This window comes from Cyprinus carpio, chromosome B17 (genome assembly GCF_018340385.1).
Source record: "Cyprinus carpio isolate SPL01 chromosome B17, ASM1834038v1, whole genome shotgun sequence".
Lineage (NCBI taxonomy): Eukaryota > Metazoa > Chordata > Actinopteri > Cypriniformes > Cyprinidae > Cyprinus > Cyprinus carpio.
The window spans coordinates 7427232-7534244 of record NC_056613.1 but is presented as its reverse complement, the minus strand read 5'-3'; the positions used below and the strand labels follow the sequence as shown (position 1 = coordinate 7534244).

Here is a 107013-nt window from a genome sequence, read left to right as displayed (position 1 = left end):
TTGCATAATTTTAATCAGAAGAACAAATTTAGTTTCATCAATATTCAGTAAAAATAAATGTTTTTTAATTGTCCAATTTAAGGACCAGAAAAAAAAACGCCCTACTACTTTTTCCCTTGTTTTGCTTAGCATCATTTGCAAATCCATGCACTGATTTTGATTGACATAAGTGCAATTATTCTAAAAATGCAGTAACTACATTTTCACTTGTTTTTACACTGATAAGCATGTTATTTTTATATTGCTTTCTATTTGCTTTCTCTAAATTTGGAGGAAGCACCCTGACCTTCGCCAGCTGTCCATCATTATCGTGTTTAGTAAGCCAGTTAATAGACTGCCTCTCGGATCACAGGTCAGCCACTCACATGAATTTTATCTGAATAGTCTCATTACATTTTTTGCAAGTTTCTGAGATGAATTCCTTACGTAGACTTAGGAAGCAGAAAGAGTAATGCATGACTGATTCACTTGTTAAACTCAGCTGAAATACATGTAAACATAATTCTTTGCTTCCCAAAAAGTTTACACAATTTTTTTTTTTTTTTGTCATAAGGGTTGTATGATGTTCTTTTATTTATTTTTTATGTGATACCTTTTGGATCTTCACAGCAATGTTCAATACGAACCATCCTTGTACTGAAAATCTTTTCTTTTTCTCTGCATTTATGTTTTACTCAAAGAAATTACAGAATTAATAGACTTTAGAATAAAAGGAGTTAATATATTTCTTTTTTGGGTGAACTATTTCTTTGATGATATTTCCTGATATGTGGAATATCTATAAAATTCATTAAAGGAATAGTTCGCCCGAAAATGAAAATTTGCTTAAAATGGTACTAACCTGTGGCTCATCCAAAATGTCAATGAGTTTGTTTCTTAATCGGAACAGATTTGGAGATATTTGGCCATCATTTGCTCACCAGTGGATCCTCTGCAGTGAGTGGGTGCTGTCAGACTGAGAGTCCAAACAAATGATAAAATCATCACAAGTAATCCACATGTGAAGAGTTGCTTTTTTGTAATAAACTTATGCATCATTAAGAAGTTTTGAACTTTGAACTAAAATAGGGAGTCCTCTATCCATATTGCTGCTCTCTACAGTGATAAAAACTGAATCAGGAGAGAAATATGATGTAAGAAGACAACAAAGCTGTGGCCTAATGGTTAGAGAATTGGACTTGTAACCAGAAGGTCGCTGGTTTGAGTCTCGGTGCTGGCAGGAGTTGTGGGTGGGGAGTGAATGAACAGCACTCTCTTCCACCCTCAATACCCATTACTGAAGTGCCCTCGAGCAAGGCACTGAACCCCCAGTTGCTCCCACTGCTCTGGGTGTGTGTTCACGGTGTGTGTGTGCTCTTGGAATAGACTTTCACTTTTCAACAGGAGATGGACTTTTTTACTCAAGAAAGCATTATTATGTAATCATATTTTGGTCAGAATCAACCGTTTAAACAATTTAAAAACGTGTTAATGGATTTATTTTTTCTTACAAACTTTTAACTTTTTACTTCACAAGAAGTTAACTGATGGTCTGGAGTCATATTGATGACTTGTGGATTAATGTGATGTTTTTATCAGCTGTTTGAACTCTCATTCTGACGGCACCCATTCACTGCAGAGGATCCATTGGTGAGCAAGTGATGCTAAATTTCTCCAAATCTGTTCTAAGGAAAAAACTCATCTACATCTTAGATGCGTGGGTGAACTATTCCTTTAATGCCCTTGTTTAATTCACTTGTTAATGCACTTTTTCGTTAATTAATCAATAGTCATTATCACCACTCCTTTAGTCAAGCTCCTGGTTTCTTGCAGAAACTGATGCAGCTTCAGGTGATTATCTGAAACCCATTTGCTCCCCTCACGCATCAAAGAGTGCTCATTTGCTCGTTGGGCTTATTCACTTCGCAGCCCTCGTCTTTTAGCCTCTGCAGTGCAGCAATAGAACAGTAAAATGCATAAAAATGCTTTCAGGTCCGTCAGCTGCGGAGTTCAGTCGATGGGGAGTATTTATCATGGGGGTGCTTTCTATCTTTAGAAAGCCTATCAACACGTCAGAGCAGTCAGGACAAGTGTCCACAGAGCACTGTCATCCGAAGACGTCTGTGTCTCCCGGCCAGGACGGAAAGAGAACTGGTGCATCCGTTCGGTTCAGCGAGCTGATGATTGCCTCAGACCAATGCTCCATCACAAATGGAGGATTCAGTCAAGAGGAACAAGTTAAAACAAAGCTTTTTGTTCAGTTTCATCAATGCATTGCACATACACGCATAGCATGTTTCCACTGTAAAGTCAAAGAAGCACTTGTCTGTATTTTCTAGAATCTATAACATTTTTAATAATTTCAAACCTAGTTTGGCTCCTCTACCCAAAACGTTTCAGTATCCAGTAGTCAGGCTATTTTTCTCAAGCTGTTTATAGGCAGGATACATGCAGTGGTTCATTTCCCATTGTTATTTCTCATCTCATAATTTCTTTGTTTTCAATAGCCAATTATGCTTCCATTACTGCTTTTGTGGCACCACATGTCGCAAACAACATGACAAACAGCTCTTGAAGATAAAAGCCATAAACGATTAGCCACCTGAAATATGATTTGCAATAAAACAAAGATAGTCTTCAATATCTATTCAATATGTCTGCAGCACTCATTGAGAAGATAATGGTGATGAAGGATCAATGTGTATTCATCTCTCAGGGTCTCAAGCCAATATGTTCAGAGCCATTCAAATATGGAATGTCTTAAAGGCGTAGTTCGCCTAAAGATGAACATTCTATTATCATTTACAGAACCTTTATCATTGACCGACTTTTTTCCTCTGAACACGTAAAAAGATATTTTGAAGAGCACTGGGGTATAAACATCACTGAACCCTACTAAAAAAAACTTTTAAACAAATGAGACACTAGACTTCCTAATATCTTGTTTTGGGATTAACAGAAAAAATTATATATATATATATATATATATCAATATATATATATATATATATATATATATATATATATATATATAAAGAAAAGAAAATTATTTTAAACTATTTAGGACAAAATTCTGTACACGGACCCTTTTACAAATGAAATTGTCTATATTTGTTAAATAAATACAAAAATAGTTTTAACTGTCAAAAGACATGAAAAAAAGTTTTCATGATATTTCATAATATAATTCCATAGGAAAGAATATTGTACAAAGACTTTGGGTAGTGATACAAAAATATATTTTTTTAACCCTTTGACAAACAAATATGTCAATGACATTGTTGAGGTACATTTATGAGGAATGTGATATATTTTAAATATGTAATTAAAAAAAAAAACACTGGGTCAACTTGCCACCTATATGCATGTTAGGGTTAAGTAAATAGATACAGTCATTTTTTGCTTCCATGATCTCTTTGAAATCACTCTTTCTTCAAAAACTTGTCTGGATTAGTTCCTCTGGGAGGCATTATGGGAAGGCAGATAAATTATAACCACGCTGGCCCACGAGATGTATTTACGCATACAGGGTAATTATCAATAATGCCTGAGTCTAATGAAGCTTTCCCCTCATCTGAATTAAATCCCACAAGAACCACTGATCTCTTCTGTCTCTGATGCTTGCAGTGTTGTGTATATATATATATATATATATATATATATATATATATATATATATATTTAGATTTTTTTTTTAAGTAATTATGACAATTCTGAGAACCTTTTCCTTTTAAGATTCTGTATAAGTGGCAGAAGGAATTGATTAAAAAGTCATGTTCAAAAATGATTTTTTCTCTCTAAGGAGGGAATCCCCATCTAAGCCTGCTGTTATTTCCTCCATTATTCTTTACTGGCTTATCTTGTTAAGAACTTTACTTTAGGAGAATTGAAGCACTGAAAGTGGTCTACAAGTGCGAAAGTATTGAGTTGTACACTTTAGATGCACAGTCAAACACTTCCATCATCACCCAGAATATCTGTCAACACTGGAGAACTGGAAATGTGTGCTACATCACGATGGGTCCATTAACTTAATGGACAGAGGGGGGTTGTGAAAAGAAAAAAAAATAGATAGGGAGTGTGTTAGAGAGACAGGAGGGGGCTGGGACAGTAACCTTTGGGCTTTTTATTGGAATGAGATGACACACTCGAGCAGCTCTTAAATGAATGGCGTCTGTAGTGCGGTTTCTGCTGAGAGGGTTGCCCTTTTCTTTGCAACACGGTCCAACTGAAAATGAAACACTGCCTCTTTTCTCTGAACACCTCAGAGTCAACCTCCCAGCCTCACTGTGTCCCTGCCAGATGTGGCATCAATGTACCTTTTCAGCTACGTTATCGAACTGTGATGCTGGGTCTGATCTGTGGTTCAATGCTTCCTGTTCAAAAGGTTAGCTTCAGTTTCACAAAAATACTTTTATAAATAGCGGCATCGTCTGAATGACGCAATTTCATTACGACAAGCCGTGACTCAAATAGAAAGTTCTCTAAATGCAATTAACAAAATTCTTATCATTGTTATTGTCCCATTTGAGGATTCTAATGTTCATTGGTTCTTTTTGAAAAGTCTACTCTGAGCAGTTAATTATTTAATAATTTTTTATGTCCACGCACCATGCATACAGACTAGACAAGCTTCCATAATTCCTCGCTCCGTTGCACTTACAGAGATTGCTGTTTTAGAAATTACACCCAAATTGCTCTCAGCTTTCCGGCCAGATAACACCCAAGGACCTCACATGCAACGCGGAGGATTTCCTTGTATCACCTTAAATGAGAAAGACAGGCGTCTTAAAGTGGACTTATCAAGAACGTACAGGGAAAATTTCACAGTTGGCCTCCCAGCATAAACACACACACACACACAGCTCCTGGTCTTTCACAGTTAAAAAACAAGCTCTTCTGGGATTTTCATATTACACATTTCTTTGTAAATCTCTGTGGCTCAAAAGAATGTTTAAAGAGTGCTGATGTCATTCCTTCCATGCTTATTATGATTTATTATACTAAAAAAACGAATACACAGTTTATCTATATCCCGCACCTTTGTTCTTAAATACTTAGGGCTTAAATGACAGGTATTGTGAGATACCAAAGCTTCTGAGCATGGGCAACATTTAAGTAGAGTCGGGGGAAAAGGAAAAAATAGCGAAAAAAAAGAAAAAAGAAAATTTGTAGTATCAAAAGTATCAAAACAACTTCCTACCTCACTGCACAGCTTCAGAGCAGTTAATAGTAACAGCAGATTCAAGAATAACTTAAAGAGGTTGAACTTTCTATTGTCTTTTACTGGAAATTAATTTACTGTTAAATATGGCCCAATCTCAAAGTTTGAACTCGCTCTGAACGCATGCTGTCTGTGGAGGTTTGGCCAGTCCTCATTCCAGAATTAAATCACTGAGTGTGCCTTAATGTACATCTATTTTCACATATATTCTGCACTGAACAAAAACTCTGGCGTTTTCAGCAGTGAGTGAATTCTGACCAACTTAAACACCTCTGATTGGCCTTTGCATTCAGTAGAATTCCTGTGATTGGCTAGATTGCTCAACGCAGCAAAAATATGTTGAAATAGAAATTTTGATGTTTTCTAGAGCGCAAACACAAATGCACACTGGATTGCCAGACCTCCAACTGAGGGTGCTTTTGCTTTCACCCTCTATCACACCTCCACAGAACCAGACCTGGGCTTAGCTAACCGCTCCAAATAGGGGATTTCATGATAACACTAAATTAATCCAAAGTTCTGGCATGAAACTCTAGATGGCGGAGTCCGATAGTTTAAACTCAATCTGACATAGTGACGTCATCACATGGCACAGCTGTAGTTTTGTCAAAAGTAAAGACTTCGGTACCAGTCGGTACTGAAATGTTAAAAATTGTCCATTTCCTGCTAGCATTTAAGGATCTGCGGACAGACGCCTGCTTTCAAATGCTCATGTGTGCTTCTGTGTGAGTGCTTTGTGAAGAGCGTGAAGCCAATCACAGACGTATATGTTGAGCATGTGAACACAATGGCCAATCAGCTGTGTTTAAGAATCCGCTCAACGGCACACTAATGCTAGAGGGAAATTTATATTTTTTTAATTTAAGTACCCACTGGTACCGAAGTTGGTACTTTTGACAACAATATGCAGCTGATTGGTTCATTTTGCATCAGCAGCCAATGAGATTACTGCTTAGCATTCAAATACTTGGCTAGTGCCTGCTGTAGCAGTTGCAGCATGCTTCAGAAACCCTCCACCTGCCCCAGCTCCACCTGTATAGATCTGCTATAAGGTGATTCATATGCTAGTGGGGTTATTTCATATATGTTATATGTGCAGCAGAAGAATTTCTTACATGATCATAGCAGCATGTTGTGGCTGTACTGGCATTATCAAGTCTCTGTATTTGCTCTGCTGCAGCAGCAACAGCATAGCAGATCTATTCCCCCCAATTTCGCCCCTGCGAATCAACAGCACACTACTCTTACCAATTCTGCTATTAATATTATATATGTTCATGGGTGCTTGTGCATTGATATTGACCTTTTTTAAGCAAATCAACTGAGCTGTAAAAGCCATGTGATTAATCACTCTGGAGCTGCAGGAAAACATTTTGACATGGCATAAAAACATCAATGTAGCAGACAAAGAAAAAGCAGTCCATTTCATGCTTTAAAGAGCCCTGCTTTTGAATGAATGGATGAATGAATTAATAAATAATCAGTCACTGGTAAAACATCTACTATATTATGATGAAATGTGATATTTAGGAGAAAATACATCCAAACATAATATATGATCAAATATAAAATATATATATTACGATGGTTAATTCTGAATGCAGAAAATGTTTTTTTCCCTCAGAATGGTGGATTGGTGGACTATCTACCAGCTAGGGCTAACCGAATCATGTTAACCAACCAAACCAGCCAAAAAAAAAAAAAAAAAAGTGCAGAGCATGATAGTCTACACCACAGTGGAATATGAGATAATTTTCTTGATTCACTGCCTCACTGGACTGCCAAGAGTTTTACATAAATTGGATTAAAATGCTAAATAAACATTTCTGTTTCTGAGATAAGCACACTTGCTGAATAAAACATGCAATGTGATAAGGTCATCTAATAATTTGTAAAGAAAATTGTAGGCATAGTACAAAACTGCTCAGTATCCATTAAGTAGATACTATTCCATTCAGAATACAATACAGCCACAACACATACTCCAACTCATTCAACAATCCAGTCAAAAATAAGCATATGTAGCACCAATTATTTTCACAAACACCTCTATTAGGACACTTACATTACATTCACATGCTAGACATCTTTACTCAACATTGAAGTGAGCCCCTATCAGTAGCCTCCCATATTAGATGTTTCAAAAAAGATAAAATGCTTTTTTTTTTTTTTCACAAACATACTGGATCTACAAGAGTCAATGAATTCCTTCTGAAATTTCCTGATTGGATCGCAGTCTCAAACACCTGCAGAAAGAGAGATAAGCTACTTATCTTCGAAATGTTCCAAACCCCAGTGTTTCCGCATCCTTTCACAGTGGATTATGGGCAAACACACATAAAAAAAATTATAATTGCTCATTTACTGTTATAATTACAGCATCACAGAGCTTGGCAAAGAGTTTTCTTATAGTCACAGCATTATTAAATGCAAATCAAAATCGCCAAATGAACTAAAGCAATGATGATATTTATGATGATATATTTTAGTTTGTTTCACTGTGCACTAAACTGGAAAAAAAGAAAATAACTGACTTAGTTATAGCTATTTTCTTTAAATATAGCCTGGAGCCAGCAAAGACTCTCTGTCATTCCTCCTCAGGGTAATCATAAATGAGCTGCAACTCCTAATGACTATTTAATTAGCGGCTACAATGACTGAAATAATGAAAGGGATTTTTCATGGCTTGACCGTCAAATTAATGCGTTAATTTACACCATCCATAGTGTTTATAAGTTTACATACTGCTTGCAGAATCAGTAAGATCCATTGTAAAAAAATAAAATAAAACCGAAAATATTAAGAACTAAGGCTTTGTAAAAATCTGAACAAGACAAAATTTGTAAATATAAATAAGAAATTAAATATTAAAATTCTAAAGGATAAAATCAACTACAACTTTACCTGCAGAACATGCATAAAAGATTGAATGGTCTCAAAAACGTGGTCTAGCCAAACCTCAAGTTCTCCTCACATGTCTGGCAGCATCTGTTTTGGCTCCTACAGGCAGAACACTGAACATCATACAGGCAGAGTCACATTAATTTGGCAGAAACGCTCTCTGACTAAACAAGTGTGTGGTTTTGTTGCACAACGGTGATTCATTTTCAAGGAGATTTTGTTCGGCAATGAGTATGGCTGCCTTCCATGATGTATCATCTGTTGACAACAGTCTGTTCTGACGTTGTATGATTAATTAAATGTGTACCTTTCTGCCATCAGGCGATTTCATAAATGCTTAGTTTGACAACATCTGTACACAGTTTCATTATATGTAACAGATCATGTCATTTTGTGCAGATTAATCAATAAGTTACTTGTCAATGTGACAAATTCCCTTTTATTTAATAGTGTTTACTACAGCAAGCATTAATATTGTCACAAAACACAGCAGCATTTTGGCAATCACCTCAACATCTGGCCCCATTATTGCACAATAATCAGCAACCAATACAGATTCAATCTAACAAGTTTCATATTAAAAATAAAGGTTCTTTATCAGCATTTATTGTTCTGTGAAGAACTTTAACATCCATAGAACCTTTCCATTGCACAGAAGGTTCTTCATAGTGGAAAAACAGGCATTTTCAAAATGATATAATAAATGATCTGTGGGGTTTTTTTCAGCTGAAACTTCACAGACACATTCTGGTGACTCCTGAGACTTACATATTGTAAAAGGTGGCATAATAGGCCTCCTTTAAGAAGTGTTCACTGAAAGGCTCTTTTGGGAAACCAACATAGTTTTTATAGCATCACTGCAAAATCCCCTTTTACAAATGTTATTTTTTAAAAGTGTACTGTACTATTTTATGCAGATTTTTTTATATCATAAGACGTTTTGAAGGTCCTATACAATAGGGATTTATTAGTCAGCCTGAGAGTCAGTAGTCACCTTAAGGCCATGTAGAGTCCAACCCAGTCTGTTTATTGAGCAGTGATGAAATAATCAGCTGGTAATGTATTCTGATAAAAGTTTGCTGTGGTGAATCAGAGTAAGTAGCCATCTAATGCCTTCTGGTGGCAGTCTGTTTAGCGCAAAGCACAAGTCAACAAATGTTAGCCTTCCTTCTGGAGCCGGCTTTAGTGCACATGCTGTTGCCCCGATCTCAAGCTCTTACGGTCTCTCAGTTTCTAAGGCACTAAGCATGGTCATTAACCATCAACATGGTCACTTTCCTGTGTAAATGTACAGGGGTTGATCTGGTCAGGGTGTCCAGAAACCCATATGCATGGACTTTATATGACCATGGGGAAAAGGATTTAATGTTTGACCACAGTATAGTCCCACTATTTACTCTCATGTTGGAAAACATGTTTTTGACATCTTGTTAAATAGCGAGTAAGCTTGTGGCAAGCATAATAGATGTTATTTTTCTTAATTGAGGAACTATGTGACCATTAATACTTAAGCAATGTTTTTAATTTGTCGGCTTCTTAAAGATGCTGAAAATCCCCTTTGGCAATGGCACCCTACATAAATATCATGAGAGGAATTTTTCAATTAAGTTTCAACATGAAGCTCGTATTCTTTGATTGACAACCACTCCAAAACCATTTTACTCTTTTGCAGTTTGCCCTTGGCGATAGAAATTGATATGACGTTGTTATACTTTAGCTATGCTAAGTGACAAGGGCAAATTAGAGCTGTCTTGAACTTTCTAATAGTTCCATTGCATTTCTGCATCCCAAAAATAGCTGGTCTAGACACTCAAAGACAAACTTGTCTGATTCCACAAATAACATCATTTAAATATGAAAGGCATGGATAATGCACAGAAAATGTTGTGGGATTTGCATTTTCAAAACATTTCAGTCATTTGCTTTGTTTAAAATGCTTTTACACAAACATGCATTCAAGCTGCACATTTTGACAGTATTTTTTAAACTTATGACGTTGATGTTGCTGGCACCATTTTCTACCAGTTTCACACACAGAAACAACTGAACCACAGTAGAACACTTAAGTTCATTAATATGTTCTAGTATCATTTGGTAAACATTTTTGGGCAGAAAATGTACAGTTTTCAGAAAACCGATGCTGATTCATTTGCATCTATTATTTCTAAAGTATTTCTAATTCTATTGATTAATAAAACAAATCAACAAAGGAAAAAAAATCCTGCAAAGGAGTATAAATCTTGTTAACCAAATGTTTATTGTTTAGCGAGTATTCGTTAAGAAAATATGTCATTTAAATCCCACTTGCTTGAGATAATTTGAACAGTGTTCATGATTCTGAGCAGAAGTCATTTCAATTTATTATTGTGTGCACATACAGACTTGTTAGGTTCCAGTTTAACTTGGTTTGAAGCTCCAAAAAAACGTTTAGTGCATCTTTATCTCTTCTCAGAAGTAGAAAAATATAATGTTTACGTCATATAGGACCAATCCTATGGGATTCTGGCAGTGCAGTGCAGCTCTATTAATCAAACTGATACATCTCTGTTCTCGCTCATGTTTTTAATGATACTGGGGATTTCTAAGGCCTTTGATTGATTGCATTCATTGTTGTGATGCATTCTTATCAATGACTCTGAATTTGGTTGACTCAACTCGGAAATGTTCAATTTACAATCAAGCTGATGATGCCAGGAAGGAAATACAGCTGTAGAATGACCCTTGGGAGGGTTTCTGAAATTGCACATTTCCAGAGTTTAATCAACAAATTGAGAGATTGAGTCCTCAGACACAAGTTCGTAAAATCATCAACATTCAGGGAATGTTACGTTGTGCTCCTTTCATGAATATGTTACACTTTGGTGTCTCATTATCTTTATTTATTTTTTATTTTTTTGTCTTGAGACTATTAGATATTGGTGATAAACTACTATCTAGAAAATCAAAATTAACCTAGCATAGAAAGTAACCAGTCTTAAACACATTAGATGTCCCTCATAAAAACTGGTCATTTGGGCCTGTGCCTGTATCCAACAAATTAAATCTATTAAACTCATATTCAAATGCTTGTTTAATTATTTTAATGAGCAAAAACATAATATTTAACTCTTTCACATGTTGCATTCAATTGCATTACATTATTTCCACCCCCAAATTACAAAAAAATATTTTGTAATCATCATTTCTTATTCAACATGACAAAGACAAGTAAATATTTTAAAATTGTACACATTTTTCGGAATGTTGTGTTGACTTAAGCACAGTCATTCATCTTGGTTGCTAAAATTATTGCATAAAAATGAATGTATTAATTATTATTCTTTAATTCTAAGACATAAGTTTATCAATATCAGCAACTCTACTGTGATAAATTACAATAGACTTGCAACTCTATTACCCATTCTGTCAAATTAATTATCAAATCACTGAAGAAAAGAAATTGTTAAATTAGGATGGATATTAGCCTTCTTTTTGAAGACTTTCCTTTGTTATTTACTGCACTGCGTGGGATTCAGACTTCTGTAATATACACATTTTATCTTCCACGCATCATGCCCCGAGTCCATAGCACAATAATCAGCAACCAGCGCAGATGCAAACTAACAATTCTACCCATGGCAGAGTCACCCTAAAGCTGATCCCCAGAATATCTCACAAAATGCTTTCTGCTCTCTCAGCAGGAGTTTCTTCTCTGGCCCTATTTCCTCAGCATGGTGACATGCTGCAGCCAGATGAGCGAACACAACTCATCCTGTAACGCACTTATCAGATCTCCTCCTCCATGCCATCCAGCTGAGAGCTACAATGATACATCATTTGGGCCAGAAGCCCTTGTTAGCATCACGAGATGGTCATCTCAGCGAGAGGCTGTTTTTACCATCATCATAATCAGAGGTTTTCTATATACCCGCCCAAGGACAAACACATGACTGTTTAAACTCACTTTATAAGATCTGGCTTAAACAACTGTGGAGCCCACAGCTGGGAGGGCCAATTTTCTGGTCCCTTCACCTGTAGACAGAATGCTGGCCTGTTCTGATTTGGCTGTTTTGGACTTGCCAGACAAGACTGGGTTTCAATTCACAAGCGGCTCACCGCTAGAAAAGCAATCTCAACGCTTTCAAGTCCTTACATTGTATTTTGGATTTGGTTTCATCACCATGAAATAGTTTTATTTTAAAACTGCCATTCATTGTGAGACTATGCAAAGGAGCTTTCGCTATCCGTCAGACACATTTATCTATGGGCTATTTCATGTAAAAACACACACTCATCGTCAGACATGTTCTGACTCTGAGAGCTGTGAATTTCTCACCTCACTGGTGTGACTGTCAGTACTCAATAATTGAGATGTCTTAAAGATTGATTTTTCAGAGCTTGTTCAGGGAATGTTGTGTTTAGTACAGCCCCATCTAACAAAAATATGTCCTAGGAGTGTTTTGCTAATGTTTCCATTAAATTACGATAATGCTTTTTCTGAATATTCTCCGTTCAGAACGACTAGCTTTTAAAAATATGTTTCTTGGTTATGCAAATGTTAAGGGAACATTATGTGAATTTTGAATGCTCTCTGAACATTCAGAAACAAGTAACACCAAAAAAAATGTTACATGAATTTCCAACTAAGAAAAAAAAATGTTCAGTGAAGGTTGTAAAAATTAATTTGAGTGGAGACTTTTGTGAATATTATAAAATGACTTTAAATGAATGTTTCGTTAGCATTACTGGAACAATGTTTGTTTAAAACTTGGAGAGAACTTTGCCAGATTACCTTAGCCAAAGTTCCCTGCTAGATGGAGTAGTTTTCTAGATGCCTGTTTGACTACAAGCATTTATTCTGAAATTAGAATAAATCTAAAATTAACAGTAAATTATCATGATTGGGCAATAGAAAGAATAAAAAAACACTCTGATTTGATTTTTACAACTCTAAATTCTTTATATATTGTATTTCACTTTCTGTCAATCACTTCTGTCATAGTGTTAATTTTTAATTGTTCTATAAAAACAGTCTCTAAGAAACTGATAAATTATTGAGAAACTCATAAATTAAAGAAACTTCCCAAGGAAAACTCATAGCCCATGTGTCTCATGTGTCTCTATAGTGTTTCAAAATGTCCTAAACTGTGTTCAAATCTGCCAAGAATATGAATCAACAAGATTTAAATAAAATTTGTTCAAATAAAAGCAACTAGCTTTTATAAATCAACTAGCTACACAGAAAAATGCCTAATATATTTCACAAAGAAAATGCAAGTAACACATTGCATTAAAGGGATAGTTTACCCAAAAATGAAAATGCTGTCATTAATTGCTCGCCCTCATGTCGTTCCAAGCCCGTATAAGACCTTCGTTTATCTTTAAAACACAAATTAAGATATTTCTGATGAAATCCAAGAGCTTTCTGACCCTGAATAGACAGTGATGCAACTGACACGTTCAAGGCCCAGAAAGGTAGTAAGGATATCGTTAAAATAGTCCATGTGACATCAGTGGTTCATCTGCAATTTTATAAAGCGAGAATAATTTTTATGCGCAAAAAAAAACAAAAATAACGACTTTATTCAACAATTTCTTCTCCTCCATGTCAGTCTTCGATGTGTGTTCACTAGAGTAGCTACCACAAGGTATGCATGTGATGCTGCCGATGCAGGAGCCAGCATTCTGACACGGAAGAGAATAAATTGTTTTCTTTGCACATACAAGGTATTCTCATTGCTTCATAAAATAAAGTTGGAACCACTGATGTCACCTGGACTATTTTAACAATGTCCTTACTACCTTTTTGGGCCTTGAACGTGGTAGTTGCAACACTGTCTATGCAGGGTCAGAAAGCTCTCGGATTTCATTAAAAATATCTTAATTTCTGATCCAAAAATGAACAAAGGTCTTACAGGTTTGGAAAAACATGAGGGTAATTAATTAATGATAGAATTTTCCTTTCTGGGTGAATGTGAAATTTTGAAGTAAAAAGACACAAATAGTATTTTCTTGTTAACATATTCAAATAATCTTTGTTTTCTTTTCAACTTTTACAGTGTATAAAAGACCACTATGAGCAATAAAACATTTTCTTTTCTTTGGTTGTGTCTCTCAAGATGTTTGGTTAAATTTTCCTAATTCCCTTTGTTTGCCCTTTAATTCATAATTTAACGTTTTTATTGCTTGATCGATATTCATTTTAACTTTCAGACTGCAAACGAGATATTGAAAACAGGACAGATTGAAGTTTAATCCATTGCAATGCCAATGGTCACGCTTTTTGCACACAGCTCTCAAAGAATCATTATTGTCTTGGAGCATCACTTCATCAGAAGATGAATAGACAGAGGACACACTGGAATTAGTGTATGGGTATTCTGGGAAAATGTTAGCTTGTATTTTTAGTTTTCTAGTTTGTTCTTAGTGACTGCTATCTTTGACGTAGAAGATAAGTCTTGACGTCCACCCATCCCAATACGTAAGACAGTCTTCTCCTGTGTCCCCTCTCTCTCTCTCACTCTCTCATCCCACTCTCGCGCACACACACACACACACACATACACACACACTTGTAAAACAGGGGGTTAGGGGTTGGACCACAGGGAGGGGTGTGTCTCTATAAGAGGACTGAGCAACAGCATCCTCTTAGGAAACAAACAGAAGCAGGCGATAGGAGAATATAACCGCCTTCAGTTTCAGCAGATCTGCTCAGGACAGGTGCCTGAACCGCACACAGCTCAGGTAGGCTGACTGAAGGAAGAAACACTTTAGATTCACATCAATTTACTCAGGTCACTTTGCACGAATCTGTTAGCTGATTATTTGTAATTAACATTGTGCAATACAATGTATTTTTCCATTAAACTTAAATGGATAGTTTACTCATTTACTCATCCTCATGTCCTTCCAAACCTGTAAATAAAATACTTTCTTCTGTGTTATATCTTCTTTTGAAAGAAAGTGATTCAATTTTTGAACGACATGAGGGTGTAACTGAGAATATTTTCATTTTCTAGGTGAACTTTCTTATTAGATCAGGAGTTTATTTTATCAGTAACTATTCTGTCCACTTTTATTAGCAATTATTAGTTGACCGCATGCAAGAAGTTTTACTTTTTTTCCACAATAAACTGATATAAAGCATCAAATTATGTATAAAAATGATGGTTTATGGCTGTTATACATCTTCTCAAACCTATTTATGTGAATGACAGGGACATATTTTCACTTTGCTTTCATAATTGTGTCATCGATTGATACATAGTGAAATCAATGCATTTCTGTACAGGGCATAATCCAGGCTACTATAGACCCAATTTAATTTTAGGGAGAAATTTACTGTACTCTGGGGTGTTTAATTCAGCTGAGAGGAGTATTGGCAGTATTGTGAAATATTTTTGAAAAGGAGCTGACTTTTGGTGCATAAAATGCCTGGCACCTGCTCCATTCATGGACCATTACCATGCAATTTTTTACTAACTTTGGCCAGTGCCTACTAATGTCTTATCTGCTATAGTATCTGCTATAGTTTGGATTTAGTGCTCAGGTTTCAAAATTAAAGAGAGACACATAATTGTTCGTTGATTTCACATGAGGTCATAATGAATTAGCCTATAAATATCATGGAGCAATTCTTTCTTGGGTGATTCAGAATGTAACTTTCTGATGTTGCACCTTGCTAGATAATTGTATATTTGTTTTATATCACAGAATGTCACTAAAAGCTTGGTTGGAGCTGAGACTGCAAGAATTGTGGCTATGATCATAAATAAAAAAGTGGTAATACAATTTTTTCAAAGAAAGAAAAAAAAAAACACTGGCTGACTTTAAAAAAGTGTTTTAAAAAATGATTCCTTCTATGCAAATTCTTAATTTTGTATGTTATATAAGAACATTCCATTTAGGTGATTATGTAATAATGATGGCAATTGCCTCAGTTCCTCTTTTAAAAAACTTTTGTAAAGGCAAATCCACACACACATTTTCACAAGTATGATACAAAAATCATTAAGGAGAGGCGCAGCTAGGTTTTTTGAATCTAAGAATAGTCAGATCATTCCTTGAAAGGCCCTGAGTTAATGTATCGGCTCATCCAAAACTCATGGCACAAGTTTAGCCATTGTGAAATTGACTCCTGATTAGCTGTCCTTGCAGTGCATTAAATATCCTGATGCACAAAAAGCATAATCATAAGCATAAAAGCAAAATATATCAGCATAATCACAATTAATTACTGAAAGTTTAAAATATATATATATATATATATATATATATATATATATATATATATATATATATATATATATATATATATATATATATATATATATATATATATATATATTAAACATATATTTTAAAATATATTACGTTTAACTCCCTCTGGTAGTTAAACGTAATATATTTTTATATGTGAAATATATATATAAATATTTTAAAATAGCATAAATTACCAAAATTCCACATATAAATCATTTTTGGGGGGCTTTTTTGTTATATATCTATATCTATATATATATATATATATATATAGAGAGAGAGAGAAGAGAAAAAAAAAAATAAGAGAGAGAGAGAGAGAGAGAGAGAAAGATTGATAGATAGATAGATAGATAGATAGATAGATAGATAGATAGATAGATAGATAGATAGATAGATAGATAGATAGATAGATAGATAGATAGATAGATAGATAGATAGATAGATAGATAGATAGATATGAACAGTACAGTAGATATGAAGGACATGAATCCTGAATAAGCCTTGTTTGAAGATGGATGTGCAGTGCAGTGCAGCAGTGATGTGACTCAGATTTATGCTTTCTTTCATAAAAACAGGTGTTAAAAAAGTTTTTTATACATTCTAAGTAGTTTATCTACCATCTACCAGCTTCCATACTTTTTTTGAGCTATTTCAATGTATCCAGACTAACATGACTGTTCGATACTGGTCTATGAAAAGCAATGTTAAACTGCACTGGTGTGAAGGACTGCACTGCAGGAGGAGTTAAGTCCTTAATGATATTTCATCAAGAAGTTTCTCTGCCCTTAAAATCAGTTTAACAACTGCATTCAATACGGCAGATGAAACAATTACTTTCACATCATAAGAATGAAAACAACCTTAAGCTTTTTGATGAGATAATCTATTCTTATGTCATGCACGTCAATGCAAAGCCCGTCCTGACGGCTGTGTTTAAGTGTGGTGAATCCATCCACCCCAGCCATTGATTATTTAGCATCAAACAAACAGTTGTGGTCACTCGGTGAATTTTGCATTCAATTTGTGGATGCGTTTATATACTATTGAGTTTGCAGGTGTATGTGCACAAATTTGTCTTTGACCTTCATGGGCTGCAGCGGCCGTACTGAGACATACAGGTGAAGCTGTCAATCTGTGTGTTTGCCACTGACGTGAGGTTTTAATTGTTTCAGGAGAGATCTCAACAACGCTGCTCAGATTGGCCGGGAAACCAAATCGTTTAAATATTAGAGATCACAATATAAAATTAAACATTTCTCATCAGATTCTTCTAAAGCCAAATTATATCTGCACAGTTATCCACCTTCATTATGAAGCTCTAGACTCTCACTGTACACAAACAATTGTTTCATTTTTATTTCCCCTAAGGAATTCAAGGAGAAACATAAATGGTCCTTAAATGAAGCCTAACTGAGACTCGCCAATGCTATGTAAGAGCAACATATGAGCAATAAAATGTTCCTCAGGGGTGTTGTTCTCACTGGTCGTTTCATTGACAAGTTTATAGCCAATAATAATGACACTTTTACACATCAACTATTGGATACTAAAGGCTCTTAGCCTAGGTTAATAGTGGATTAGTAATAATGATCACTGATTTCTTCTTTTCAAACTTATCTAATGTGTCATGCTTGAAGGACATTGACATCAATAATCCAAACCAGGTATAGCAGTTAGCGTCATATAGTCCCCACCCTAATGGCCAGCCCATTATGATCATCATATTCCACTATTTCTTTAGTTTATGGTGGTAGTGTCATATTCCTCTATATGTCATCGGAATTACATATTTACAGCAGTTTCTCTAAGCTTTCCATCTGGAGCTGCACAATTCTGATCTAATTAAATACAGCAGTGGGCTGCCCGTCTCTGTCACTGAGAATCCCTCTGGTATTTAACTTTGATTATGATGCGTTTGATTGAGAAATGAGCTGTGCAAATCAGCTCCATTTACCTCTGGAGTTTAATTGAGCCATAGAGTGTTTTTAGCCAACCGTATTTGGCATACTTTGAAAATCTCAGGAGATAACACATCTGAAATGATGGACAATATCTACACAAAAGGAGCAACTGGTGATGGAGACAGGAAATGAAGCAGAACATGGCATTCTTTCCACTTGCTATGTTTACTAGACAATGTCTGTCATTTCTTATTATATTTATGAGCAATGACAGAAATACTTCATTGTACTCATTAGAAGACAGTTCACAGGGTCTTATCTTCTCTAATCTAATTGGAATATTGAAAAGAAGATGACAATAGAAGGTGGATTACAATATGAAATGTATGGGTGAATTTATCACTTAAATTGTGTTTACACAGCTGAGTTAAAGCTTCTCAGAGGAGACTGTGTGTCTGTGTCAGATTCTGCATAAAAGCCATACTAAAATATGCTGCTCTGATCCACCTAGTCCCTAGTATAGGATGCTGCTTTTCAACTGTAAATGTAGATAAAATGGAGCTGAGTATATATTTAATTTATAGTTACGTACTTTTAAACATTTTAATTTTTATTTATCATTTCATGTTTTTTTGTTTTTTGTTTTTTTGGAAACCCACTTCAGTACAAAACATACAACAGATTATTGTGAGACAAAATTTAAAATAAGGAATAAAGCAACATTGTGAGAGATGGTCATATTGCAAGATATAGTTTTAATTATGAATTCAACAGTGAGCTATAGAGTCACGCTATGCGTGTAACAAAAGGAGTCGTGACGACGAAGTGGGGATCCAATTGCAGGCTTTATTAAAAGAGCATAGTCAGGACAGGCAGGGTAAGACACCAGCAAACAATCACATCCAAGGCAAAAGGGTAATCCAACAAGACAGGCAATGGTCAGGGCAGGCAGCACTCAATCAAAACAAGGTAACAGTCCAAGGATCAAAACACAAAAGGCAAAACTAGGAACATGGAAACACGGAAGGGCTAAACATTCAATCACCAGTGAAGACAGAGAGTGTGTGTGCTATTCTTAGGCCCTGTCCACACGAACACGGTTATTTTCAAAATTTTCTATCCAGTTTGGCCATTCGTCCACATGCAAACGCAGCACTGAAACAGAACATTTTTGAAAACTGCTAGCAAGGGTGAAAATTTTTAAAAACTCCGGTTGCAGTGTTATCGTGTAGACAGTGAAACCGGAGATTTTGGTTTGTGACGTCTGAGCCTGCGCTGTTATCTCCGCCTACTGGAAAAGTTTTTTCAACGTTTTTTTATTTTTAATGAAAAAAGGAAAAACTCCATTTATAAAAATACCCATGTACGTCTGGACATGGTCTTATAGTCCTACTAATGTGAGACAGCTGTGAACTGATGATGAGATCTGATGAGTGACAAGTGATGCAGTTAATGAGTCTGGGCAAAGGATTTTGGGAAATGGAGTCCTGAGTGAATGGCAAGGTCCAGAATAGAGTGCCCTCTAGAGGAGCTCGTGGGCACTACAGCTGGAGATCATGACGGTGCGATACAAAAAAAGAATATGCAGTTACAAGAAATAGAGTTGCAATTGTAAGATATAAAAAAAAAATCACTGGGAGAGTAATAAATATTAAAAAATAAAGTTGCAATGGAACATGAATTCACAATTAAGAGAAATAGTTGCAATTGTGAAAGAACACATTGTGCAATATATTATACTGCACACTGTGCAATATAAAGTTGCAATTTTGTGATGTAAAATTATATTGTGAGATATAAAGTCTGAACTGTGAAATAAATCACGATTATGAGAAATTAAGTCACTATTATAAGAAAGTTGTAACTGTCAGATGGGACAGTTGCATTTGTCAGAGATAAATTCACCTTTCTATTTATTTATTTTTTTAACACTGAGACAGAAACAGGCTTCCATGTTTCAGTAATTTCATATTTTCAAGTTTATTTATACAATTGTAATTTCTGAGTAAATGCATTTATGTCAGTTTGTGTAAATAAATCTTAAACTGTCACAAATCACTAAACGCACTGCTACTGTAGGAAAGATATGAAGCAATGACATTCTGTAAATAGAGCACTTAGTCTTTCATTTCCAAAACAGAAAAGCTTTCTTATGACATAAAACGCACAGTTTCTCAAAGTGCACCAATTTCCTCCCACTTAGTCAATGAGAGATTGTTCTTTCCTTTGAGTATATGAGATAATTCCAAAGGTCACAAGTTAAATCACTATGTCTATCTTGGTTAAGTCTTTTTTATTACAAAATTGAGTTAGTTAATTAAATCTTGAAGGCCTGTCAAGCTCTGCATCCCACATATATGTATGGTTCTGTACAAACCACAGTGAGATTAAGAACTTCTGGGGCACCTGAGGTGCACAGAAAACGTGTACTGTAATCTAAATTTAAATGAGAAACTTCAACCAGAAAAATAGCTGATGAAAAGGAAAAACTATAGTTGTAAAACAATCCCCACTTGAAATATCACCTCTAAACAATGCACCCTGGCCTGAATCCATTTAGGTTTGTCATCTTGTAGTTCCTTAGAAAAAGTAGATAAATAAATAAATTAAAAGGGAGTGACAAAAATCAATATCCAGTTCTTTCCCCCTGCATAAAGTTGTGTGTAATTCACTCACACACTTATAATTGTGTCTTTCCTTATCTGTTACTCGTACAGTGACTGAATTCAATAAAACTCACTCGAGGGGTGCCTATCGATTCTCCGTGACTTACACCTTTGCTTTTGTTCCTGGTGACACCTTCAGTACAAGTGTAATGCAGGTGAAATGATTTATCTTGAAGTTGCTTTTGAAGCAACTAAACAACTGAAGGTTTGGTGGGCAGCATGTCACTGGCCACCCATCAATGCTGAAACAAACATTCATTGGTGCTTTATTTGATTGACAAGGCAGCTGCGGAATAAGGTTATTTTATTTAAAGCTTTGGCATAAAAAGGACTAAAGCGCTTTATAGTCTTTTCTATTGTTTGGACTAATGTGGTGACTAAGACTGCTTATAACCAGTGTGCATCACAGTTCCTCAAATCCTCCTCCTCTTCTCCATTCTGCTCCCATTACGCCACAAGCACTAATTCTCGCTTCAATTACTACAGATGATGAGTTTTGCTAATGAAGTACTGGCAAACGCCAAGTCTGTCTCAAATACATTCAAAAAGTACCTTTAAATATGGTTAGTTAGATGCATTTTTGACTAAATCTAGTTTAGACTATGTGAGGGATAATGTACATTCAGACAGTCATTATTGCAAAATAATTTCACCCTGAAGGAGTTTATTTTTCCAATAATGACCTTCTGACTGTACATTACACTGCTCATTAAATTGCTTCTTGCCAAATAAACAAATAAAAGAACATTAAATAATGAACTGTGTTGAAACTCTGTTATTAAATGAATTTATCTTAGATTAGCTTAAAGCTTCTGCAAAGAAAAACAGCCCATTACAGCAGAAAAAAAGTCACCCAGCATATTGATAATAATAAGAAATGTTTCCAAATCAACATATTAGACCAATTTCTGAAGGATAATGTGACACTGAAGACTGGAATAATGATGCTGAAACTTCAGCTTTGCCATCACAGGAATAAATTAAATTCTGAAATATATTAAAATAAAAAGTTATTTTATATATATTTTTAAATTGCAATAACATTTCACAATATTTCTGCTTTTACATGAATTTTGATCAAATAAATTAAGACTTGGTGAATATAAGCAACCCGATCTCACGGCAATTCGTACATATTTTACAAAGTGGCGAATTCGTATAAGCAAGATTGTACGAATTTGTACGTTTTGTGAAAAATCATATGTATTTTACAAGGTGGCAAATTCGGAGGAATTCGTACGAATGACCACCCCTAACCCCACCCCTGAACATACCCCTCACAGAAAACATACAAATTTGTATGACCTTACTCATACGATTTTTGTAATTACCCACCTCATAAAATTTTTGAATCATAGTGTGTATACATAACATTGAAGTAATCAAGGTCATTTACAGTTGGCAATTTTTAAATGGATTTGAGTCACAAAGACGGCTACTGATGTTGCAATTGATTAATCAGAAGAATGCAGAAACACTTTGTTATAACTAATATGTTGAACTAACGTATACACATGCTGTTGTAGTAAGATTTACTTCCAGAAATTGTAACCTATTTTCTCTCTCACACCATCATCTCTGTCTCTACCCTCTCTACAGACTGCACTTCAGCCGTTAACACACTGCGTGATGAAGACTCCACTGTGGACACTACTGTTGCTTGGACTGTGTAACCCAGCATGGTGTGACTGCCAGAAGGATTGCCTCTTCTGCAGTCAAAAACTGCATAATGAATATGCCTTCAACAACTTGGTAATTCCCTACAGTGTCGATCACTTGAAGTAGGAAAGAATATCACAAATGAGATCTCTTACTATCTCCTCTATACAGCAGTGAGTTTAAATGGAGGGCAACTGGAAACTTTTGCGTAGCCTCAAAAAAGAAAATTCCCCTGAAAAAAAAGACCCTAATAATCTCTCACGTCTTGTCTAGAGTTTCTGAAGAGATCCCAACAACATCACAGATTGTGCTCAGATTGTGCCAACAATCAGAGATTTAAAATGAGCTCAAATATTTGTATTAAATTCTCAAACAGAATATACACCATATGCCCACCATATTAATTTTACAGCTTTATGTTCTTATATACATCGATAACTATATCATTAGATTTTTTTCGTTCAAAGGAGAAACGTACAAAGTTGATAAAGTCACAGGCAAGCAGCACTTTCATTTTCCTCAGAAAATGTACAAGTCTAGTTTTATATGTTACTCTGCACAGATCTTCTACAGCTTCCTGAATTTTATTTCATTTTCTGTACTGTCCAAGACCTATGGCCTCAACTGTATCGAATTTCCCTGAGACACGCCATTAGTTGACATAATTATAATGATCATAACAGTGGAATGTGGCTGTGCTCTGCAGCTGATTATGGCTCCGAGGAGGAGGACATACTCTCTGATTCATGTCAATAACACGCATTTGAGGGGGAAGACGTGCTAATTTGGTTAAAGATGGCCCTTTGACTCAAAACAGCCGGGGTGATTCAGTTATCTTGTTGTGTAATTAAGTAGAAACACAATAACATCATTGGGCAAGCCTGCTTACGGAAACTGATGGGCCTGAGTAGCCCTCCATAGCGCAAACTCTCCCTGAGGTGTTCTTATCATTTTTCAGCAAGAATGAACAGATATATCCTCTTCCAATAACTAACCAACTCCCTCGAAACTAAACTTTTAATTTAAAAGGGTTAATTCATTCCACCGGATAACAACTCACGCTCCTTCCATTTTAATGCGCGATGGTCAAGAAGTTCAAGGAAGTAAGCCTATGGGCAAAACGTCTGGGTTGACTAGCCGCTATAGGGAAATAAAGTGAAGAATAACAACATGCATTAAACGGTTAAACTGTTGGCATTACAAACCAGTGTGTTCATAATTAAGATAATCCACTAAAATAATATGGTAAGGCACACCATTTGCAGTATCAAGCAGCAAAACGAGCAGTTCTGTAACTTACAGCTAAAACTAGCTGGAAGCAAATGAGACCGGAAGCAAGACCCATAAAATTTACAAATGGCCGCGCCCATTTTCACATGAAGAATAAGGTGGGTTTGTTCTCATTAAATTCACTTTTCAGAAACACGTAAAAAAAAAAAAAAAAAAAATCTCTGGTCCAGCATATTTACAGATAAAACAGTCTAATCAAGCAATATCCACAAGCAAGAGAGCAGCTGTTCCAAACAGCGATTGCAATTGTGATATTGCTTTCATACAGTTAAATAAACCATTAAAAAATAATGTAACATTGGGTAACTTATATTTTACATACATTATTTCCAGTTACAGTTATCTAGTTTTCTTCTTCCAAAGAAAATATTTCCACACGAAGCCAAACACCTGTGTCTACTTATTGATCGAATCAGTGTTATGAACGAATCGAGTCGATGATTCAATGATTCACTTGTAACGTGCAAAACGAGTCCTTCAAAAAGTCTGGTAATAGCCAATTAAATTCAACAAACTGCCGTATTATTAAAATGAATGTTACTGCTGTATAATTACTTACTAAATACCATTTTACCTCAGTAATGTACCATATTTCTTATTGAGATAAAAAGGGGTGACAATTTAATCAATCAGTAGAGCCATAATGTCATTAAAAATTATGTTTCAAAAACAAAACAAAATAAGTAGTTTCAGGGAGATGTTGAAAATGATTTTATTGACAAAAAAATAAAGTTTTTAAAAGATTTGTAGACAAGAATTTGTAGTAAACATGGACAATTCTGATGTCATATAGTTCACTTTGCTATACACTGCTAAAACCAGCCTAAGCCGGTCTGGTGACTGGTTTTACAGGGATTTGGGGGGAACTTTTCAACAAGTTAGACTGGGAAAACAGCTGCCTGACCAGCTAAAACTATCTGAACACCTGTTTGTCTTAGCAGAGAAACCAGCTTAAAGCAGCTAGGGTCAGATAAGTTATAAATGATTGTTGAAAATAAAGTTGTCTACAAGACAGATGCACCTTTATGTTTCTATAAATGTGGCTGTATTAAAGCATAATGATGTTGACAGTGTAATGTGTTTGTGTGTGTCTTTGTTCAGGTGTGTCTGGTGGAGTGTCATGGTAAACTTTCTCCAGGTGACACCTGGGAGATGTGTCGCAGGACCATTGTGGAGCAAAACCCAAAAGCCTTGCTATCGGCTGGCTATGGCATCCTAAAAAGAGCAGAAGAGGAAGCGGACACGTCTCTGCCTGTGGACCAGGATGATGGCCAGTATTCTGAAACCCTCCAGAGGTTCGACCACATAACACAAGCCTTGGGAACGGATGACCAGGACCAAGATATGCAGCTCAGTAGAAAATACAAGATCCTGCAAGTACAACCAGCACAAGAATCTGAAGAAGAGCGAGATGGAGATAACGAGATAGAAGGTGATGAGGAAGAGGCTGCCGTCCACCTAATCAAACGCTTTGGAGGCTTCCTCAAAAACAAGTATGGCTACAGGAAGTTCATAGATCCTGGAAGGTCTTTGCAAAAGAGATATGGGGGTTTCATAGGCGTCCGCAAATCTGCCCGTAAGTGGAACAACCAGAAGCGTTTTAGCGAGTTTCTCAAGCAGTATTTGGGCATGAATACTCGAGCTAGCGAGTTTAATAGTATGTCTGCTGATGTCACCCAACAGAATGAGTAAGCTTTGACCTTTGAAGCGGATAAACTTACCCAGCAAACCATTCGTTATGCTCATTCGAAAAAGATATCATGCACCGTTCTCCTCAAACACAAAAAGCTCTCATAGTGCCACTGGGTTAGATGTGGATTTACTCACTGAAGCATCTAATCTGTGTCAAACAAAGCTTACATATATTAGCATGAAGTTTGAAGCAAACTCTTCAGATTCAATTTGAGACATCTATAGATTGCATTAGATGATTGATATTGTATATGATGGCCCCTGTTGTTTAATTATAAATTGTGCAAAGACCATTTTGAAAACGTTATCGGTTCCAAATTCATTTACTTTTAGACACTGCCACCTATTGGCCAATGAGAGTTCCCATGACGAAATCTCCATGAAAATGCTTGAAATTGAGGTGAAATATCATATAGAGAGGTAATTACTGGGCAAAATAGAATTATTAAAGGAATAGTTCACCAAAAATTTTAAATTTGTCATAACTCACACACATTTATGTCATTTTCAGCTCCAAATGGAACATAAATAAGCATTACAAGTCTTAATGAAAGCATGAGAAACAGATAAAAAATTAGGTTTTTAATTTGAATCTTAACCTGTGCCATCAAACCTAACTTTTGCTTCCAAATATCATATGCATGCATTAAACCTGTTACACTGCAATTCTGTCATGTGCTAACCAATTATGTTTTGGAAGCAGTAACAATCTCAAATCTATTTTAGAAGGCTTTAGAAGACTTGGAATATAGTGCACAAGTCATATGGATTATTCTTTATGCCACTTTTTGGAGCATAATGGGCCATTATTCCCAATCTTCTAACCCTGAATGGAAAATACAACCCGATCTCACAGAAAAACATCATTTAATCAAGTGGCAATTTTGTATGAATTTGTACACAGTAAATGTACATTTATGAAGAAAAAATAAGCATGAAGATCCACCCCTAAACATAACCATCACTGGAGCGTAAACAGATTGTACAAAAACGTATGAATGAGATTGTACAAATTCATACAAATTATTGCCATATTTATTGTCATGAGATTATGTTGGAAAACATCAGATTTAACAATCTGCTTAATATCTCCTTTTGTTTTAACGGTGAAATAAATGAAAATGGGTCAGAATGATATGGGCATGAGTAATTGATAGAATTTGCATTTTTGGATGAACTGTTCCTTTAAGGGGATTAAGGAAAGCTAATCTGTTTATGTCTCTCCCAAAAAATAAATAAAGCCAGATTTTTGCATAAACCATTCCAGCAAAGACTCATCACTGTAATATGCCTATACAGACATAACAAATCCTGTCACGCACATGCAAAGAGTTTGCATCCTCATCTAACAGTTGGAAACCAAAAGCTTTCATTTAATTAAATTTTTTGAAACTGACAAAGTTGATATGTATTTGTGCCGATGAAATGATGTATTTATGCAAACATTGCAGAGTCATGCTTTTCCCTTTATTCTAATGATAAAAATCATGATGTTGACTAAATGAACTGTACATAGTAACTGAACTATGTCAATAAAATAGTTTACTATTTTCTGTGGCTTGTCATGCAGCAAATGATTGTGTGTCCTGAAGTATTTTGTTCATTTGGATTTCAAACTTGTAATATTTCCCTCCAATTCCTCTTACTGCATACTGAAAGCATTCCACCTTGTCATCCTCAAAAGGACAAATATTCAAATGAAACACTTCACGGTCGTACTTGTTTGCACAAAAGTTTATTTTAAAAAAAGCAACATAAGTTTCATGAAAAGAAATTATACTTTTATCTTGAACAGATCTCAGAGAGCTCTTGACTTTTTATAAAAGAAAATACTTTGGAAGTACTTGTACTTGAAAAATGTACAAAAAGATTGTTTTCCATGAAGTCCATCGAGTGTCTCTCAGACTAGGATGTCCTTAAACAGAAATGTGTAAAGATTTATAGAGATCTTCGGGGTAAGGTACATTCAGATTCATGTTATCAAAGCATCAAGCTTTGCAAAAGATGTTGAGCTACACATAAAAAATATGATGTATAGAAGTGTTCTACAAAGTAAGAAAATATTTGGACCAAGTATGAACCAATCAAACAGTTTGTTACAAGTTTCTCATAAATGGTCAACAGATTCATTTCACATTATTTTGCAGAGATGTATATGATGTATTATCTTGCTGAGATACTTTTTGGCAAGAAAACAATCCAAACAGATGGACAGCCAGTGAGCAGACGCAAGAGTAAACGAATAACGGTATCAGATCATGCATGTTTACACAGATAATTCCTTAATATTGATGTGACACAGAAATACAATGAAAATGACATGACATACGATTTAACACATTGCAGATATCAAAATCGTAATACAAAATCCTTTTTTCTTCCTTTTTCCTTTTCAAAAGTTTTTTTATACAAAATTTTGCACTGGAAATCGAAGAAAAAAAAACTGCATCTCAGCAGGTAAACATGGCATACATGAACATAAACGTTATATGCTATTAAAACATTTATTCCACTTTCTTGTTTATCTACAATTAACCATAAGCTGCCAATTATGCCCCTGAAAGCAATGGACTACGGTAAAGACCTCCTGTCTCATATTAAAAATTAAGTTGGAATGACAAGTAAACTTTCCATCCATGTCTGATGACGACAATGTTTACACCACACTAAACAAAAGGTATATGGCTGCTTGCTGCTTGTAAAAGAACGTCAGACTTCATCAATTCTTGATTTAAGACATGGGAAGACTGCAGGAGTTTGTGGGGCAGAGGCTGTCCTTTTTGCTTTATCATTCTTCCAGCACCAACATGGTTCCTTAGCACATTTCAAAAAACACGTAAATCGCAATAAAAAGTAGAACAAGTTTTAAGTCACAAAGGTGCTCTTTTGGTTTCTTCCAACCATAGTTCCAGGTAAGATGCCCTCTTGCGGGTCTGTGTAAGGTTAGTGTTCTGTTTCCATCAATCTAAAGAAGGATTCAGTCGAGGAATCTCTGACAGGCCTTTTTCCAGCGGCAGGCGGTGCACCACTGGTCTCGGTGTTCAATGCCATATACCTTTCGGCATTTCTTGGCTTCGCCCCGAATCCTCCTATTAATATGATAGAAGAGTTAAATTTGACATCTAATTTCAATACAAAACAATAAAAATAGCAACTGACAACATTTTAAAGGTGTACAATGTAATTCACATTACTGTTTGGCTCCAGTATGATTTTTCTCAGCAAGGATGCATTGTATTTAATCAAAATTGTTAGTGAAGACTTAAGATTGTTACAAATTTAATTTCAAAAATAAGTTCTTTTGAACTTTCTATTCCTGGAAACAAATGTATCACAGTTTCCACAGAAATATTAAGCAGCACAACTGTTTTCAACATTAACCCTATTTGGCCAGTAACTGTTTCTCATGGGGACGTAAGGTATTTTCTATATTTTTTTAGTGGTCAGTTGGTGGTTTTATTGCCATCCGAATCCAGAAAGTCTGTGTTTTTCTCCTACCACATGTGTAAAAAAATTCCTGCCTGAACTGGACTAGAATTAATCCATCAGAATTTAAATGTACTGTGTACAAGTTTTGTATTTTGTAATTATATATTTATTACCACAATTTTTTTCCTCTTTTTTTCCCTGCCCACTCAATCTTGGTTACGTCAACAAAAAGTCATTACAGGTGGAGAAACATTCTACATTTTGATGGAAAAATTATGAAAACGATTTTTTTCTTAAGAATAATTGGTAGTCATCAGTTGTGCATAATAATGCAATTATTTTCTGATTTCAAGCTCAAGGTTTTTTTTTTAAATTCCAACCTTAAGTTCATAAATGATTGACATCAACAGTAAGAGATTAAATAATTACTAAAAACACAAACAAATCCCACCTTGAAGTGCAATGGTTTCTTGGAGGTGAAACACTGGCAGGATGTGGCCTGAAGGTGGCATTATTATTTTGGAGCCACTGTTCACCAACACTAACTGAACGACGGCGGAATGTTGAACCCTGGGGAGCAGAGAGAGAGAAAGAGAGAGACCACCATTAGTCACAGAATGACGCACTGCAGGTTATATTACAGCAGCAAACACTACAGTACAAACAATGCATCAGTGCAGCAAACCTGTGAACGGTTACATGCATTAAGGCTAATACATGGCAGCTTATTTCAGAAGATATTAATCAACAAGCAAGATGTTTAAAACTAGGCAAGCAATCTCAAAATTTTTTGCATGACTTTTCATCCTAGTGCCAAGCATGTGTTCAGACAAAGAGAACACAGTGTCCTCAACTCCACTAGATGGCACTGCAATACCATCCACATTTCTTGTGGGCGGAACAAAGGATACAAAAACAACATGTGCATGTCACTCCCATTTCCAGTGCGAAAACACAGAAGGCCTTTGAGACCATGTGGTGCTTTGTATGTTCTGAAATCCTCAAGAGAAAACGTTGCATAACCTATGCATTACCTATAAATACTACCATCAAAAAGCCCTCTATTAAGACCTCTGTTCTGAGATTTCTCCAGCCTTGTAGATGATAATGGAAACTGATGAAGAAAATTCTCACTTGTTTGCTTTGGTGAACTGTGAGAGATGGAGTCCAATGACAGGACACAGGAACAGACACTGGTTTGCTCTGAGTCACAACCGGAACGGATGGGGGAGCCTGAGGAATGGACATCAACATATTAAACAATCATCCACGTTTGTTCATTTATTGCCAATTTACAGGCAAGTGACATATAATAATGATCATATCTTTTAAGGCACTAGAGAGAAACGCACCAAAACAATGTCAAGCATCTTACCTGGTAAGAGTGCTCAGAATGGACCTGCCAGAAGCTGCCAGGGGCGGACTTGCTGAGCGGGCTGGGCTGGAGCATGTCTGGGGTGGAGGGAGGTGGGGGCGTGAGCCGGCTGGGACTGGATGGAGAAGTGCAGAAAGGCCGATGGCCACCAGAGGGAGTGGTCTGTTCCAAGTCCTGATAAACTTCAGTGTAGTAGAAGTCTTCTTCCCTTTGGGAGTGCTCATCACTTTGTCTGCACAAAGCATAATACACAGTATGATTATGATGAAAACGTCCCAGATTGTAGTCTTCACTGGTAAGAACATATGGTTGTGATATGCAAGGCTTGTGATGCTTACCCAAGATGAGAATTTCGTATGTGACGTTTGATGCCCACTACTGTGGTCAGTATCTTTCCACAATTTGGCCACAAGCACCGATACGCAACTTTTACAGAGTTCTAGAGGGCGAAAAACAATGTAAAAAAATAAAAATAAAAAATAAGCTACATACTCCGTAAATCAAACCCCAATATATTATTTTATTAGGTTTTATAATGTACCTTGCGTTTCCTTGGCATTGGCTCGTTGAACAACATTTGGTCTAGTTCCATGTCCAGGCCTTCATCGACGAGAGGGGTGCTGTTGTCCATCTCTACGATGGGTGGGGATGGGGCGGGGCTTCCGTTTCCATGGTCACAGCTCCAATATCCACCATCAGACAGTTCGGCACCAACATTTTCCATTCCACACAAAGCTAATACAAACAAAAATAACAGCGGTAAATGAGAAGATGTGATTCATCAAAAACGTAAATGCCCTTTAAACCAGTGGACAAGTGTCCAACATGTTAATTATGAAAAAAAAAAAAAAACTTAATTATATGAATATATAATTTAAGTATTGTATAATACAAATTAAATAAATAATTTATACTATATAAAAGTAATGCACAATAAATTATAATGTATAAATACACTACTGTTTGGGGATCAAAGATACGTTTTACAGGAATGAATGCATTTATTGAGCACAAATGCCTTAAGTTTATCAAAAGAGACATTAAAGACATTTATAATGTTACAAAAGATTTCGGTTTCAATTAAATGCTGTTCTTATAAATTTTCTGAAGGAAATGTAACACTGAAGACTTGAGTAAAGGCTGCTCAAAATTCAGTTTTGCATCACAGTAATAAATTACATTTGAAAATATATTAAAACAGAAAACATTTTTCAAATCGTTTCAATATTTCACAAAATTACAGTTTTACTGTATTTTAGATCAAATAAATGCAGCCTTTGTGAGCATACAAGACTTTTTTTTTATTAAAAATCTAATTTATACAGTTATATTTTATTCAGAAGTTTCAAAATTTCAGTTTAGTCTAGTTTACTCTGGTTATAATCTTTCAAGAGTGATTAAAAATTATGATAAGCAATCCTGCACTAGCTCCTTCGTTTAGACTCGAATGAAAACTGTTTGTGCAGTTGTTAGGAATTTCTTCTTGGTGACTAACACCTATCTTAGCGAGCGCTGAGTAATCTCAGCTGGTTTATGCTGGATTTATGCATTGCATTGCTGCTTGTAACTTTTCGAAAAACAAACATTAATGCAATGTTCTACTAACCTTGAGTTGCGCTCCCTGGAACCGAGTGTTGGACGACTGGACTGCACGACAGACTTGTAAGCACCATTGCAGCCATAATCTCATCCATGTCCACTGTCTCTGGACTCCTGCAGTGTCAAAGTAGAGTTATAAAGGAGGGTTTTTGTTTCAAAACGTCAGTATTCATCATTCAGACAGTTATAACAAGACGTACCTTCTTGGCACATCAATGGACGAGGAGACTGAGGAGGTAGAACTGGTCGTGGGGCTCGTCCACACGTCTTCCAGCTTGCGATGAACGTGCTGGTTGAGCTGCGGCAGGAAGATAGACACTTCATTGTCCACGTGGTTATGCTGTTCGACCACACCTCCACATTCTTGGCCGCCGCAGTGCACATACACCTAAAACATATCAGGTAAAACACCATGAAGAGGCTGAGCACACCTTTGTTGACACTGTGCACCACACCTAAATGAGAATCCCACTCATATTTTGGTTTAGTCTACAAGGATAAAACCTACCTTCTGTCCCGGGTAAAGCTTGCTTTTGTGAAGCCCACTGTCCGGGCCTCCATGGGGTCCCGTTTCTGTCAGGCCCTCCGCTGAGGAACCACACACCAGGGTGCCCAGTGGGGACCGTTTCCCAAGTCTGGTCTTCGGTACCATTTTCCGTTCCTAGCACCTTGTATCTTCTCGACTGCTTTGAAGAACTCCTGATGGAGATTCAGCAGCGCTATTCAAACTACGAACAGGAAGCTAAGAAGAGGAAACAAGACAAACAAACCGAAAAAGAGATTACTTTTTGGGCCACTCAGCACATTTTCTTGGCAGAAAGAGAGCCTGATGTCCTGTAGATAGCAATTTTGTGTATGTCTCATTTGGTGGTTTTATTATGCCAAAAAAAAAAACTCCCCACCATTACAACACCCTCCCCACAAAACATCACCACAAAAAAAAGAAAAACCAAATGGTCGACCAAAAGTTCTTACCACACAAAAAAGTATTTATGCCATAAAATCATATTTAATACATATATAGCCTATGATTTAATAATATATCTAAACGCGCACCATTACAAATGTATTACATTTTCATTTACAATTTCAGGAACAAATGAAAGACAGGACACTGGTGTATGTGCAAAATATTAGTATTAGTCTCAACCACCTGTTCAATCTGATCAGTGAAATCAGCCTGAGTCACCAACCATCCTTATGTGAAACATCCGGCAACTAAGTGTCACATGGTTAAGACACCACAAGACGAATGATGCAAAATTTGAAGTTGACGTGCAACTGTGCACAATGACTATGAGTCATTATCAGCACAGAACGAACCACGCAAAAACTACTTTAAACTGACACAGGTCATAAAATTGCTAGTCATGCAAGGCCCTCTAACCTCAGAAAGCTCACCCAAGAGTTTAGCAGAGAAATTGAGCATTATTACCAGCTGCTCTCAGGTATTAAGTTTCCTCTGTTCCAGTAAAGGATGATTCAGAGTAATTGCAACTGACTGAAGTGAAACATTTCCTTGGTTGCCAAATACTACACATTTTCAGCATGAAAGAGAGAATACTCCTTGTATTTTTTATTTGTATTATGCATAAAGTCGTAATAATAAAAATGAATGTGTTTCATCCAAAATGTTAATATCCTGTAAACCAGTGAATAAGAGCTAGATGCTAAAAAGTAAAGACATTTATAATTGGCCCTAAATATTTCTGTTTCAAATAAATGATGTTCTTTTGAACTTTCATTCAAACATCAAAGAATCCTTGAAAAATTTACACAGTTTCTGTTTTCAACACTTGGTATTAAAATAACCGTGTAACTGGTAGGCTATAATAACAACCGAGCAGAAAAATACTGTGCACACCATTAAAATGACTTTATATTGTGTTATTGTGTATTGTGACCTCTTGTTGACATGTCAGTGTTGCACAATATCCAGTAGTTAGAATGTACAGTATACAAAGCAGATGTGAATGATTAAAATGTTTCTGCTAGTTTTTTTTTTAAGTAATAAGGACCACCTTATTCTTTTTTCTCGATTGTGAATTAATTTTTTTCATCCATCCTGCATCAAAATCAGTTTTCCTTTCGTAAATCTGTTAAAAAAAATCATAATAATAATAATAATAGCAGTCTAATTACATATGAGTGATTATAAAAGTTGAAGAAAATAAAAAGTGTCTGACTTAATGGTTTTGGTAGACGAATGCACATTCTGAACTAGCGCTAGAACGTTCCATTTATTTCCCGCTATTCGGCTCTTTGCAAAGAACCGGTTCAAAAAACGATTCGGCAACTACGTCATAGCGTAATACGTCATTGCGTGTTCCCTAACACACCGGCGTGGCATGTTTCTAAAACCATTCCCAAGACGCCATGCAGGCACGTAGCAGCAGTATTTATATTAATAAAGGTGATTACTGTGATTTAATCTAACGTATCCCATTCGTTCTGTCAGAGTCATGTTCAAGAACAAAGTCAGTTAGAACTTGTAACTTAAGTTTGCATTGAACAATCTCAGCGCTGATACGTTGTAATACAATTTTATTTAATAAACTCTGCCTCGTATGAACTTACATACGACCATAAACGTTTTATTTGTAACATTGCTGCAGTTTGGCTATTAAAACAACTCGTGTCGGACGAGTTCGAAAGACAGCCAGTCCGATCACGTTCAGACCGGTTTTGTGAACCGGCGAAATCAATTCATTGAAGATACATCAAACTCAAAAGAACCGTTCGTTCAGGATTCGCTTGTTCAGAACATTAATAACAGCGTTTGACTCGCTCCCCACATGGCGACGCGACTAGAACGCGCAGCAGATTATCAACCTAACGTTAGTGTTCATTCAAAGCGTTAAACGCTGTCTTTGCAAAACTGACCAGCATGTAGCAGCTGGACAGTTAATCTCTCCCAAAGCGGAAAAAGTTCGTTTTTGCAGATTTCAAGGCCGAATTAATGAACCAACTGACTTTTTTCCCAGTTATTCCGGGAAACTGTGTTTCAGAACAGATGCAAAAGTTCACAGTTGTGTTGATACTGAATCAGTACAGAACAACTAAACACAATATTTCCCCTAAAAATGTTTTAAATCGAAGCACAACGTCGCATAAACACGCCACAAGTATCAAAAAACCAAAAGCCGTTTCATATCGATTCAACTGTAATAATGCACTAACCTCAATGGCACCAAACAATGCAGTCTTGATTGAGAAGCATACAGAGCAACGATAAAGCACGAATGCATTTAAACAGAGGAAAAACTTTCAATGAAAGCTACATACATACCTTTGCCAAATTTCACCACACCCCCTTTCCACAAGACTCGCTCGTCGCTCTGACCGGCTGTAACTCGAAATGTCCTTTTTCAGAGCCCAGCTCTGCTTGCGTTCAGGTATTCAAAATCCCGGCCTGGATTTTTACGGTTACACGTAACTGCACACATTTGAAGCACCAAGACCGTAAGAACACCACTATTAAAGCGGTCTGTTATAATCTACAGTGTGCACTTTACATGCCATAGATGAGGCGAGCTTCTGTTTGATTTAGTTTTAATCCGCATTGCTTCCGTCTTCACAGAGATGAGCCGTTCCAGTGTAAATCCGGTGCCGGGTTTGCCACTCAGCGCCTTCTAGCGAGCTTCTGCTTTTGTAGTAAACAACCTGACCATGTGGTAGAGATGTCGACGCTCATTGGCTAAACACCGCTTTCCAAGACACACGCCCTACAATTCCAACTTGTTTACGCAGAAGTTGAGGAAGGGTCAAGAAAAGAAACACAATGGACACACATAGCGCACTGTATTTCACGTACTTCCCACACCACTTTTAATGAAACTCTGCGGCTTTGCATTGCTACTGTAAAATGCATTTGATCAGGAATGCAGAGAAACAACGTGCAAATGGCTGCATTGTTGCATACTGTGCAAATAATTATTTAAAACGCAAACTCCTGTATATTTATTATATTTCTATGCTTTTTATTTCATGACATGAAGTGTGCATTAAAATGCAATAATTTAACAATCGTGTGTCTGCAAAGTGCAGAATTTGTTTCTGTGCATATGTGCACATCGTGTTCATTGTAACTCGTGGCTGGTTGATGTTGCACTGTATGCATTTCCTTCATAGGATTAACCTTGGGGTCATGTTTGACTTGTTTTCAGTAAAGAATATGCTATAAATATATGCTGTTATAAAATACACAACATAAAGAGTTGTCTTCACGGTTTCGTATAACTCAAATAGTTTTGTTTTCATCTGTTTTCCAAAATTATTAATTTTTGTTTCTTTCACAAAGTGCTTTTGGAACCTTTTTTTTTGGAGGGGGGGGGGGGTAATAACAAACGAGAGTAAATTAGTTGTAATGGTTTGCTATGAGAGGGTTAATTTATATGTTTACCTAACAGTAGGTATGTTATCCTTAAATGTACAATAGAAAGCATCTTACATTCTTAAGTTCAGTAGCTGTGTTTTCTTTCTTTCATTTATTCCAGTAGCTGTGCTTTCTAAAGGGGGAGGGTATGAAAGGGTTACATAATAAAAGCTTTCCCAGCCCGGTGGCATCGCCTCCGCACACCATTGGTCAATCGCTGTGACGCAGCTCCCCACGCGCTGAGCTCGTGCATCAGTTGAGGCCAATGAACGCGTACGTGCGCGAAAGCACATACACGTGCAAGAACGTACAGAACCCGAGTTCTGCACGTCGGGCACAGTTCTTGGTGCGTTTCCCAAGACTGCAAGAACAGGCGTCACGTGAAGCGGGGCTTTAAACCTTAGTGTTTTATTTATTTATTTATTTATTCACCATCGAACGTGAGTATTAAGCGTTACAGAAAATAGGTCAAAGATCATAGGGCAAAGAAATAGGTTTAAATATAGCCTGTATATTTAAAGGATGCTGTCACTTGCACGATTAAATAGACAAGTGTTGATAAGTTTATGATAAATGCATGATGCAAACTTTTTGTGCAGCGTGATTTTTACACTTTCACAGTGTATTAGTATTTGTGTGTATATTTATAAGCAAAACAAAAACATTTAATTACACACATTAAGAATTTATTAGATAAGGCATGCAACTTTAAGATCTTGTAACATCAATAAATCCAAACCATGCTTAGCATTTAGTATCAGGTTGATTCATGAGATTTCACTAATCTTTAAAGAATTGGTTAAAAACAAAATGCCCACCTGAACATGAATCAAAACACCCTGAATAATGTTTGGTGAGACAGAAACCCCAGGCATTAATAAGGCATTAATTAAGACATTAATAAATGTTACATATTGTCACAATGTAAGATTCTGTGGTGAATGCGGCCTTTTATGTTTTCTAATATTTGAAATATTACATATTATTTAGTTCTAGATCTAGTTTTGAGTTCAGTATAGTTTCTTTTTAACATAAGGGTCAATGACAAAAAAAGGATGTCAGAAATTACTAAATAAAACCATGTGCTTATACAAAGTTCATATAAATGCATGTTGGTTTCATGTTTTAGTTTTTTTAAAATGTCTACAAAATGTTTGACTCATTTTTTTCCCATATTTTTAAAGGTCACAAATGTTTTACAAAAATCATGCATTTAAGTCACTAAAATGGTTTCTTGTCTTTTGTTTGCACTACTCAGACTTTAATTTAGCAGAGAAGTATCAACAATCATAATGCGTTTGTCTCCCTGCTTCTTATTTTAAAGAAAACTATTTCAGATCTAATTATTTCAAAGATTATGTAAGAATTTCAGCCTCTTAATGCCTTAACAAAAGTTAAAAAAGAAAGAAAAATAAAAGCCCAAATACTTTGGAGCAAATATTTCCCTTAATAAAAGAATAAAGTCAATCTCAGCAGAACGAGAGGGTTAATTCTAAAGCATATGGTACTTTAATTACATCATTCATGCCCACTTGAATTCATACATTTGTTCAAAACCTCAAAGTATTCACTAGTATGCTGCTATTTAAATCCATAAACTTAAACATATACAGACCAGTTGATCTGAGAGATAAAGTCTATATTGCACCCCTACTAAGAATGAATATGAATACAGAATAATTTCACAATACTGGACTTCATTAGAAAAAGATTACAAGGAAAATCTTCATTTTTGTTTAGGTCTTTTTGGTAATAATGCCGACACTTCCCCCTCCTCTTCAGATGGAGATGACACCTGATTTTCTTGTTTATGTTGCATTTAATCTGTGACCACCTGAATAGAGATCCCCATTTGTCAAAACAGGTGTGGCCAGAAGATCAGGCTCCCTCCCTTAAGGGACACTGACCATTCTTGTCTGAACCATTGCATACTGATTCAGCTTTGAATCAGTCCAGTCCATGCTGAGGGACCGATCGGGGGCTCCTATAGTTTCTATGGTCTCAAAGTTTGATGGGCACTTATGGGAGTCAATGCCACAAAGCAGGACCTCAGCCTGGCTTCAGAAGGATACAGAAACCATTTATCTCCAAATAGTGAAGGGGTTGGTTTAGTTTGAGCATTTCAGGTTGCATAATAAAGATGGTGGAGCTCTTTGCAGGCTTTTTTCCACCATTCAAAGTTGGTGGTGTTTCGCCTACAGCAGCGACTCCACTTTTGTCACCTGAATGAAAAAATAATAAGAAAGGTACTTCTATGTTTGTATTGTCTTGTGAAATTTCACTCAGAGAGTATTTTAGAAGTAGAACAGGGTCATCCGAAGTGCTTGCACGTTCTCAGATAGCTTGACGTGTCACCGAACCCTCAGTCGTTGTCCCAGCACCACCATTTATTTGAGGTTGTAGGCTTGAACCTGCAGAAAGCACAGATATATAGTCATGCGTCAGATCATCCTGTGTGGTGAGAAGTGTAGCAGTTTCACTGGGATTAAATGACTCTTGTGGTTTGAATTCCTTGCAATCATCTTTTTTGTCCTGGAGAGACATACCGTGAGTGAGAGTGTGACTTCTCCAGGGTTTGTACGCAACGTCACCTTCCGCCGCCTCTAAACCTACAAAGACGAGATTAAAGTGCATCTGCTAAGTGGGGTTGATAGCATTGCTAAGAGATAAACAGCTATTCAGATTCAAAAGAAATTCATTGTCACTGACAACGCAGTTTACCGGTTTCATCTTCTGTGATGTCATTAGCAGCAGGGCTTTGTCTGGCACCTCTTGAATCATTCATTTTTGCCTGTTTGATTGAGATTTACAATATATTTATATGATAGTTTATAGAAACACTGTAATATACTAAACACAAAACAATAATATTGGATATAATTTTTTTTTTTACAATTTTAAATAACTTTTATATTTGAATATATTTTAAAATGAAAGGAATTTTTTTTTTTTATTTAAAATTAATTTATACTTTCATTCAGCAATGATGCATTCAATTGATCAAAAGTGACAGTAAAGCCATTTTTAATGTTACCAAAATAAAATAAATGCGGTTCATGGAACTTAAAAAAATTCTGAAAAAAATTATCACAGTTTATACAAAAATATTGAAACATCAAAAAGTGTTTGGAACACCATTATTAATAATTGAGCACCAAATCCGCATATTAAAATGATTTCTGGAGGATCATGTGACTCTGAAGACTGAAATAATGACTGCTGAAAATCAGCTTTGCCATCACAGGAATAAATTACATTTTAAAATATATTCAGAAATGAAAGTTATTTTTTAATTTTACATTTTGTAATAATATTTTACAATATTACTGTTTATATTCTGATTAAATAATAGCAGTCTTGGTGATCATAAAATGTACAAATCTAAATTATATAATTATTCAAAATCTTTGGCTGCCAGTGTATGTGTTTGTGGGGGGAAAAAGATCCTATATAAATAATAAAAAAAATGTTTATTCATGTGAGGAAAAGATGAATTTTCAGCATCATAACTACAGTCTAAAGTGTCACATGATCCTTTAGAAATCATTCTAATATGCAGATTTATAATCAGTGTCGGAAACAGTTGTGCTGCTTAAAATTTTTTAGGACCGGTGTCAGGATTCTTTGATAAATCAAAATTTAATAAACAGTGTTTATCCAAAATAGAAATTGTGTGTTACAATATACACTAATATTCAAAAGTTTAGGGTCAGTACATTTTTTTTTTTTAAGAAATTCATACTTTTATTCAACAAGGATGTGTTAAATGCATAAAGAGTGATAGTAAAGGCTTATATTGTTATATAAGTATAATATAAATATTTATACTTTGAATAAATGCTGTTCTTATTAACATTCTATTCATCAAAGAATCAAAAGGAAAACCATCACAGGCAGGGGCGTCAGGACACGTTTTTTTCCGAGTGGGTCTGCCTTCAGTGTCACATGATCCTTCCGAAATCATTCTAATATGGTGGGGGGGCCCACTTTGAAAAAAACGGTCCCGGCCCCACCCCCCATATTAGAATGATTTCGGAAGGATCATGTGACACTGAAGACTGGAGAAATGGCTGATGAAAATTCAGTGCTGTGTCACAGAAATAAATTATATTTTTGAAGTATATTAAAAATAGGAAACCAATATTAGGAATTGCAATAATCTCTCACAATATTACTGTTTTTTTTCTTTATTTGTGATCAAATAAATACAGCCTTAAAAAACTCAATTAAAAAAAAACATGAAAAATCCTACTGATCCCAAACTTTTCAACGGCAGAGTGTACACACACACACACACACACACATTCCCATTTAGGTTTTACAAAGTATGACACTCACCACGCTCACAAGTGTGGATGCTTTCTGCTGCTCGGGTACGCTGTGGCTCTCTAACTCAAATGAATGTCTGCAAAGTAATAAATCACAATGATTTGAAGGATTTGATGAAGTCTGTGGACATGGATCTGGTGATTTTTCTTTTTCTTTTATGCACTGAATGTCTTTTTGTTTAAAGCACATGAGTAACAAAACCAATTTATGTCACTAAACAAGAATTATTGCCAGTGCAACAAAGTTAAAAGCCTAAAGTTGATCCCACGTGCACTGAAGTTCTTAACTGGCCTCTGGTGGCCGACATTCAAACAGCAGCTGAGGGTACATCGCCAAATAAATGTAAATTAATCTCAAAATCAAAAATGTATCCTAAAATGATATTGGATTAACAGCTTCTTGGATAAACACGAATAATTTCATTGCCTATATTAAATAAAATAAAAACTGTCAGTGCAAAAAACCTTGAATTTCTTTAACATTTATCACTCATTGTCCGTTCCGTTTGGCTGGCCTCTAGTGGTTGAGATTAATAGTGCAACTAAAAGTAAAATTTCCAAATGAACGTGAATTAATCACCAAATCCTTTCTTTTTATTACAAAAAGATTATTTATTTATTTATTAGTTTTGGGCATTTACTGTAATGAGTTTAAACAATGTGAATGAGACTGAAATGCTAGTTTGTATCTGACGTACTGGCTTATATATCATCACGCAGACAGTCTGCATAGACTTCATAAACTACAATCTCACAATATTCTGCTTATTTCCTTGGTCTCTCTTTCATGTATTCATAAGTCAAGCATGAGCTAGTATGAGTAAGATGCTGCTCTCTGTGTTTTGTGACAGAGCCACATTCCTGCCTCATTCCTTACAAATTTCTATAGTAGAAGAACTTGACCGTGATGTCTAGGTATGTAGCTTACAGCAACAAGAGTGGGTGACTTGTTGCTACATACCTATAGGACATGTATCGTGTCCGGTTTCAGTTGACATCATCTTTTGAGTGTTTTTTTTTTTTTTTTACCAAAATCCACAAAATCTCTTAAAGGACACTCAGAAACCACTCACTTTTTACAGCTTGCACAGAGAACGAGGAGTGCGATGCTGACAATGAAGAGGACGACTATGGAAAGAAATGCAGCCTCTGGTTGCTCTGTGAGCGCCCAGCCTACGAGATCGGTGCTGATTGGTGCCATGATTGTGGTACCTACAAAAAAAGACAGATTAAAGGTTGAATGCAATATATCACTGAAAAAATTGGTGTAGAAACAATTCCACTCAGAATTTGACAGTGAATTTCATAAAGAGTTGCAAAGAAGCAGCGAGTAACACCAAATTAAACATGAAATTCTGAAGTAGGACAGGACTTGTTATATTTACAACATTTTTATAATTCCACACAATCATTTACAGCACTTGATCACTTGGGTCCTCTTCTCAATGTTACGGTAGCAATTATTTTGAGTCATGTGTATATAAAGTGTATAATTAGAAGTCTTATCATGATGTAGTCATTTAAGAGAGTATAGTCACTGTGGACATCATATAGTTTTAATTGCACCTGATTCCTAGAGCCTTGACACACAAAAAAGAAGCCAGCTAGTTAAAAATACATTCAGAGTCCTGTCACGAAAGTCAGTCACATACTTACCATGAAATTCAAAAGCTCTGTTTTACATGGACTGTTTTTCCTATCTCATGAAGCACATTGGTTAGCACAGAAAGATATAATGTTTCCACTGGTATTACCAGAAGGTTTTATGTTGGCAAGTGCTACAATGAAGCAGTTTTAAAGCAACAGAACACACCAAATGGAAAAAAAAAAGCTCAGCTGTACTCAAGAAAGCACAGTTCACTCTTGATAAACCAGATGAGGCCTCTTGCTCTTCTCTTAAGGACTCTTGACCATGTAACACCAGTGCAAGGATCATTCACCCAAAGTCCAAAGTCATGTACTGAAGTTTTCAAGCTCACAAAAATACCATAAAAATATCATAAAATTGATCCACCCGAGTCTTCTCAGGCTATAGGAAGGCTCCGCATGACAAACAGACCAAGTAGCCATGACTGATTTGTGAATGAATCATTCATTTGAGTCAGACCGCTTGAATGAATTTGTTGGTCCAGTTCAGCAAAAACAGTCTGAAACTGGATCTGAGCCGGTTCTCGAGTTACCAGCTCACTACTACGGAGGAATATTTTTATTGACAACCATGTACATCTCAGTCTGTTTCTTACACAAATCTATCGGCTTTAGAAGACTTGGAATATAGCGCGAGAGTGGTATGGACTATTTTTATGCTATCATGATGATGTTTTTATTTGCTTTTTGAAGTTGACATTTCCGTACTCTTGTAATTAGTGTGTTGCCTGGAATAACTAGAACCAAAATGTTTTGTTCTACAGAAGAATTTAAATGTTACAAGTTTCTAACAGCATGATGATCAGTACTGTAATTTAAATTTTTGGGTGAACTATTATTTAGAATGCACATTCTATGGATATTGCTTGTTTACTATTCGTATAAAACTTCAGCTGGGATTGTTTTTGTCATTTTACCATGACAACAAATCAAACCAGTATAACCGCTTTTTAATGAAGTGGTAAACCATCTTTCTTGGTGGTTATTCTGTAGTGGCATGTCTACATATAACATATAAATTCCAAACTTTGGTACTACAGGTACGGTATGTAAACCTCACCCCAAAACCGAAATGACACATGGAACAGGTTTCAGAACAAAACTTTGAGATCCACCTGCTCTTAGTCATTTGCGAACAGTGAGAAACGAACCTCTCCCAGTTTCACTGTTCCATTATTACGCTCATTGAACAATAAGAATGTAAGACCGAAGAAACTTTCTTAAAGAGACAGAAACTAAATAATTAACTATATAATTATTTAAACAAGACAAAAAATCTACAAATTAAGTGGTAATGAACAAGTCAGGATTCACTTTCATACAACATGACACGTGCAAAGTATGAGCAAAAAGATAAAGTACCTGTACAGATAATAATTCAATGACCTCCTTCTGTCAGTGAACTCTTGTTTGAAGCATTCAGATGCAGTCCTTGGGCAGTCTCTCCTCTGCTCTTGTATCCTACATATCAGTGAAGACAACAGACATCCGTCAGCCAGCTCCTGTCAGCACAACACTGACTCTACCTTTCTGACAGGAAGGGAAACAAAAGCTTTAACAAGCCCCATTTCCTCATTCTTTCATTCGCCTTCACATCAGACAGACTGCCAATCACTCATTGACTCCTCATGTAGATTCCTCCCTCTCACACCCATTTTCAGATGTACTTGCTGATATCCAGTTACAGAAGCAGATCAAACCAAACCAAAAAAAATTCACGGACGATGTTATATCATAAACACCCAACAAATATTGTTTACTAATCATAAATATGATCTGAACAGAATATTACTGTAATCATCTGCAGGGACTTACCATTCCGGATAGCTACTCCTCGTTCAGACGTCCCGAGACAAACCTGGAAGTGCCGCCACCCTTGAAGGACTCACCTAACCTGCTTATAACCTGCTAACTAGTCTCTTTGTGGGGTGTTTTTAGTGTAACTAACAGGACATTTGCATTTACACAAATTAAAGACATGTACTTTGAATCCTGGGAACATTTTTAAACAATTTTCTTGTCTTTGATGCTTGTTTCCAGATAAATCTAATTTGCATATGATAAATGCTGTGTTATAATGTAATGATAATGTTACACTATTGATGAGAGTGAGGCTAGCAGTCAAGATGGCTATATATTAGTAATCCAAAGGTTTTAAAATTATATATATATATATATATATATATATATATATATATATATATATATATATATATATATATAAATCCCATTCTTCAAACTAAATTTCAACTGTAACTAACTCAACTTTATAATATAAAATGATTACATTTATTATTTATTTGTAAAACAATTACAACATTTTAAATGTAATAATTACAGACTTGTCAATGAGATATATATATATATATATATATAGGCATTTGATTTTGTATCCAATGTTGTTATTGTTAAACTATTTAAAATTGGTTTTTAATAATTGATATAAAGCAAAAATAAAATAAAAATATTAGATAAAGAAATATAAAAAAAAGAAATATTGCCTTGGCAACTTTACTAGCTTTACGTTCACATACTAAAATTACTAAAATATAATCTGATTTTTATTTTTTTTATTTTTTTACATTTACATTTTATAAAAGCTAACTCAAAATATGAATACATACCACAGTATATCAGTAAGACTAAAATAAACCTAAAAAAAAAAACATTTTTGATGTTTATCTTTAACATTTCTGCTGAATAGTTACCATTGTGACAACATGCCCCGCCTCATAACAATCAATTTGTGTCCAATGGACTGTAATTTTTTTTTATATGCAAAAATGGAAAGAATTTTCAATAGCCTTTTTCTAGTCAAATAAAGGTGTTTATTTATATGAGGTAAATAGTGCGGAAACGTACTCTAGCCTCTGTCTCCTCTATAAACATGAGTTGTGTGGTTTAGTGGTTATAGATTACAGCTTGTAGGTTCAAAACTGAGTGCTGAAAGGGTGATTTATGAGTTCACCCAACCCATCTCTCCAGGGTGACTGTCCCAAAACAACTTCATGTGAGTTGTCTTAGAAAAATATTTGCTAAAAGAAGACAAATGCAATGTAATACTTGTGAGCTACGACATAAAAAGCCACCAATATGGATCCACAGTTGTTGATGATAGTGGAGGCATAACGTCATCTCTCTGTCTGAGAGCAGATCTTCAAGCCAATCAGAAGAAAAGCCTTATGAGATGTGAAAAACATATCCAGACTTTAATCTGGTCTGCAATTAGGCTGTATATGTTATGTTGCGTGTCACAAATCGATATGCAGGATGAAAGCTGCTGCTATTTCTGGACACTGGCATGCAATGTCATGCCTCCCACAATTTTGCATATCACCCAGGCAACCATTTAGAAAAAAGCGCTTGCATCCAACTCTGTCTCTTTTGTTGTACTGTGAATACTTCATCCTTGCCGCAGCTGCTCGCATGCCGTCAATGTGACCGGCCAAAGCAATGAAAATAGCTCTATAAATTTTTAAAGGGAAACACACCTTCAATAACCACAGTTTCTATCACCTGGGTGGGTTTCTTTTGTGAGAGCATGGCACATGTGCACTCTGTACTTACAGATGCTCACTGACTTTGCTTGCCGTGCACGTGTGCTGGACGCAGCCTAGACAGGAGCAAATCAGCTGCTCACACAAGCTCCCTCAGGAAGAATTTCTGTCTCACACTCTGCCTCTCTCTCTCTCTCTCTCTTAACCAGTCTATTCCCTGCTAGAGATGCACTGAGAAGCCGTTGGCTGGAGTGGAAGACTTGTGCACAGGGAACACAGATGCTCTACATGTATTAGACGGAGACACACACTCACTGTAAGATGCCAGCTCATCTGAGCCTGGCAGACCAGGAACGGGAGTGGAGGAAGACAGAGCTGGGTCTCGCTGCGATCTCGGAGAAGGGACGGATGAAGATGTGCGACACTGCGAAGAAGCAGAGAGGTTGGTGAGATGCTGACGATAAATATGACATTTACTATAACTGCAATATCATCTGCTAATACGGTGTCCAAAATTAACTTTGAGCATATGCATCCTAAAATACTGGATACAAACATATACTGATCCTTTTAGTTGGCATAAAGCTGTTAGATATACCTATTTGACTCTATACTAAATAACAATGCATTTCTGCATGGTTAGTTTAGATAGTGACGTATTCGGAATGGGTTATGTATGTGTGTGATGATGCTAGCTGTGCTAAATGTGTTTATAAGGGTCTCACATCACATGATAGATGTCTGTTATGTAACGCCCCCTGATGTCAAGCTCATCTAATTTAATTTTCTAAACCAAGTGACTAAAATATGCATGCAAATTCAGCAGTTCTGCATCCGTCATGCTCCACACTTCACCCCTCGATAGCATTGTTGTGGTGATCTGTAGTGTGAAGTCCACCATCACCATTTACTCTTTAGTCAGGTGCTGAATTTGTTGTTCTACACAGCAAGAGTAAAACAAATGTTGCCTTTGTAATGGTGTACAGGCCTTGGGCTGTCTTGATTCAGAGGACAAAGTCAAAACTGGCATGAGACAGGCCTCGTGTTCATCTTTATATCTGCCTTTTGGCACTCAACTTTTGTTTATAGAGGTGTTTTTAAAGACACTGAGAAAGGTTTGCATAGTATGGGAGGCCAAACCTGTATTTTTTTTTAAATGCACTACTTAGTTAAGTTAATAGTTTTAACAGAGTACACCAAACACTAAATTATCATCTTTTTTAACCCATGGATATTCATTCTGGGTTAAGGAATGTTGCATGCTTGTAAGGCACCGCTTTTAAGTTTTGCTGCATTATGAAACTGAGATGCTAAATGTATACAGTATGAAATGTCATCATAACCCAGGGTTAAAAAGCATTTATTGTGTGGCTAAAATGGTTAAAAATATATTTACTAGATAGATTTATTAATTCCAAGGCTGAAATTTTTTGCTTAAATAATCATTTCTAACATCATTCTAATATGCTGCTTGGGTGATTAAGAAATATTTCTTATTATTATCAATGTTGAAAACCGTTTTGCTGCTTAATATTTTTGTGGAAACCATGATACATTTCTTTCAGGATCCTTTGAACATAAGAACAGAAACAATAGAATTTAAAACATTGTCAGTGTCTTAACTGTCACTTTTGATCAATTGAATTCATCTTTATAAAAATATTAAATTTCTTAAAGAAATGTTACTGACACCAAACTTACGCTATATCAAGGGGGAAATTCCCATAAGACAATGGGATCGGTACTTGTCTGAATAACAATGAAACTCATGAAACTGATACATGCGTCACTCAAAGGTTTGAAGTAATATCCTTGTGTGCTTATTTCAAGAATTTTTACATACAAAGAGATCCATCATGAAGGCATCCACTATGCTATGCATTCCTCATTGTCATAATGTTGTAAATCTTCACACCCTGACCTTCTAACCTGCCTGTCTGCTTTTCAAACTGGGTTAAAGAGTTTGGTAAACTTCAGCAGAAAGTTTAAGGACCAAAAAATTAAAAAACTTTCATGTTAGGTGTTAATTTATCTATTTTTTCTGAGCACTAAGTAAACAGCCTCTCTTTTTTTTTTTTTCCAGATTCCAGATCTGACGTTAAACCCACAGCCCTGGAGAAAAACAGAAAAGCATGTGCCCCACTGAACATTAAATTGGCACAGATTAATATCAGCAAACGAAATGGAAAGAATACAGGTCTAAAATAGCTCATATTTATCCATCAATTTAATTTGCATTTACCTATCTCCAAGCCGTCTAGTGCCTGATACTGCTGCCATGGATACAATGTCAATTATGATTCACACTTTAGAGCTGTATCTTCCCAGTTGCTCATTTATGTCATTCATTCCAACACAGTTGGATTTATTATATAATGTGCTGCATGCAAAATTTCAGAATGATTATTTTGTAATTTAGAATCAAATGTGCTGAAAGTGGACGAGAGACTGCGATTGGCCCGGGAACGCAGAGAGGCATACCAAAAACAGCTGGGTATTTTTCTTACTCTGAACATGTAACATCATAGCCAAATGAAGAACAAACAGAAAGCTTTATTAAGGTTTTTTTGGTGTACCTGAACTGTAGCACTGCGCGAGCACGGTTGGCTGGTGAGGGAAGAGCGGGCCAAGCAGTTCTATGAGAAACACCTTGAGGAGCGGAAGAAGAAGTTGGAGGAGCAGCGACAAAGAGAGGAAAGGAGGAGGATGGCAGTTGAGGAGAAGCGCAAACAGAGGCTCAAAGAAGAAAGAGTGAGCTTATGCATGAGAAAAATGGTGACCATTGTTTGGTCTGAGTTTTTTTTTTCCGCAAAGCTAATGCTTCCAGTGACCAGTTTGGACACTATAGAAAAATCAACAAAAAAATTGGATGGAATTTTTATACATAAATTCAGGTGCAATCTGTCCGCAATCTTAACTCAAAACAAACTTTTAGAAGTTTTAAATACTGAGAATTTTTTAAAAACACATATATAACCTACCAGTGAAAAGACACGACAGAATAATTTTTGAATCAACAAAATGAAAATAAAATATATATATAATCATATTTCTTAAAATTATATTTAATAAAATTATATTTAAATAATATTGTTCCAAATTCAAATTAATTAACTACATTTTTAATTAATGTTTAATTTTTATTCATTAATTTGATAATTACAAAATGATTCAGCTCCAAATACTGGTACTGTAACATAATAAAACACAGAGACACACACACACACACACACACACACACACACACACACACACACACACACACACACACACACACACATACATACATTATATACACACACATATACATATACATATATATAAAAATAAATAAACACAGGTGCATCACATAAAATAATGTTAAAAAAGAAATTTTTTTTTGTAACTTTTCAAAAAGTGAAACTTTCATATATTCTAGATTCATTACAAGCAAAGTAAAACATTTCATACGTTTTTTTTTTTTTTCATTTTGATAATTAGCTCATGAAAGTCAAAAATCCAGTATCTCAAAATATTAGAAAATTTTTCTAAGATCAATCAAAAAAAAAAAAAAAAAAAAAAAAGGATTTGCGAAACAGAAAAGCTTTTCTTTAAGGTATCTGCATTTATTCACTCAATACTTGGTCAGGACTCCTTTAGCATAAATTACAGCATCAGTGAGGTGCGGCATGCAAGCGATCAGAAGCCCAGGTTTCTTTATTAGCGGCCTTCAGCTCATCAGATCGACTGTTTCTCATCTTTCTCTTGAAAATATCCCATAGATTCCATATGGGGTTCAGGCCAGGCATGTTGGCTGGCCAATCAAGCACAGTAATATCATGGTCAGCAAATCACTTTGGAAATGGTTGTGGCTCTGTGAGCAGGTGCTAAGTCATGCTGGAAAAATAAATCAGCATCTCCAAAAAGCTTGTCAGCAGATGGAAGCATAAAGTGCTCCAAAATCTCCTGGTAGATGGCTGCATTGACTTTGGTTTTGTTAAAACACAATGGACCAACACCAGCAGACGTCACGGCACCCCAAATCATCATTGACATCAGAAACTTCACACTTTAATGACTTCAAATAACATACCAACACTCCAAATCCTTCCTCCAGACCTTGATTTCCAAATGAAATGCAAAATTTACTTTTATCTGAAAAGAGGACTTTGGACCACCGAGCAACAGTCCAGATCTTTTTCCCTTTAGCCCAGATAAGATGCTTCTGCCTTTGTTTCTGTTTCAGAAGTGGCTTGATAGCCCTTTTCCTGAAGACGTCTGAGCATGGGGACTCTTGATGCACTGACTCCAGCTTTAGTCCACTCCTTGTGAAGCTCTTCCATGTGTATGAATGGGCTTTGCTTGACAGTATTCTCAAGCTTGCAGTCATCCCTGTTGCTTGTGCACATTTTCCTACCCAATTTCTTCCTTCCAGTCAACTTTGCATTTAATTTGCTTTGATACAGCACTCTGTGAACAGCCACCCCTTTCAGTAATGACCTTTTATGACTTACTCTCTTTGTGGAGGGTGTCAATGATCGTCTTCTGGACCATTGCCAAGTCAGCAGTCTTCCCCATTATTGTGGTTTCAAAGAACAAGAGATATACAGAATTTATACTGTAGGGATGGTCATTTAATGAAACTCAAATGTAAATATTCTAATACTGATTCTAATTCTAATATATTCAATATTGAGATACTGGAATGTTGACTTTCATGAGCTGTAAGCTCAAATAATTAAAATTAAAACAAAAAAACATTTGAAATGTTTTACTTGACATGTCATGGATCTAGAATATATGAAAGTTTCACTTTTTGAAATAATTTACAAATATATATATATATATATATAGTATATATATATATACACACACACACACAAACAAACTACTATAATTTAAAGCATAAAACTTGAGATCAAAAACTTTTCAGAATCATGAGAAACCAATTTAATCAAATGTGTATACCATCTGTTTGTGTGGGTTTCATAAACACTGTAGCACTGTTTGCAGCAACTATGATGCAAAATTGCTGTGGAGATTTTGCAACCATGATTAAAAACATACAGAGCATGGGATAATGGGAGTGTTTTCCTCCCGTGTTTTAGGAGCGTTATGAGTCTGTGGTTCAGAAGACGATGGAGAAAAGTCAGAAGGCCAAACAGAAACCTGGTCACTGCTCACGAAGGGTCACCAAGACTGGGAACAATAATGGTGAATATTTCAACATGTGATTCAAAATGCAATAACTGGCACTAAAACTCTCTTCTAGCCTTGCATCTACTTTCCCAACTCGCTTTCTGTCCACTTTCTGTTAGTCGCTCTGCTTTCTGCTCTCCTGTAGCTAAATGCCGCTCTCTTAGTCAATGGGAGATTGACCTTGTCCGTCGTCTTCAGACTCCTACCGTCTCTTATCTAGCCAGAAGCAGGAGTGCTGTGTGTCTGTCACGAGACACAGGTATCACTTTAGACTGAGGAATTCACAAATTGCAAGAATCACAAGTTTGGAACTGGATGTAATAAATATTGGCTTCCCGTTTTCTTCTTCTCATGCTCATTGCTTAAACCTATTTCTCCGTACTCATTCATCCTCATTAATTCACCTCATAAAAAAAAAAAAAAAAAAAAACACCATACATCTTCAGCTGTTCATATTTGTCGTCGTTCAGCCTCATGTCATACCATGAACTCAAGCACCGCACGAAAGCCCCAGGTGCATTGCGGGAAAGTGGCAAACAGGCCTGCAAGCTCAAGTCCAAACGTCACCATCCGCAGAACCACCACCAGAGAGCTGGTAAAGAGTTCACATTCATTTTTAGACCATTTGTTTAAATATAAATGATTCTTTGTCACATGACATACTGCATGTGGTTTTTACAAAAAAATATTTCAGGTGGCAAAAGGCAATTTTGTGGGACTGGACTTGAAAAAGCCACAGCTCCAAACAACAACAAACGAAATCAAGCCCAAACAGGACACAAACCCACCAGAGAATACTGTCCTCCCAACATCACGGTACATTTTATACATTTGAACAGCAAAATCTCTTAACTAAAGTCTTTCCATTTAATATCACTGCTGTCTTTGAGAAATAATATCACTGCTGCATTATATGGCAGTAACTTTCAGGTTTATATCATTGCATGTCATGTAGAAGAATAATGGAAAAGCAAAACTGACATAAGAAACATCTCCAGCAGTAACTTGCAATTTTACATTTCAACCACAGATGGCGACAGAGAGGCAAAAGTGCTGCAGTACAGCTTTAAAGAGCTCTAACTTGTGATTTTACTTTCTTACAGGAAAGAATAAAACTAAACTTAAGTTTCCTCACACTCTCAAAAATCACAAAATTTTACTGTTGGACATCATTACCCATTCTCTCTTTATTTACTTGTTTCAAAGGCTGCAGAACAGATCACATATCAGACAAGCCACACTTAAACAAGATAGCTTGCCTCCACTGCCAGAAGAGGAGGATCTAGAATCTGAGGAAACGCTTGCTCAACAAAGTCTGCAAGATAACCAACTCCAGTCGAATCCAGCTAATAATGGGCCTCCGAATCCAACAGCAGGCTCTCAGATTACTAATGGTTAGTGAAAAACTTAGACACGTTTTCCAATAATTCCCACATTTTAATAATATTAGTAATTCTGTTTAAAACCTTTTTGTTAAAATGGCTCTTTGTGACAAGTACTGCATTAGGTTACTGTACTGTGGAACAAAAATTATATATATGTATGTGTGTGTGTGTATATACTGTATACACATGTATTTTATGTATATACACACACACGCATTCTATGTATATATATTTTTCTATCTATACTCTATATCTTTGATTTAATATGAATAATTTAATAAATATAATGCATAATAATTTATAATAATTTTATCTATGTGAATATATATATATATATATATATATATATATATATATATATATATATATATATATATATATATATATATATATATATATATATATAATTTTTTTTTTTTTTTTTTTTTTCAGACATTAAAAATATATTTAAAAAATTCTTCTCTCTCTCAAATTTTTCATTTTCAGGACCAAGTCAGATTGGTGACGCAGCACAAGTCAGAGCTGCTGGTTGGACTACAGACCCTGAAGAGGCCACTCGCCTGCTGACTGAGAAAAGGAGACAAGCCCGACTCCAGAGAGAGAAAGAGGAAGAGGAGCGCAAACTGAAAGAGGAGATGGAAAGGTTTGTGTATTCTTACCTTTCTTCTATAAGTGAATGTCCTCTTTTGTATCTTAGTATTTTACAACTGCTTTTAATTATCAGTGTTAAATTATATTTGTAAAATGAAAAGGCCACAATTTAAGTGGTTCTTTGCTAAAGTAATTGGACAATTAAATATGCTAAAGTTAAAATTCTGCAGTTTGGACTTCTTGATGTAAATTCAGATATAAATTCTTAAAGTGCATTAGGCACCTAACTGAGCTTGTGCAGCTCATCTTTGCAGAAAGAGCAGAGAGGAACTGGCCCGTCAAAGAATTGAAGAACGGGCCAGACAGGAAGCAGAGGCCCTCCAACTGGAGGAGGAGAAGAGGAAGAGAGAGGAAGAAGAGCGACTCAAGGCTGAAGAGGAAAACACTCGCAGACAGAAAGAGGAAGAAAACAGGCTTCAACAGCAGGTATTAAAAGCTATTGGCTGTTTAAATCATTTTTCCAAACCTATGTTAAAACATTTGAAAGTGTAACCAAAAAGTGAGCTCTGGCTTTAATTTGAAGCCGATTTGCCTTACTTGTCTTTTGGTCAAGTTTTCTGGCTTCTGACCATTTGTTTTTTCACCTAAAATAAAGCTAGGATCATATGTCAAATGGATCATTGGAAATAATAAAAAAATCCTATAATCTCCATAATGTACTCTCAGAGAGAGCAAGAGGCTCGTCAGAGGGTGCTGGCAGAGCAGCAGAGACTGGAAAGAGAGAGTCATTTCCAGAAAGAGGAGGCCGAACGCCAAGAAAGGAAAAAGGTACAACTTAGAAACAGACACCTGTTTATTTAACTGTGAAATTTCTACCATAAAATGAGAAGATCATTTACATTTTGAATATTGCAATTCAAAGCTTTGGGGTACGTTTTTATTTCACAATATTACTGTTTTTACTGTATTCTGTTTAAACAAATGCAGCCTTGGTGAGCTTGAGAGGCTTCTTTCAAAAGCATTGAAAATCTTACTGACCCTAATGTATATTGTGGTTTAAATTTTTCCCAAATCAGCGTCTGGAAGAAATCATGAAAAGAACAAGAAAGACAGACTCTGATAACAAGGTAACACTATCACTGGCAAGAGCTTTGTTTATGCTACATCTAGAGGCCCTGCTCACTTTTTGTCCCATTTAGAAAACTGCATCAGTGAAGGACAACTTGCCTTGTGAGAACATGAAGCCTGTAATCAGGCTACCAGGTACAGGACAAACGCCAAAACTGGAGCTGAGGGACGAGGAGGATATGCTTCCTACTGTGGCCTTTAAGGAGCGACGGTCCTTCCGCAGTCTTTCTGGCCTGGATGAGATACAAGCACATCAGCAAACCGGTATGTGAATGCATTCATCTGACTGCATGTAAACCTAAATATATATATTAAATTAATATTATGCAACTCAAGTTTAGATTTGATTATTTAAGGATTAGATTATATATTATGCAAGAATGGTTATTAAAAAGTTAAGTATAATTTAAAGATATCTACAGCAAAAACCATCTGTGTTAAAAAAAAAATCATTACTTGGTATAGTATACTATTAAATGCATGCCACCTGTTTTTATATTATAAATACATCAGATTTAAGTAAATTAAAATTTGACATGTTATACTGTTGGTATACAAAATGTTAATGTTTTCCCCAATGCTTCAGAGGTTATTTAATCCACGGACACGTCATACGATGCCAAGACCGTCAGAGCAACTTCAGCAAGCTTGTCTTTCTGAACAACACAAAAACATCATATGCACTTAATTTCCCTGCACTTTAATAAACCTGTAGTTTAATATTCACACTTCCTTATCTAGATTACAGTTCTTTACTGCCCAGTTAAAATGCCTAAATTACAGCTTGATTTGCTAGAGTGACATCATGCATCGCTCAGAAGCCAGATAAGTTTGGGTATGTGGTAAGATTCACATAACAACAATAATAATAATACTTGAATAATACTTATGGACTTAAAGGGGTCATATGATGCGATTTCAATTTTTCCTTTCTCTTTGGAGTGTTACAAGCTCTTGGTGCATAAATACGATCTGTGAAGTTTCAAAGACTAAAGTCTCAAATCCAAAGAGATATTCTTTATAAAAGATAAGGATCAACCACACACCCCTAAAACGGCTCGTTCTAACACACCCCCACATCTATACGTCACTACGTGGGAAGATTTGCATAACGCCGCCCAAATGTTCACGCAAAGAAAGGCGGTATAACTTTTGTTCTCTCTGTTGCCGCAGCTGCCATGTTGTGGAGTCGCTCTGTGTTTTGTTGAAGAGAAACTTTGTTTGGCCTTCCAAAAGAGGACATGACTAGAAATCAGTGGTTAAGTTGTATTTCAACACTGTTCCAGAACAGTTCAACCCAAAAAATTTAGATGTGTGCTGCGCATTTTGCACAAAGGCTATTTCTATAAAGTTGGGCAGTTCAAACTTTGCAAGGACAGTCTGGCGCTTCTGACTCACAGCATGTGTAACCCCTCTCTCCCTGGTCCTCACCGCAACACCTCGTACTTGCTCCGAGTGGGCCTCGAACCCGGGTTTCCGGCATGGGAGGCGGACACACTAACAAGGAGGCTAAATAACTGCAGCCACTAGCGTCAGTCGCTAGTGCATCTCTTGAGATCAGGGGAGTGGGGTTTACCTGCACTACACCTACTCGCTGGCCTCTATTAGACTCATCCTCTAAACCTCACTCCCATCCGGGTCACGGCACCAATGCAACCCCTCTCTCCCGGGTCCTCAGCGCCACACCTCGTCCTCGCTCCGAGTGGGCCTCGAACCCAAGTCTCCGACATAGGAGGCGGACACACTAACAAGGAGGCTAAATGAGTGCAGCCACTAGCGTCTGTCGCTAGTGCATCTCTTGAGATCAGGGGAGTAAGGTTTAACTGCACTGCACCTACTCGCTGGCCTCCGTTACAATTGTAGGTACGTTTTTATATTAAAATAATTTGCCAATGATGATTCAAATGCGAGTTTTGAGCAGTAGAGTAAAGCTTGTTGTTTGTTGTTTCTCAGATCACAGATGCAGACATTGTTTTGTTTACGCAGCGTGATACGCAATGCAACATGTAAAAATACAGTATAAATCATTATAATAAGTAACGTTAATTACGTCCCCACTGGATGCAACAAATGCCTCGATCGTAATGGGTTTAACTTGTTTTGTCTCGTCTAGTGATTACTGGATCACGAACGAATCTTTCTATTTAACCGGATCTTCTTAGTGAACCGGTCAAACCAGTTCACCAAATCAAACTGAATCATTTGAAACGGTTCACATCTCCACCATGCACTAATCCACAAATAACTTATTCGGTTTATAAACGTGCCTTACACTCCCTCTGATGCGAAATAAACCAATATCCCGAGTTATTCAGTTACTCCTAACAGTACATTGACTGAATCGATGATGGGATGTGCACGAGCAGAGCAGCTGGACTGAGTCTCGTGCTGCTGGCCTGGCAGATGGCATCACAGTATGTTAAGGGGCATAACATTTCCGTCACATGCTTGAGGCATTCGGCCAATCACAACATACTGAATAGCTGGCCAATCAGAGCACACCTCACTTTTCAGACCGATGAGCTTTGTAAAAAATTGACGCGTTTCAGAAGGCGGGGTATAGTGGAGAAACTATAATGTACATTATATGGAAAATAATGTGTTTTTTGAACCTTAAACCGCATAAACACATTGCATTACACCAAATACACAAAATAATGGTCTTTTTAGCGGCATCATATGACCCTTTTAAAAGACAGACTAGTACCCACCAAATAAAACTTGAATGGTTAATTTTTAAGCTTTAATTTTATATTTTAGCCAGTATGCTTATGGTGTTATGAAGAGAAATGCTTTCTCCGCAAATGTCTAAGCAGTGATGTAATAGTCTTATGGATTTACCAGTCTTTCTTTTTTATAAATATACACATGTAAATGGTAATTCACCTGCATGACTGCATACTGTACACTACAGTTTAAAAGTTTGGGGTCAGTTCAATTTTTGAAATAATTTTTTTAGCAAGAATGCATTACAATGATCAAAAGTGATCTTAGAGACTTAAGATTGTTACAAAAATAATATTTAAAATAAATGCTGTTCTTTTCTAATCAAAGGATCCTAAAAAAATGCACTGCAGTTGCCATAAAAACATTAGCAGCATAACTATTTTCAGCATTGATGATAAGTTTCTTGAGCCCCAAATCTGCATATTAGAATGATTTCTGAACGATCGTGTAACATTGAAGACTGGAGTAATGATGCTGAATATTCAGCTTTGCGATCACAGAAATAAATTACATTTTAAATTACATTTTAAACAAACAAACAAACAAAAAACATTTAAAAATTGTGTTTTAAATTGTAATAATTTCACAAAATTATTTGTAATTTTTTTTATCAAATAGATGGAGCCTTGGTGAGCATGAGAAAAAAAAAATCTTACAAACCCCAAACTTTTAAATGGTAATGTCTATGTATTTTATATCCAGATATCTGTGCTAGAAACTATTCATGTAATTAAGGATCTCTCTTTTCAATGCTGCTGCTTTGACTCATGAGTGTACACACATATACAGAGGATATTTTCCATCTGTCCTTATTGCTTACTAGTGCTTTTGTGTCACAGTATTACACCAAACAGGTGAGCTCATGAATTTCCACGGTTTCTGATTTTACACTGCTGCTATTTAGCTGTTCCAAATAAAAACAACCCCCTTTTAATAAATTAAAATTTATGATTATATTACGTGCTCGTCTGCCTTATAAACATTACTATAGTGTGCCGGTACCTGCTGAACTTGTGTAATGATAGAGGCTTATGCAAATATGGTGCAAAGATGTAAACAGTTCAAAAATTTTTTTTTTAATCGGTGTAAGTAAATAAATAAGCTTAAAAAAAAACAGACTGGTTGTTGCCGTGTTTTTTATTTTTATTTTTTAACCACAGTCTAGTAAAACACTATTAAAAAGGAATAACCATTGCATTTTCCGCTGAGGTTTCACCACACGTTAGCTGAAATGATCAGAGAACTGAATGTTCTTGTACCCCGAGAACATTGTTACATGTTTGGTAAATGGGCTGCCAGTTTGGCAAACAGTGACAGAAACCTCAGATGAGAAGAATCTTGGAGAACTGAAGCAAGTCTAGCAGAAAGGACATGTAGTTCAGTACTGTTAATTGAGAAATCTCTAATAGGTTCTGCAGTGCTTAAATTACGTTTCTGTTAAATATGTCATAAATGTACAAAAAGGACAGAAAATGTTTTGAAATATTTTTGTGTGACACAGATGGTCTAGAATATATGTATAAAACTTTAATTCTAGAATAAAAAGGTCAAGTATGTTTTTTTCAGTATCAGTGTGTGACTGTTTAAGCAACATTTTGTAATGCTTTAATAATATTCAAATATTTTACTAGAATTACAATGACTGTAAGTTACATGAAGTAAACAGTTCATGCCAAAAATGTGCCGTTGTATAATGTTAGTAATAGTCATCCTAGTCTCTGACAGGCCAAAATACCTAATTTAAAGCTGTATGTCATGCTAGGTTAATTTCGTGTTAGTTAATAATTTATCTTACATATCTAATCGTTCAAAAACATGGGATTTGTGCCTCTAATGCTTTTATATAAATGGATAAATGGGGAAACAAATTGTACCCTATTCCTGGAAAGTGCCATAAGCAGCCATAACAGACACTGAACCTCAAGGGATTGAATTTGCAGCACTTACCAGATTTTGAGGGATTAAAGGGAGTTTGAACAACATTTGGTTGGATCATCCCAGTAAAACCACATTAGATGACAAAAGGCATCGCTGTTTGAAGACAACAGTGGAATTCTTAACTAAATTTAGGCTAATTGCATCACCTGTCCACAGCTGCTGCCTGACTGTCTGTGAGGAGACCAACTGTGAGCCGTATCATCTCACCTCATGGTGGTTTAAGATGAACATGAAGTATGGCAAATTAATCTCTCTGTGCTTAGCTAGCAGTTTTATGTGTTTATGTCCAGCTTTATTAAACTGAGGTGTGTCGACAGCCTGATTAGCTCGACGTGGACAGATGTAAGCAAACGTTGATGTTCGAGTCGACCAGCAGGTGGCGCTACTAGCAAATAAATGATTTTCTGTATTTCGGGTGACTAGAGGGAGCCTGGCTCAGTCTGCTGCTGAATTGAAGTCACATATAGGCCTATACGTCAAATTTACGAAATTTGTTAATATGCACTCATGCCTAACGATGCATGCAATATGTCCTTTAACAATTCCTTAAGTAAATTTACATGTAAAACATTAAACTTTAACGCAAACAGCTGCTTTAGAGCTACTGGGTGAAATAAATGTGTGTGTGTTTTAGCTCTACAATTATTTTAAATAATGCTTTTGTTGACTTGGTTTTGTACAAAATTATAGACACTGAAACTTAAGTAGTCTAAATATTAAATTTGAGATTTAATTCTTGCCTTTCAGCAATTAAAATGATAAATGTATGAAATTAGAGTACAATAAAGCACACAACAGACACGGCATCCAAAGGATATATCATTTATTGCACTACAGTGCATTTAAACATGAAAATGTAACAGTTTTCATTACAAAAGCAGGACATGGATTCACTTGGTCACTTTTAAAAATGTTAAAAGACACAAGTTACTTTCCATACACATTCTCATGCAGAAAGTTTGGCTTGTTTGCAATTTTGGACATATTTTGTAGGCTTATGAATTTATGAGGATGCATTAAAATTCTAGTTTTAGGCCAGAGTTCGGTTTAATTTGCAGTGATCATGCAACTAGCACTCAGCAGCCAGTGTGCTTGTTCTGTACAGTGGATGTTTCAGCTTACAATTTAGGAAAATGTATGAAAAAACTTTTTACAACATATTACAGGCTCCACCGGGTCAAATTAAATCTTTCGGTTTTGGGATTTATATCAGTCCAGAGACCTAAAATGAGACCTATTACAATTTCACTCAATATATTGTATTAATAAATGTGTAAAATAACCAATAAATGTGTTAGATTTTCGTGTACTCTTGCATTTTGTAGAATCTATACTGGAAGTGCAGGGTTTATTATTAAAATAATTAAAAAAAAATATGAAAAAAATTCATAATTTGTTCACTGTGTTGGGGATAGGTTTCAGTATCTTTAACTGAATCTTTGGCAGTTCTTCTCTTGAGTTTTTAAAAAAGTGCTGTTGACTCCATTAAAGTGTCTCTAAACTTAGAGAGGCCTATATGATATTTCTTAATATATATCTATACCATAATACCCTGGTCTTATCATATCAAAAATGTTAGCAGAATATAATCTAAGCATGTATTTGTGCTGAAAAACCTTCATTTTTACTATATAAGGCAAAAAATAAAAGGGGTGTTTCTAATGTGATCATTTTTTTTTTTTTTTTAAAAGATACATTCAAAATCTCATAGCATAACAGCTTTAAAGCATACCAAAAACCTTCACTTACTTTATACAAACAGTCACACAGTCTTACAGATGCTTTTTCTTCATATAACGTATGCCCAAACAACATAAAAGGCCAAAAAGCATGTTCTTCAGAAGCATTATAAATAATCTGTTATGTATTTGTGCTGCATGTGCACTTAATGCATCCAAACATTACCCAGTTAAAAGTTGACTGAAAACAAAAACCCACCAACCAAGAGAGAAAAAACACTTTTTCTTTGTATGCAGATGTAAAAGGAAATACGAACGGCAACTAAGCTGATCAATATGGCCAATCTTTTTTATTTAATCCTTAAAGACCTGGGTCAAAGGTCCTGGTTCATGTTAAAGGGATAGTTCACTCAAACAACAAATACATTCTGTCATCATTTACTCACCCTCATGTTCCACTGAACACAAAAGAATATCTTTATCAGAATGTCTGTACTTAAATTTTCAGGTGAACTATTCCTTAACTAGAAGAACGTGATCAGAGCTGTAGGTGTGAGCATTAATAGTCTTATATATGTATGTTATATGTGTATGTTAATATTGCATTCATTCATCTGTGTTAAAGAGGAGTTCAGGAAGCGTTCTTAAGTCAATCTGAGGCAGGACAAGAAGGCAGTACACAAACAGCCAAGCTGCCAAAATGATGTAGACAAGGTCAGACAAGCTTGTGTCATATGTGCTTTCTGGACTCGCAGCAGTCTTGCTCTCCGAGCTGTAATGAAACAAAAAGAGTGCACAAACTATAAGTCAAATCGTTTTTTTTTTGTATACCAAGTAGATTAAAAATACACCCTGTTGCTTTAAATAAACTTATAGGAATAGTTCACCCAAAAAAAGTAATCCAAGATGTAGATGAGTTTGTTTCTTTATCAGAACAGATTTGGAAAAATTTAGCATCACTTGCTCACTAATGTATCCTCTGTAGTGAATGGGTGCCGCAAGAATTAAAGTCCAAACAGCTGATAAAAACATCACAATAATCCACAATTTTCCACCCATTCACTGCATGAGCAACTAATGTAAAGCTAAATTTCTCCAAATCCGTTGTGATGAAGAAACAAACTCTTATCTACATTTCAGATGGCCTGAGGATGAGTAAATGTTAAGCATTTTTATTTTTGGGTGACTATACCTTTTGGCATTAGTCTGTGTCTGTTAGATTTGAGTCTAATGCTAGTACCCTAATAACAGTTGACTAAATCTTAAGCAGATAAACACATTTAAAATGTACAGTCTTTCTCTTCCAAAAAAACAAACCAAAAATATTGATGGAGATAAATGCTTGTCAAGTGACTTGTCAAAATGAAACTCAAGTCAAATAAAAGTCAAGAAAGCATCTTGTCATGTAAAATAACTGCAAAAACAGTTTCAGGCAAGCAAGTATGGGTGTGTCTCGATACACTGTGCTTCCATCTTTCCTAGACAACTATTGCTGCAAACGGTTTACTCAATTACATCACTGCAGGACTGCCATTGACAACATAAAACATCGTACATTTGAGGATTAAAAATACCATAGTGGTGTAAACACAACCCATGCCACACCCCCAAACACACTCCTATCACAGATACAAAGAAGACACCCAGTCTGAACAAATACAAACACTCCTGTTTCATTGATGTGAGGTCTAATAAAACAGGGATGGAAGTGTTTGCCTGAACAGGTTTTAAGTGCACTGAGTCATTTAAAAACTCCAATTGCTATATTGCATGAGGTTAGGGTGGAAATTGGGATTAACTGTTTCTGTAAGACAAGATAATAACAATAACACCACACCCCAGGCTGAATCACATATACAGGTCTTTGTATTGCATTATTTTTTTTATTTTTTTTTTGATAACTTAGCAAAATATTAGGTTTATCTAAATCTGTCTTGAAGATATTCAGTATGAATATAGTTTTAGTTACCTTTTATTTATGATGGTACTGTCCAGTTTGCTGCGGTCTAAGGCCTTCCCATTTTGTCCCTAGTAAAAAAAAAAAACAAGAGATTGGTGAAATCAAAGAACATGTAAATTAACATAAGTACATTAATATAGCACCTGAAAAAATGTCTATCAGCTTCTTTCGATTTTAACTATGTGGAACCTACACTGCAAGCTGAGATCATTATATGACAATATTGTTCAAAAGTTTGAATTCAGTGAGATCTTTTTGTTTGTTTTTAAATGAAGTCTCTCATGCACACCAAGGCTGCATTTATTTGATCAAAAATAAAGTAAAACAGTGAAATATTATTACAATTTAAAATAACTGTTTAATATTTTAATATATTTAAAATGTGACCCTGGACCACAAAACCAGTCTTAAGTCGCTGGGGTATATTTGTAGCAATAGCCAAAAACACACTGTATGGGTCAAAATTATAGATTTTTCTTTTATGCCAAAAATCATTAGGATATTAAGTAAAGATCATGTTCCATGAAGATATTTAGTAAATTTCCTACTGTAAATATATCAAAACTTAATTTTTGATTAGTAATATGCATTGCTAAGGACTTCATTTGGACAACTTTAAAGGCGATTTTCTTGATATTTAGATTTTTTTGCACCCTCAGATTCCAGATTTTCAAATAGTTGTATCTCGGCCAAATATTGTCCTATCCTAATAAACCATACATTAATGGCAATTTTGGAAAATTGACACTTAAGACTGGTTTTGTGGCCCAGGGTCACATTATGTAATTTATTTCTGTAATGCCAAAGCAGAATTTTCAGCTGCCAAAATGGATCTTAAATGGATAAATCTCAAAAACACTACCACCCATGATCCATGTTGAAAATCTTTTGATTTGAAGTGAACAATTATTCTTATTATAAATGTTGAAGATTTTTTGTGGAAACAGTAATTGTTTTTTGTAACATTAAATATTTATTTATTGTCTCTTTTATGCAATTTAATGCATTCTTGCCAAATAAAAATATTAATTTCTTCTTCTTCTTCTTCTTCAAAAAAAAAAACATTTGATGTTATTAACAAGTCTATGAAATTGGGGGGCACAAACAGGAACATTGTCACAAACCCCTGTGGATACAGGATGTGCAATCAAATAATTAAAAGAGATTTTTACATTTTACTGATTTTTTGGTTGCCAGTTTGTTCCTATGTGGTTGCTAAGGTGTTCTGACTATTGTTTAGCAGATTGCTATGTGGTTTCTAGTGTTTTCTGCATCTTATTTACAGGCAGAAGTCAAAAGAGCCCACCCAGGAGTCTCTATAATACTCTTGTCCCTAGATACAGCTTGGATCCTTTAAGGTCTATGCATTTTATTGTCAGCAATAATACCTTTTGCATTAACAAACCTTTAATTCAGTGGTGTCAAGGACCTTTCTCAAGTGTATAGTAGTCAAAGGTTGGCTTGCATCCGTCACAGCTCCTTCCCTTTAAGAGAATGACAAATTTGTTATGGCTGATAAAACAGGTTTCATATGCCTCACTGAACTTTAAGAAACCATATATGGAGCTAAGTTACAATTAAGATGATTTATTCATGACAGATTGAATCCCGGCCAAAAGCAGAGTAAACTTCATGACTTCAATCAGCTGTAATGCAAAACACGTTTTTTTTACATTAACACAACATGCTGTAAGATTAAAAAGTTTGAATCATTCATCTGAAATAGATATGACCTGTTCACCAACCAGTTTTTAAAACTAAACATTAAGTACATTTAAGGCAATTTGCAATGGATCTAAGAGGCTTATGAGGTCACATCCTTCAGAAAACAGAATGCTCCCCTGTGGCACGGGCTGAGTATCTGTAGCAGACTCTATTAATAGAGCTGTACCTCAGAGCCCCAGTGTTTTCACTGGCAGCAGTGCTGGTCAGATCGTCATCTGTCTTAATGATCTCACAATGCTCAGTGGGCGAATCAGGCTCCACCGCGCCCCATTCTCCCGGGTGCCTGTCAAACGGGCTTTGCTCCTGGATATGCATGGACACCTAGATGGACACATGTAGAACAGAGTGAATCTATAATGCAAGACTGAACTTCAATATCCAGTATACAGGCCTAAGATAAGGAATTTCCACTTTAGTAATATTATCAACTGACTGTCCCTGCAACAAGTACTGAAGTATTTCAATAACTTGATCAAGTACTAAAAAGCAAAATAATTTATATTTTACCTAGAAATGACACATTAAACTGATCAAAGTGACAGTAAGACATTTATAATGTCACATAAAAACTTTCCTTTTGAATTTCCTATTCGTCAAAAATCCTGAAAATGTATTGTGGTTTCCATAAAAATATTAAGCAAATTCCCTGATAACAAATCAGCATATAAAAATGATTCTGAATGAACTAAAGGAAGGCTAAGGTAATGGCTGCTAAAAATTCAGATTTGCCATTACAGGTATTTTACATTATATTAAAATAGAACAGAATTATTTTAAATTGTAATTATATTTGACCAGGCAAAACATTTGGGCAAAAACATTTAAAAATCTTACCAACCCCTTTCTAACAGAAGTACATATAGAGAGAGTGATAGATCAGATGAACTATGAAAAATATATATTATTTATACCAATAAATTATTTTTCATTTTACATTTGAATCTCAACCACTATCTTTTTTATTTTGGCTATTTTCCACTCTTATTGTAAGGTCAACTGGAGACAAAGGAGAGAGAATAGAAAAATTACATGAACCAGACTCAATCTTACACTGCTGATATGAGCACCACAGCTCAATATGCTCCAAGAAAGCAAATTTGACACTGCATCTGAACCCAACTCTACAGAGAGCTGATCCACATACTAGATATGTGAGGGAATTGAACAGTCACACTTTATTTTAAGGTCTAATTCTTGCCATTAACTATGACTTTTGCCTTAAACTCCTAATTTGCTGCTTATTAATTGTTATTAAGGTAGTTATTAAGGTATTGGGCAGGATTGGGGATGTAGAATATAGTCATGAAAAATATGTGTTTTTATGCATATGCTTTTAGTTTAAGTACTAATAAACAGCCAGTATGTTAATAATAGGCATTCTAATAAGCAACTAGTTAATAGTGAGAATCGGTCCCTATACTAAAGTGCTACCAGTTGAACTTGTCTTCCATAGTTCATCTCAACTATCAATCTTTAATCGGGAAAAGAAAGCATGTTAGAGAGGAAAATGAATATAGCATTAGTACTTTTGGCTCCAAATATTTGGGCTATACTCAAAGGACTTGATAGCAACTGTAACAGATCATTAAAGGAAAAGATCACCTTGAGTAATGCGCTGAAGTGAACTACATTTGGAAAAGGAGGTCGTGACCCTGAAAGAACTCATATGCTGATACCAATGCTTCTATTTGTAGGTCAGTCCGTGCATTAAACTGTGCCTTGTTTTCTAGGCCATAGGAAAGTGAGAATGAAAAATAACCTTTCTAGACTTAAATCCCTTCCCGTGGTCCTCTGAAGTGTCTTCAGTGTCTGTATCTGATTCAGTGAGTGAACGCTTAGGAGGTGCCGGCTGAAGCGGAGTCATGCTGAGGGACAGGCGTAGCTCTGCGGGACGTCTTTCAGGGTACCCACGAACACCAATTATAAATTTCGAGTCCTCAAAGGTGGTCTCCTCTAGTTCAGTGCTGGACACTTCTGGATGCAGTCTGTGTGGGCTTTGGGACGGTGTAGAGTCATTTTCTCCATCATGGAGGCTGGTGTCAGAAAGAGGCTCCACACAGGCCTCAGTGACTGAATTCAGAACATCATAGTGGGAGTCCACTACTGATCCAGGTCTGTTATCCTTGGCCCCTCCAGGCTCCGTATTGTCTGAAACCTGAGCTTGGCTTTCACCGTTTGTATTGTGAGAAAACTCTGTCCTCCTTATGCCCTCTGACCCGCTTTCCAAGTGGCTCTTACCTATAATAAGCAGATCTTCATGAATACCTTTACTCTCTCTTGGCTCATTCTCGAGATCACTTACAGTTCCATTTAATTCATTGTTCTTTTCCCTTGGATTGTCCTCAAAGTTTCCTTCTGATTCACTGAAATGTCTCGAGTCTGAATTACAGTCCTTCTCAGTTGAGTTTAAATGGGACAGACAATCGTCACCCTGTTCGCTTGATTCAGCTGAGCTTTTTGCCACAGGACCTCCACACATATAACACACCTGATCTTCATCAGGAATCTCAACTTCTGTTTGGCTCCAATCTGAGATAGGTTCTTCTGGCTCCTCAAATACCACACCCTTCACCTCACTTTCCAAGACAGCTTCTTGTTCCCCATCACGGAGGTCACTGTTCTCGTTGGTTTCCGAATGACCATTTGGAAGGTTTTTGCCTGGTTCCTCTGTTGGTTCTTCAACCAGATCAGCAGACAGTTTAATATCCTCCTCACTTCCTGATATAGAAACCCTCTCGTACTGCAGAACTGGACATTCAGGCTCACTGTCATCCTCAAATATGAAAGGCTTCTCCTCAGGTCCATCCTTCAAATCGAGAGTGTCCCTCTGCATGGAAGCTTCAGATTCCAGAACTCCACTCACTTCTTCATCAACAGTGGAAGTGAGTAGACTCTCACCTTCAGGTTGAGCTGTCATTGCTTCCTTATTATCCTGAAAGTATCCTGAGTCACTTTCCAAACATGAAGAATCATCAGATGATGGCTTGACTTGTTCTTGGTGTTCCAAAGGATTGGTTTCGGTTCGTTCTAAACATTCTGATTTATTCCTCATGTCGTCACTGGGCAAATGATTAGCAGATTGTTCTTCTTTCAGATCTAAGATGTATTTGTAAGCATCGTCCTCCTCAGATGGCGCAGTGGATTTAGCATGTAAACTATCCATGGAGCCAAGAGAATAGTTGCCCTCATCTATGAAAAGCTCACGGTCCAAATGATTCTCTGGCGTGCTCTCTAGTGAAAATGGTGATCCTAAATCTGAGTTCACTTCAGCGGTACCAGCAATACTGCTCTCGATTATCGGATCCTCATTAATCCGGTGAGAGTTAGTAGTCTCGCTAAGTGCCTCACTCCATGAGTCTGGCGAGTTGACAGCAGAATCCGAAGAGAACGAAGGTTGCGGGGAGCTCATGGTGGACACGTCTGTGTTCAAGTCCAAGAGGGGCTTGTCAATTGCAGGACTGGGACTTGAACCCACCGACGACCCTTCACTCGTCCAAGGTTTGTCCTCAGGGGTCTGTGGAAGGACTGGGGAGGTGATCTGCTCACGATCTTCAGACACTGAGGAGATGAAGATCTTGGGTGGTGGCTGAACAACATCTTTCTTGACCATATAAGACTCCCGTTTCCTCTGTACTCCATTTCGAACAGGAGGTTCGTTCATTCGAGCGCCGGCTTTGTTTCGCTCCAGAATATCTGATGTGTCATCCTGGAGAAAACAATAAAACAAAGCACATTTAGTTAAGATGCACAAGACTTGTGCTATATTGATGTGATGTTGTAATTCGATGAAATCTTCCTACCTCCTCAATTCCAGGAAAGTGCTCCAAAAACTGGGACACATAGGTCATTACGGACTGTTCATCAGGGAGATTCAACATCACATCTGAGGAGTTATATCACATCATTTGTAGTTCAAAACAAATCAAAACTATAGCAAATGAGATACATTTTGTTACACAAGTAATACAGTGGCCCCAAAAGGTATCTGGACACAGCCTCACTTGAGGATCATTATAAACACTTTATCACAAGAACCAATGACCACATTGTTTTATGTTTTAAGTAACAGACAATAAGAGTTATTTAAAAAATAACCAGGAGTTATTTAAAAGTATTTTATGCAACAATTAACTATATATAATTAACTATTAAATGTATACTTTGTAATTTTTTAAGTGAAACTTTTTTTAGAAGAACATTCTAGCATCATTTGTTTGCAGATGCCACTTGATTTTGATACCTAATGTAATTATATTCTTACATTTTTTAAGTGTGACTTCAGTGTACAAATACAAATACATTTTGGGGCCACTATATATCTACCAATACTTTGATATTTACCCTCAGGTTCTAAGAGTCTTGGGATCCCAAGACTGTAGTGTGCTGTTCTGAAGGCTTCCTCAATGTTCTCTCTGGGCGTTCGGAGCAGCGCTCTTCTCATATCTACCAAACTAGGGTCGATCGACTTAATCACAGCAAGGAAAGCCAGACCACTTGTCCAGCTCTTTCCAAAGTCCTGCACAGCAACTCCATATCTGGAAGAAAACAGTATCAAGCAATGCTTTGAATAAACGGACAGTCTCATTTAAAAAAAATTCCCAGTGGCCACTAAAATCACTTACTTTCTAGTACGTCTCTGGACCCATTGCAGGAGGGTCTTGATCACCCTTCCATGACCTCTTGGAGCAATGGTGGGTTTTCTCTCATCAGAGGGCGTGCTGGAGTGGGAAGTGTCTGAATCAGAGCTGGTGAGTATGGATGACAGGCTGGAGGAGGAAGGGAACTGACTCTTAATGTTCCCTGTGAGTTCTTTGATCTGTAATACAAACAGGTCATTACTGAACAAGTAGACAACAAGCATTTACTAAGCATGCTGGCATTTCTTATTATGCTGCTAAGTAAACTCTTTGGTCCTATCTTAACACTGACACTGATCTCTTAAGTGATAAAAGAGTTGCTCTTTTTCGAGATAAAACTAGATAAGATTAGTGCACATTTGGACCCTAAAACAACATTACGTGATTGCCAAGAGATTCAGTGCATATTCAATCACTGGTCCAATTTAACATCATTGTTTCCTACAGCCACTCAAAACCACATAGGAATGTTTTTTCGAATTGCAATTAATCCAATGTATTTTTTTAAATATTACAAATATATTATTATTTAAATGTGTATAACTGTAATATTTTTATTTAAAACATTTATAATTCTTTCATGCACGGATGCATAGAATTGATCAAAAGTGACAGTAAAGGTTTTTACATTGTTACAAAAAAATTATATTTCAAAGAAATACTAAAATTAAGCGTCTATTCAAAGAACCCTGAAGATAAACCGTATCACATGTATTGCCAAGAGATTCAGAAGGTGCTGTATATGCAATTGTTGGTCGAATTAGACCTCATTGTTTCCCATAGCCACTTAAACCCACAAAGAAAAGTCTCTTGAGTGGCAATTAATCCATTGTTTAACTATTCACCCCACTAAATCCAATTAAATGTAGTCTAATCCAAATGCAATCAAGATTTAGAAATAAAAAAAACACACAGGTAGAAAACATGATTACACTACCTGGAAAAACAGTATGATGTTCCAGATAAGCCCAAGCACTATGGATGGATTGCCATCTGCAATATCAGCTGCATCAATGCTGACTAATTTCACCTATAAGCAGAAACAGATTCATCACACTTTCAGGAAAAGCATTCAGGGTGTTTTATTTGCTTTTTGTGAGGGTGTGTGACATCAAATGATACTTACGTTTCTTTCTTCCAGAAATGTCAATACCTTGGCGATGTTATTGAGCCTAAAAATACGATGCGAGGATGGCTTGAAGCCATGTAGCTGAAAGGTCAAAGGTCAGCATTTTCTTAGTCATTCATGGGAACAGATGAAGTAATATGATTCAGAAAATCTACTGAAATGATTCTCACCAGTTTAGATCCTGAGAGTTCTTCAAGTAGAGCCATCAGAATCTTCCCATCCTGGATATCACGAAACAGATCCCGCACCTCCAAACGAGGGTTGCACTGCACACCAAAAAACACATGCAATTTGTGCAAAATCAAGAAAGATTATATTTCTGTCATAATCTATGAATATAAAAGGTGAGAAAAATGCAAATGAATATTTTTAAAAATCCAAATATCAAATAATATCAAAAATATTAATAATAAAAGTCAGAGATGAAATACTTCTCATTGTTTCAGAGAGTTTGCAATCAAAAGTCGGAGATTTCAATATTAACTAAAATATTCATAAAATATTCAAATATATTTCTAAACTAGGTCAAAACTGCTTTATTTTTAAGAGACAGAAGTAAAAAGTTGATACTTAAAACAAATCTGAGAACTCTGAGCAGTTAAGTTTCATTCTGAGTGATTTCATTTACAGAATGTGATTTAAAACAAGCCAACACATGTATGTGTGTTGAGAACATTTCCCAGAAGATTAAAAAGGATATGATGGGACAACAGTGGAAACTGGAGGGTTAAGGGTGAAATTTTCCACCAAAACAAAACAGACAAAGTGTAATTGTCCAATAGTGGGTCGAAGTTTTGAGAAGAAGCCAAACTCGGGGTCACAGAATAGTGTGACATTGTGTATGAAAACAAAGGATTTATCACTGAGTGTTTTCAGTCAGTATTATGAGACTCTGAAGAATGGCAGCACTACAATCTATAAGCTGTCTACAACACAAGAAGACCAGCGGAGGGCTGCCAGAGAAAACAAAAGAGCAGGCTTAAACGAGTCGCCCTACTGTTGTGTTCAATGACTAATGCCTCATGCAAATGAATGAGTGTTTATGTGTGTTTGTGTCTGTAACTAATGAAAGGAGGAGGAAAAATCTGAGAGTGAAAGTGGAAGAAGGGAGTCTCAGAGACTTAAAATCAAAGAACATTTTTTTAAATGTTAAATTAAATTATGTTAGGTAAAAATAAACTTAAGAAGTATTCTGAATTAATTTGAAAAAAAAAACAATAGGTAAGATATATACATATTTACACACATATACACACACACCTAATACATAACATACACACACATATACACACACACACACACACATATAAATATTATATTTTTTATTATACTTATTATTAATTCTTACTTTTGTTTTAAGTAACTTTTAGTCTTAATAAAACGGTATTTTGAAAAAATGTAATTTAACTGTATTACAAAAGTACAATACATTTTTAACCACTACTTCCCCAAAAACATTTCCTCAGGCCTAATATTCTTCCTACAATTTAGGTTAATGTTTCTACCTCATGCATAATTAATACTAAGAAATTACTACTTCAATTTCCTTCATTAATAATTCAGCAGATAGACAAACACTTCCTGTTTGTAATCGGCTACGTGTTACCTGCACAAAGACGGCTTGATCTGTGCACAACGATGAAAACCTGAACATCTGTAATCTATAAACTACATCAACTTGGTTCATAGGATCCAAATAGATTTTTACTAACCTTCTCTAGATGTAGATTCATCCATCTGGTGAATGTTCTCTTCTGCACCACCTCCCTCTCAACTGGAAGAGAAACAAAAACAACAGCATCACGTCAGTGGAGGTAAATGATGCACAGAGATGAAACGGCAACGGCAAGATGTTGCTTCATCTAAAACAGCAGCTCTATGTCATTAATCACATGTGGCCTGAAGTAATCGCTCACTTGTGAGCACACCATGGCAACAAAGGCCAAACAGAGCACGATCATTACAGTCAAAGTGGAATGACCAGTGCCCATAAACAGAAACCTCCATTGAGCCGTTTTATTTAATGAGCAGCCAACGGCAACTTGTGCTTGTCTTTGCATTATTACACTAAGACTGCACTGACACTGGTAGAAACCTCATTAAAACCGATATGCTTTACACTGTGCTCCAAGTGTAGTGCTGACATGAAGAATAAACATTAATGCACTCTAGCCCAGCATGTATCGCAAGTATACGATAAATCAGTCAGAGCGTTATATACACAGTTTCACACAACAGTTATGCTTAATATGCTCACAACATCATGAAAAAGCCTTAAACTTTTTTTTTTTTCTGGTAAAAATCATAAATGGTTTATGCAAATCCCAGTTTGAAACATCTACATATTAGCCTTTCACCCCAATAACGATTTGTATGTAAGCACCTTTATTGCAAATTTGTAAATTGAAAATGTTGCTTACATAATTTGTCACATTCAATTCAAATATAACATTTACATTGAGTCTGTCTTGCTCCAAAATGTTTTGAAAATTGCATAAGCAAAAACAATTAGCACTGCATTGGAAAATATTAAATACATGCAAATTTATCCCCCAAACTACAATATATTTTACTTATAAGTTCACATTTAGAAATATTCAAGCAATGTCAATTACACATAATACTTAAGAAAAAAAATTAACAAATGAATAAATTATACATATTTATGTCTTAATATCTTATATCCTAATTTGAAATATATCTTAATGTGTGGCTCTTGCACTGACAAATATTTAAGCTTTTACAAAACAATATTAAAAGAAATGGATTCAGATTAATTCTATAACTGATGATTTATCTGTAATTGATCCTACTCATGTTGCCACAGAGAATGATGGGAAATGTAGTTATTATACGAGCCTGTTGCCTCATAAACCAGCTAACTGTGCATCTTCTGTAGGGTGATCATACATAATCTTTTTCCCAGACCGAGATTTCAAAATTGCATAAAATGTCCAAGTTCTGGCTTTTATATGCCTATTGTTTTCATATCTGTAATGACTAAAAAGTAGTCAATGTTTAGCTGTGGCATGTGAGAAGGTGGGATCTACAGAGAACAGTCAAAGCAGTATAAATATATAATGTATAAGAACTGTAAAGAGCATGTCAATAGGAAAATGAATCTAAAAACTGGACATTTTAGGAAATTTAAAAATCCCGGCCCGGACATGTTTGGGAAAAAGAGAATGTATGGCCATCATTCTTCATCAACAGTACAAAAACCATGCACAAATAAAATCACATCTCACTTATGACCAGTAAAAATTTGCTTCCACTGTAAAAAAGTTAATATGGTACCAACCAAGTGGTGACTAGTACTCCATGTTTGAGAGGAAAGGTCACATGTTTCTAGTGTTGTGTACACTCTTTGAAATAAAAGACATCTGGCCTAGAGAGATGGTGGCAGTCGGGGAGACTCCCATGAGACTGTGCTTGATTATACGATCCGTCAGGCAGTGCGTCTACACAGTCTACCTCATGATGAATGGCTTCTTCTCAAGTTTTCTCTTCCTCTGCCGGCGGCTCATTTGGATTCTATAGGTGTACACACACAAGAAACGTGAAGATCCTGATGGGGATATCACTGGAGGCATGGCTTCCCTCATTCATTATTCACTGCCAAAACATAAAGGCTCTATTTGCTGTAATCAATAACTGTGGTCCAAATGTCATGATGGAATAATGACCGAACAGTCTAACAGGAAGTCTAGGCATGTCGCCACATACACTGAACTCAACAGCACAATAGTGCACATTCAGAGAGTGTCCAAGTTGAAACCATTTTTTTTTTTGTGACAACACATTTAATAACACCATAAATGCTTCACAGTTGAGCGCTTTCTTAATAGAAGTGATTTTGGCAGACAATTCATTATTCAGAATACAAGCCAGTGTTTGGATAATGTGACCCCTGTTAAATGTCTCCTTGAACTGAACTAGTGTTAAATTACGTCAACTAAAACGTGTTTTTTACACGTTTATCTACATTTTCCATGTGACTTCATATCCTTCCATATTGACAAAAAACACAGGTGCTAACAAATAAGTAATGCAAAGTTTAATGAAACAACAGAGTGTTTTGCAATTTCCTGGCTTCCAAGAACTGGTTCTTTCTGGTTGGCCCTAATAAACTGTTAATCCTTGCAAAGGATTCTGGTTACTAATGGCTGCTCTTGCATTAACAGCCCCACACATACAGTGCTTTAGCTGTTTTGTGAAGCATAAAAACAAATGAAGTCTGTTCATACTAAAATATGCTACATATGTACATATGCATCATCCAAACATCTTTTATTGAGTTTATGTACCAAATCATGAGTCACTAATTGCTAAATGGTAGATATTAAAATGCTGCACTATTTTGACTAAATAAAAAAATAAAAAGCTAAAATCAATAGTTTAAAAGCTAAATGTAAAATAGATATTAATTCTGAAATTAGCTAAATATTAAATATAGCATTGTTATTAAATTACTAGTGTTTTTAAAGCGTTTAATGATGGTAAAGTTAATATAAATGTAAAAAAAATAAAAAAATTATAAATCCAAAATCATTGGTATTGTACTAATATTCCTTTGATTTCTCATCTATAAGTTGAACCCAAGAAGATGTACTGTGTGAACAGTTCCTATGATATTAGAAGGTATTACATGTTTGTGTACTACATACAATAATAAAAGAGATATGAAACTAGATAACTTTAGTGAAGCAGTATCAATTTTATTGAACTACAAAAGCAATCCCTTTGTAGAAATCACAAAGAACATTAACACACCAGCCTTCATTTCTTTTTTCCCTGCCAAAAGAACCATAAAGCATTTCAGGCCAGGGGCCCTAGCCAAGAACACAGTCCTCTCCATCTTTCTGCACAGACCATGTCTGTTTAATGAGGGGGCCGTCTTCCAGCTCCAAAGAGCCAGCGCTCATAAACACAAAAGGCCACTGCCTGGCTGCGCAGGACAGCTTTGAGCTCTCAAGTATGACAGACGGGCCTGAACTCCGGCTGTCTGAGGGTTCAACATGAGCAAAGCTGGAACCTTTCATGAAAATATCTTTGTTCGGACAGTTAGATTGTTCTGCTGTGACCAGCAGTTCTGTTTGTGACTCTGTTCAAATACCAAATTTATGAACACCGCTGATTAATCTGAAGATTTTTTCTTTGATTGACTGAATATTCCATCAGAGATTAGAACGGGCCGGTCATTTTTTTTTTTTTTTTTGCAAGTATCTTTACTGTAGCAGCAAATTTAAGTGTTAAAAAAATTAAATAAGAGATATTTGGATTAAGGTAATGACAATTAATATGTTCTTCACAATCCAAATTATTTATCCTTCGTGCAAAAATAATTCTATATTTCTCTCTTTATATATTTTGAAAAAATACGACTGAAATGCATGAAGTTACCAGGTAAAAACATTCTATAAATTAGCTCTTTTTAAATATAGAAATGCATTTTCCAATCACTAATGGAGGTTCTCTACATCTAATCAATAATGAAACCATTAATGAATAAACTTACTAATCAATAATGAAACGTCGTTTTCATTATCGTATTTTATAAACTATTTAATCATTTAGTTGTTGCAACCCTAATTAATGTTATTGAATTATGTCAAGGGCTTAATGAATTTATAACAACATGGCTTTAGAAATATGCTTTGAATTTTTTCATATGCTAAGTATTAGCTGATTTGCAATAATTTTGCTTAACAAAGCAAACTCTGCTCTATTTTCAGTTCCCAGTCAACGGCTCCTACATGTTCCCACATATCACTTAAATATTACATGACACAGACACATTTTTATTTTACCCAAAGTCTGCACTGTGTTCAGTTCCACAGATGTTCAGTTCATAGGATAAGTAGCTTTGTGTTACAATGACTGCACATGCTCTTCAAAATAATAGTTCACAATCAATCAATCAAGAAACAACAAAGCTAAAAACTAAAATCCTTCCAATAAGTGAATGTAACAATGCTTTGTCCAAACAGAATGACATAATTTTTTTGGTGAAATGCAAATGCTGTGGGAGAACCATCTCTCTGATATATAATAATCTCTTAAAATCCTCAGATTTGTCTAATATTATAAGAATCAAATGCAATTCAGATAAAGTAACTAACAAAATCACTTAAGTCTCAGTTACCAGATTCATTATCGTTCAGGACTCTTTACTTTCAGTCAGAGTCTGTTTTTACCTGATAAATACACAGAGACTCAGAATCATGTGACTCTTATTTGCTTAACATGCAAAGAATGGGTTTGCCAAGTGAGATATCATCCAGCAGGAAACCAACCATTCTTGCCATCAGGAGACACTGTGAATTTTAAACAGGAAAGTTTCCCAGGTACGAGAGGGGCATAAAATAGAAACCACCTGTCAATTATGTAGTCTTCTCATGAAAGGGGTTTCCAAAACCACAACATGCTGCAAGAAAGGAGGTCTATTTAATCTGTTACCCTTTGCCATTCATCTCAATGGAAGTTGATGGGCTGGTGCAGGATCCCCAGAAGTATACAACAACAGAAATCTGTTGAAGAGTCAGAAGTTACAAACTCTGTATGTTGGGTAACAATAAAACGTTGTCAGAAAAACAAATTGCATGGTTATAAATGCTACTGTATCACATTTTGCCAGCTACTTACATAGCGTTTGCTTGAATTTGCTTATTTGGGTAGGCTGCCAATTTAATGGTAGTCCTATAGGCATATTACAAAAAAGTGCATTAAGAATTTTTTTCTTATTTTTTTTTGCAAAAACATAAAATATACATTCACTGGCAAAATGGTACTGTCCCCATATTTTCACACAAAATGTGATAGCATTATGATTAGCTGGGCTTGAGTGCCAATTGGGTGGGCATTATATCATTATACTACACATAAGAAATCTTTTGAAATGTATTTAGGGCTTTCCATATACAAGTTAAATAGTCAAAAACTCTACTGTGTTCGTTTAAAAGACGGCACACAGGATAATGTCACTTCAGTCATGCTTCAGTTTTTCTCAAACTCTGAAAGCATCCATTGAGAGCATGTCAATGTTTTCCTTGGTCTAAATACATACATTCTCAATCCTCTGTGGGCTACAAGTGCTACAAAGAGAGTTGCTGCTTGTGTACTTTACATGCCAGACAACATCCCATGTGTTCAGGTCACATTTCATGCCAATAAGACATATTTTGCATAAAGAAAACAAAGATTATTTTTAAAACTGTTAAGGCCAAATTCTCGTTACAATGCTCATAAAACAAGTGTTTCTTGTTAAAAAACAAAACACTGTTTTCGTAAGATTATCTTCACTGTAACAGCATTTTTTGAATGTTAAAAAAATAAAAACAGCAAACAAAATAAATAAAAATTAATTTAATGTAAGTTGCTTTGGATCAAAACCCCTGCCAAATGCATAAATGTAACCAGACGTTTAATTCTTTTTAATTTATTTCTTTATGAAACATTTGCATTACTGTAATGACTAACTAATATGTCTGTAATTGTAATGAAATCCAATGAAATATTAAGCATTTCGCAGCATTTAGGCCTACTCCCAGACAAAAGAAGTGAATGCTGAAGCATTTACATGCTTAAAAATGGGATTAAATGTCACAATTACATTTGTTTCATAGGCTTAAAGACTTCACAGTGTAAACTGCACTTTTCAAACATCAAACAAATCGTACGTCTGTCCCTAGACTGGAAATGAGATAACTGTGCAATGTCAAGAGAAAACAGCTTACCTCCGATCACAGATGTGCAGAATGTATAAAGAAATATTTAACATTGGTGGGTGAACAAGAAATTTACAAAATGTATTCAAAAATCAGTTTGACAGCATATATGTTTATAACACAAAATGTTAGCGTTTAGCTCTGAGTATCAGCAGAAGAAGTGTTATTATTGGACAATGGCTGTTATCTGTCAGCCGAAAGAGTTTAATTAATCCTTTCACAAAAGCCAAACTCTACTTGACACCAAGAGACTCTTATGCAAGAGTAATTAGAGCCTGTTTCTCTCCCTAAGCAAGCTGCAGTGAACAATGTAAAACTGACAGTTTTGCAAAACTGCCATGGAAAAAAAAACCTTTGACTGTTGACGATTTGTGTATCAGGAGGATAAAACCAAAGCAGAGGCCCTGAGCTTTTTATGCAACTCACTGATTATTCAAAAAAAAAACAATATTCTTTTAAAGAGACAAAACATGGATGTGTTATCATGATGAACATTGCTATTCATTTAAGTCCAAGACATTACACCATATATTTGCTTTTGAATAAGACTTTTATCATCTTTCTATCATGACGACTTGCCAATCAGGAAAACTAGGCTCTTTTAGACAATGAGTCTACTTATAAAACTGACAGAGCGAGCCCAGGTTTTACAACACAGATACTATTCATCACTACTGGGCTGTGTCAGCAGTCAGAAACACCTGCAAATAATAATATAGCTTTCTTGATGTTCTCATTACCCAAAACAGAAAAAAAAATAGTTCAGCAACTACCAGAAAAATCACAAAATTAAAATTTCTTCCTGTTTACTTCTGAATACAAAGGTGAGTTTTGGAATACTGACAGCTTGAAGGATTTAAAAGACAATTTCATTATACACTTCCAATCAATTTATTTATTGAAACCAAGTTTAATAATAAATGTAATAAACATTAATAAAATATATTGCATCCTCATCCAAATCTCACCTACACAACGCTATACAGTTGCTAAAATGTTCTTCACCGTAACTCTATAGGATTCTTTTATTTTATCATCTAAAAATCATCAAAGTATAATAATTTAAGCTGCATAATTTGAAGTATGATTCATAGATTTCCTTGGCAAGCATCACTAATAAAATACACACAGTTTGCCAGGCCACTGTCTCCATGACACAATCAATATGAAAGCCTAAACTGATGCTGCACAGCAGACTATAACATCCCATTAGCAAAGCATGATTAAAGCAATACCACAATTATCCATTTCCATCAGATTCGCCAGTAACTGGCTCGGAAACTATAGAGTTAACAAGGCTTACATCATTTCTTAGGTGCAGAGGTGTCTAGCACTCAGCAGCATCCTCCTTACATGCAGCCTATTTCAGACAGGAGATTCGCTCATGTGTGCTGGAGAAAGTGCCGGCTAAATATAGATAATGGTACAACTACAGTATGGCTCTCCTTCAGCGATGACATGGCTTTAGATGTCTAGTGCCAAACAGAATCCCTAAGATCTAAATAAAGAGGATTGTGGGAAATGGCAGTGATATTCCGAGGTTTCCAAGGTCCTTTAGACACTGTACTAACTCTTATCTGAGACTCTTCAAGTAATTCCAAAAAAATATTGAACTATGTTTGAAGCAAAATAATAGGGAAAGCACTTTCAAAAAGTACACTACATTTTAGTGAATGGTGCATTGCATTGCATTGCAATTCCCATTAGAAAATGAATGCTGGGGTTTGAGGGTTAGTTAATCCAAAAATGAAAAAGCTGTCATCATTTACTCACCGTCAAGTCATTCCAAAGCTTCTGCGGGACACAAAAAGGAGATATTTGGACAACAAATAGTTAATGATGACTGAATTTTAATTTTGGAGCGAACTATCCCTTGAACCAAACAACTTGCCACACAACGAGGATGAACTACTCTGATTTCATAATTTTTCACGCATAAACAGGGAACAGAAGGAAGGACTTTAAAGTGAGTTATCAGAACTGCTGCAGCTGCCTGAGTGAAATTACAGATAAAAATGGGAGAGTAACGGAAAAGACAGGGAGATACTGTCCTGATTTCCAGACGTTTCTGCAAACTCATACCAAAGACTTCTACCCTACGGTCAACTCTTCTTGAAAAGCCTTCTAATTTAGAACAGCGCTTTCCAAAAAAAGTGCCTGCAAGAGTGCATGTGAAGCAGGGAGGGAGGGAGGGGGCACTCCAGCAATTTCTCATTCAACACTTCATATGAAAATCTGTCCTGCTTGACAACTCTAAAACAATTTTGTTCAGAGAGAGCCCAGCATAGTCGCACTGATCGCTTCTTTATTGCACTTTTTCTACCCTAGTGCACACTGGCTCTGGTTCAGCACTTCAGAACGCTTCAGCAGATGTGGGACTCTTATAGGTACTAAATACTGCTATCATCAGCGGTGCTCTGCTTCGTGGCAAGTGGTTTCGTTTTATCCCCATTTTAGAAGATTCATAAACCTTTACTTTATGAAAAGAAAAGCACTTACAGACCAAATCCGAACACTGAATACAAACAGATGCTTTCCTAGAAGCATACACTTTGTTTTTTCCTGCTTTATTTGGTCTACACTAAAAAAAAATTATAACGTATAAAGAACTTTCACTCAGAAATTGTTAATAAATTTCATAAATAAAGAAAAGCACAATAAAAAACCAAGTAACACATTAAATTAAATGTAAAATCTTGTAGTAGAAAGACTGAAATAGTATTTTCTTATAAAAAATATTACAATACTTCATATTTCATTTTTACAGTGTAAATAAGAGATAAAGCATATAAGAGTCTAAAATATTCAAGCATTATTTAGGAGGAATAAGGCCAATAATGATAACTGATAATTAGAAGTTTTGTGTAAATTGTAAAATATGATGATGACTATAGTTATAATAGGAAATTTTAAAAACAATATTTAGATGTCTGATTTAGTTTTAGTTTTTTTAGTTTAAGCAATGATAGGCTGTATCTCTATCTGTATTATTAATAATAATGTAATTTCTCAAGTTACCACCAAATAATTTATGGGCCCGTTATTTTGCGCAAATTTTAATTTGGAGAGGAGATTACATGAGGTAAGAGCCATGTGTGAAAGTGTGTGCACACATGCACATTTAATACAGATATGGATTTTGCCTCCTTTTCAAAACAAACCTGTGGCAGTCATGCACTGAGATAAGTCTGCATCCCAAAAAGCACTCAAAGGCCTGACTATGGGAACACTGCACTGAAATTCCAGTGGTCCAATGCAGAGGGCATTGCTCTTTCAATGAAATCAAGATGTTATGTAATCTGCTTCCAGCATCTGTTTTCTGCAGTGTTTCATTTATATTCTACAGTAATGTCTCTGCCACTAAGCCCTATACAAGCCACATTACATTCTAAATCCTTATTTCAATGAACAGCACGAGGCCCCAGGAGCAGAGAGCTTACATTCAATCTGAAGGTTCATCAGAGAGCTACTTTACAGGCCATCATTTTCATTTTCTTCTGGTATGACATATTTTTAGTCATGCAACCTGCAATACTAAACTCATAAAACAGCCCTAAAATGCCACCAGCCAACAGCGAAGAGCAGCGATTAACGGTGCACATTAAAGTAATTGATGGCAAAGCCGAAAATACATGCACAATCAGTGATGTGTAAAACTCCTGCTTATTAAATCAGTTCTTTCCAGGATAATGATTTATTCTTGTTTATGCGTCAAACAAGTGGGCTGGATGCTGCTTTGCAGGTGAATACATGTAGACTATACTCAAGATAACTGTTGCATCCCTTCTCTAGAAAGTTGTCTATGAAAATGTAAAGGCTGATTCATTTTTTAATGCTTGTTCGAACTCTAAATTATAACCATCAGCCTCAAGTTACTTAGCATACAAAGTACTGAATAGAAGTACACTTGTCAAGCTGCTGTAACATTTGTTCCTTAAAACTAACTAGCATCTATGTTATTTGTGCTTACTGTATAAACTTATTTTTTAATAGTAAATTATCCAGTAGCCTCACACAAGTATCTAATGCTTGTGTTCAAGTACTAACTAGCTGATGGTTTACCTGAACAAAAGCTGACTAATATCTGTCTTAATTCAAAGTCAAATAGGCTTCGGCATATTAAAATATTAACAAATCATCTCAAAAATTCAAAACTCACAGTGAGATGCTAAAAAATGTCAACTCTATTGTATGTAATGGCCTCTGTTAGTGTTACTGGAAATCACCAACTGTCGCTGAAAATCAATGCAAATGGAAATCGCTGTGTATGTAAACAATCCAAAAATAAACTTATACATGAAAAAAAAATAGTAGTATAGCTACATCTCACTGTTTCACTATCATCAGACCCATTTGGTGTATCTAAATACTTTACAGTTACAGTCATTATAGGTCAAAGTATTAGTATTTAAAAAATAGGTATGAGTAAAAAAATTAAATAAAATAAAAGATAGTAGCAGTACGTTTTTAATGAATGCATGTAAATATAGCTTGCCATAATGAAACTCTAAAGCGCAACACTGTTATATCTGGTACATTGTTAAATGTAAGTGTATCGGTTTTTCATAGCGAAAGGTGAATGGAGACATTGAATAGACTCCAGTTACTTTCTATAGAAATGTTCGTGTTCGTGAAATATTTATACTCTTTTACCCATCCCATGCCTCCAGCACTCTTACCTTGCAGATTCTGCACTCGGATGTCGCTGATCTGCCCGATCAGTTCCTCCCGTTCAAACCAATCATCCCATTCGTGTCCCGCCATCCGGATCACACAGAGAGTCGCTCGTTTTATGAAGCTCCGGTCCCGTGATTTCGTTAGATTTCTCTCTTATAAAGTGCTCTATGTTGCGGGTGGCCAGGCGGTGGCCATGAGTGGAGTTTGTGGGGGTTTCAGGGGTCTGGATCCGAAGAGATGCTGGTGTTCGGCTCCCGCATTGTTCCAGTAAAGTTACTTTGATTCCTCGTGACGCACAGGAAAGTCTCTCCAGCGCAGCTTGAATGAGGAAAATGAGAGGGAAATGTGCAAGGAAAAACCACCTGGTTAATGTTTGCAGGATTCTCAGTGCACGCCCACACTACCTCTGATACTCCGAGGACGGGGCTGTCTCTCTCTTTCAAGTTTGATTCGTGAACGATTCATTGAATTGAACTGATTCTTTTCCAGTCGATTCGATTGGCAAAGCGAAAACTAGAACTGAGGTGCGAACTGTGGAAGCCGGTTATGATGTTAGTCATTATATGATAGTCATTATTATATCATATAACATATTAATTCTTATTATGAGTTAATATCTGATAAGAATCTCATAATAATAAAAAAACATTTTCGTTATGAGTAGCTATGTCATCATATTAAAGAAGTTTTTATGAGTTATCTCGTGATAATGACTTTAGATTTTACATGTAGCCTAGCTATTGTCTCTCTTAATAATAACCCTGCAACTAATAATAATGTTTGTAGGCCTAATATTTTAACTTTTTTAAGTATTTCCAAATTTTTATGCACTGTAGATATTTCCAACTTCTAGATCTACTTTTTATTTTGATTGCTTAACTAAATTTTAAGTAGTTAAATCAAAATTAAATCAAACTGAAACAGGTTGATAACAAACAAGTAACGATGACTTAAAAACGCAATGGCCTATTAACAAGTACTAAAATAACAAGATCCATGTAATTCAGCAGAAGGGGCGTTACATTGTAAATATTTGTTTATTTGGTTGGGTAATAATAAACATTAAGTGCTTAAGGCTATTGATAAACATTCACTTTAATCAAAGTTCCTACATCAAACAATGTTAAAACCAGTTTGCAAAAATAATAATCTGTTTTTTCTTATTTATTTTAAATAGCCTAGCCATATTTCTCATTAGCCTACTATGAGATCCTTAACCGTCATGAGAATCCCTAACTCATAATTAACATTTAATATCTTATTATTGTGAAACACATCAAACTCTCCATATAAAATCACACGCGATGTTGTTTAAGGCTCAAAAGAACAGGTGAGTCTGTTTTGAGATTCGATTCATTTGAACGGACCGTCATAATGAATCGGTTCATTAAAATGAATCAGACTTTCCAGCTCTGGTCTCTCTCGCTATTTATAACTGACGAAAGACGTCGTGGACGAATCTTGTCTGTATGCGGTGATGTGCGGCATATGGCTCGTGTAAATGTGAAGGACACCACAGACGTTCGTACATGGCTTCGCTGCACATACTTTACACAATGACCGAGCTAAATCTGCTTCATGTGATGTGCAAATCACCTACCCACCCCCATCCCGCGAGCACATATCTGAATGATCGTTTAAAGGGAGCTGTAATGGACACTGCACAAGTCAATCAGATGAGAAACGAGAAAGTCGTGGTAAAGGTTATCGATAAAACCATTGTAAACTGGTGCAGAGAGCAGCACAGTAGCATAAACTACTGTAGGTTTTATTTTGATCTACCTGTTTTTGCTCTTGATGGAATTGAATCATTCAGAAACATGAGTGAACAAGAGATTACTGATATATCCTCACTAAATCACCTTCTAAATCAGGCAAACATTTTCTTTTTAAAGTCCCTTGACACCTTTAATGGAAAGCATATATTGGTTTTGCTTGTCACTGTTTAGGTTACAAAATTGTTAATGCACATCTATAATAATGATTGATTATATATAAACGTAATAACCTGATACTTCATAATGAATGCTTCTTTAGTTCAATAATAGGAGATTAGCCTATTTTACAATGCAAAGTAAAAGCAAGTGCCCAATAACGGTTCTTTTGTGTTCTTTTCTGTATAAGAGATCATAGGTAATCTTGTAGTGTTTACCTAAGAGAGCACCTAACGGCTTCCTTTAGAAAATGTATTGAAGTAATAAGGTGTACAGTCAGTTGACTACAACATCCTAATATCTGGTCCCAAAGCAAGCCATTATAGTATATTATTTCCTGAGGAGCAATGGAGTGCTGCTAACATCTATGTGCATGAGAGAGACAGAGAACAAGAGGTGTAACAGTGCTGTTGTTTTTGCATTGCAGTGATTATGATGAGACATGTCTGCGAGGGTCAGTTATGCAGAATATTCATAAAGATCGATGGCCACCAGCGTTCACCCACCCTCTGTTCCAGGCAGAGGCGGCTGTTGTGTAACAGGGAAGAAGATGAGAAGTAAAAACCGCCCACAAACAGAAGCTGGAACAAAATATTTCATCCATAGATCTTTGTTCTTAGCATCTCTTTACACTCTTATAAAGCAATGCTCAATAATGGGCATTTAAGACTGTCCATGCTTTTTGGAAATTACTGATCTGTTTGAGCTATTTACATCGATTTGCTTACAGTGCATGTCTATGGTCGAATAGTAGCAGTTTTGAAAGACATGCAATGAAGCATATTCTATTGAAAAAGCAAATAATATTGTTTGAATTCCTCAGGACCTTTGGATAATATCACTTGTTTGTGTTTCAAATACATTTCCTTATCTGCTAATACTCCTACCCTGTAATAATCACACAAGAATGCTGTGCAATTCACCACAAGTTGAGTTACAGCAGCCTGAGGGCTTTCTGGTAGATATGATGCTGTTGTGGCAGACAGTCAATCTAACGGAAGACCATGAGATATTGTAACAGGGGCTATGAACTGAAGAGAAGCATTAACTTTAATGCACCACTGGAACTTACTTATGATGCTTATCAGGTCATAAAACCAACAACATCTGAGTTCATAAAACAATCCTTTGAATTACAATAACACTGTGGGTGGATTTTTTATTATACTGTTTTATTTCACGGGTATATTTATGTAAAGTAAGTATACGTGACTGGAATAAACTCTATGCAAACTTGACTTTGTTAAGTGGAAGAGTGCAAATCATAACCCAATGCAAGTATGCACTGTCAGCGTTACTGCAGGGGGCGCTCTAGCAGAAATGAGTGTGTACTTTTTCTTTCGTTTTTGTTGTTGTTTTTATATTTTAAGTTAACTACTGTCACGATAAAGCAACAATTTAAAGAGAATCATGTATGTAATGCAATATCTTAACAACTTACCTGATTAAAAAACAAAAAATACTCTATGTAACTCTCACCCCATTGAGTTTTTTTTAACCACCAGTCTGACGCAAGCAAACATATGCCAGTGAATAAAAAATGTAAGTTTTAAATCTACAGTGTAAACTCACGGTTCTGACATTTTTTTTTTTTCAGAATAGCATGATATAAATTTGCAGTTGCAAATTAAAAGGTCAGAATTGTGTGATAAAAACGTGTAATTGCGTAAAAAAAAAAAAAATAAGAATTGCGAGATAATAAACTTGCAGATTTGAGAAATAAAGAATTGTAAGATGTAAATGCGCAATTGTAAGAAAAAAGTCAGTGAGATAAAAAGTCACAATTTTTTTTTATTTTTCAGTCAGTGGCGAAAATGGGCTTCCATACTAACGCCCAAATATGGTAGACCAGGCAAGACACGCATTGGTGTACTTCCATAGAATATTTTAACTAATCCAATTTCATGAGAAAAAGGAACAATTTTACCAGGTGTCGATTTTTGTATGAATTTATAAAGATTTTTAGGAGATTTAAGCATGAAGGTCCAAAGCATAAGAAAATGTCCATATATATATATATATATATATATATATATATATATATGAACTTATGATTTAAAAAAAAAAAAAACTAAGCATGAAGGTCCACCCCTAGGCTAGCCGTCAGTGTGGCATACAAAATTATATGAAAACATACATTCAAATCAGCTACCAATTTGCCAAAATATGAAATAGGTATGAACTGCCATGAGAGTGTATTGTTTCAGCCTTTGGATTTCCACAGTCAATACTGCAAGAATTTGCATTATTGATCAATACAATCATTTTAAAACCTCAAGGGAGTCAGTGAGCCTTGGATTTTGATTTATATTGACACCAACTGAATCTATATTTAATTTAGGCAGAAATTCTGCCTGTAGACTTGACACTCACCTAATTTTGATGTGGGCCACAGCTGTTTTGTGTATCTTGTGCATTGACCCGTGGCTCTGATGTGATGCCACTAGTTGCTGCAGTAACACTGATTGGTTTATTTTTTTCTGCTTTACAGAACAAGTGCCCTGCTAATCCTGCCAACACACTGGTGACGACCATCTGTCCTCCGAGAAACACGGAGAAGGAGGCTACAGTGATGTCACAGTTGAAGAGCAGTGGGCATATGAACACTGATGAAACACAATACTTGATCCATTCATCGTGGTATTCTGATGGTAGTACATCATCTTTGTGCAGATGATACAGAGATATCTCATCACCCTATCTTGCGTTTGATCCCAAGGTCAGTAGGAACATTTAACCAAGTTTTGTGGTTCACCATAAAAGGGCACAGCCTCCAGTAGTGGTCTTCAAAACACTGACCACTACAAAGGCGTCATTAAGCTCTGGGTTTAGCAGCCATTAATTAAAAGGTTCATTCCATATATCAGGTCAGTCAGCCAAGCCATTAGCATCCACCGCAGATGAACCCAGCCTGTGCTGCTCTGAAGAACGCAGATCTCATGACATAATTGCTGGCATATTCAACTACAGTAGCTGCAATAAAGAGCTTATGATAGGAGATTGGCAATTACACTGGAAGGCATTCTGGAGAGTTTAAAACATTTTATTGCAGCTCTTATATAAAATCTTCATCACAAAACTATGTGTAGTAAATCATTTGTGTTTGTTTATGGCACCAGTTTATTGTTTTGACTACTGTTCTGGGTGGATGATCTTCTGGTTAAGCACGACAGGTGTAATTCTTTTGGGTAGTGGTTGCTCTGTGTAAACAATACTTGTAGATAGTTACATCATGGTTACACTCTTTCTGAAATCCTCCTGCATATAATGCAAAGTTTACTAGCTTTAAATGACTAAAAGGAGCTGACAGATTGAATATACATACACATAATGTTAACAAGTCTTATGTTAGCATGTATAAAATGTAAAAATTCTTTAAAATATTTAATAATAAATATATTATACAATTTTTGTTAAGATTTTTTTTATTTTTTTATAATGGTTACTTTTATTCAGCAAAAATGCATAAAATTGATCAAAAAGTGACAAAAGATTTCTATTTCCTTTTAACTTTATCAAAGAATCCTGAAAAATGTTTTACAAAAATATTAACCAGCACATCTGTTGGTTACACTGATAATAATAATAATGATAATAAATGTTTCTTGAGCATAAAATCAGAATATTAGAATTATTTCTGAAGGATAATGTGACACTAAAGACTGGAGTAATTACTGCTAAAAATTCAGCTTTGCATCACAGGAATTATTATTTTTTAAATATATTAAATTAGAAAAGACTTTCAAAAACATTCAAAAATGGTACAGACACCAAACTAGACAAACAGATAGATAGATATTTCAGCTGGCAGGTCTTCAAATGAAGCTTTTTTTTTAAAGAGCTGTCAATTTGCATTTACAAGACATTCCCAGTGGAAAGCACCTCTGACATGGGAACCTTGGCTGCTATGGCAACATGCCACAAAATTAAATATTTACTGCAGTCTTTCTGGCCAGCTAGTGTAATAAAATAGATTTCTTCAGCCGCAGTTTTAACAGACCAGGTGCACGATGACATTAAGCCATTTGTTACGCTTGCTGATTAATTAACAATGACAGGGCTACAAAAAGTCATCCAGTTTGCTCAAGTGATATAGCTTCTTGACTTTTACAGTCACAAACTTTCCTTAATATGTTACACAAAGTTAAAAATGTCCAGACTTTGGCAAATTATTAAACCAACAAGAAAACTGCAGTCTTTAGCAATGTGGGTCATGTCCGGCACATTAACAACAGCAGTTTATCATGTGACCAGGAGCTCTTGGTGTGTTTTTCATATCCTACTTAAGCCAACAAATGTGTAACTTGTACTCAAGTCAAAATTTAAGTGGTTAAATGTGATTACACCACATGATAGATCACATCCGGCTAGTGTGACTACAGCTTCATCTCAGAAATGTCTTCTGCCAAGATAATTCTATTACCATAAAGTGTGGATTTCCGTTTACGTCACACAAGGTTGATGTGGTTCATCTTTCTTTATTCAATGAACATGGTCAATATGTGTGGGTCCAGAGTAAGAATTACTGATTAAAATAGACTGAAAGTTATAACTCATTGGTGGGTCAGTGTTATTTGTGACCCTGTACCACAAAACCAGTCATAAGGGTCAATTTTTTATCATTTTTACTGAATAAATAAGCTTTCCACTGATGTATGGTTTGTTAGGATAGGACAATATTTGGCAGAGATACAACTATTTGAAAATCTGGAATCTGAGGGTTCAAAAAAATCTAAATATTGAGAAAATCGCCTTTAAAGTTGTCCAAATGAAGTTCTTAGCAATACATATAACTAATCAAAAATTATATTTACAGTAGGAAGTTTACAAAATATCTTCATGGAACATGATCTTTACTTAATATCCTAATGATTTTTGGCATAAAAGCAAAATCAATAATTTTGACCCATACAATGAATTTTTGGCTATTGCTACAAATATACCCCAGCGACTTAAGACTTAGGTTTTGTGGTCCAGGGTCACATTTGTGTAAAGCAGTGTACAACTTTGTACAAGTTATATACTGACCATAGTTTTTTTTTTTTTTTTTTTTGCCATTTTTAAATATTTCTATATAGCTTTCATGTAATTTTATTTTAATTATAGTAATTTTAGAATTTATTTAAATTGGAAGTTTACCATCTATTCATATTTAATTTAATTACTATTTAATTGAACTTTTTTTTTTTTTACTTATTTTTAAATAATATTAGTTATAGTTTATCATGGTTTATTAGAACTAAAACTAAACCTAAAACCACTAAAAACATTTTCATTACTTGAAACATTACTTTAACTAGCTTCATACCTTCAAAATCACCTCTTGTTTTGCAGATAAAGGTTTGTTAAATTGGTTTTTGGTTAATGTGTCACAGTGTGTGTGAGTTTAAAGAATGAAGAGCTGCAGAAACACAGTCACCCTCCAATGAAATGAATCTGGGTAAATAATCACTGTGTTATTCAAAGCCCTTTACTTTCACCTGAATGGCTAATGTACATCATGCCTAGATCTGGATCCCTCCTCCAGAATTTCTAGGCATCAGTAAACAAACATGATTTGGATCACATTAAAATGACACACGGCATTTCCACACTAGAGAAATATCTGCCCATTGCGAAGCAGGAAGGAAACTGCAGTGAAATCTGCTGCTGCGCATTTGGGTGAGCGTGAACGACAGATCCAACTCTTTCCCACTTGTATTTGAATAAATTAGGCCATGCAAGTATGCTTTACCATTAAAGTCATATACCATCATATCTTTATGCCAAATAGGCGAGAGTTCACATACACACCTAGAAGACAAACAACCACTGGAATACACAGTGACTATGTCAATAAACGCACACCGCTATGACCAGTGTGCAGTCTGGTAGTGACTCAAATAGCTGTTCTTACAGTGCAGTGCAGGATCCTCCAATAACATCTAGTTTCCCTTTAGCTGGTGACCTAAATGAAATGAAAAAAATGAATCGGAAGTGACAGAGTACCACATGCACTGTTGCTAAGGCAACCAAGAAATGACAAATCTATGCAAATCAACACCCAAATGCTTATTTCCTTAACCATAGCTAGTCTGGTCCTAAAATGTAAACCCCTTTCCAACTATATGAAGCAAATCAGTTCATTCGTGAAGTAACCTCAGGCTGACCTTATGACCTTACATGGCCTCTATTGATTTGGAAGACCTAGCTGTGCTCTATTGCGTGATGTTTACGCTCACCTGCACTCTGGTTTTGTGTTACATTATCATAGCACACATCTTGTCAGACCAGTTCAGCTTTGGTTTAATGCTGAATGCAGATAAACAGATACGTTTCCTGCTAAAAGAGGATCACTGGCTTTCAGAATGGGAATCTTGATATTGAGTCACATATTTATCTTTTCAATCTCAAGTCCATAGCAACAAAAAGAAACACAAACAGTACTGAAAATGCACTGCATGTTTATTGCCTGGAGTAAAATACAAAAATACTGGTTATATGTTTCATACCATATTTATATATTAATCAGTTTAAACATACATCATAAGAGTTTCATCCAAAATATGGCAATGAAATAAAAGTTTAACCATATTTTGTTAATACATTGTCTTACATGCATTTGAATTCGCTATAATTTCTACATGCTTTAATTTGATTTTATTAGCTGTGTTAGAAAATAATTTCCAGTAATAATCTCCAATGAGAAAACTCTCCCATGCACACAGTGCTGTAAACTAGCTATATTAGCATATATTATATGGTAATCTTGTAACAGCTGAACCGTTTAACAGAATTTTGTACAGTCTAGCATTTGCAGCCTAATGGAACATACAGTATTACTGATGAAATGGGTATAGATCATTAAAGGGTTTGCAGTCACATAAATAGAGATAAAAGGAATAGTTCACCTAAAAATTAAAATTAGCTGAAAATGTACTCTCCCTAAGGTCATCTAAAGATGTAGACAAGTTTGTTTCTTCATCAAAACCAGTTTGGAGAAATTTAGCATTACATCACTTGCTCACCAACACATCCTCTGCAGTGAATGGGTGCCGTCAGAACGAGAGTCCTAACAGCTGATAAAAACATCACAATAATCCACAAGTAATCTAGTCCATCAGTTAATGTTTTATGAAGCAAAAAATAAACAAATCCATTATTAAGCCGTTTTAACTTTAAATAACTTCTGGATAAAATACCAGTCCATAATCCATAATAATATTAAGTCCTGGTGTCCACTCACATCAAATTCCACCAGCACATTAGTTTAGAACAGTTTTTGCTTATAAACAGTGCTTGATCTGTGCATATTTCTCTTCTGATTCAGATGAGTTTTTGTTTTGTTTTGTATTACTGAACAAACCAATATTATGGATAGAGGACTTGTATTGCCAGGAGCAATGATTAAAAGTTGGTTTGAAAATGATGGATTTGTTTATTATAAACACACAAGACATTAATTGATGGACTGGAGTTATGTTTATTACTTGTGGATTATTGTGATGTTTTTATTAGCTGTTTGGATTCTCATTCTGACGGCACCCATTCACTGCAGATGTTCTACTGGTGAGCAGGTGATGTAATGCTAAATTTCTCAAAATCTGTTCTGAGGAAACAAACTCATCTACATCGTGAATGGCCTGAGGATGAGTACATTTTCAGCAAATTGACATTTTTGGGTGACTATTTCTTTAAATACAAACAATAAAGCAGTGCAATAAACTGATATGCCGGGCTTCAACATTACAGTTTCTTTTAGAAAATGCAGCATATTTTTTGTAAAGTCTCTTTCTGACCATGCACTATTATTAATGTATTTAACATTATATAGTGCATAACATATTAATGGAAATTACAGTTTTAACATAGGAGAGATATGTAGAGGTCTGAATACAATTTTAAAAGGGCATTTTGCTACAGGATAAAAGCAGTTCAGTGCAGTGTGCGTATGTGTAATACTACTCAAAGCTGTAAAGCCAAGCTATTAGCCTCTAAATAACATATCTAACACTGCAAATATAAAGCTCAAGGATGCGTTCGAAGAGGATTTTGACTTTTGCCAGATTCAAAAGACAGAGCATTTGTCAGAGAAGCCTTTGTTCTGGACAAAAAAAATAAATCAAGGCATTCCTTTCATCAAAACATGACCTTAAAGAAGCAGTCCTGGAAGAATAACTGAACTCAACCTCTGATGGTTTTAGGCCCTCAGAAATCCCAGCTGAGACACTGCTTGCAAAAAAAAAGGAAAGCAAAGAAAAACAGACTTAGAAGGTCACAGAGTTCCAACATTCTGTTCAAAAAAGGACATTCTCCCCAAACGGCTATTTTTACTTCATAATCTATGCCTGCAAAACACACTTACAATAACCTATAACAACAATCAGAGGCAAACCAAAGCCAAAACTCAGTCTTAAAGCTCAAAAATGTGATTCTGCAATCACGAATTCCAAAAACAGTTGAGAGAAACTGTCTATTCTATGAACGCATGTGCACAGCACCTTTGCTATGTAAAAATAAAAGAACTACAATGTTAATAACCACAATAACCAAGTTTAAAATTCACCAATATATCAAGAACATTTCAAACTGAACTTAGTTTTAGATGATAGTTTTATCTATGACATCAGAATCAATACCCGCAACACAGTGATAAGTTATATCCTATTAATCAAACACAGTTTAGTTTTCGAGTGGCCTGAGTAAAACCACAAACAAAAGATTTTAAACAAGTGGTATGAATAAAAACATGCACAATTCTGCTTAAATATAAGACGTACCACAGAATTAAAATTATTTATATAAATAGCTCACCCAAAAATTTAAATTCTGTCATACCTCATGTCTTTAATTAAGATATTTTTATTGTTTTTATTCATACAATGAATGCCAGCTAAAAGGGTTCAAAACAACACTGGACCCCATTGACTTTCATTGTATAGACAATTTTTCTTTTGTTACACATAAGAAAGTGAATCAAACATGCTTGGAACAACATGAGGGTGAGTAAATGATGGCAGAACATCTTTTTTGGGTGAACTATCCATTTAAGCATGTAGTAACTAGCTACAAACAGAACGAACATAAAAACATGAGGGATTTACGATGGATCCTGAGTAGATGTCTTTAAGGGAGTTTTGCTCTTTGAAAAAGCTGCATTGGTTTCTCCAAATGCCTGTAGAGAAATGAACAGCTTGAATCATGTCGAGCAGGTTGTGAGCGTCTATGCCATCCACCCACTCACACTTTCACTCTCTCTCTCTCACACACACACACAAACAAACAAACAGAGCTTTCTGATCTGCTGGGTCCACCGGTGGGTGTACGGTGGAGCGAGACCAGCTGAGAACCAAGAATATAATGATTTAAAACAACAATGATAAAAAAAATAAGTATTTGTTATATAAACAAGCGCAGATTGACATTTTTTTTTTTTAAAGCTGCTTTCGATTGTCAACGCTTAAGTGGGCGGAGGTCCGTCGTAGCGGAGCATGATGTTGAAGGAGCGGGCGAAGTTGTTGGACAGTGAACAGCTGGTGCCCTCGTCCATCATGGGCAGCAGGAAGGCCAGCAGCAGCAGGGCCAACAACAGGAGCTGGAGAGGAAGAGCCACGCGACATACACGGTACAGGAAGCTGAGACCACTCTTCCCCTGCAACACACAACCACAGATGCTGTCACATGTTGTATGGCTCTATTACAAAACCCTGAGTTTCTACAGGAGCATCAGCATTCACTCTGGAGGTCACCAAACAGCTGTGCTGTAGCACACTAACACTGTAGGTGTTTCTACTCAACTACAAGTGTCCAACTGTTTAAATCACGCAGGATTCACTGCAGTCACTGCTCAACTCTGCTGCAGCAAATCACTAAATCAAACTGAAATGAAATTACTCTGATCACTGATTAACACTGTCAGTGTGCATTACCCTTAATGAAACAACTTAAACTATAATAAAATAACACAAGTTATGGATTTGAAACAAGTCATTGACAAACAGCTTAATTGGTTCAATCATAAAAATGTAAAATTAAAATAAATCATTACTACAATAAAAACAAAATCATACATAAACTTTAGGTAAAGATTTAAAACTCTGACACACAGACTGTATGTGTGTATGTATATATATATATACTGTATATATATGTGTGTGTGTGTGTGTGTGTGTGTATATATATATTTATATAAGAATTAATTGAATGCCAGGTGAACATTAACAGACATCTGAGAAACGTGAACATGCAAATCTGTTGGTAAGTTGTTGAAATATTAACTAAATATATCAGGGGGTACGTCAAGAAAATATATAAATATTTAAAAATATCATGTCAAAGGGCTTCAACAGCACAAAAAAATACATAAATTCTGGATAAAACTGTTCATTTTTTTATTACATGGAAGAATTTTCTACAGATGCTTTTCAGTTATGAATAAAATAACTGTTGTCAGTGTTGTCAAAGTTTCTTCAAGGAAAGTCAGTTCACTTGGACATATTTGCAATGCCTCCAAGCAGCTGTTTTGGGAACGTAAGACCAACTCCAGTCCTATTTACTTGAACAGGGGAAATCTCTGCTGGCCGAACTTACATTTAAATAACATATTTCATATCAGCAATACAATCTGATATGAACGGCCCCATTAATATTGCTTCTTATCCTCAAATAGCACTAAATGCATACATTTCAGTTTGGCCCAACCGATGCAGTGACTCTTTTATTTAGAAGGTGGGATTTATTTCATAATATTAGGCATTGTCATTATCCCATTCATGGTAATATGAGTGAACCATCTTGGTATTTCTGAAGTATATGTTGCCATGTACCTAAAACTGTTGCCAAGGTAGGTGACTAGATTTATAACAAAAATAATGTGTAAAAACAGTGTAAAGGTGTTTCTCTGAGTTATAAACGTAATTTTAAATTGCCAACGAGAACACAAACTCTGATAAAAATATAGATCCTGACTTGTGACTTGATGCACAAACTCAGTACCCATCTCATTCATTAGCATTATACGTCTGAGAAAAAAAAACATCACTATGATTAAGTCATTTTTCCATGACTCACTGGATGCCGAAAAACAGATTCACACAGACACATGTACACCTGAAAAAATAAGGAAGTTTTTCAAGCTCCTACAGAATTGTGGGAGTGAATGTCCACCCACAGCTGCTCAACAACCACCATCGCTCTGAGATATCTGAACCTAATACAACCCTTTCTATTTAACTGCAGCAAAGCTGAGGAACATGGGAACTCTTTCTCTCTGGGTGTTTGAAAGAGAGTGCAGAAGTACGAGAAAGTGAGGAGGAGGAAATGTGGGTGGATGAAAAGCTGAAATCTCTTTCCACGCTTTTTTTTTTTTTGTCAGCATCTATTCAGGACAATATAATTACACTGAGAAGTAATTACAGCAGTGCTCAGGCCTGGTGTAATGTATAGACCAATAGACTGTTCTTACTAATACACATAATCCAATCATATCGTTCTGGTTTGATAATCATAGAATAGGACAATTTACTTGATCACAACAAATAATTATAGATTCTCTGTGGACAGCCTGTAATTACAGTTACAAAAAGATTATCTCACTGACAACTAAAGTGTCATCTTCACAATTAGATGACTGTATTTGGTCAGTGACAGAGACAAATGAAGAGTCTGCAGAGTGTATATATTTATACTTCATGATAATGACAGTTCACTAAGACCACTGAAGATGATGGTTTCCACGACAGAGACAGACACTGTGGCTCAGGTGAGCAACATTTACTCGTGTGACTTATGGTGCACTAATGAGCACCTTTAAACATGTTTGCAATGGCAAAATACAGCCAAAACAATATTATGTTCTGGAACAGCAAATAAATTATGACAAACATATAGTATACACACACACACACCAAGAATTTAACAAAAATCTCTTAATTAATTGTGCAAATTTTGCAGAACTCGCTTAATTGTGCAGATTTTGCAGAACAAGCTCAACCAAAGTGTCAGTGAATAGCCTTGATAAATGGATTGTAATGCTGCATGTGCAAAACAACATTTCTATCTCCATCCACTAATATCTGCTTATGTAAATAACGCAGGCAAACTCAGAACAGCCTTTTATATGCAGTCAGCAGGGCACCTGCGTCTCTTCTCAAGCAGACGTGACCGTTCATGAACAGATGGCCAGAGAGTGAAGGAGTGAGAAGAGAGGTGTTAAAAAAGGTGTGAACACTGAGAAAAATGAGAAATTACTGAGAAAGATTAACACGCTCCCCAGAGAGACGCAGTGGAGCAACTGTCTTGATGTTTCTAAGCAGCCCACGGAGCCAAAAAATAGCATTTGATTTTGGGGGCTAAGACAGTGCTTTGGTTCAGGCTTTCAAAATGCTATTTGTGAGCCTCTGTTTCAAAGCCCTCCTACTAATCCAGCCGAACAGTGTCTCAGTTCACTTGAGAGTGCCTACAAACTCTTAAAGTCAACATGAAACGGCATTCAAAAACCATTTTGCTTCCGTAAAGTGACATATTTCAGAGTGAAACAATATTTAACAAGAAAAAAGTAGTATGCAATTGATTCAAACTGCTAAATGAGCACCTTCTTTTACAATTATTAATCTCATGTCTCTGCTACATCGCAGAAACAAACTCCAGCAGCCTCAGTTGTGTGTCAATAAATAAACACTGCTTTCAATTCTGTACTAGCCCTGAAAAGGGAATACTTTCTTTTCAAAAAGGCTTCAAACATTCTTCACTGTCAGATCAGAGAGATTTTGAATCCCGCTTTAAACACAAGCCCACTAACAGCATCAAGGCCTACTTTCAAAAAAATAAAACCTACCTTTCCAGATCGGACATGCTCCTGTCCTTGTCCATGGACCCCCTGAAACAAACAGAAACATTCGGTTTAGTTAGTTCCATCCGGCTACAAGCTGCTACCCTCTTATGGTGGACACAGGATACTGCATCAAAATCTGCATTGGAAATCATGTAGTAGATAATGTACAAGTGAATCTTAATAAAATAGAATGTTGTGGAAAAGTTAATTTATTTTAGTAATTAAACTCAAATTGTGAAACTTATGTATTAAATAAATTAAATGCACACAGACTGAAGTAGTTTAAGTCTTTGGTTCTTTTAATTGTGTTGATTTGGGCTCACATTTAACAAAAACCCACCAATTCAGTATCTCAACAAATTAGAATATGGTGACATGACAGTCAGCTAATCAACTCAAAACACCTGCAAAGGTTTCCTGAGCCTTCAAAATGGTCTCTCGGTCTGGTTCACTAGGCTACACAATCATGGGGAAGACTGCTGATCTGACAGTTGTCCAGAAGACAATCATTGACACCCTTCACAAGGAGGGTAAGCCACAAACATTCATTGCCAAAAAAGCTGGCTGTTCACAGAGTGCTGTATCCAAGCATGTTAACAAAAAGTTGAGTGAAAGGAAAAATTGTGGAAGAAAAAGATGCACAACCAACTGAGAGAACCGCAGCCTTATGAGGATTGTCAAGAAAAATCGATTCAAGAATTTGAGTGAACTTCACAAGGAATGGACTGAGGCTGGGCTCAAGGCATACAGACGTGTCAAGGAATTTGGCTACAGTTGTTGTATTCCTCTTGTTAAGCCACTCCTGAACCACAGACAACGTCACCTGGGCTTAGGAGAAGAAGAACTGGACTGTTGCCCAGTGGTCCAAAGTCCTCTTTTTCAGATGAGAGCAAGTTTTGTATTTCATTTGGAAACCAAGGTCCTAGAGTCTGGAGGGAGGGTGGAGAAGCTCATAGACCAAGTTGCTTGAAGCCCAGTGTTAAGTTTCCACAGTCTGTGATGATTTGGGGTGCAATGTCATCTGCTGGTGTTGGTCCATTGTGTTTTTTGAAAACCAAAGTCACTGCACCCGTTTACCAAGAATTTTTGGAGCACTTCATGCTTCCTTCTGCTGACCAGCTTTTTGAAGATGCTGATTTCATTTTCCAGCAGGATTTGGCACCTGCCCACACTGCCAAAAGCACCAAAAGTTGGTTAAATGGTGTTGGTGTGCTTGACTGGCCAGCAAACTCACCAGACCTGAACCCCATAGAGAATCTATGGGGTATTGTCAAGAGGAAAATGAGAAACAAGAGACCAAAAAAATGCAGAGGAGCTGAAGACCACTGTCAAAGAAACCTGGGCTTCCGTACCACCTCAGCAGTGCCACAAATGGATCACCTCTATGCCACGCCGAATTGAGGCAGTAATTAAAGCAAAAGGAGCCCCTACCAAGTATTGAGTACATGTACAGTAAATGAACATACTTTCCAGAAGGCCAACAATTAACTAAAAATGTTTTTTTTTATTGGTCTTACAAAGTATTCTAATTTGTTGAGATAGTGAATTGGTGGGTTTTTGTTAAATGTGAGCCAAAATCATCACAATCAAAAGAACCAAAGACTTAAACTACTTCAGTCTGTGTGCATTTAATTTATTTAATACACAAGTTTCACAATTTGAGTTCAATTACTAAAATAAATGAAATTTTCCATGACATTCTAATTTATTGAGATGCACCTGTATGGCTCTTTCTTGGAATTCTTCATGTAATAATTTTGTTCAGCATTTTTCAAAACAGAATAGAGTCAGAATTTACTTCAGGTTAAAAATACAATTTTACGACACAAGAAAAAAAAGTATAGTAAATAAAATTGTTTAATGAAAAATAGGTAAGTTGAATTAAATAAAATTAAATAAAAGTTGAAATTATTAGAAATACATAATGTAATCTAATACAATATAATAAAAAAAACAAGTTAATTGAATTAATACATAAAGCTTTAAAATAAAAATAATGATCACAGACTTCCTCTTTTTACCTTGTTTTTCAGCAGACCTTTGAGGTCATCAGCCTCTTTAAGTTTGGACTTGTATAACATCCAGCGGTAACGCAGCTCTTCTAGTTCCACGTCTTCCTCTGCTGACTTACTCTGCCGACCGACCATCAACTTCTGGAACTGACTCTGACCCCAAGCTACATTGGCACGTAAACCTTAAAAAAAAAATTAAAAACACAATTACTATGAGGGATTTGTGTGGGTGTAGTAGTAATACTACCACACATAATAATTCAGTTACTTAGAATCTAAAATTAACCTGTTGCTCAAAAAAAAAAACATACAGACCAATCCAGTCTTAGAAATTTTATGTCCACAATATGATAACACAAGCTTTTGCAGTTTTCTGATGCGAGTACAGTATTGTTCAAATGTTTGGGGTCTGCTTTTATTTAATCAAAAATACAGTAAATACTGAAGAATTTTTAAAACAGTAATTATTACAATTTAAAATAACTGTTTCTATTTGAATCATCAGATATGACAGTTTTCAGGTAGTTGTGAAGTCTGAATTTTTCCAAGCCTGGGGTTAAACCTGCGCACAAGCCTTTTAAAGCTTCACAGAACTGCAACTACAATTGCACTGATGTAAACTTACGCACGGCACACTACACAGACATACTTCACATGCTGAAAATTATCCAGCATGTTCTGTGTAACCAAAGTAAAATATCAGACTGCGCTTTGTTGAATAAGATATCAAAGCTATCAAAGATTGATATTTTGGACTCCGCATGAAACTTCAATCAAAAACAGATAAAAAGCAAGCAAAAAAAATTAACAAACACCACCAACCTTGAGTGTATTCTGTCTTATCCTCAGTTCTTTAGCACTCAAGGATCTTTGGTTGTTCAGAATTCCTGTGAGTTTGTCATTTTCCTTGTGAAGCCACGCTTCAAACTCCCTCCTCTGAGCCTCCATATCAGCATGATGCTGGGGCCCCTGAGAGCCCATCTGCAGCAGAAATGAAAAGAGACATCCCTCTGTCCGTATATGATTATAGCCTAGGTACTGCTTACATAATAGTGGCTTAAGGGCTGGGTGATCTAGCTAAAAAAAAAAAAAGATCTATATTTTTCAAGTCTTTTGGTGATATTGCACATCTCTTTTTATGTATTTGCTCTGAAATAGCACCAGACTCAGAGTATGACTCAACGTGTTTAAATGTAAATCAAAGTAAAAATCTAGTTTAAATTAAAGACATGTTTTTCACTAAATGAATAAAAATGATTATTTTCATTTTCCCTTCTGTCTAAAAGTTCAGAATTTTATTTTATTTTTTATTACATTTTAGAAAGAAGCTTCTTCTGCTAAATAAACTGTAAAAACTTAAAATATGTGACCCTGGACCACAAAACCAGTCATAAGGGTAAGGCTGCACGATGATGGTTAAAATGATAATCACGATTATTTTGATTAAAATTATAAGCATGATTATTAATAACGATTATTCTATCCTGCTGGGAAAAAAACTGCTAAAACCAGCCTAAACTTTGCTGGTTTAAGGTGGAAGTAGCTGGTTTTAGCTGGTCTCCCAGCCTGACCAGCTAAGGAAGTGGTCAAAACCCCTCTAAAACCAGCCTGCTGACCAGCTTGATCAGCAAAAACCAGGCTGGATGACCAGCTTAGCCTGTTTTTTTTTTTTTTTTTCCAGCAAGGAAATGTAATAACATTTCATGTGTCCTTTAACCAACCTCCACTGACTATACACTGACTTCATTTAACCAGTTATGTTAATACAAAACTCATGGTTTTGGTTAGAGTTTTGTAATCTGTATTCGCATTAGATTTTCTAAGTAACAATTTGTTCGCAAATGAGAAAAAGCCACTCAGATCGCACAGTAAATTTGCTCAAAGATCATTAACACACACTGAAAACTAACATTGCCATGCCATTTCCAACATGAAGACTGGTAAAAACTTTAGAAACTCTTAATATAAAATCCAACAATTCCAATTTATGTAAATTTTTCCCCGTTGTATTGCCACAGGTAGGAAATATCATCATCAGCGCTTGTTCCGTCATCAGTGAGCGCGCACAGGGTTGCCAGATTGCACAAATTAAATAAAACACCAGGCAGAAAGTGTATCCTTAAAGGAGAAAAGCTCTGTTTTGGGGCTTAAAGATCTTCACATCTGGCAACCACAAACATGAACGCTAGTGAAGACTTTTTAGCGATGCAAGATAACGCAAATGCCAAATTAAAATTTTCAGTTTCAGGATAAATAACGAGCCGGCCAATATCGTGACGATTATTTTTAATTAATCAAGAAAGGTTGATATCGTCATCGAGATTAAAATACGATTAATCATGCAGCCCTTCATAAGGGTCAATATTTTCAAAATTGGGATCTAGACATAATTTGGCCGAGATACAACTATTTGAAAATCTGTAATCTGAGGGTGCAAAAAAATCCAAATACTGAGAAAACTGCCTTTAAAGTTGTCCAAATGAAGTTCTTAGCAATGCATTCTAATCAAAAATTAAGTTTCGATATATTTACAGTAGGAAATTTACAAAATATCTTCATGGAACATGATCTTTACTTAATATCCTAATGATTTTTGGCATAAAAGAAAAATCGATAATCTTTGACCCATACAATGTTTTTTTGCCTATTGCTACAAATATATCCCAGCGACTTAAGACTGGTTTTGTGCTCCAGGGTCACATATTTTTTTTTTCTGTTTTGATATATTTTAAAATGCAATTTATTCCTGTGATCCCTATAAAAGGCTTAAAAATTAATAATGCCATTTTGCAATTTATGTTTTAATTAGACATTATTATACCTAGTAGTCAAAAGACAAGGTGAGGTTGCAAAATATTATAAAGCTTAATGGTCAACCCCTGACATCAAGTAAAAGCACTGAAATATTTTAGTTAAAATTTAGTTAAAAATTTAGTTAGATTTCAAGCAAAATCATATTTTGATATAATACCCAGCCCTAATGGTGACTGTCAAAATAACAAGAATCATATTTTAATCATCCTAACCTCAATGCCATCATGGTGGATCTGTGACGGCCGCATCCTTTTCTGTGCGTCAGAGTCAATCCCACTTAAAAAGCCGTATCTATCTTTTATATCCAGGTCTCCAATTCCAGAACCAGCTTTGTGTTGTTCAACCCATTCCCCAGTCAAATCACCACTGCTGATCATGCCACCTTTGTCCATCCCAGTCCGCTTCCTGTTCACCTTACGGCCACTTCCAGATATGACTGCATCCACCTCATCATCCATGGACTGGTCTTGGTAAGTCCAGTCTGTTCTCCAGAGCTCTGAACCTCCTGGTCTTGAGCTGCCCTCAGGAAACGCAATTCGAATTCGATCCTGATTTGCTTCCATGTTTCTCACCGGTTCTGGGTGGCCTGTTGCTTCTAATCCACGGTAGGATCTCTGATGCTGGTCTGTTCCCTCATCTCCTTTGACAAGTCCAACTTCAAAGTTTGAAGACGTTCCCTGGTGATGCCCTTCCGCCCATCTGTCCAAGAACTCGGTTCTCTGTAATAGGTAATCTTGGTCGCCTGTGGCTACATGTTCATTCAGAAGCCTAATAAATTATGGTGAAAGTAATACATAGGTTGTCAAAAAAATTTATATCATCTATTCAGTAGTGATAAAGTGATACTGACCAGATCAGTGATTAATCAGCCAATATTTGTCTATTTTGAAGTATTTTACACAGAAAAATTACACATATTACCTTTAAAATTCTTTGTTTAATAGCAAATGTTACATTCTGGATCTTTTTCTTCAACTTTTGACTAGTAAACATCATGCAAACACAGCACTGGTTCACAAAGCAATCAACAATAATTAGAATCAAGATGACCAGATGAACTGGGTGCAGTACGAACAGAATGTAAAATATGTCTTCTGTAATTCATATGGGGTTTGCTCAACAGACCTGACAAAATGTCATAATTATGCTTCTTGAGTCATAGTTTCTTGCCATTTAAAACCATCAACACCCAGTATTACTGCAAGCATTACTTCTAACCTGTAAAGATTGAGACTGAGCGTGTGGAGGGACATCCAGGTCTCTCGGAGGCGTTTAAGGTCTTGCTGGATGTGAACTTTGCCTTCATCAGAAGTTCTGGCCAGCACAGTCTGACCCTGAGCCTCTGTCTGATGAAGCTGAAGCTCCTTCTCTGGAAATTCTCCTAGCGCCCTCTAGAGAACAACAAAAGTGATACAAGCTTGGTCTAAAATACTTCAAAGACATGCATGCACAAGCAAGCATTTTTTTGCTTTTGCCTTTGTGCTTTTTCTGACTTAAGTAGTAATAGAAGTAATACAGAACAACTATCTGACTTCTAAATCTTGTTATGGGTTAAAATGTAGAATTATCATTATCAAAATGTGCTATGGTATTCATGTTTTCTGCCACAATACAGGTGCTGCATCAATTATATACATCTGTATTAATTTTCTAAGTGTTTTGAAGCCTATAGTTTGGACATTGTTTAAATGATGTTTTGGAATACCATGTTTCTAAAAACATCATTCAGATTATTGAACAAATAAATCAACATTAATATATTATTCACATAAAATATTAAAATATAATGTAAACCATAATAGTAATTATATCACAATAGATTAAAATGGGATCCTTCAAACATTGCATAAAGCTTTCAGAAGCTCTGTATTTTATAATTTCATGTACTTTTCTTAATTAACAATAACATTAACTGTAGTAAATTGCTCATAGATGTACCTCAGCCTCATGCTGGCGGTTATCGATGCTCCATTCCCCATCTGATCCACGAAACGACTCTAGCTTCTGTCTCATGATCATTAACCACTTCTCCATATTCAGAATATTGTCATGGAAACTCTCATGTTCTGCAATGTTCTCCTCACTTTCCTTCACCTTCATCTGGTATGAACAAGAACACATAGAAACATAAACACATTATGAACACTAAAACAGACGTGAGAAGGATTTTAATGCAATAAAATTCAAGTATCTTTTCCGAAAAAAAAAAAAAAAAATCTCTTCAGGCCACAAGTGTGCATTAAAACTGAAATAAGGAGGTTTGATCAAGGCCTTCATAGTCATCTTCTTCATCATCATCATGATCAACACACAGCAGGAGGTGTGGAAACCAGGGTGTGATCACAGCGGTTTCCACAGATCTTCAGGGTTAAATCAGAATCACTTGTGAAGTTGGGTATTTTGAAGTGGCTAGTAAAAAGATATGTAGCCTCCCCTCATTATTCAGAATTTCGTATTTCTATCAATTAACGATAAAAATATTCTGAATATGAGGAATAGTTTTTTCAAAAAAAAGAAAATTCATTTACTCTGAAAATCTTCCCTCTGCAATAGCTCTCAAATTCATAACTCAGAATTTGAACATTCAGAACATACAGAACTTTTTTCATCAGATTTTGTTTTGTATCATGGATGCCTTGGCATGTAATAAGTCATGTTCAAACAATATTTGTAAGACCGATGCATGAGCATGACAGCCTTTTGTAAATTCCATAACAAATCTTTAATTGTCCCACAGAATCATTCATTTCCATGAAAAAAATCCATTTATATATATAAAAAAAAAAATCTACTCCCATTACATGCTGCTCTTCTGAACATTATATTCATCAAAGAATGCTGGAAAAAATGTATCATGGTTGGTTTCCACAAAAATTTCAAACAGTAAAAGCAGTTTTCAATATTAATAATAAGAAGAAATGTCTCCATATTTGCATATACAGTATTAGAATGATTTCTGAAGGATCATGTGACACTGAAGACGGGCGTAATGATGCTGAAAATTCAGCTTTGATCACAGGAATAAAATTACATTTTAAAATAATTCAAATAGAAATCAGTCATTTTAAACTGTAACAAACAAGTATTTTTTAGGGGTGCACAATAAATATCGGCCGATATTTATCATGCACCCCTAGTATTTTTATTGTATGTAATATATTTTTGATCAAATAAATGCAGTCTTAGAGAGCAAAAGAGACTTTTGAACAATATGAGGGTTACAGGTTGATGACAGATTTCTCATTTTTGGAATTTGAATTAAATTTACAACCATAGATAAGAAATTAGAAGTATCTTGAGCAGAACAAATCTTACCCGAACCGCCTTATAAAGCAATTTCCAGTCCGCATACAGGCGTTCAAACTTTGCCATGTTTGCTTGGTTGGATGAAACCAGCGTCTCGAGAGCTATGATCTGGGCTTCACAATCTTCCAAGTCCTTTCTAATGACCTGCAGAGAGATGCACACTCATTTTACATTCAGTTTGCCACTAGTGAGTCTTTCCCGCTCCCACCTGGACAAGCCACTCTGATCAATCAGTGCAAACACATTGAGCTCAGCGTGACATAACTCCTAGCTCCTTAAATTATTCACATGACTCTTTTAGTGTGTGCCTGAAAGACGATCTAATCAAAAGTCACTGTACGTCTACAGCATACCACATGCAGAGATTAAAACCAAAACAGCTGTTTAAAAAGAAACTCAAAAAGCTGCGTGCAAAGCAAACTTTTTTGAAGTCGGAAACAGCAATACGCTTCTGTTTTCTCTGCTGCTCACCCGGAGTTGGTCGGCCTGGGTCTTCTTTGCAAGAATGTCAGGTTGAAGTCCATCTGTTGTGATGAACCGCTCTTTTATCGAGGTTAGTTTTTTGTTTATGGAGTCATAGGCATCTGAAAAGTCCTTTGTCTTTGATATCAAACCCTAAGGACATTCAAAGGATACCACATGGTTTGGGGTGTTGAGACTACATGAATAAGGTTTAAGACAGGGATATAAGCAATACAAGAACACATTTATAACATGAGAATCTGAAAAGAAAATAACATAAAATAAAACAAAACATCAGTGGGCGATGTAAGAATATGTTTATATCATGATAATCTGAAAATAAAACATAAAATAAAATAAGATTAAAAAAAATCTATCAGTGGGCAATTTAAGAATATATTTATATCATAATCAGAAAATAAAATATTAGTGGGTGATACAAGAATACATTTATATCAAGGAAATTTAAAAAATAAAAAACAAAACATTTAACAAATAAACTTTTTTGACAAAGTGATATAGAAACAACTGAATACTTGAAAGAAAAAAGTTTTCTTAATTTAAAACAACATCTAAAGGAGAGGTAGGCCTACCAATAATTTACATTTAATGAAAAATAAAATATATATATATTTTTTTTTGGAAAATACTATTTTATCTGCCTACATACATTTAGACGAATAAACAGGGCTTCTCTTTTCAGCCAAACATGATATGCTTTAACTTTGACCACATTTTTTTTGTTTCGGCTAATGGTGGGGTAAAGAGCGTTGATGTAGCTCAGGCATTTACAGGCTGTACGCACAGAAGTAAAATTTTGAGCTGTGGCTGGTGGGGTACCTGCAGGCGGTTCTTGCGCTGTAGGAGCTGGTTGTGGAGTAACTCTCTCTTCCTCACATCCCCGCTGAGCTCTCCCAACAGATCGTCAGCTTTATCTTGGCCAAAAACTGAGCTGAGCAGATCACTCTTCACCTGGAGCAAACTCAAGCGCTCCTGGAGCTGCACGCTGTTTTTAAGTAACTTCTACAAAGAATAAAACAAAAGAAGAAAGAGAACACTCAATAACTTCAAAGCGAACAAAGCACTAACACTGAATTAAGGTGCCAAGATTAAGACAAAAATCACTGCAAATGCTTAAATACAATATGATCATATCCACAACAGATCGTAGCATAAACTTGATATATAACCTTTATTTTCCCGAAGCAAAGTGTAAATCAGGTGTCAAAAATACTGAACGGGAAAACATCACAACATTCAGAGTGAAAAAAGGCTGCTCTTCAAAACAACTCAAATCTCTGCATCAGGGGTTCAGGGCTCAGCAAAAACCCGAAATGAGAGATTTAAACCACAGTATCACACAGTAATGTTATTTATCTGGCTAACATAC

At 35.8% G+C, this 107013-nt stretch overlaps 6 protein-coding genes across 11 annotated transcripts in view; 2 read left to right on the top strand and 4 right to left on the bottom strand.

Annotated features, from left to right (window-relative positions):
* Positions 1–14723: 14723 nt before the first annotated feature.
* On the top strand, positions 14724–27106 carry LOC109065511 (prepronociceptin-like). 2 transcript variants are annotated; one of them, XM_042741979.1, is made up of 3 exons: positions 14724–14827; positions 22512–22664; positions 24963–27106. In XM_042741979.1, exons 2-3 carry the CDS (start codon positions 22542–22544, stop codon positions 25551–25553), a joined length of 714 nt encoding a protein of 237 aa, XP_042597913.1. In that variant the 5' UTR covers positions 14724–14827; positions 22512–22541; the 3' UTR covers positions 25554–27106. The 2 variants fall into 2 exon arrangements, with proteins under 2 accessions (XP_042597913.1, XP_042597914.1); XM_042741980.1 differs by having other exon boundaries at positions 14740–14827; positions 22494–22664.
* Positions 27107–27269: 163 nt separating this feature from the next.
* Positions 27270–35585, bottom strand: LOC109065510 (zinc finger protein 395-like). 2 transcript variants are annotated; one of them, XM_019082477.2, is made up of 10 exons: positions 35246–35585; positions 32465–32698; positions 32157–32344; positions 31964–32070; positions 30899–31092; positions 30696–30796; positions 30358–30589; positions 30117–30215; positions 29434–29552; positions 27270–28642 (listed from the first exon to the last, which is right to left on the bottom strand). In XM_019082477.2, the coding sequence occupies exons 2-10, from the start codon at positions 32606–32608 to the stop codon at positions 28531–28533; spliced, it is 1296 nt and encodes a 431-aa protein (XP_018938022.1). In that variant the 5' UTR covers positions 32609–32698; positions 35246–35585; the 3' UTR covers positions 27270–28530. The 2 variants fall into 2 exon arrangements, with proteins under 2 accessions (XP_018938022.1, XP_018938023.1); XM_019082478.2 differs by lacking the exon at positions 35246–35585 and adding an exon at positions 35137–35235.
* A 2232-nt stretch (positions 35586–37817) lies between these two features.
* Positions 37818–46227, bottom strand: si:ch73-204p21.2. 3 transcript variants are annotated; one of them, XM_042741982.1, is made up of 7 exons: positions 46119–46227; positions 43669–43767; positions 41733–41871; positions 40670–40736; positions 39053–39122; positions 38878–38940; positions 37818–38742 (listed from the first exon to the last, which is right to left on the bottom strand). In XM_042741982.1, the coding sequence occupies exons 3-7, from the start codon at positions 41858–41860 to the stop codon at positions 38666–38668; spliced, it is 405 nt and encodes a 134-aa protein (XP_042597916.1). In that variant the 5' UTR covers positions 41861–41871; positions 43669–43767; positions 46119–46227; the 3' UTR covers positions 37818–38665. The 3 variants fall into 3 exon arrangements, with proteins under 3 accessions (XP_042597916.1, XP_042597917.1, XP_042597915.1); XM_042741983.1 differs by lacking the exon at positions 46119–46227 and adding an exon at positions 44122–44268; XM_042741981.1 differs by lacking the exon at positions 46119–46227 and having other exon boundaries at positions 43669–44029.
* On the top strand, positions 46050–55065 carry LOC109057167 (ensconsin-like). Its single transcript, XM_042741977.1, has 15 exons — positions 46050–46245; positions 47887–48000; positions 48223–48297; positions 48391–48554; positions 50891–50996; positions 51127–51240; positions 51428–51576; positions 51676–51797; positions 52188–52375; positions 52853–53009; positions 53272–53443; positions 53684–53785; positions 54034–54084; positions 54157–54349; positions 54672–55065. Exons 1-15 carry the CDS (start codon positions 46125–46127, stop codon positions 54680–54682), a joined length of 1839 nt encoding a protein of 612 aa, XP_042597911.1. The 5' UTR covers positions 46050–46124; the 3' UTR covers positions 54683–55065.
* Positions 55066–59556: 4491 nt separating this feature from the next.
* On the bottom strand, positions 59557–82792 carry LOC109057160 (calmin-like). The gene is made up of 13 exons (XM_042741976.1): positions 82287–82792; positions 71593–71654; positions 70051–70146; positions 69878–69961; positions 69689–69781; positions 68737–68930; positions 68456–68649; positions 67915–67997; positions 65874–67820; positions 64281–64435; positions 63795–63873; positions 62399–62457; positions 59557–61201 (listed from the first exon to the last, which is right to left on the bottom strand). Exons 1-13 carry the CDS (start codon positions 82369–82371, stop codon positions 61036–61038), a joined length of 3297 nt encoding a protein of 1098 aa, XP_042597910.1. The 5' UTR covers positions 82372–82792; the 3' UTR covers positions 59557–61035.
* A 9963-nt stretch (positions 82793–92755) lies between these two features.
* LOC109057168 (nesprin-3-like) overlaps positions 92756–107013 on the bottom strand; it is a 21272-nt gene continuing 7014 nt past the window's right edge. The window contains exons 8-17 of one of the 2 annotated variants that reach the window (XM_042741975.1): positions 106464–106646; positions 105633–105776; positions 105171–105305; positions 103794–103955; positions 103074–103246; positions 102068–102623; positions 99863–100022; positions 99051–99223; positions 97033–97074; positions 92756–93849 (exon numbers count right to left, since the gene is read on the bottom strand). In XM_042741975.1, coding sequence (XP_042597909.1) covers positions 93658–93849; positions 97033–97074; positions 99051–99223; positions 99863–100022; positions 102068–102623; positions 103074–103246; positions 103794–103955; positions 105171–105305; positions 105633–105776; positions 106464–106646 — 1920 coding nt within the window. In that variant the 3' untranslated portion in view covers positions 92756–93657. Of the gene's footprint in view, positions 93850–97032; positions 97075–99050; positions 99224–99862; positions 100052–102067; positions 102624–103073; positions 103247–103793; positions 103956–105170; positions 105306–105632; positions 105777–106463; positions 106647–107013 lie in introns of those variants that run through there. The other variant, XR_006156831.1, reaches the window with a different exon arrangement.

Coding starts and splice junctions, on each gene's coding strand:
- LOC109065511 (XM_042741979.1), top strand. CDS start 22,542: ATGAAGACTCCACTGTGGACACTACTGTTGCTTGGACTGTGTAACCCA. Junction 22,665..24,962: donor AATATGCCTTCAACAACTTG/GTAATTCCCTAC, acceptor GTCTTTGTTCAG/GTGTGTCTGGTGGAGTGTCA.
- LOC109065510 (XM_019082477.2), bottom strand. CDS start 32,608: ATGGTACCGAAGACCAGACTTGGGAAACGGTCCCCACTGGGCACCCTG. Junction 32,071..32,156: donor TCCATTGATGTGCCAAGAAG/GTACGTCTTGTT, acceptor TTGACACTGCAG/GAGTCCAGAGACAGTGGACA. Junction 30,590..30,695: donor ATACGAAATTCTCATCTTGG/GTAAGCATCACA, acceptor TGCTTTGTGCAG/ACAAAGTGATGAGCACTCCC.
- si:ch73-204p21.2 (XM_042741982.1), bottom strand. CDS start 41,860: ATGGCACCAATCAGCACCGATCTCGTAGGCTGGGCGCTCACAGAGCAA. Junction 38,941..39,052: donor CATCACAGAAGATGAAACCG/GTAAACTGCGTT, acceptor TCGTCTTTGTAG/GTTTAGAGGCGGCGGAAGGT. Junction 38,743..38,877: donor AAGTCACACTCTCACTCACG/GTATGTCTCTCC, acceptor TGCTTTCTGCAG/GTTCAAGCCTACAACCTCAA.
- LOC109057167 (XM_042741977.1), top strand. CDS start 46,125: ATGCCAGCTCATCTGAGCCTGGCAGACCAGGAACGGGAGTGGAGGAAG. Junction 48,298..48,390: donor GGCATACCAAAAACAGCTGG/GTATTTTTCTTA, acceptor CCTGAACTGTAG/CACTGCGCGAGCACGGTTGG. Junction 51,241..51,427: donor GTGTCTGTCACGAGACACAG/GTATCACTTTAG, acceptor ATACATCTTCAG/CTGTTCATATTTGTCGTCGT.
- LOC109057160 (XM_042741976.1), bottom strand. CDS start 82,371: ATGGCGGGACACGAATGGGATGATTGGTTTGAACGGGAGGAACTGATC. Junction 68,650..68,736: donor GTCCAGAGACGTACTAGAAA/GTAAGTGATTTT, acceptor GTTTTCTTCCAG/ATATGGAGTTGCTGTGCAGG. Junction 67,821..67,914: donor ACTTTCCTGGAATTGAGGAG/GTAGGAAGATTT, acceptor TGTTTTCTCCAG/GATGACACATCAGATATTCT.